This window comes from Dasypus novemcinctus, chromosome 17 (genome assembly GCF_030445035.2).
Source record: "Dasypus novemcinctus isolate mDasNov1 chromosome 17, mDasNov1.1.hap2, whole genome shotgun sequence".
Taxonomy (NCBI): Eukaryota; Metazoa; Chordata; class Mammalia; order Cingulata; family Dasypodidae; genus Dasypus; species Dasypus novemcinctus.
The window spans coordinates 3,084,898-3,203,962 of record NC_080689.1 but is presented as its reverse complement, the minus strand read 5'-3'; the positions used below and the strand labels follow the sequence as shown (position 1 = coordinate 3,203,962).

The 119,065-nt window shown below is 57.6% G+C and overlaps 3 protein-coding genes across 3 annotated transcripts in view; 2 read left to right on the top strand and 1 right to left on the bottom strand.

Moving 5' to 3' along the window:
• Window positions 1-22,174: 22,174 nt before the first annotated feature.
• On the top strand, window positions 22,175-62,172 carry KANSL3 (KAT8 regulatory NSL complex subunit 3). Its single transcript, XM_058278109.2, is given in 22 exon segments — window positions 22,175-22,440; window positions 24,870-25,040; window positions 34,090-34,180; window positions 34,263-34,448; window positions 47,764-47,895; window positions 48,084-48,200; window positions 48,429-48,530; window positions 48,618-48,689; window positions 49,782-49,856; window positions 50,000-50,157; window positions 51,881-51,944; window positions 52,403-52,603; window positions 52,769-52,925; window positions 54,360-54,437; window positions 55,552-55,743; window positions 56,120-56,198; window positions 56,532-56,680; window positions 57,431-57,540; window positions 57,818-58,040; window positions 58,292-58,368; window positions 58,370-58,426; window positions 62,018-62,172. Coding segments are annotated over 22 exon segments (2,727 nt in total). The 5' UTR covers window positions 22,175-22,225; the 3' UTR covers window positions 62,039-62,172.
• Window positions 62,173-82,768: 20,596 nt separating this feature from the next.
• On the bottom strand, window positions 82,769-93,171 carry ARID5A (AT-rich interaction domain 5A). The gene is made up of 7 exons (XM_058278107.1): window positions 93,105-93,171; window positions 86,979-87,094; window positions 85,548-85,686; window positions 85,272-85,324; window positions 84,905-85,002; window positions 84,477-84,636; window positions 82,769-84,130 (listed from the first exon to the last, which is right to left on the bottom strand). The coding sequence occupies exons 1-7, from the start codon at window positions 93,106-93,108 to the stop codon at window positions 82,994-82,996; spliced, it is 1,707 nt and encodes a 568-aa protein (XP_058134090.1). The 5' UTR covers window positions 93,109-93,171; the 3' UTR covers window positions 82,769-82,993.
• A 22,339-nt stretch (window positions 93,172-115,510) lies between these two features.
• NEURL3 (neuralized E3 ubiquitin protein ligase 3) overlaps window positions 115,511-119,065 on the top strand; it is an 8,093-nt gene continuing 4,538 nt past the window's right edge. Inside the window, exons 1-2 of the mRNA XM_004483588.3 lie at window positions 115,511-115,612; window positions 118,768-119,065. The exon at window positions 118,768-119,065 is cut by the window's right edge and continues 188 nt beyond it. Of these exons, the coding sequence (XP_004483645.2) occupies window positions 115,585-115,612; window positions 118,768-119,065 (326 nt within the window). The 5' untranslated portion in view covers window positions 115,511-115,584. The remainder of the gene's footprint in view (window positions 115,613-118,767) is intronic.

Sequence of the window (119,065 nt, the reverse complement as noted above, 5' to 3'; positions counted from 1 at the left end):
CTCTGATAACCTCCATTTTTTGTGATTTATGTATCTTTTTTTAAAAAAAGAATTTAATCATTAAAAAAAAGAAGTAACAGATGACGGAGCCGGTGAAACCAAACCCTCTGGCCCCTCTCTTTTCCCTTCTTTTTCCTTTTCTCTCCTTCAGATCTAAACATCAGGCATGAGGGGTATGCTTCCTCGCCACACAAGCAAGTTATCTGGAGGGAACCCCGGTCAAAGTGGCACAATTTACTTGAGAAAAGAAAAGCAGGTGACCTGAGAACAGGAATAGGGAATCAGGAACCTTCCAGGGACGTGCAGAGGGAGTCCTGCCTCTCGTGGAAGCAAACACCCAGGCTTCTTTCCTCTAAGGAAAAGCGAGATCAGACGTGCTCTGGCATTCAACAAAGGGAAACTGGCTTTTTGAGGAACAAGCGCTCACGCAGGCTGGCTTTGTAAGGTTAGCCAGTGCAACCGGTTGTGGCCTCTTCGCTGCCCTCGAGGTAAGACTGACCGGCCATCCCCTCCTGCCCTCCCCACTAAAGTCTTTCTACTTAAGGGGTGAACCGCGGCAGATCACCTGACTCATCCCACAGTTACAGCGAGAATGCATGGATGTTCTAAAAGTGTGTATTAGGGCAGCGGACGTGGCTTAACTCATAGAGCGTCCACCTACCATATAGAAGGTCCAGGATTCAAACCCAGGGCCTCCTGACCCTTGTGATGAGCTGGCCCACGCGCAGTGCTGATGCACACAAGGAGTGCCGTGCCATGCAGGGGTGTCCCCCGCGTAGGGAAGCCCCACGCGCAAGGAGTGCACCCCATAAGGAGAGCCACCCCACATGTAAAAAACGCAGCCTGCCCATGAGTGGCGCCTCATACACAGAGAGCTGACGCAGCAAGATGACTCAACAAAAAGAAACACAGATTCCCAGTGCCACCGACAAGAATGCAAGAGGACACAGAAGAACACACAGTGAATGGACACAGAGAGCAGACAATGGGGGAGGAGGGGTAGAAAAAATTAAAAATAAATCTTTCTTTAAAAAATGTGGATTAGTTGATAAAATAACTTAGCAGTGAACTTGCTATGCACTTTCTCATCAGCAAAGCACTTTGTTTCCCCAGGGCCTCTATGCATTTTTAAAAATCTTTAATAGACTGTTTTTTAGAGCAGTTTTAGGCTCATAGAAACATTGTACAGAAATTTCTGAAAGTTCCCATCATTTGCTCCCCCCAGCACCATTTCCCCTATTACTAAGACATCTAGCGATGGTATGGAATATTTATTACATTAATGAACCAATATCAATACATTTCAGTGACTAAAGTCCACAGCGTACATCAGCGTCCTTCTGTGCCAGCACAGTCTATGGCGCTTGGCAGACGCATGATGCCATGTAGCCACCATTTCAGTGTTAGACACAAGAATCACTGCCCTAAAAAGGTCCCATGGCCACCTGTCCATCCCAGACCCTCTGCCCTAGAGCCCCTGGCAACCATTGATCATCTTGCTGTCTCTATAGTTTTGCCTTTTTTGGAATGTCACGTGGTTGGAATCCTATAGTATGTGGCCTTTTCAGATTGGGTCCTTCCCCTTGGCGTAATGCGTTGTGGTTCCTCCATGCTTTTAAATGGCTTAAGAGCTCATTTCTTTTCATCGCTGAGGTGTGATCCATTGTATTGTTTATCATAGTTTGTTTATCCATTTGTCTATTTTTTTAAAAAGGTTTTATTTATTTCTGCCCCCCTCATCATTTGTGCTCGCTGTCTGCTTTGTGTCTGCTCATTTTTTTAAAAAAAAGATTTATTTTATTTATTTTCTCCCCTTCCCCCCTCCCCCCCGTTGTCTTTTCTCTATGGCCATTCGCTGTATGTTCTTCAGTGTCCGCTTGCATTATCCAGCAGCACTGGGAAACTGCATCTCTTTTTTGTTGCATTTATCTTGCTGTGTCAGTTCTCCATGTATGTGGCACCACTCCTGGTGAGCTGCCCTTTTTTCACATGGGGCAGCTCTCCTTGCGAGGTGCACTCTTTGTGCGTGGGGCACCCCTATGTGGGGGCATCCCTGAGTGGCATAACACTCCTTGCGTGCAGCAGCACTGCATGTGGGCCGGCTAACCACACAGGTCAAGAGGCCCTGGGAATCGAACCCTGGACCCTCCATATGGTAGACGGATGCTCTATCAGTTGAACCACGTCCACTTCCCTGCTCATCTTCTTTTTAGGAGGCAGAGGGAACCAAACCCAGGACTTCCCACATGGCAGGGAGGCACCCAATTGCTTGAGCCACCTCCGTTCCCTGCTTGTTGTGGCTCATATTGTGTCTCCTTGTTGTGTCATCTCATTGTGTCAGCTTGCCACACCAGCCCATCGTGTCAGCTCACTTTCTTGCTCTTCTGCTTTAGGAGGCACTGGGAATTAAAACTGGGACCTCCTATGTGGTAGGCGGGCACCTGACTACTCAAGCCACACCCACTTCCCAATCCATTGGTCTGTTGATGATCCCTTCCAATTTTTGCAGTTGCGAATAAAGTTGCAATTAACATTCGTGTGCATGTTTTTGGTGTGTGGACTTCAATTTTCAACTCATTTGGGGAAGTGCCCAGGGGTGTGGTGGCTGGATTGCCAAACTGTCTTCCAAAGTGCCTCTATCGTTTTGCATTCTCACCAGCAATGAACAGGACTCCTGTTGCCCCATAGCCTCGCCAGCATTTGATGTTGGCAGTGATTTGGAGTTTAGTCATTCCAATAGGTGCGAGGTGGTGTCGTTTTTTTAAAATATTTTATTCCCCCCCAGTTGTTGCTTGTGCTTGCTATCTGCTCTCTCTGTCCATTTGCTTGTGTTCTTCCATGTCTGCTTGTCTTTTCTTCTAGTCTTTCTCTTTAGGAGGCACCAGGAACCAATCCTGGTACCTCCAGTGTGGGAGACAGGCACTCAACTGCTTGAGGCACCTCAGCTCCCTGGCCTGCTGTGTCTCTCACTGTCTCTCCTCTGCATCTCCCTTTGTTGCATCACCTTGCTGCGCCAGCTCTCCACAGTGCAGGCTGTCAGCTCTCTGCAACGCTGGCCAGCTTTCCTTCACCAGGAGTCCCCGGGAATCAAACCCAGGACCTCCCATAGGGTAGACGGGAGCCCAGTCACTTGAGCCACATCTGCTTCCCTTGCTGTTGCTTTAATGTGCAGTTCCCTAAGGACATATGATGTGGAGCTGTTCATTTGCTTATTTGCCTTCGGTGTATCTTATTAGGTGAGATGTCTAAGATTTTTTGCTTATTTTGTAATTGGGTTGTTTCCTTATTTTTGAGTTTTAAGAGTTCTCTACGGCGAGTGGACGTAACTCAGTGGCTGAGCGTTTGCTTCCTGTGTACAGGATCCTGGGTTTAAGCCCTGGTATCTCCTTTAAAAAAAAAAGGAGTTCTTTATTCTGAATCAAGTCCTTTATCAGACATGTGTTTTGCAAAAATTTGTTTTTCAGTCTGGGCTTGTCTTCTCATTCTCCTAATGGTGTCTTGCAGATGGACTGTGCTTTCAGTGTTGTACCTAAACACTCATCACCAAACTCAAGGTCATCCAGATTTACTCTTCCAGAAGTTTTCTAGTTTTGCATTTTACACTTAGTTCCATGATCCATTTTGAGTTCATTTCGATGAGAGGCCCAAGCTCTGTGTCTAGATGCATTCTTTTGAGTGTGGCTGGCCAGTTGTCCCAGCACCATTGTTGAAAAGCCTGTCCTCTATGGAAACATCTTTGCTTCTTTGTCAAAAATCAGCTAACCCTGTTTGTCTGGATCTGTCTCCAGGCTCTCTTCTGTTCCATTGATCTCTTCGTTTATTCTTTTGCTGATACCAGTGTCTGGACCACTATCACTTTACAGTAAATCTTCAGCTTTGTTCTTCTTCAGTATCATGTTGGTTATTCTGGGCTTTTTGCTTTTCCGTAGAAAAGTCAGAATCGATTTGTTGATATCCATAAAATACCTTGGTGTGGTTTTGATGGAACTTGTTTTGAGTCTATAGGTAAAGTTTGGAAGAATTTACATCTTAATATTGTCTTCATATCCATAAACATAGAATATATCTCCATTTTATTTAGCTCTTTTTTTATTTCTTTCATCAGAGTGTTGTAGTTTTCCTCACATAGATCTTGCACATATTGTGTTAGATTTATACCTGTCTTCTTTCCTTCCTTGTTTCCTTCCTTCCTTCCTTCTCTCCCTCCCTCCCTTCTTCCTTTCTCTCTCTCTTTCTCTTTCTTTCATTGTTTCTTTCTTTGTTTCTTGGTGCTAATATAGAGGGTTTTGTGTTTTTTATTTCAATTTCCAATTGCTCATTGCTGGTATGTAGGAGAATAATCGACTTTTGTATATTAACTGTGTCAGGCAGGGTTCTTCAGAGAAATAGAACCAATAGGATGTATGTATATAAGAAAATCATCATAAGGTCTTGGCTCATGTGGCCATGGGGGCTGGCAAGTCAAACCTGGTAGGGCGGCTGCAGGCTGGAAACTCCACTAGAGGTGACATCGAAGTCCTGGGTTCAAATTCCCCAGGGGAGCCTGGCAGGCTGGAAATTCTGGCAAGAGTCCATGCTGAGGTCTTCAGGCAGAAACTGGAAGCCTCAGTGTTTCTGTTAAGACCTCCAATGATGGGATGAAGTCTACCCCCGTCGTGGTGGGTCATCTCCCTTCCTTAGGGTCAGCCAGCTGTCGGTGTTAATCCCACCCACAGAAGACCTCCACCGTCACGACCAGGCCAGCATCTGACCAAACACCTGGACGCCGAAGCCAGCCCAGATGACCCACAGGAGCAACCACTCCTTCACCTTGGGTCCTGCAACCTTGTATAATCACCAGCTCCACCAGCTTCTTGTTGGAGATTCTTTGGCATTTTCTACATAGACAATCATATCATCCAGAAACAAAGACAGTTTTACGTCTTCCTTTGCAATCTGTATAACTTCCCCCCCTTTTCTCGCTGTGTTACATTAACGAGGACTTCTAGTGCAGTGTTGCCCAGGAGTGGGGAGACGGCACCCTTGCTTATTCCCCGTCTTGGGGGGAAATCATCTAATTTCTCACCATTAAGTGTGATGTTGGCTAGAGGTCCTTTAATTTTTTTCTTTTTAAAGATTTATTTATTTATTTCTCTCCTCTCCCCCCCGCCCTGTTGTCTGCTCTGTGTCCATTCACTGTGTGTTCTTCTGTGTCCACTTGTATTATTGTCAGTGGCACTGAAAATCTGTGTCTCTTTTTGTTGCGTCATCTTGACGCGTCAGCTCTCCGTGTGTGCGGCGCCGCTCCTGGGCAGGCTGCACTTTTTTCACACAGGGCGGCTCTCCTTAGGGGGAGCACTCCTTGAGGGTGGGGCTCCCCTACGCAGGGGACACCCCTGTGTGGCCGGGCACTCCTTGCGCATGGCAGCACTGCACGTGGGCCAGCTCACTACACGGGTCAGGAGGCCCGGGGTTTGAACCCTGGACCTCCTATGTGGTAGGCGGATGCTCTGTCCATTGAGCCAGATCTGCTTTCCTGTAGGTACTTTTAGATGTTCTTTATCAGGTTGTGGAAGTTCTCCTCTAACTCTAGTTTCCTGAGGATTTTTATCATGAATGGATGTTGAATTTCGTCAAATAATTTTTCTGCATCTATTGACAGGACCATACATGATTTTTCTTCTTTAGTCTGCTCATGTGATGGATTACGTTCATTAATTCTCAAATGTTGCACCAGTCTTGCTTATATGGAACAAATTCTTGGTGTGTAATTCTTTTTATGCATTGTTGGATTCAATTCACTAATAATTTTGTTTAGGATTTTTACATCTATGTTTATGAGAGAGATTGGATTGGTCTGTAGGATTTTCCTTTCTTGTAATGGCTTTCTCTGTTTTTGTTATCAGTAATATTGGCCTCATAAAATAAGTTAGGAAGGGTTCCAACTGCTTCTATTTACTGGCAGAGATTGGAGACATTTATTTTCGTTTCTTCCTTAAACGGGCGATAAAATTCACCAGTGAAACCACCTGGTGCTTTCTGCTTGGAAGCTGATTAATTGTGCCACTCAGCATTTTTAAAGATGAATGACATTCAAAGACGAAAAAGCTGGAGGTGGGATCATGGTGCTAAGATCATTGTCCACACATCAAGTTTAAAAAGAAAATAAAGCACTTTCTGGCAGTTTTTCTTTTTTTTTTTTTTTTTTTTTTTTTTTAATATTTATTTATTATTTTTTTTAATTACAATAAAAAAAATATATGAGGTCCCATTCAACCCCACCGCCCCCGCCCCCCACTCCCCCCACAGCAACACTCTCTCCCATCATCGTGATACATCCATTGCATCTGGTAAGTTCATCTCTGAGCATCACTGCACCCCATAGTCAATGGTCCACATCATAGCCCAGACTCTCTCACGTTCCATCCAGTGGGCCCTGGGGGGATCTACAGTGTCCCGTAATTGTCCGTGAAGCACTATCCAGGACAACTCCACGTCCCGAAAACGCCTCCACATCTCATCTCTTCCTCCCGTTCCCCACACCCAGCAGCCCCCATGGCTACCGTTCCCACACCCATTCCACATTTTCTCTGTGGACATTGGATTGGTTGTGTCCATTGCACACCTATGTCAAGTGAGGGCTTAGATTGCACATGGGTACTGGATGCACTCTTCCTGCTTCTAGTTGTAGACACTCTAGGCTCCATGTTGTGGTGGTTGACCTTCTTCAACTCCATGTTAGCTGAGTGGAGTAAGTCCAATAAGTCAAAGTGTAGGAGCTGAAGTCTGTTGAGGCTCTGGGCCTGGGTGTCATATTATCAGTCCAGAGATTCAAATCCCCTACATATATCTTAAACCCAGCACCAACTACAATTCCAATAAAGTAGCATGCAAGTCTTGTGAAAAGAGATCCCCTCTGAGTCCATTTCCATCACGCAGAAACACCAGCTCCAAAGAAGGGCCATCTGTCATGGCAGTGAACCCCTTCTGCCATGACCATAGAACCCGTGGGTCTCTTTATCCCTCAAAAGAACCAATACCTGGGGTTGTATCTACCTTATCTGTCTCTTAGACTCTGTTCAGTTGTACATAGGGGTATTCCTTCTGACAACCTCCAGACTCTTTTTTAGAGACTCACAGCCTTATAATCTCATTTCTCCTTTCCATTTCCCCCTTACATTAGGTCAAACCGCTTCCCAAAGTCATGTTGTTATATGTAGACAGGTATATTCTGCTGTTCCGCATTGAATCTTTAATTCAAGGTCATTTTCTAGTTGCTTCTTCAGCTGGTATGTGGTAGTGATCCCTCGGTGCCAGGGAGGCTCATCCCCGGGTGTCGTGTCCCACGCTGGGGGGAATGCATCACATCTACACGCTGAGTTTGGCTGTGAGAGTGGCCACATTTGAGTAACATGAAGGCTGTCAGGAGGAAACCCCCAGGCACAATGCTACTCTAGGCCTTGTTCTTATTGCAGGTGCATAGGCTCAAAAGTATAGCCATTAGTATCAAGAGCCCACTGTTGGGCCCTCCTTCCTTCCTGGTTCTTGCCGTTGCGCCTGGAGGATTGCCGCTGCTCTCCCAGGGCCCACAAAAGTGGCCCCCCGGCCAGGAGCCCAGTACCCCCCTAGCTGTTGTTATTAATTGTTTCCACTATGAGTATATATAGACATTACCATATACCCTGGGCATATGCCCTGTATAACTCCCTGTCAACCATATATATCCTGTCAATAACATCCCATATCAGTATTCCTCCGCTGCCATTGTTGAAACACTCTGTGATCCAAAACTTCCCGTAAAGTGAATCCCAACATAATGTCAGCTTCAGAAGAGTCTTAGATCACCAAAATTCATATATACAATATACAGTATTTCCCCAGATCCACCATAAAACCTTTTCCCTTCCACAGCAATAATCTTTTAACTTATTCATATCATATTTCCTGAAACTGATGTACAGATTCCGAAACTATAGTTTTCAAACAAGGTAACATTTGTGCTTACTATGTGGTCTATACTTTAGGTTGTACAGTTTTCTAAATTTTTTAGTTATCCTATGTTTTGTCTTATGGTTTTCATTATTAGTCTGTCATCCCCTATATGTTTTTGGTGTAATATTAGCTGTTTTATATTCATCCTCGTGTACTCTCACATAACTCCTCTTTTGCCCCCTTATTTACCTTTGTTCCATCCATTGCACGTCCATTTTCCCCTCCCCTTAGGGCCCACAACGCCTGCCAATCTAATGCCCTGGGAGCCGTCCTTTCTCACGAGAGATACAGTTCTCTCTATTCAACGGCATTAGTCTTCCCCAGGATATGGGTCCACCCCACCCAATGGTAGAACCCACCTTGGCAAAATGAGCCTTCAGCTATTCCCTCCGGAGTCCGTCCCGCATCAGACCATACCCCCTGAGGGTCCTAACCAGGTAACCCTCCTACTTATACTTTGATACGTTTTACTCAACATTTAGTTCTCAATGAACTTCTGGCACTCTCCCATGTTTGTATGTTGCCCCTCCCTCCCACCTATTTCTTGGACCATATTACCCCTCTTCCCATCCCCAGCCCCCCTCAAACCCAGAAAACCCCACCCGAAGGTAACCCCTTGCCCCCATTTTGTCCCTTCTTTGTGCTCATACTTACCCCCAGCTCATCACAGATTCCACCCCTACAGACATTAACTCACAGCCTTCCTCCATCCCCCGATTTACAGTAAGCCACTTTTCCAGACTCTAGCTCTCTGAGGCAGTTAACTTATTTCATATCATTGAGGTCATATAGTATTTGTCCTTCAATGCCTGGGTTGCTTCACTCAACATAAGATTCTCAAGGTTCATCCATGTTATCACGTGCGATTGTAGTGTATTGGTTCTTACAGCTGAGTAGTATTCCATTGTGTGTATATACCACATTTTATTGATCCACTCATCTGTTGATGGACTTTTGGATTGATTCCAACTTTTGGCGATGGTGAACAATGCTGCTATGAACATTGGTGTACATATATCGGTTTGTGTCCTTGTTTTCAGATCTGATGGGTATATACCCAGCAGTGGTATTGCTGGGTCATATGGCAAATCTATGGATAATTTTTTGAGAAACTGCCAAACTGTCCTCCAGAATGGTTGGATCCTTCTGCATTCCCACCAGCAATGGATGAGTGTTCCCCTTTCTTCACATCCTCTCCAGCATTTGTATTCTACTGTTTTTTTCATGGCTGCCAATCTTATGGGAGTAAGATGGTATCTCATTGTAGTTTTGATTTGCATTTCCCTGATAGCTAGGGATTTGGAGCATTTTTTCATGTGCTTTTTAGCCATTTGTATTTCTTCTTTGGAGAAGTGTCTGTTTAAATCTTTTTCCCATTTTTTAAATGGGTTGTTTATCTTTTTGTTTTCGAGATCTATGAGTTCTTTATATATGCAAGTTATAAGTCTCTTATCAGATATATGGTTGCCAAATATTTTCTCCCATTGTGTGGGTTCCCTTTTTACTTTCTTGACAAACTCCTTTGAGGTGCAGAAGGCTTTAATTTTGAGGTAGTCCCATTTATCTATTTGTTCTTTTGCTGCTCGTGCTTTTGGTGTGATATTCATGAAGCCATTTCCTATTACAAGGTCCTGTAGATGTTTCCCTACACTGCTTTCTAAGGTCTTTATGGTCTTGGCTCTTATATTTAGGTCTTTGATCCATCTTGAGTTGATCTTTGTATAAGGTGTGAGATGGTAATCCTCTTTCATTCTTCTACATATAGCTATCCAGTTCTCCAGGCACCATTTGTTGAATAGGCCATTCTCTCCCAGTTGTGAGGGTTTGGTGGCTTTATCGAATATTATATGGCTATATACATGAGGTTCTATATCTGAACTTTCAATTCGATTCCATTGGTCTGTGTGTCTCTCCTTATGCCAGTACCATGCTGTTTTCACTACTGTAGCTTTGTAGTATGTTTTGAAGTCAGGAAGTGTGATTCCTCCTATTTCGTTTTTCTTTTTCAATATATCTTTGGCTATTCGGGGCCTCTTTTTATTCCAAATAAATTTCGTAGTTAGTTTTTCTAGTTCCTTAAAGAAGGCTGTGTTGATTTTTATTGGGATTGCATTGAATGTGTAGATCAGTTTTGGTAGGATAGACATCTTAATAATATTCAGTCTTCCTATCCATGAACAGGGAATATTCTTCCATTTATTTAGGTCTTCTTTGATTTCCTTGAACAATCTTGTATAGTTCTCGATGTATAAGTTTTTTACCTCTTTAGTTAAATTTATTCCTAAGTATTTGATTTTTTTATTTACTATTGTGAATGGTATTTGTTTCTTGATTTCCTCCTGATCTTGCTCATTATTGGTGTATAGAAATGCTACTGATTTTTGCGCATTGATCTTATAACCTGCGACTTTGCTAAACTCATTTATGAGTTCTAGGAGCTTTGTTGAAGATCTCTCAGGGTTTTCTATATATAGGATCATGTCATCTGCAAATAATGAAATTTTGACTTCTTCCCTTCCAATTTGAATGCCTTTTATATCTGGTTCTTGTCTCAGTGCTCGAGCCAGTACTTCCAAGGCAATGTTAAATAGGAGCGGAGACAATGGGCATCCTTGTCTTGTTCCTGATTTTAGAGGGAAGGATTTCAGGACTTCGCCATTGTAAACAATGTTGGCTTTAGGTTTTTCATATATACTCTTTATCATGTTCAAAAAGTTTCCTTGTATTCCGATCTTTTGGAGTGTTTTTATCAGGAAGGGGTGCTGTATTTTGTCAAATGCCTTTTCTGCATCTATAGATATAATCATGTGGTTTTTTTCTCTCAATCTGTTTATATGGTGTATTACATTGATTGATTTTCTTATGTTGAACCATCCTTGCATACCTGGGATAAATCCCACTTGGTCATGGTGTATAATTCGTTTAATGTGTTGTTGAATACGATTAGCAAGTATTTTGTTAAGTATTTTTGCGTCTAGGTTCATTAGAGAAATTGGTCTGTAATTTTCCTTTCTTGTGTTGTCTTTGTTTGGCTTTGGTACTAGGGTAATGTTGGCATCATAGAAGGAATTAGGCAGTGTTCCTTCTGTTTCGATTTTTTGGAATAGTTTCAACAGGATTGGTGTTAGTTCTTTCCGGAATGTTTTGTAGAATTCACCTGTGAAGCCGTCTGGCCCTGGGCTCTTCTTAGTTGGGAGATTTTTAATGACTGATTCTATCTCTTTGCTTGTGATTGGTTTGTTAAGATCATCAATTTCTTCTTTCGTCAGTATGGGCTGCTTATGTATTTCTAGGAATTTGTCCATTTCCTCTAAATTGTCATTTTTGTTGGAATATAGTTTTTCAAAGTATCCTCTTATGATAGTCTTTATTTCTGTGGGGTCAGTGGTGATTTCACCTTTCTCATTTCTTATTTTGTGTATTTGCATCTTTTCTCTTTTTTTCTTTGTTAGTCTCGCTAAAGGTTTGTCAATTTTGTTGATCTTCTCAAAAAACCCAGCTCTTGGTCTTGTTTATTTTTTCAAGTGCTTTCTTATTTTCTATTTCATTTAGTTCTGCTCTTATCTTTGTTATTTCCTTCCTTCTTCTTCCTGTTGGGTTACTTTGTTGTTGTTTTTCTAATTCCTTCAAATGTGCAGTTAATTCTTCAATTTCTGCTCTTTCTTCTTTTTTGATATAAGAATTTATGGCTATAAATTTCCCTCTCAGTACCGCTTTTGCTGCATCCCATAAATTTTGGTATGTTGTGTTATCATTATCATTTGTTTCAAGGTAGTCATTGATTTCTTTTGAGATTTCCTCTTTGACCCACTGTTTTTCTAAGAGTGTGCTGTTTAATTTCCAAATTGTCGTGTGAAGTCTGGGTCTCTGTCCCTTGCAAATTTCCAGCTTGACTCCACTGTGGTCAGAGATATTGTTTTGTATGATTTCGATCTTTCTGAATTCATTAAGCCTTTCTTTGTGGCCTAGCATATGGTCAATCTTGGAGAATGTTCCATGTGCGCTTGAGAAAAATGTATATCCTGCTGTGTTTGGGTGTAATGATCTATATATGTCTATTAGATCCAGCTCTTCTAATATACTGTTCAAATGTTTTGTTTCTTTAGTGATTCTCTTTTGAGATGTTCTGTCCAGAGTTGATAGTGGTGTATTAAAATCCCCCACTATAATTGTAGATGCATCTATTCTTTCACTTAGTTTTTCCAGCGTTTGCCTCACATATTTAGAGGCGCCCTTGTTAGGAGCATAAATATTTATGATTGTTCGATCTTCTTGACAAATTGTCCCTTTCACTAAAATATAGTATCCTTCTTTGTCTCTCACAATTGTTTCGCATTTAAAGTCTATTTTGTCTGATATTAATATAGCTACTCCTGCCTTTTTTTGGTTGTTGTTTGCTTGTATGATTGTTTTCCAGCCATTCACTTTCAACCTCCATGAGTCTCTGGGTCTAAGATGTGTCTCTTGTAGGCAGCATATAGATGGGTCGTATTTCCTTATCCAGTGTCCCAGTCTGAATCTTTTGATAGGTGAGTTTAATCCATTGACATTCAGTGTTATTACGTTTAGAGAGTTATTTATGGTAGCCATATTTTGGTTGGATTTGTGTTTGTTATGTTTTGTTTGTGTTATTTTATTTTCCCCTTCTATTTTTGTCTTTCTTGTTGCTTTTACACTCTCCTCCATCTCTGACTGTCCTGTTTTTTCCTTTCTTCCTGCAGAATTCCCTTAAGAATTTCTTGAAGGGGAGGTTTCTTGTTGATATACTCTTTCAGTTTCTGTTTATCTGTGAATATTTTGAACTCTCCATCATTTTTGAATGCTAGTTTAGCTGGATAGAGTATTCTTGGTTGGAGATTTTTTTCCTTTAGTACCTTGACTATATCATACCACTGCCTTCTTGCCTCCATCGTTTCAGATGAGAAATCAGCACTTAATCTTATGGAGTTTCCCTTGTATGTGATGGTTTTCTTTTCTCTTGCTGCTTTTAGAATTTTTTCTTTGTCTTGAGCATTGGATAATTTGACAAGTATATGTCTTGGGGTGGGCCTGTTGGGGTTTATGACCAGTGGAGTGCGCTGTGCTTCTTGGATATGTACATCTGTCTCTTTCAGTAGATTTGGGAAGTTTTCATTCATTATTTCCTGCAACAGTCCTTCTGACCCCTTTCCCTTCTCTTCTCCTTCTGGAATGCCTATAATACGTATGTTTGAGCGTTTTGCGTTATCATTCAGGTCCCTAAGTCCTATCTGGATTTTTTCTACCTTTTTATTGACCACTTCTACTATCTGTTTGATTTCCAATGCACTGTCTTCCACATCACTAATTCTCTGCTCTGCCTCTTCTAGCCTGCTGATATTTGCTGCAAGTGTATTTTTGATTTCTTGAATTGTGGTGTTCATTTCCATCATATCTGTTATTTTTTTGCGCATGTCTGCAATTTCCCCTCCAAGTGTTGTCTTCACGCTGTTAACCTCTTTCATTACTTCATCAAATTTGTCGGTGATAAATGTTCTGAGATCTTTCATTGCTTGTGCGAAGTCCTGCCCCCCTTCCTGATTTTCAGTTTGTTGATTGGATTCAGCCATGTTTTCCTGATTAGTGGTTTGGTTTGTAGATTTTTGTTGCTGTCTTGTCAACATTTTTTCTTGACGGGTTTAATCAGTTCCTTAGCTTCTTTGTCTAGTCTTGGAGATTAATTAGCTGTTGTTTTTGCGTAAGTGTTATATCTTCTCTTTGTTCACTTTGTTCTTCTTATTCCAATTTCTTATTGCTAGTTAAGCTCACTTTAAAGGAAAGTATTAGTGCTGGGGAAAGTCAATTGTGTAAGGAAGGAAAAAGTGTGAAGTAGTATTGGTGATATATGTTTACAAAGCAATAATATGAGTTCTGGGAGGATGGAGGTTAGATCATGTAAATTGTGTAGAGTTATAGTAGTAGAAAAGCACCTATAATGAGGTAGACGACTGAATATGGGAGGAATGTGGTACGTACTAAGAGGCTATTGTTTTCGTGAGAGAGGGAAAGAGAAAAGAAAGGTAATAGTTTCAGGGACGAATACCTGATGGAAAACTAAACAAAGGTATTAGAAATTAAGAGTTAGACACTTTGTGGATCAAAGAAAGGGAGATGGAATATAGGAGAGATAGCAGATGGTGGAGGAATCAAGTTGTAGGGGAAAGGGGATAGTGTAGATAGGCTAAATCTATTCACAGAGAAATGAGGCAGTGGAGGGTGAGGAAACCCAGCAAATGTGAGGTATTTCCTGTAGGACCTATTGTATTGTTAAGGTAAAATAGTATAAGAAGAATATTGGGGACAAGAAAGAGAGGATTGAAAAAAAAAAAAAAAAGAACAACAACAACAACAACAACAACAACAACAAAAACCAAAGAACTGAAACCCCGCCGCCAGGCTCGGCTGGGCTCAGCTGGGCTCCGGTCCCCTGCCCGCCGCCCGCCGCAGCTCGGCTGGGCTCGGCTGGGCTCGGCTTTCCCGCCTGCCGCCCGGCGCGGCACAGCGCGGCTCGGCTCTCCCGCTCGCCGCCCGGCGCGGCGCGGCTGGGCTCGGCCGAGGTCAGCTGGGCTCCGCCCCCCCGCCCGCGGAGGCTCAGCCGGGCTCGGCCGGACTCGGCTACCCTGGCCGCCGCCCGCCGGGGCTCCACCTACCCAAGGAGGGAATCTTCCACACGTAGCTGGGATCTCCGTGTATATTTCACAGATGGATCCTCTCTGTTACCTTCCCTCCAAATCGATGTCCAGACACCTTCCCACCAAATCGATGTCCAGACACTTCCTGCCCTGAAAAAATCCTGAAAAAGCCTGGTCCCGGAGAACCTCCAGCGGTGCCCAGCTGCCTCTTCCCAGGAGAGACGGCAAGGCAAGCTCACTCAGCCACCATCTTGCCGGAAGTCTCCAGTTTTTCTTGACATCTCAGCACAGCACAATGTTTTTGGCTTTGTTAATGACTTTCCCAAGTAAGCGTGACACCAAAAGGCGAGCATCATAAAGGATAAGGCTGACAGGCTCAGCTGCCTAGAATTAAAAATTTCTGTCCAGAAAAAAATACATCTTAAAGTTAAAAGAAAAATATCAAATCAGGGAAAACATTTGCATCATAGTTAACGTCCAAAAGGCCATTAGTTATTATAGAGTGAGCTTCTCTATCTAATAAGAAAAAAGATGAATTCTCCAGAGGAAATTCTCCGACAATTGCCCTAATGGACAAAAATGGGTGTAAAAATCTCCATCATATTAATAAGCAAAGAAATGCAATAAGATACCATCTGTCACAACCAAAATTGGCAAAGAACAAGCAAGAAAGGTAAGAAAGTGAGCTGAGGGCAGGAGAGGGGCAGAGAAAAGACAAACTGACATCCGGCATAAGGGGGCACGCGGGGCCGCAGGGCAGCTGCGCGGGGGCAGGGCTGCTCTCGCGGTCACTTCCCAGGCCACCAGCCTCCGTGTTCCAGAGCCAGCCAGGCCTCTGGGTTCTTCCACTTAGCCTCAAGTCAGCTCCCTTACGCCTCCTCCATCCCTCTGTGTCTCTGCTGCTCGGCCAAACTCCCTTATGTGTCCCCGACTTCTGACTATGACACAAGATGAGGGTTTCAGCGTTTTCACGCCGTTTTCCCGTCCCTGTTCTCCTGATATAATTATATCACATTTTTGGGTGAAATCTGTATTCAGTGTTTTCATTACTATGAGTGACAACGTCTATTTTTTCACTGCTGGGCAAGCAGCAAGTGCTGTCGCAACATGTCCTTTCTTGTACAATGTTTCAAAATTCTGTAAGTTAAGAATTGCTGGGGATGGAGGGTATACGGGAACGTCATATTTTTTAATGTAACTTTTTTTGTGTGATGTATATGTCTTCAAAAAAATACAATTTACAAAAATGATGGGGTGGAGGGGTGGGGAGTGGAGTACATGGGAACTTCTTATGTTTTCTATGTTTTTTAATGTAACATTCTTTGAGATCTATTAACTTTAATAAAAAAGTGTAAAAAAAAGAAAAAGAGGAGACTTTAAGTTCAGATCTTAGAACATAAGATTTTCATAAAATGAGGTAACTGTATACCCTTTTTTTAAGAGCATAAAATTTTATTCAATAAATGAAACAATTGGTAAAATGTCAAAGTTCAAGGTAGACTTTAATTTATGAACTTAGTCATTCATCCAAGTCAATCAGTCACAGTATCAAATTCAGTTTTGAAGCAGGCAGGATGCAAATTAAAAATAAAGAACATACTCATACAGCTAACAAGAATACCAGAGTATCCTCTACTATATGCATAGGACATTTCTTCAGCAACTTCAGAGCAGAAAAACATTGTTTCAGTATGTGTGCAGGGTGAGAAATGACCTGGTCTGCCAAAGATTTCCTCAAGGGAGAGTTTCCCGTTAGCTATTACTAGGTAACAAGCCACTCCCACTCCAAAACTTCTGCGGCTTAAAACAACAGTCCTTCCTAGTTGTATCAGGTGCACATCTACGGCTGCGCAATTCTTGCTCAGGCTGTCCCTGGCGTTTAGATCAGGGGTTCCTAACAAGGGGTCAGTGAGCTTGAATTTAAATTAAAAAACCACAGCATTGTTCCTGTAGGGCCGTGTTGGTGAAGGTTTGCTATACTTACTATGATATACAGTACAGTGTGGACTTCGCCAGGGGCCTGTGGCTTTCCTGTGACCGGCAAAGGGGTCCGTGAGTAAGAAAGCTTGGGAAGCCTGCATTGGATGGCACTGGGGTGCAGCCCCTAAGACTTCTTCACTCCATGTCTAGTACCTGGGCTGGAAAGGTTGAGACAGCCTGCCTGGCTCCACTGCTCATTACCTGGCCCCCAAGTCAATGGGGCAGAGGCAGAAAGGACAGGCTGCTAACCTTATAAGGATGATCCAGAAACTAGTACTATTTCACTGTTGCCTTATGCTCTCTTTTTTGCTTATTTTTTCTATATAATAAACTTTACTTATAGAGAAGTTTTACAATACATGAAAGTTACAAAGTATGTTGTTAATGTGGGAAAGTATGGGAGGAGGAGGGGGACAAAAAAAAAATAAAGAATTGCCTTGTCCTTTCATTTGCTATTTTTTCAAAACGCTGACCAAGTCTCCCAGCACCCTTCAACAGCGCTGCACGACGCCTTCTGATATAATTTCCCCCCGATCCACACTGTTCACTGGTGTTTTAACTGCGGGTGCTCGCCCCCTGGAGCCTTCTGCCTGGTGCCCCCAGCCCAGCTCCATCCTAAGAGCCCTCCGCCGCCGCTGGCGCCCCTCGGCCCTCCCAGCGCGGGGCTCCCTTGCCCAGGCCCGCGTCTCCCCTTGCCTGCGGTTCTCTCCCACGGCGCGCAGCCCGCAGCTCCGGGAAGGTTCTGGCAGCTGCGTGCTTCCTTCTGCACTCGACTCAAGGCGCAGCTGGGAGCAGCAGCCTTACCTGCGTTCACAGCTCCGGAAACTCACAGGCTGGAAACAACAGAGGATTCCGTTTTACAGCAGATGTATCGAGGTCTAATTCACACACCGTAAACTTCACCTTTTCAAAGTGTGCCGTTCAAAGGTCGTTAATATTTTTACAGTTATGCAGCCATCACCAGTACCCAATTCCAGAACATTTTTACCAGCCCCCCAACAGCCCCAGTAGCCACCAGTGATCACTCCCCACTTCCCCTTTCCCCCAACCCCTGACACGCGCCGATTGACTGACTGTGAATTTGCCTACTCTGGACATTTCGTACAGATGGACTCCCACAGGATTTGTCCTTGCTCGCTTCTTTCATTCGGCGTGAGGTTTTCCAGCTTCATGCATGTTCTAGCATTCTTGACCACTTCCTTCCGACAGACTCCTATCCCACTGTGTACATAGCCTACTTGGTTTACACACTCAGCAGGTGACGGGCTTGGGGTTGTTTCCATTTCGGGGTAGGATGAATAAAGCTCTGTGAACATTCAGCTACACATTTTTGTGGGCACATATGTTGTCATTTCTCTTGGGTACACACCGAGGAGTGGAACTGCTGGCTCATCCTGTAACCCTATATTTAAGATTCTGAGAAAACTGCCAAACTTTTTCAAAGGGGCTGCAGCATTTTATATTCCCACCAGCAATGAGTGAGGAGTACAATTTCTCCATATCTTGGAAATACTTGTATATTAGTCAGCCAAAGGGGTGCCCGTGCCAAGTACCAGAAATCTGTTGGCTTTATAAATGGTACTTACTTGGGGCAAAAGCTTACAGATACAAGGCCCTAAACAGTCCAACTCAAAGTTGCTTTCTCACCAAAGTCAGTTGCCACATCTTGAAGCAAGATTTATCTCTAATCTCTGCGAGGGTTCAGCCTTCCCCTCTGGCCTTCCTCTCTCTCAGCTGTAGCTGGCACAGGGCTTGTCTCTCAGGGCTTCCTCTCTCTCCTGGCACAGGGCTTGTTCCTTTCCAGGCTTTCTGTATCAGTCTCGGCTCTCTTCCCAAGGTCAGCTAAAAGCTGTCAGGCAAATGGCTCCTCTCTCTCCGGGGGCTTAGCTGTTTGAGCCTTCTCCTTCCTGTCACATGGCAGGATCAAAATGACAAAGTTCTCTTGTCTTCTCGTGTGCCTAGTTGAGTGAGTGTCCATTTATATCGGCCCACCAAGGGGGCAGGACTCAACCTGAGTCATGCCTTACTGATGCGGTCGAATCAAAGCCCTAATCTTAACAAGTAATTTAATCAAAGACATATCAGCTGAATTTAATGCAATCAAAGGGTATCACACTCGGAGGAAGAGTTTGCAAACATAATCTTTCTCATTTTAGGATTCACAAAATAATCTCAAACCATCATGACTTGTTAATTGCCTTTTTAAAAAAAAGATTTATTTATTTTCCCTCTCCCCCCACCCCGCTGTTTTGTTTCCAAGGTGGGGAGGACTGCAGTAGATTTATTATGTCAGCACAGGAGGGAAGATGCAGCGGGAGAGTCATGGCCTCCTCTGTTCCATTAGCGTGACAACCAACCCCTGGACCTCCTGCAACAGGCAGGACTTGCTCCACGATGGTTTCGTTGTTTCCCAGGCCGTGGTGGGCTGAGGAGGTTGGGGGTAATTAAGCATACACCACAGGGGCCCAGGAGGTAGCTAAAGACGGACAGAGCGAGGTCACGTGCCTGCCCTGGGACATGCAGGAAGGTGAGTTCATCCTGTGCAGCCCCAGCCTCCAATTTTTCAAGAGAATCTGGAAACCTAGAATTTTACCTGAAATTTCTCAGGTTTAAAATGTTTGCAACTAGGGATGTGGCTCAAGCAGGTGGGCGCCCACATACCACATGGGAGGTCCCAGGCTTAGTTCCTAAAGAAGACGAACAAGGCAGCGACCTGATGCAATGAGCTAGCACAGTGAGCTGGCACAACAAGATGATGCAATGAGGAAACACAATGAGAGACACAACAAGCAGGCAATGGAGGTGGCTCAAGCGATTGTGCGCCCCCCTCCCACATGGGAGTTCCCAGGTTCAGTTCTCAGTGCCTCCTAAAAAGAAGACGAGCAAACACAGAGCAGACAATGAACAGAGATCAGACAGGGAACGCAAACAATGAGGAGGGGGGAGAAATAAAATAAATCTTTAAAAAAATGTTTGCAACTTAATAAAAATTAAAACAAATGACATGCAAGCCAAAAAAGATGATATTGTGTCATATTTGGCCCATTTGGCACCTATGCATGGACCCTTCTTCTTTCCAGTCCCTCTGCCGGTGACAGCCTGGTCCTAGAGAGCCCCTGGTCAGGAAATCCTTCTCCGGGAGCACCTGGGGCTCCTGGCCATGACAATGACCTGTACCCTGAAATTTGTGTCCTTGTCAGCTCCCTCACTGTGTTTCTTTCTCCCAGCAGCTCTGAAGCATCCAGGCAGGTGAGGAGCCGCTGGGGCCAGGTCCCTCGGGGTCTTGCTGGGGTCCCAGGGCTAGCAGGTCATGTGTCAGAGCTGGGGTCCCCACGTGGAGTGCCCCCCTGAATTGACGGCCTTCTCTTTATTCTTTTTTTTTTTTCCCAGTATCATGCCTGGTTGCTTTATTTTTTTTCCTTTATTTTCTTTTAAACGTTACATTAAAAAAAATATGAGGTCGCCATATACCCCCCACCCCACTCACGCCACCCCTCCCACATCAACAAACTCTTCCATCATTGTGGCACAACCACTGCACCCGGCGAATACATTCTGGAGCACCGCTGCAGCACATGGACAGTGGTCCACATTGTAGTCCACACTCTCCCCAGTCCACCCAGTGGGCCACAGCAGGACACACAATGTCCAGCATCTGTCCCTGTAGCACCACCTAGGACAACTCCAAATCCTGAAAATGCCCCCACACCATATCTCTTCTTCCCTCTCCTGACCATCAGCAGCCACCGTGGCCACCCTCTCCACATCACTACTACAATCTCTTCCCTTACTAATCACAATAGTTCCCCAGCAGAACTCCAGTAAGTCCACTCTAATCCATACTCTATTCCTCCATCTTGTGGACCTGGGATGGCTATGTCCAGTCCCCCTCTACATCAAGAGGGGGTTTAGATTCCACATGGATGATGGATGCAATTCTTCTGCTTGCAGCTGTAGGCACTCTTGGCTCCCTGGTGTGGTGGTTGACCCTCTTCACCTCCCTGTCAGCTGGCCAGGGTAAGTCCAAGAAACCAGAGGGTAGGAGCTGCAAGTCTGCTAAGGCCCAGGGCCTGGCCGTGATAGGGACAGTTCACTCACTTGTCCTTTCCATTTCCCCCTTCTTATCCAAAGTCAAAAAGCAGTTTTTAACACCTGATAGTACACGTAGGCTGAGATATCCTGCCGGTCTGAGTTGACCTCTTTGTTCATGGTCTTTTTGTAGTTACATCTTCAGCTGGTGCTTGGTAGTAATCCCTCGGTGCCAGGGAGGCTCATCCCCGGGACTCACGTCCCACGCTGGGGGAAGGCACTGCATCTACATGCTGAGTTGGGCTTAAAGAGTGGCCACATTTGAGCAACATGGAGGCTCTCAGGAGGTAACTCTTAGGCACCCCACAGCTACAGGTCAAGTTCATATTTCAGGCACACAGGCTCATAATCGGAGCCATCGGTATCAAGGGCTCATCGTTGGACCATCCATCTTTATTGGTGTTTGCCATTGCACTTGGGGGACTGTTGTTGTTCCATTGGGGAATATGATAGAGCTCCCCTGGTCAGGAACTCAGCTCTCTCTCATCTGTCGTTTCCAACTGAAACCACTATGAAAATATCCAAACCTTTCTAAGTACCCTATATATATGCCCCGGAGAACTCCCTCCCAACTATTTGCCCCCCACCAATGACACCCCGCACAAGTGCTCCTCCCCAGCCATAGTTGAAACTCTCAGTAGCAAAAGTTCTTCAGAAAGGAAACCCAATATACTGCCAGGTGTGAAAGACAAAGACGGATCATTCTCTTTATTCTTTACGCTCCCCAGGGGCAGGACCTTGCCCTGGAGTTCTCTCCTACGGGACCCCCGCGCTCTGCAGATCTCTGCATAAATGCTTCTTACCTAGAGAATCCGCCAGCGCGTATCCCCGCTGCGCGCCCCGCCCCCTTCCCCCCCGCCCCCTTCCCCCCGCCCCTTCCCCGCGCCCCGCCCCCTTCCCCCCGCGCCCCGCCCCCTCCCCGCCCCCTTCCCCCGCGCCCCGCCCGCCTCCGGGGTGCCCAGGAACGGCGCCTGGGAGCAACTGGCGTGCGGGCAGCGCGCCGCCACGGCCAGTCCCCCATCGTGCCCTCCCCTTCCCAGATGAACACCCGAGGAGCGGGAGGGCGGGCGCCGGCGGGCCTTGGCGCTCGGAACCCGAGCGCGCCCCATCGCCGCCTCTCGCCGGTCGGGAGAACCGCTCCGGCCCGGGTTTTCCGGTTTCCCGCGCCTCCTCCCCCGCCGGCGATCCGCTCCGCGGTTTCCTCGGCGCCGCGGCGCGCCGAGCCGGGCGGGGGCGCGCACGCGCACTGGGGCGCGGCCCGGGTGAGCGCGCGGCCGGCGAGGGCGGTGAGCGGGGAGGCCCGCGGGGGCGGCGGGCTCGGCCGGGGGCCGGGGGCGGCGCGGCGGGCCCGGGGGCGGCGGGGGCGGCCGGCGCCCCGCGGCCCGGGCGCCTGGGCCGGGGCCGCCTCGGGGGCCCGGGGCGCGCCGGGGGCCCGCGTGGCGGCGGGCGCGCGCGGCTGCGCGGCGCGGGCGGCGGTTGCGCGGGCTCGGGGCGGGGCCTGGAGCGCACCTCCCGCCGCAGGCGGCCCGGCGGCCATGGCGCACCGCGGCGGGGACCGCGACTTCCAGACGTCGGCGCGGCGCATGGGCACGTCGCTGCTGCTCCAGCTGTCGGTGCACGAGCGCGAGCTGGACCTGGTCTTCCTGGACCACAGCTACGCCAAGCCCTGGAGCGCGCACCCCGACGCCAGCAGCGCGCGGCCCGCGCGCACGCTCTTCGTCACGCCGCGGCGGCAGCACGACGGCGCCCTGTGAGTCGCCGCGCGCGGGGGGCGCCCGGGGGAGGCCCCGAGGGCCCGGGGCCCGGGCCGGGCGGGGAGAGGCCCGGCGCGGGCGGTGGAGCCGGGGGCTGGAGTGGGGCGCGCAGCCCCGCGCGCTCGGCCGGCGGCGGGGGCCGGCCCGCCTTCCCTGGCTTTCGCTCGCGGGAGCCTCTGCAGAGAACTGCCACCCGCGGGCCCGCCTCAGCCCTTCCCGGGTCCGAGTATGTTTTTCAGCCGGCCTCCTTTTTTTCATCAGTTTAGTTTTATATAAACTTGTAAAAAGATCCCTTTCGTAAATTTCCTACCCGAGATGCGATGCAGTTAGGTTCGGCCGAAATGAGCGTGTTTGGCAATTCTTTTGAGACTTCAAGGGGTTTTGATTTCTTATGCAAGACTTGTGGATGGTGTTGTGCTTTGATGACCATCATTTTAAAAAACCATAATTTTGTAAACTTTTTTGATTTTTTTTTTTTAATCTGACTTAATGTCTCTCCTCGAGCCCAGGTTTTAGGTTTGTTGGAGGAGAGGGGTCTCGTGTTTTCCTTCTTTAGACCCTCCGTGGACACTTACTGACCATGATGAGTATGTGGGTTTTCAGCATGTGCAGAAAAGTGATTTTTTAAAAGTGATTTTTTAAAAATTGCATTCATTTCCCAGTGAGAGCAGGATTTCCTTGGCCCCCATTTTTTTTTTTTTTGGTTGTTTAGGGGAGCAGGTCTGTAACTTTAGAGAATAATCTGGCATAACCCTAGGTGGTAATTGGAAAGCTCCTTTAGATAGAATTGGAATCTTTTTCTTTGAGCGATGGATTGTTTTCTTCTTGCTTACATTGGAACTCCTGTGCCCATGCCTCATGACCTTTTCTTAAAGTGACATTCTATGTGCTTGGTCAGATCAGTACTTGGACAGTTATTTCCTCTCTTTTGAAAACAGGCTCTGTCTCGGGATGTAGGCCCTCCGAGTCCGAGTTGAGCATGTCCTCAGGCTGTTGACGTCCAGTGTGGCTGGAATCTGGTTGCAGGGGGGCGTAAGCGGAAGGTAGGGGAGTAGTGGGCAGAGACCACCCCAGATAGGAGCCTGATTGCAAGAACGGTAAGAAGGCATTGAAGGCTTTTAAGCTAGGGATCCGATTTGTACTTTAAAAAGATCCCTGTGGATTTTCGTTAAGTAGATCTTAGGGGTGTGGGAGTGGAATTCAGAAGACCAGCTGGGAGGTGGCTGGGATGGTCCCAGCCAGAGACTGTGATAAGGGCAGGGGTAGTGCGAGTGGAGAGAATGCCTGGCCTTGAGGGGCGGTTCACAAGGAGAGCCAGTGGGACCTGCTGTGCTGAATTAGAAAGGGGCAGGTTTAAGGGGAAAGGCGAAATGAGGATGACTCAGGTTTCTGAGTTGAGCCACTGAGTGAGTGGTGGTCCATGAATTGGAGGGGGGGTGGGCTGGTGAAATCTAGAGTTTGAGCATAGATTTCAAAGTGCTTAGCCCAGTGTCTAGCCCAGAGAAGATAATCAGCTCTTTTGCGCACCACGGAGTCTAGCTGCTTATTATTCCACTTCATTTCGTGATGACGTAATTATTCTGGTCGATGGGAACGGCTACAGTAAGATCACGGAGGTCAGAAGTTCAAGTGATGTTTGGTAGGCCACTGGTAGACTGGTTTGATTGGAGTGGTACTTCAGGGACAGTGACAAGGAGAGTTGGTGCAGTGGCCCATGAGAAGGGGAAGGACCCTCGAGACACTAGAATGTCACTAATGTCACTTTAAAATAGGAAAACGCCTTCGGGCGTCACCTGGGTGGTAAGGTGCCTGCTTTGCTGGAAGCGCTTTGTCTTAGGCCAGCCTGGAGCTAGCTACCACTTGACTTGCTAACGGGAGGGAAGGTTGCCGTGAATAAACGGAAGCTCAGGCCAATGCCATCCAACGGAACTCTGCCGCGATAGACATGTTCTCTCTCCCTGTGCTGTCCAGCACCCTTGCTGCTCGCCGCGTGTCTGTCGAACAGTTGAAATCTGACTGAAGTCTGCGTTTTGTTTCATTTTTACAGCCTTACACTGACATTTAGAGAGGTACGTGGCACTTTCGGCTACAATGCTGGCAGCACAGGTCTGGACGATCAACTATTTGCCTTTGAAATAGTCTTTTTTTTTTTTGGTAGCTTTCTGTTTGTCATCTACTTTTTGTTTGTCTTTATTTTAAAACGACTTTGTAATCCTCTAGCACCTACCAGCCTGTCTGAGAGGGCAGAGGTGCAGGCAGGTGTGAGAAAGTCAGCCCTGGGTCTGACGTCCTTGTGGACATACTGTGCTTAGGCATAATTTAAGGCCGACTGTATCAAAGAGACATCTGTGGGCCCCAGATGACCCTTGGACACCTGTGTGGTGAGGCATGTGTGGCCCGGTCCTACATCCCCTCCTGTTCACAGTGAATCAGACGTCCCCATCGATGTGGAGACGGTCACGTCAACCCCTGTGCCGCTCTATGACAATCAGAAGGCACGAAGCGTGATGAACGAGTGTGAGCGGCACGTCATCTTCGCCAGGACCGACGCGGACGCGCCCCCCCCACCTGAGGACTGGGAGGAGCATGTCAACAGGTAGGTGCTTCTCAGGTGGGCTGGCCGTTGGGGCTGAGGCTCCCACCCTGCCATTCTCCTCTCCTGGCATCCTCGTCGAAGGGCACTTCTTGGGCCCTTGTGCCAGCCGTAGCCCTGCAGGTCAGAATGCCCTTCTGACTCTCTGTGTGTGTCGTGAGCTCCTTAGGACACTGCCTGGCACATAGTAGGCACACAATAGAGGCTTGTTGACCAAGTACACAAACTACTTTCACAGGTGTGACAAGCTCTGTTGCTATTAGGGTTTAAGTTATGAGGTAGGGGTCCCCAGACTACAAAAATGAATAAACACTCAGTGTGCATTTGTGAGCTACTGTGTTGATATGCTGCATAGACGAGGTAAGGGAAACGTTCTAGAGTCGTGCAAAGCTAACTGCTTGTTTCAAGTGACTTTTTACAGCTCCGGCTTTTCAGAACAGGGAAGCCTTTTTTCATCCCTTTGCTGGCTCATTTTGTTTCCCTGCTTCTTACTGCCCCCAGGGGCCTTGGCACTTCTCTCTAGGTCATTGGTCGCTCATTTGGCAAGCATACATTTCTTTACCTACCTTTTATTTCTTTCATATGAGCTAGTTTAGATACCATACAAAGCACTTACCGAGAGATGAGATGTGGAGGCGTTTTTGGGACTTGGAGTTGTCCTGGGTGGTGCTGCAGGGACAATTACTGGACATTGTAGATCCTCCCAGGGCCCACTGGATGGAACGTGGGAGAGTATGGGCTACGATGTGGACCATTGACCATGAGGCGCAGCGATGCCCAGAGATGTACTTACCAGATGCAATGGATGTGACATGATGATGAGAGAGAGTATTGCTGTGGGGGTAGTGGTGGGGTGGGGGCGGTGGGGTTGAATGGGACCTCATATTTTTTTAATGTAATATTTTTAAAAAATGAATTAAACAAATTAAAAAAAAAAAACAAAAAGCACTTACTGAACAAGGGCAGTTAAGTGGTGTTTGTATGTTCACAGCATTGTGCAACTATCACCACGACCAATTTGAGAACACTTTTATCACCCCGGAAAGAAACCCAGTATCCCTTAGCAGTCAGTCCCCGTTTTTTCCCTGCACACACGCCTTTCCTGAGGACCACCCGTCTGCTTTCTGCCTAGAGATTTGCCTCCTCTGGATGCTTCATATGAAAGGAATCATACAGTCAGTGGTCTTTTGTTTGCAGCTCTCTTGATTTAGCACGTTTCAAGGTCCGTCCATGTCATACCATGTATTAGTACTGCGTTCCTTTTTATGGCTGGATAATATTCCACTGTATGACTGTGTCATTTTTGTTGATCTGTCAGTCATTTAAATGGACATTTGGTTTATTCCTACTTTGGGGCTGTTGCAAATAGTGCTGCTTTGAACGTTCGTGTGTAAGGTTTTGTGTGAATATATGCTTTTGTTTTTCCTGGAGTAGAATTGCCTAAGTCATATGATGACTGAGTTCAACTTTTTGAGGAATTGCTAGACTGTTTCCACAGTGGCTGCCCCATTTTACATCCCTACCAGCTCTGTATAGGGTTTCAAGATCTCCACACTGATTTTCTGCCCCCTTTTTTTAGTAGTAGTATTATAACCGGTCTAGTGGGTAGGAGGTGGTATCACATTGTAGTTTGAGTTTGCGTTTCCCTCACAGCTCTTTATTTGTATCTACTATGTGCAAGGGAAAGCTAAAATCATTACATCAGAAATAGGTATGCTGTGAACTTGCTGTAACGTAGGAGAGCCCTTATTTTATTAAAATGGGAGAGAGAAGAAGTTTGGTGGGAAGAAGCGTCGGCAAGGTGGGGGCATTGGGCACCTTTCTGTTTGCTTCTGGCTGAAGTGGCAGAGGAGGTCGAGCAGGTGTGTGTGTGTAGTTGTGAGAGCAGCTGTCGAAGGCGGGCAGCGGTGCGCCTCGGCTGCAGGCCTGTGAGAAGGTGCTTGGGGTCTGGGATTGGAATTCAGGGGGGAAAGGCATTCCCTAGAGCTTCAGATGAAGAGGAAAGCTCTGCTCGAATGAAGACCAGGGATTCAGCAGTCGCCCTTGTTGCAGTTCATAGTTTACAACAACGGCAGTAGCCAAAAGATCTCCCGTTTGTGGAGCGCGTTCTGGATGCCAGGCACTGTGCTAGGCGATTCATCACACGCATCCTGTCTGTTCATTGTCACAGTGACTCCGAGGTGTAGGCCTCCCTCTTCTCTATTTTACAGATGAAGAACCTGCACTCAGTTTAAGAGAACTTAAATAGGCAGCGATGGTGCAGGGATTTGTTCAACCAGACAGCGGACTCAGAGCCCAGGGCTCGTGACCAGGCTCTCGGTGCTTTAAGAGGCAGCCGGGGGGCCAGACCGAGGGGGGGCCGCGCACGGGCACTGCCCCGCTCAGCGCCTTAGCCTCGTTTGTAATTTTAGAAACTGTCTGGGAGAACTGCATGCCTTTTTTATCAGTTCACTCCAGAGCGTGGTCAGGAGGCTTTGGGCGACTACTGATGCTTATCAAAGTATCAAATAACACCTAAGCATACCAGTCTCTTAATTTATAAGGAGAGAGGTAACTGCAAAGCAGAGGCCGGCCGTGGAGCAGCCCGGCCAGAGTGTTGCTTTCCTGGTAGGAAAGCCTGGGCAGCGGTTCTCTTGCGCACGTGGCTAAGTGCGTAGAGAGTGGGGAGCCGGACACCCCTCCACTGCTCAGGCATGCAGAGAGGCACTGACAGACTCTTCCCTTTGTCTTGTCCTTCTCTAGTCTCCTCACGACCTCCATCCTTCTGTTGTGACATGCCACAGCTTGATACGATTATTTAGAGCTCAGTTTATCTCAGATAATTTGTGTTTTAGAGTCTGGTGAGATTTTGGAGGCGTCCTTCTCTCATTAGCAACGGGCTTACAAACCATCTCCTCAGGTAGGTCACTTTTGCACATAGCTAATTTAATTATTTGATGATATTTATTAGCTTTAGCTCCAGAGGTCACCATTTTATGACTCCCCAAATTCTGGGCTTTGACCTCCTTGGAGCTCGCCTTTGCCTCTGCTCTGATGGTAGTCATCCTGTGGCCGTTCTTTCCCTTGACCGGGCTGTTACGTTGCAGCTTCCTTTCAGGTAAATTACAGTTTCCCACAGCAGGAGCTCCATGTGCTAGAGCTCTGTGTTTTTCCCCAGGGAGCTTACTGTTCTCTCTCCATCTAGGGGGCCAGAAACTTAATTTCCTTTGTTAGGTAGAAACTGCCTTCAGATAACTTAGTGTGTTTAGAAAATTAACACACACACACAAAGTGACTTTCTCTAGTAGTGGTTGCTATTCAGTGAAATAGTTTAATTAGGGAAACGGACTTTGGCCCAGTGATTAGGGCGTCCGTCTACCATATGGGAGGTCCGCGGTTCAAACCCCGGGCCTCCTTGACCCGTGTGGAGCTGGCCATGCGCAGTGCTGATGCGCGCAAGGAGTGCCGTGCCACGCAAGGGTGTCCCCCGCGTAGGGGAGCCCCACGCGCAAGGAGTGCGCCCGTGAGGAAAGCCGCCCAGCGTGAAAAGAAAGAGCAGCCTGCCGAGGAATGGCGCCGCCCAACAAAGAAACAAGATGCAGCAAATAGACACCAAGAACAGACAACCAGGGGAGGGGGGGAAATTAAATAAATAAATAAATCTTTAAAAAAAAAAAAAGAAATAGTTTAATTATCTCTCTCTGCCTGATTTAATTGTCTGGATCAGGGGTTGGTAAATGGTGGCCCATGGGCCAAATCCGGTCCGATCCTTGTTTTCATATGACCCCTGAGCTAAGAATGGTTTTTACATTTTTACGTCATTGAAAAAAAAAATCAAAAGAAGAATAGTATTTTGTGACACATGAAATTCACATTTCAGTGTCCATAAATCAAATTTACTGGAACGCAGTTGTACCTATTTGTTTACGTATTGTTGCTGGCTGCTTCTACGGTACAGCTTCTGGGCTGAATAGCTGTGATTGAATGTCCCACCTGCTCTCAAACAGTCGCTGTCAGGGCCCTAGATGACTGTTCCTGAGTCTGCATGCCAGGCACGTGGTGGGGAGTTCTGCTGAGGCTGGACCAAGGTGCTGGCCAAAGCCGGGATTCACCGGACGCCCAGCTTTTGAAGGACATTTTAATAAACTATTCCTGACATTGCTCATATGGATTGTAGGACATTTCCAGCATTTCAGTGAAAGAAGCTAGTGTGGTGAGACAGGCCGTCGTACCTTAGAAACCAGGACTTCTGAATTCCAGCTCAAAACTAAACCAAACAAAAAACATTCCTCTTTTCTAAATGTTGCCTAATTATCTCTCTCAATACGGTATGTATCCCTGTATAAACCTGATGTTGGATGTTTGAACTTGAGTCCAAGATATTTTCTTTTTTTTCTTTTTCTTTCCCTCTTTCTATCTGCCTTTGCTTCCCTCTCTTTTTCCTTCCCTCCCTCTCTTCCTTCTAGTGTTTAAACAGATTAGTTTTATAATTTGTGAAAGAAAGATGTGACCTATCCCGTCTCAAAAGTAAGGCCTATTTAGTCCCTCTGGTGTCTTTTGTCTCCTGTTTGATCTCCTGATTTTTAAAAAATCCTTTAGTTGTTAGCCCTGACTTGGTCCCCCTTGAGGCAGTACCCGAGGAAGACCTGTCGCCTTTGAAAACATCTGCCCTTTCAAGGGAGCGAGGGAAAGTGGGCTGCTTGGAATAAACAGTATGAGCCAGAGTCAGGCTGGCCTTGAGGTTCAGCCAGCGCACGGACCTGACCTCAGCTGAGACGAAGAAAAGGCATGTGCGCTCAGGAAAACTGACTCACCACAGTTCCCACCAGCCATCTGGCTGTTTGGACTTGTATTTAAAATTCTGTCTCCTGTTTTAAGTTTTTCCTTAATTATATCTTTTGGATGCTCTTTATCTTAATCTTGGGTTAGATCTTTTTTTTTTCTGCCCACTTAATTTTCCTCCCTCCCACGAAGCTGACAAAATACAGAGATTAAGTTTCATTTCTTGGAATCACTTCATTATATGTGTAGCAACAATCCTAAAAACTTTTTCTAGGATTTTGGACTCTCAGCATTGTGGTTTTGTAACTGGATTTTAGCAGTTATTGGTGTATGATGGTCATTTTTAAGTGGCTTTCTTCCCCTTCCCACCTCCCCTTTGTTCACCGTCATTTTCCTAGCTCCCGTCATTTTGGGTTTCAGAATAAATATAGAGTAAGAAAACAAATACAGAAAACATCCTGTTGTTATGTGAAGAACTAGATAATTTTGGAAATACCGTTGATGCCTCATAAATAAATTATACCTCATTCTCTCTTGGAATTAAAGTTGGAAACATGTAAGTAGGCTTTGAGAAAGCATAAGAATGGTTGTGGAGCCTAAAGAAATCACATTCAGGGAAACGGACTTTGGCCCAGTGGTTAGGGCGTCCGTCTACCACATGGGAGGTCCGCGGTTCAAACCCCGGGCCTCCTTGACCCGTGTGGAGCTGGCCCATGCGCAGTGCTGATGCGCGCAAGGAGTGCCGTGCCACACAAGGGTGTCCCCCGCGTGGGGGAGCCCCACGCGCAAGGAGTGCGCCCGTGAGGAAAGCCGCCCAGCGTGAAAAGAAAGTGCAGCCTGCCCAGGAATGGCGCCGCCCACACTTCCCGTGCCGCTGATGACGACAAAAGCGGACAAAGAAACAAGACGCAGCAAATAGACACCAAGAACAGACAACCAAGGGAGGGGGGGAATTAAATAAATAAATCTTTAAAAAAAAAAAAAAAAGAAATCACATTCATTGCTTAATAGCCTGGTTGATTATAAATGAGCATTACTGATCTGGTGAGGTTGCAGTAGAAGGTGATTTTCACAATGTTGTATGTTCTTTTTTTTTTTTTTTTTAAAGACTTGTTTTTTAAATTTTATTTCTCCCTCCCCCCCCCAGTTGTTGGCTTTCTGTGTCCATTCACTGTGTGTTCTATGTCCGCTTATATTGTCAGCTGCACTGGGAACCTGTGTCTCTTTTTGCTGTGTCATCTTCCTGCATCAGCTCCCTGTGTGCGAAGCCACTCCTGGGCAGGCTGCACTTTTTTCGTGTGGGGTGTCTCTCCTTATGGGTGCACTCCTTGACCGTGGGGCTCCCCTACATGGGGGACACTCCTGTATGGCATGGCGCTCCTTGCACGCATCAGCACTGCACATGGGCCAGCTCCACACGGGTCAAGGAGACCCTGGGTTTGAACCCAGGACCTCCCATGTGGTAGACGGACGCTGTATCCATTGAGCCAAATCTGCTTCCTGTTGTAAGTTCTTTATATACTACTGTTTTCACAGAACTGGAAAGTTAAAACTTTTAACACAGGCAACCTTTGATCTTTCCTTTGCACTTCGAGAGGTGTGTCCAGCAGAGCTGCAGGGCACACATGATTAGTGTGTCTGTGCTGGAGGGGAAGCGAGGGCCGGCGGGTGCAGCTCTGTTGGTGAGAGCAGTAAAGAGACACAAGCCCACCAGTAGAGGAGCACCTTAAAACCGTTCAAACCCAAGAAGTGTGTTCATCTGGAAGGAGGCCCCTGTCGCACCTGAGACATCTCCAGGTGCTCTGGGGAGCACCCTCTGTCCCCAGCCCGCCAATCCCAGGCCCGTCTGAGGGTCACCGTGCAGGAGAGAGATGCTTTCCACGTGAGGGTGTTGTGCCTCTAATTAATGGGAAGGAAAAAGAAGAGATTACGGGCCAGTGGGCTGGAGGGGCTGGTCCCAGCAGGCTGAGCCGCCCCGAGCCCCAGGTGGAGGGAGGCAGTGCTTCCGCACCGGCCACCAAGCCTGCAGGCTCTGCGAAAATCGAACCAGAGCGAAAACTGACTGCATCCCCGCGAAGTAGTAGCGGGAATGAAGGCAGGAGAATAGGGGGAAGTAAGGTAAAGACCAGTCCCACAGAACCGAGGACTGTGCCCTCCCTGGTCTCAGGTGCAAGTGCAGGTGCGGCTTTTATTTTACAGGAGGAGGAAGTCGGGCCCTTATCTTCCTGCCTTTTCAGGGGCCTGGGGATAGTGGGGGAGTGGATGGGAAGGGTGGGTGGTTTGTCCTCCACCAGCTTAAGGAGATGACTGTAGCCCTGAGGGCACCTTGTGGGTGGGGACGTGGCCTCGTGGGAAGCAGGAGCCAGTGTCGCCCCCCTCTGCTGCTCACCCCGCAGTAAGGCCACGTGGTGGCCACGTGGGGCGGGCCTGGCTGCACGTGCGCAGCCTCCGCCGTCACTGGCAGGCAGCACGGCTGCCCCAGGTCTCCACACTGGCACCTGCCGTCCGGGGACGGCGCGAGTGGTGCTGGAGCTGGGGCTGGAGAGGGAGCTGCTGCAGGTAGGGGTGGGGGCCGCACTTAAAGGGGGAGTCAGGAAGGCCAGGAAGGCAGCAGCGTGGCATTAGGGAGAGGGAGGAAGGGGTAGGAGGCACTGCTGAGGTCGGAGAAGGGGCCTGGACGCTTGGCGGAGTGCCCTGGCATGGGTGTTTCCATTGATCCTGCCAGACTGACTTTCCGAAAGGCTGCCTTCCCATCCGCGCTGTGGAGGTGTCTGTGTTACTCCCTCACACACACCTATTTGATAGGTGAAAATATCTTACCTTGCCTTATTTAATTTTGAACTAGGGTTGGCTGTTTCTACTTTATTTCATGTGTGTGAGAACTGCTTATGTTCTTTGCCCATTGTTTTTGAGTATTTTGTTTTTTCTTATTAATTTTCTGGAGGCTTTTTCTATTTTAATGACATGGCCGCTGTTTTGCCATAGCATGGTGGGTTTGTGTGTGATTTTTTTCCTTCACAGAAGTTTGAAGTTTTTAAGTAATTACATGCACCTCTCTTTACCTTATCTGGTGTCTAGGTTTTAAGTCTACTTAGAAAGACCTTCTTCATTCCAAGATGGATATGTGTGCGTGCCTGTGTGTGTGTGAAAGTATATATTTAAATCAGTGTCTAGTGCTTCAATAGTTTACTTTTTAATATTTAAGTTTTTATTCTATATGAAATTTATTTTAGTATAGAGTGCTATGTAGGGAGGGATCCAGATTTGAAGATTTTTCTGAAAATTTCCAGATTTTTCCATTGGCTAGTTGGCTGGCTCAGCACCACTTACTGATTTCATCCTTACTTACTTGAATTGCTGCCTTGAGCTCATTCCAGGATTCCGTCGGGGTGTAGCATCCACTTAAATTTTTGAAAGACATATCATCCACTTATTATTTGGCAGAGAGGATTGGAAAGCAAGTATTAATTGAGCACCTTCTGTGCCTTTCCTTAGTATGTCTAGGAGGTTTACTGCCAGGGCTGAGGTAGCAGAGTAATTAAAGTTTTTGGGGTGGAGCAGGCCTTGGAAGCTGCAGGCCTGAGCTGGATGAGGGGGCAAGTGGAGAGCAGCGGGGCAGGGTTTCCAGTCGCGAGGATTTGAGAGCTGAGCTGGAGAAGAAAGTCAGCCCATCCCTGAGCAAGGCACGAGTGTCGTGCTGGGATAATACAGTGCCAACTTAGATGGAGCAGGCCGTGCAAAATAAATGTGCTAATTGTGTGCTATATAGAAAAGCGCAAAAGAAAGGGGGGGGAAGGAAAGACATTAGTATTGGGTGGATATTGGCGAGTAGGTGACTAGCTACTTGGTCAGTTCTGTTTCTGTTACATCTTTGTTCTTATGGCTAGTTTAAAGAGGCCTCTTACCTTCGTCTGAGGCTTTAGTACACTCGAGTGCTTTCTGATCCTGCCTGCTTTTGGTGTGAAATATAAAACATGCACAATTCAAATAAATGCCGTGATGCCATCCGTTTCTCTGCTGGTGGGGCTGTTACCGCGCTCGGGTGAGTGATGAGCTTTGCTGCACTGTAGAGACTTCCTCCCGGCCTGGCCGGCGTGTTCCCGTGGGTGCTGAGGGGACCTGGCCGGGCTGGGACCAGCGCCCAGGTCTCGTGCTTTAGCTTAGTGGTCTCAGGTTCAGCTGGGCGAGTTCTGCCCCTTTAGACGGCAGGAGAAGCCGGCACACTCCGGAGACGCCGTGTGTGCGCGGCGTGGACCAGCCTTGGACTTGAATTCTCGGCGTTCCCTCCTAGGACTGGCTGGACGATGGCCCAGAGCAAGCTGTTCAACAAGGTCCTCAAAGCCTTGCAGTCTGACCGCCTGGCCCGCCTGGCCAACGAGGGGGTAAGGCCCCCGCCTGCCCTGCCGCAGCCTCGCCGCCCCCGCCCCACTGCCAGTGAGGCAGCCTTGCGCTTCGCCCACCCAGGCCTGCAACGAGCCAGTGCTGCGCCGTGTGGCTGTGGACAAGTGTGCAAGGAGAGTGCGGCAGGCGCTGGCAAGCGTGAGCTGGGACACCAAGCTGACCCAGTGGCTGCACAGCACCCTGGTGGAGACCCTGAGCCTGCCCATGCTGGCCGCCTACCTGGACGCTCTGCAGACGCTGAAAGGGAAGGTAAGCAGGGGCTGGCCAGGGGCGGCGGGGGCCAGCCGTGCCGGGGCACGAGCACGCAGGCGGGGGCTGGCCAGGGGCGGCGGGGGCCAGCCGTGCCGGGGCACGAGCACGCAGGCGGGGGCTGGCCAGGGGCGGCGGGGGCCAGCCGTGCCGGGGCGTGAGCACGCAGGCAGGGGCTGGCCAGGGGCGGCGGGGGCCAGCCGTGCCGGGGCACGAGCACGCAGGCGGGGGGCTGGCCAGGGGCGGCGGGGGCCAGCCGTGCCGGGGCGTGAGCACGCAGGCGGGGCTGGCCAGGGGCGGCGGGGGCCAGCTGTGGCCGGGGCGTGAGCACGCAGGCGGGGGCTGGCCAGGGGCGGCGGGGGCCAGCCGTGGCCGGGGCGTGAGCACGCAGGCGGGGGCTGGCCAGGGGCGGCGGGGGCCAGCCGTGCCGGGGCGTGAGCACGCAGGCGGGGGGCTGGCCAGGGGCGGCGGGGGCCAGCCGTGCCGGGGCGTGAGCACGCAGGCGGGGGCTGGCCAGGGGCGGCGGGGGCCAGCCGTGCCGGGGCGTGAGCACGCAGGCGGGGGCTGGCCGTGCCGGGGCGTGAGCACGCAGGCGGGGGGCTGGCCAGGGGCGGCGGGGGCCAGCCGTGCCGGGGCGTGAGCACGCAGGCGGGGGCTGGCCGTGCCGGGGCGTGAGCACGCAGGCGGGGGGCTGGCCAGGGGCGGCGGGGGGCCAGCCGTGCCGGGGCACGAGCACGCAGGCGGGGGCTGGCCAGGGGCGGCGGGGGCCAGCCGTGCCGGGGCACGAGCACGCAGGCGGGGGGCGGCGGGGGCCAGCCGTGCCGGGGCACGAGGACGCAGGCAGGGGGCTGGCCAGGGGCGGCGGGGGCCAGCCGTGGCCGGGGCGTGAGCACGCAGGCGGGGGGCTGGCCAGGGGCGGCGGGGGCCAGCCGTGCCGGGGCACGAGGACGCAGGCGGGGGGCTGGCCAGGGGCGGCGGGGGCCAGCCGTGCCGGGGCACGAGGACGCAGGCAGGGGGCTGGCCAGGGGCGGCGGGGGCCAGCCGTGCCGGGGCGTGAGCACGCAGGCGGGGGGCTGGCCAGGGGCAGTGGGGGCCAGCCGTGGCTGGGCCGTGAGCACGCAGGCGGGGGCTGGCCAGGGGCAGCGGGGTCTGGCCAGGGGTGGCGGTGGTGGTCAGCAGCAGCCGGGGCATGAGCACGCAGGCAGGGGCTGGCCAGGGGCGGCGGGGGCCAGCCAGCCGTGCCGGGGCACGAGGACGCAGGCGGGGGGCTGGCCAGGGGTGGCGGTGGTGGCCAGCCGTGGCCGGGGCGTGAGCACGCAGGCAGGGGGCTGGCCAGGGGCAGTGGGGGCCAGCCGTGGCCGGGCCGTGAGCACGCAGGCAGGGGGCTGGCCAGGGGCAGCGGGGTCTGGCCAGGGGTGGCGGTGGTGGTCAGCAGCAGCCGGGGCATGAGCACGCAGGCAGGGGCTGGCCAGGGGCGGCGGGGGCCAGCCAGCCGTGGCCGGGGCGTGAGCACGCAGGCGGGGGGCTGGCCAGGGGTGGCGGTGGTGGCCAGCCGTGGCCGGGGCGTGAGCACGCAGGCGGGGGCTGGCCAGGGGCGGCGGGGGCCAGCCGTGCCGGGGCGTGAGCACGCAGGCGGGGGGCTGGCCAGGGGTGGCGGTGGTGGCCAGCCGTGCCGGGGCATGAGCACGCAGGCGGGGGCTGGCCAGGGGCGGCGGGGGCCAGCCGTGCCGGGGCGTGAGCACGCAGGCGGGGGCTGGCCAGGGGCGGCGGGGGCCAGCCGTGCCGGGGCGTGAGCACGCAGGCAGGGGGCTGGCCAGGGGTGGCGGTGGTGGCCAGCCGTGCCGGGGCATGAGCACGCAGGCGGGGGGCTGGCCAGGGGCAGTGGGGGCCAGCTGTGGCCGGGGCGTGAGCACGCAGGCGGGGGGCTGGCCAGGGGCGGCGGGGGCCAGCCGTGCCGGGGCGTGAGCACGCAGGCGGGGGGCTGGCCAGGGGCGGCGGGGGCCAGCCGTGCCGGGGCGTGAGCACGCAGGCGGGGGCTGGCCAGGGGTGGCGGTGGTGGCCAGCCGTGCCGGGGCATGAGCACGCAGGCGGGGGCTGGCCAGGGGCGGCGGGGGCCAGCCGTGCCGGGGCGTGAGCACGCAGGCGGGGGCTGGCCAGGGGCGGCGGGGGCCAGCCGTGCCGGGGCGTGAGCACGCAGGCGGGGGCTGGCCAGGGGCGGCGGGGGCCAGCCGTGCCGGGGCGTGAGCACGCAGGCGGGGGCTGGCCAGGGGCGGCGGGGGCCAGCCGTGCCGGGGCACGAGCACGCAGGCAGGGGCTGGCCAGGGGCAGCGGGGGCCAGCCGTGCCGGGGCGTGAGCACGCAGGCGGGGGGCTGGCCAGGGGCGGCGGGGGCCAGCCGTGCCGGGGCACGAGCACGCAGGCGGGGGGCTGGCCAGGGGCAGCGGGGGCCAGCCGTGCCGGGGCGTGAGCACGCAGGCAGGGGCTGGCCAGGGGCGGCGGGGGCCAGCCGTGCCGGGGCACGAGCACGCAGGCGGGGGGCTGGCCAGGGGCGGCGGGGGCCAGCCGTGCCGGGGCGTGAGCACGCAGGCGGGGCTGGCCAGGGGCGGCGGGGGCCAGCTGTGGCCGGGGCGTGAGCACGCAGGCGGGGGCTGGCCAGGGGCGGCGGGGGCCAGCCGTGGCCGGGGCGTGAGCACGCAGGCGGGGGCTGGCCAGGGGCGGCGGGGGCCAGCCGTGCCGGGGCGTGAGCACGCAGGCGGGGGCTGGCCAGGGGCGGCGGGGGCCAGCCGTGCCGGGGCGTGAGCACGCAGGCGGGGGCTGGCCAGGGGCGGCGGGGGCCAGCCGTGCCGGGGCGTGAGCACGCAGGCGGGGGCTGGCCAGGGGCGGCGGGGGCCAGCCGTGCCGGGGCGTGAGCACGCAGGCGGGGGGCTGGCCAGGGGCGGCGGGGGCCAGCCGTGGCCGGGCCGTGAGCACGCAGGCGGGGGCTGGCCAGGGGCGGCGGGGGCCAGCCGTGCCGGGGCGTGAGCACGCAGGCGGGGGGCTGGCCAGGGGCAGCGGGGTCTGGCCAGGGGTGGCGGTGGTGGTCAGCAGCAGCCGGGGCATGAGCACGCAGGCAGGGGCTGGCCAGGGGCGGCGGTGGTGGCCAGCCGTGGCCGGGGCGTGAGCACGCAGGCAGGGGGCTGGCCAGGGGCAGTGGGGGCCAGCCGTGGCCGGGGCGTGAGCACGCAGGCGGGGGGCTGGCCAGGGGCAGCGGGGTCTGGCCAGGGGTGGCGGTGGTGGTCAGCAGCAGCCGGGGCATGAGCACGCAGGCAGGGTCTGGCCAGGGGCGGCGGTGGTGGCCAGCCGTGGCCGGGGCATGAGCACGCAGGCGGGGGGCTGGCCAGGGGCGGCGGGGGCCAGCCGTGCCGGGGCGTGAGCACGCAGGCGGGGGCTGGCCGTGCCGGGGCGTGAGCACGCAGGCGGGGGGCTGGCCAGGGGCGGCGGGGGCCAGCCGTGCCGGGGCACGAGCACGCAGGCGGGGGCTGGCCAGGGGCGGCGGGGGCCAGCCGTGCCGGGGCACGAGCACGCAGGCGGGGGGCGGCGGGGGCCAGCCGTGCCGGGGCACGAGGACGCAGGCAGGGGGCTGGCCAGGGGCGGCGGGGGCCAGCCGTGGCCGGGGCGTGAGCACGCAGGCGGGGGGCTGGCCAGGGGCGGCGGGGGCCAGCCGTGCCGGGGCACGAGGACGCAGGCGGGGGGCTGGCCAGGGGCGGCGGGGGCCAGCCGTGCCGGGGCACGAGGACGCAGGCAGGGGGCTGGCCAGGGGCGGCGGGGGCCAGCCGTGCCGGGGCGTGAGCACGCAGGCGGGGGGCTGGCCAGGGGCAGTGGGGGCCAGCCGTGGCTGGGCCGTGAGCACGCAGGCGGGGGCTGGCCAGGGGCAGCGGGGTCTGGCCAGGGGTGGCGGTGGTGGTCAGCAGCAGCCGGGGCATGAGCACGCAGGCAGGGGCTGGCCAGGGGCGGCGGGGGGCCAGCCAGCCGTGCCGGGGCACGAGGACGCAGGCGGGGGGCTGGCCAGGGGTGGCGGGTGGTGGCCAGCCGTGGCCGGGGCGTGAGCACGCAGGCAGGGGGCTGGCCAGGGGCAGTGGGGGCCAGCCGTGGCCGGGCCGTGAGCACGCAGGCAGGGGGCTGGCCAGGGGCAGCGGGGTCTGGCCAGGGGTGGCGGTGGTGGTCAGCAGCAGCCGGGGCATGAGCACGCAGGCAGGGGCTGGCCAGGGGCGGCGGGGGCCAGCCAGCCGTGGCCGGGGCGTGAGCACGCAGGCGGGGGGCTGGCCAGGGGTGGCGGTGGTGGCCAGCCGTGGCCGGGGCGTGAGCACGCAGGCGGGGGCTGGCCAGGGGCGGCGGGGGCCAGCCGTGCCGGGGCGTGAGCACGCAGGCGGGGGGCTGGCCAGGGGTGGCGGGTGGTGGCCAGCCGTGCCGGGGCATGAGCACGCAGGCGGGGGCTGGCCAGGGGCGGCGGGGGGCCAGCCGTGCCGGGGCGTGAGCACGCAGGCGGGGGCTGGCCAGGGGCGGCGGGGGCCAGCCGTGCCGGGGCGTGAGCACGCAGGCAGGGGGCTGGCCAGGGGTGGCGGTGGTGGCCAGCCGTGCCGGGGCATGAGCACGCAGGCGGGGGGCTGGCCAGGGGCAGTGGGGGCCAGCTGTGGCCGGGGCGTGAGCACGCAGGCGGGGGGCTGGCCAGGGGCGGCGGGGGCCAGCCGTGCCGGGGCGTGAGCACGCAGGCGGGGGGCTGGCCAGGGGCGGCGGGGGCCAGCCGTGCCGGGGCGTGAGCACGCAGGCGGGGGCTGGCCAGGGGTGGCGGTGGTGGCCAGCCGTGCCGGGGCATGAGCACGCAGGCGGGGGCTGGCCAGGGGCGGCGGGGGCCAGCCGTGCCGGGGCGTGAGCACGCAGGCGGGGGCTGGCCAGGGGCGGCGGGGGCCAGCCGTGCCGGGGCGTGAGCACGCAGGCGGGGGCTGGCCAGGGGCGGCGGGGGCCAGCCGTGCCGGGGCGTGAGCACGCAGGCGGGGGCTGGCCAGGGGCGGCGGGGGCCAGCCGTGCCGGGGCACGAGCACGCAGGCAGGGGCTGGCCAGGGGCAGCGGGGGGCCAGCCGTGCCGGGGCGTGAGCACGCAGGCAGGGGCTGGCCAGGGGCGGCGGGGGGCCAGCCGTGCCGGGGCACGAGCACGCAGGCGGGGGGCTGGCCAGGGGCAGCGGGGGCCAGCCGTGCCGGGGCGTGAGCACGCAGGCAGGGGCTGGCCAGGGGCGGCGGGGGCCAGCCGTGCCGGGGCACGAGCACGCAGGCGGGGGGGCTGGCCAGGGGCGGCGGGGGCCAGCCGTGCCGGGGCGTGAGCACGCAGGCGGGGCTGGCCAGGGGCGGCGGGGGCCAGCTGTGGCCGGGGCGTGAGCACGCAGGCGGGGGCTGGCCAGGGGCGGCGGGGGCCAGCCGTGGCCGGGGCGTGAGCACGCAGGCGGGGGCTGGCCAGGGGCGGCGGGGGCCAGCCGTGCCGGGGCGTGAGCACGCAGGCGGGGGCTGGCCAGGGGCGGCGGGGGCCAGCCGTGCCGGGGCGTGAGCACGCAGGCGGGGGCTGGCCAGGGGCGGCGGGGGCCAGCCGTGCCGGGGCGTGAGCACGCAGGCGGGGGCTGGCCAGGGGCGGCGGGGGCCAGCCGTGCCGGGGCGTGAGCACGCAGGCGGGGGCTGGCCAGGGGCGGCGGGGGCCAGCCGTGCCGGGGCGTGAGCACGCAGGCGGGGGGGCTGGCCAGGGGCAGCGGGGGCCAGCCGTGGCCGGGCCGTGAGCACGCAGGCGGGGGCTGGCCAGGGGCGGCGGGGGCCAGCCGTGCCGGGGCGTGAGCACGCAGGCGGGGGGCTGGCCAGGGGCAGCGGGGTCTGGCCAGGGGTGGCGGTGGTGGTCAGCAGCAGCCGGGGCATGAGCACGCAGGCAGGGGCTGGCCAGGGGCGGCGGTGGTGGCCAGCCGTGGCCGGGGCGTGAGCACGCAGGCAGGGGGCTGGCCAGGGGCAGTGGGGGCCAGCCGTGGCCGGGGCGTGAGCACGCAGGCGGGGGGCTGGCCAGGGGCAGCGGGGTCTGGCCAGGGGTGGCGGTGGTGGTCAGCAGCAGCCGGGGCATGAGCACGCAGGCAGGGTCTGGCCAGGGGCGGCGGTGGTGGCCAGCCGTGGCCGGGGCATGAGCACGCAGGCGGGGGGCTGGCCAGGGGCGGCGGGGGCTAGCCGTGCCGGGCCGTGAGCACGCAGGCGGGGGGCTGGCCAGGGGCGGCGGGGGCCAGCCGTGCCGGGGCGTGAGCACGCAGGCGGGGGCTGGCCAGGGGCGGCGGGGGCCAGCCGTGCCGGGGCGTGAGCACGCAGGCGGGGGGCTGGCCAGGGGCGGCGGGGGGCCAGCCGTGGCCGGGCCGTGAGCACGCAGGCGGGGGCTGGCCAGGGGCGGCGGGGGGCCAGCCGTGCCGGGGGCGTGAGCACGCAGGCGGGGGCTGGCCAGGGGCGGCGGGGGCCAGCCGTGCCGGGGCGTGAGCACGCAGGCAGGGGCTGGCCAGGGGCGGCGGGGGCCAGCCGTGCCGGGGCATGAGCACGCAGGCTGGGGGCTGGCCAGGGGCGGCGGTGGTGGCCAGCTGTGGCCGGGGCGTGAGCACGCAGGCAGGGGCTGGCCAGGGGCGGCGGGGGCCAGCCGTGCCGGGGCATGAGCACGCAGGCGGGGGCTGGCCAGGGGCGGTGGTGGCCAGCCGTGCCGGGGCGTGAGCACGCAGGCGGGGGCTGGCCAGGGGCGGCGGGGGCCAGCCGTGCCGGGGCGTGAGCACGCAGGCGGGGGCTGGCCAGGGGTGGCGGTGGTGGCCAGCCGTGCCGGGGCATGAGCACGCAGGCGGGGGGCTGGCCAGGGGCGGCGGGGGGCCAGCCGTGCCGGGGCGTGAGCACGCAGGCGGGGGCTGGCCAGGGGTGGCGGTGGTGGCCAGCCGTGCCGGGGCGTGAGCACGCAGGCGGGGGCTGGCCAGGGGTGGCGGGTGGTGGCCAGCCGTGCCGGGGCGTGAGCACGCAGGCGGGGGGCTGGCCAGGGGCGGCGGTGGCCAGCCGTGCCGGGGCATGAGCACGCAGGCGGGGGGCTGGCCAGGGGCAGCGGTGGTGGCCAGCTGTGGCCGGGGCGTGAGCACGCAGGCAGGGGGCTGGCCAGGGGCAGTGGGGGCCAGCCGTGGCCGGGGCGTGAGCACGCAGGCAGGGGGCTGGCCAGGGGCAGTGGGGGCCAGCCGTGGCCGGGGCGTGAGCACGCAGGCAGGGGGCTGGCCAGGGGCAGCGGGGTCTGGCCAGGGGTGGCGGTGGTGGTCAGCAGCAGCCGGGGCATGAGCACGCAGGCAGGGGCTGGCCAGGGGCGGCGGGGGCCAGCCGTGCCGGGGCATGAGCACGCAGGCGGGGGGCTGGCCAGGGGTGGCGGTGGTGGCCAGCTGTGGCCGGGGCGTGAGCACGCAGGCAGGGGGCTGGCCAGGGGCAGTGGGGGCCAGCCGTGGCCGGGCCGTGAGCACGCAGGCAGGGGGCTGGCCAGGGGTGGCGGTGGTGGTCAGCAGCAGCCGGGGCATGAGCACGCAGGCAGGGGCTGGCCAGGGGCGGCGGGGGCCAGCCGTGCCGGGGCATGAGCACGCAGGCGGGGGGCTGGCCAGGGGTGGCGGTGGTGGCCAGCTGTGGCCAGGGCGTGAGCACGCAGGCAGGGGGCTGGCCAGGGGCAGTGGGGGCCAGCCGTGGCCGGGCCGTGAGCACGCAGGCAGGGGGCTGGACAGGGGCAGCGGGGTCTGGCCAGGGGTGGCGGTGGTGGTCAGCAGCAGCCGGGGCATGAGCACGCAGGCAGGGGCTGGCCAGGGGCGGCGGGGGCCAGCCAGCCGTGCCGGGGCACGAGGACGCAGGCGGGGGGCTGGCCAGGGGTGGCGGTGGTGGCCAGCCGTGGCCGGGGCGTGAGCACGCAGGCAGGGGGCTGGCCACGGGCGGTGGGGGCCAGCCGTGGCCGGGCCGTGAGCACGCAGGCTCTGATAATGTAAGAGGCTACGAGTCCTGGCGGGTTCGCTGTTGGTGCAGACGTCTGAGCCTCCAGGTCCACCCCTCGCCTCCACAGCCCCTGGCCTGAGGTTTGAGTCATCTCAGGGAGGTGTGAGGGAGAGGACTTGGCCTGTCATGGGCGTGTAAGAAGGGTGCAGGAGGCACCCCTGGCACGCGGCGCCGGGCACGGTCTCCCCTCGGCCTGGTGAGCCTTCACAGCAGCTTTGACTTCAGTACTTTTTGGTGGAACGTTACAAAATGCCTGCGCACATTTCCCTGTTTTGTTTTGTTTTTCACCTGGATACTCTTGCACACACAGACGTTTCCTTTGTGATTGGGTTTTCCTGGGGTCCCTGCTCCTGCCCCGGGCTGCAGCCAGCAGGGCAGCCCTGGACGCAGGCTGCCTGGACGCTTGGCTCTCCTGCTCTCGAGCCACGTCGCCTTGGACCTGGCCTCAGCTTCCCCACCTCTCACGTGGCCAGCAGTCATATCTGTTGAGGGTTTTGTGAAAATTAAGTTAGTTAATTTAAGTTAAATACTATTATTATTTTAATATTTATAAGTTAATCTATATAGAGTGCTTGGCACAAAATTTGGTGCTTAGTAAGCCACTAGTAACTATAAATGATTATTTAATACAGTAGCATCCTTATAAGTCCTTAAAATATTTAGGGTGTTTTGCTTCAATAGAAAATGGCCTCAAACAACTTGGATTAATTCACTCTTGACTTTTTTCTCCCCATAGTTTGTCATCTTTGCAAGAAGCTGGGCTGTCTTGCAGCTATAATTTGCATGTCCATCAGCTTCCCTCTAGCCATGCCCTCAAAACTTTCGGACTCATTGTTTATCTGTTTTGAGATGGGAAACCAGATAATTCCCTGTAGCTCCCATTTCTCCTATCTATTGACGGTTTGCTTTGGTGTTTTTTGTTTTTGTTTTTGTTTTTTTGATGCACCAGGGGTGGGGGGGTGGGGATTGAACCTGGGACCTTTTACCATCCTGTTTGGGAAGCTGGCACTCAGCCTCTGAGCCACACTGGCCTCACTGAGTTGTTTGGTTTTTTTTTTTTTTTTTTTGTTTCGCTTGTTGTTTGTTTTTGTTTTTTCAGGAGACACTGGGAACTGAACTTGGGACCTCCCGTGTGGGAGGCTGGGGCTCAACTGTTTGAGCCGCATCTGCTCCCTGCGTCTGCCTTTGTGCCAGGCGCTGTGCTGGTCACTTTACACACATGGCTCCTTTCATCCTCATAACGATGCTTTGGGGGTTTTAGTAGGTGGGGAAACTAGGCTCAGAGAGATGAAGTAACGTGCTGGAAAAGTGGGGCTCGTTGGAATGCTTTCTAAAGTAAAAATAGGTGAAGTGAGTCGATTTTGGGGGCTTTAATTGTGGTGGCGACACTTCCATTTTGACTGCCCGCAGGCTTTCTGGGCGCTGAGTAGGTGGCCGCCACCTGGCCAGCCTTTCTGGAGGTTGGAGTTTATGCTTCCATTTTGATCCTCGGGCTATGAAAAAGGGACTGGCCCTTCTGTCAGACTAATTTCCAGTGTTTTACCAAGTGAAATATTTGGGAGTGACCTTTGGATGTTTTTCCCTAAAATGAAAGAAAATCTTTATTGCTTTTTTTTTTTTCTTAATTTTTAAGAGGTAGTAGGAATTAAATACGGGACCTTAAAGTACATAAAGTAGGCACTCAACCACTGAGCTACCCCTGCTCCATCTCCATCGCTTTTTCAATTAGAAAGGTAACATACTCACTGAAAAGCAAAACACTACACAAACACGTAAAGACCATCCCCGGGGAATAAAACTATTGCTCATATAATACAGAGACATAATTTTACATAAATAAGATAATATAATACATGCTGTTTTACTATATTCTTTATTTATGCTTTATTCATTCAATAAATATATGTGAGCAGCATCTGATATGATGGCATCTCTATTATTTGGATGTACCATAATTTATTTTACCTAATCCCCAAAGGATATTTAGTAGATTACTTGAAAGTTTTCACTATTCTAAAGAGTAAATAAATAAACAAGAAGAGTTTTCACTTGTCTTAGTAAGTTAGGATGAACTCCTAGAAATGGGATTACTAGACTAAAAAGTTGGTGCCTTTTAAGTACTGACGGTAGTGGTCAGGGTGCTGGAGAGGAAGGACAGTGCCCGCCACCACCTGGACCGTCTGCTTTTCCATGTCTGCCTCCCTAAGCTCCTTGCAGGGCCTCGGTCTCAACAAATGGCCTGCCGAGGTGTCTGTCTCCCTTTACTCTTTAATCCCTCCCGTTGGCCCCTGTCGTCTGCTCTCTGTCCATTCGCTGTGTGCTCTTCTGTGTCTGTTGCATTCTCATTAGGCGGCTCCAGGAACCGATCCTGGGACCTTCCAGAGTGGGAGAGAGGCGATTATTCTCTCGTGCCACCTCAGCTCCCTGTTCCACCTCAGCTCCCTGCTCCGTCTTCTTATTTTCTCCTCTCTCTGTCTCTTGTTGCATCATCTTGCTGCGCCGGCCCTCCATGCTGGCCGGCACTCCTGCACTGTGTGGCATTGCTGTGCCAGGTGGCACTCCCATGCGGGGTGGCCCTCCGTGTGGGCCAGCTTGCCCTCACCAGGAGGCCCTGGGCATCGACCTTGGACCTCCTCTGTGGTAGATGGGCTCAACTGGTTGAGCCACATCCATTTCCCACTCTTTATTCCTTTGGTTACGAATGAGGCTAAACATCCGTGTCCATTGAGGCTTTTTGCCTTTTGTTTCTTTCTGGTTATTTCCTTGTGTTATGATTTCTTTGCCTTTCTGCTACTTCCAGAGTTGTTCTATGATTCCCTCCACCCTGCTCCATTTTATGTGCTAAAATCCACGTAGATGGGAGAACCACCAAGACGGAACCAGCCTGAAATTGTAATCTACTTTATTGTCATTGTACTAAAAAACAGATGTGCCTTCCCATCTGGCCTTTTCTTTCCCGGGCACTGGGCATGAGAGTGGAGACAGTCCTGGTAAATCTCTCCAGCTCCCCTCTTCAGGAGTCCTTTTTGGTGAAGAGAAGAGAGTGGAGAGGCCCTCAGAGCACCCTTAAGATAGAGTGGTTTCACCACGGGAAGAGGTGGGAAAGGTCCTGTGCCCCATCTGCCCTCTCCCTCAGACAGCCTGGTAAACACGTGTTGGAAAGCTGGAACTAAACTAAAATGGGCCTAACTGGGCAAGTGGTGCCCTTTGGCTGCTTTGCCCGTGGCAGAGGTGGTGGCGGAAGTGCTTTTTAATTGAAGGAAGTGGAGTCTGTTAAAGAGTGCCAGGGGACTAACGGCCTTAGGTTGAAATAAGATAAAGCTCAGGACCAGGGACGGGAATGACAGGCATTGTTGGAAGGCTGACGTCACTTCGTTAATTCAGCAGTTACTTGGTGCCCGCCGTGTGCCAGGCTCTGGGGCAAGCAGAACGGACGCTCCCTTCTGTAGCACTTGCTCCCAGTCGGGAGGGCCCAGGCCTGCCCTGTGCTGACCTGGGGCTCCCCACACCGGGGAGGCGAGTGTAGGCAGGCGTGGGAGGTGAGGGCTGGGGCCCCGCGGACTTCAGACGTGTCCCATGGCACGCCGTCATCTGGTGAACCTACAGCACAGGGACTGCTGGGGGTGAGTGTCGGGCGTCCCGGGCCCCCTTCTTCTCTGGGCCCTGCCTCGCTCTGCGGTGGCCAGCATGCCTCAGGTGACGGGTTCGATTGCTCTCAAAGGGAAGGGTGTGCACTGCGTCCCTGGTGGAGTTCCTGTCAGTGTGTTGCCCGTGAGCTCAGACTTCATGAGCATGGCAGCGTGGTGGGGTGGACCCCGTGGGTGCCGGCCCTTGCTGCCCTGCCAGGCTTCTGAGTCCTGCTGCAGCTTAGCTGGAAAGGCAGAGGCCGCGCAGGTGCCCTGGCGGCAAGGGCCACTGGGAGGTGCTGTCCACTCTGCCGTGCTTGCCATGCTTGCTCTGCCATGAGACTGGTTTTCCATCGCTGTGTTTAGATTCCCAATCCTTTGGTTGTTGTCCGAAGGATACGCCTGACCATGGGAACATCGCTTTCCAGGACTGCTCCCCTTGAAAATGCAGCTGGATGTGACCCATGGCCAAGACCGCAGGGAGGGCCCGCCCCTGCTCACTGTGTCGAGGGAGGGGCGGAGCAGGGAGTGCCCAGGGGCCCGGAGCGGAGAGGGCGGCGCTGGATGACCTGATGTTGGGGCTCCCGTGGCGGGCCGGGAGCTCTGGGGCCTCGCAGGTGTACTCTCCTGTGAGGCTGGATGCACGGGGTCACAGAGTCTTCTCAGACCACGCCTGCGCACAGTTCAGGGGGAGGTGCCAGCATCGCAATGGCCCATCCTTTCTCCTTCTCCTTTTCCTTTCTTTTTTTCCTAAGAAGGTGCCGGAGATTGAACCCAGGACTGCGTTATGTGTGAAGCAGGCACTCAACCACTGAACTAGACTCATTCCACATCAGAGCTCTTTTTATTCTCCAGTTTCTCAAAAACTTTCTGTTTTCCTAAAAATGGCTAACATTTTTACTCTTTCCTTTCCCATTGGTCTCTTTTCCCTTTTGTGGGTGGTGTGGAATTCACACGAAGACTTCTCACTGTAAGCATCGGCGTGGCTCAAGCCTGCATTTGCCCATCCTTGAGGTCACTTTCAGGTGGAGAGTGAAAAGTGGGCTGTAGTGTAAATCAGTGTACACAACATAGTCGCCTCTACATTTTTTGTGCACAATAATATTTCAACATGCCACATATTGGGGAAAATGCAGATTTTTTACTTATAAAACCAATAAATGTTCATTGAGGAAATTTAGAAAACACAGAAATCTATAAAGAAAAAAATTCCCCATAACTCCATAGAGAAAACTGTTACATTTTGGTATATTTGTGGTGATCTTTTTAGCTGACTGTGTGGATGATGTGCTGACCCATTCCCTTATTATATACACTTGGTTGTTTCTGCTTACTGGCTGGTCCTGAGGGTGCATTTGTGTCTGTGCATAAGGCGCTGACGCCTGTTCCTGGGGAGCCTTCTTGGAAGCAGGATCCTTTAGAAAGGGGTGGGCAGAGCTTCGCCCTCGGTGCCCGCCCCCAGCCTGCTCTCCCGGGCTGTGCCCTTGCCTGCGGCGGAGGCGAGCGTGGCCGCACCTGTGTCCTTCCACTCTGGCTCCTGAGGAGGCCCTCAGAGGCCCGGCTGGAGTCTGCGGCCAGGGGGGCTCTGCCCGCGCCTGCCGCTGGGGCCGGAAGCCCCCACCCCAGCCGAGCGCTTCCCCCCCTTGCTCCTAGATCCCCGCCCTGATCGACCGGATGCTCGTGTCCTGCAACACCAAGACGGGCGCCGCGGGGGCCGAGGCCTTGTCGCTCCTCCTGAAGAGGCCCTGGGACCCCGCGGTGGGCGTACTTTCCCACAACAAACCCGTGAGTGGGGGCTGCCCAGGACCCGCCAGGACCGCAGCCCGAGGGGTGGGCGAGGCCTGCGTGGCGTTTCCGTGACAGTGCGTCCTGGCAGCCTCCGTGCCCCGAGAAGCTGCTGAGTGTCAGCTGGGGCTCGGGGGTTTCGCGGCAGAACCCCTCTCATGTGCCGGTTCTGGGGGCTTTCTCCTTAGAGCAAACTCCCCGGTTCTCCTCTGATTCTCATCGCCTCCTCCGGCCCCTCCAGCTCTGCGTTCCCCACCTCCCGCCGCCACCGCTTCTGGCAGTCTCAGCTGTCCTGCCTGGGAAAGGTATGTGGGTGCAGGAAAGGGAGCGCCTGGGTGGGCGTCTGGTTTTGGAGGGTTGAGACAGTGTGGGAGGGCCAGTGTGGGTGAACTACGGGGAGCACCTAAGCCATCTTTGCTTTGAAGATCCGCTGTGCATATCAGAGCTTGACGGGTTTGGGGTGGGTCGCGAGGACCGGAACAGGAATGCAGACTGCCCTCTGCTGACCCAGACGCCTCTTCCCTCCCCTGCAGGTCATCCCGGTGGCCACCCACCTGCTGGACAGTGGCACTGGGGTGGGGGTTCTGCAGTGTCTCGAGCACATGATCGGGGCCGTGCGCAGCAAAGTGCTGGAGGTGAGCGCGGCCCCACCCCCTGCCCTAGCATGTTCTGTGTCCCCGTGCGGCCTCCCGTCTTACCTTGTTCCTTCTCTTCCCACAAAGATTCACAGTCATTTCCCACACAAACCCATCGTCTTGATCGGCTGGAATACAGGCGCTTTGGTGGCCTGTCACGTGAGTAATTCCCACCTTACGGGGAGGTCACAGAGGAATCGGGGTTTGTTCTTGGATGGAGTGCTGCTGCACCTGCTGCTAAAGGCGGCTGCCGGCTCCAGGCGCCTTGCTGGGTGCTTTACACGTGTAATCGTGCATGGTGGAAGGCAAGCTCTGCTTTTTAACATCATGGAAAATGTTAAGCCAAATCGAAAGAGGGAAGATAAGGACATGGGCTCCTCACCCAGCTTTGCTGTGCGGTCAGCTTGCCGCCAGGCTTGTTTCATCCACCCCTGCCGCTTCCTCTCCTCCCCGATTTTTTTAAGAAAACCCAAGAGATCTTATCGTTTCATTCATATATATTTTACCATGTACCTAAAATAAAAAGATTCCTATTTTTCCCCGACAGAAGCACCATACCATTCTCCCATTTAAAAAATTAACGGTGATTCTTGGAGGCACAATTCAGTGACTCTGGAATCAGATGCTGTGCTCGTGTTTCTTCCCTTTCCAAGACATTGGGGAACTTTTTCTTTATTGTTTCACATACATTTGTATTAATACTTGTATTATTTTGTGTAAATGTTTCTAATACGTCCAGAGCCCTAATTCTCAAGTGGTTAAAGTAAATGGCCCCTGTGGCACTTAGTGCAGTCTGGTCAGGTGTAATATTTACAGCCGCTAGAGAGAGCCTCATCTCCTAATAGTCCCTGGTCCTGGGCGTGGTGGACTTCCATCCTGGACAGAGCTAGGAAAGCGTGGAGGGTCTGGGAGCTACCCATTAGGCTCAAAAGGGACAGGCCTTCTTCAGTTAAGGAAGAATAACCCCTTTGTGTTCTTGTATTTGCAACTAGTGGGAGGAGTGAGCAGGGTTCTGGCCTGCGGGCTGGCAGGCTCGGGGTGCGTGCCCGTCCTGTGGCTCCTCCGTCTGCTGGGGGCCTCTCGGGCCTGGCCTCTCGGGGGTGGCCACTTACGGCGTGGCACGCCTGGTGGTCTGTGCTCTCGCTGCTCCTGTGGTCGGTGCCCCTGGGGAGTTGGCGGTGGGACCGCCTGGCAGGCCTGGGCCCTCCTGGGTCCTGGGAGGCTGTAGGTGAGCCGTTGTGTATCTCGCAGGTGTCGGTGATGGAGTACGTCACTGCAGTCGTCTGCCTCGGGTTTCCTCTGCTGACCGTGGACGGCCCCCGAGGGGTAAGAGCTGGCTGAGGCTCGGGGCTCGGCCTCGGCAGGCGAGTGTGAGGAGCGCCTGCCTCTCGCTGGACTGTGCCGGGCTGCGGCCGTGTGGGCACCTCAGGGAGGCCAGGTGCCGGCGGTGACGCCCGGCCCTGTCTCAGGATGTGGACGACCCCCTCTTGGACATGAAGGCCCCAGTCCTCCTCGTCGTTGGCCAGAACTCCCTGCAGTGTCACCCCGAGGCCATGGAGGACTTCCGAGAGAAGATTCGGGCTGAGAACAGCCTGGTCGTGGTCGGGGGAGCTGACGACAGCCTCAGGTGGGTGCCCCCAGAGCCGCGAGGGAGCAGGGCCTTTTCTTTTCACAGTTTAAATTCATTTCAGACCTAGGAGAGGTTGTAAAAATAGTACAGAAATTCCCTGTTTACATTTCACCCAGATTTCCCGAATGCTACCATCTTAGATAGCCGCAGTGTCATCGTCAGAATTGGGAAGTGACGTCAGTGCTCAGTGCTGACCTGGTCTGCAGGCTCCTGTTGGGCCCGGTGCCTCCCGTGCCCCCTGAGTGGCCTCCGATTGGAGCGGCTCCTCGGTCCCTTTGTCTTTCCTAATCTTGACATTTTGGGAGACTGCTGGCCAATTACCTCATCGAGTGCCGTCTGCGGTTTTTGTGGCACGTCCCTTCCCGCTGCCTCCTGTCGGGAGTGAGCTGTGCCGTGGGGCGGCGTGGGGGTGGGCTGTTCCTGGAGGGCCGCGGCTTCCCCTTGTGAGTAGTGATTAGCTCGTGGGGAGAAGCTACTTGAGACTCTGTGAGTTTGCTCTTCTGAATTACACTTTCAATGGGGTGGGTGTTTTTTTTCCTTGATTTGTTCCTTCCCAAGGGTGAGTGTGAGCATAGATTTAATTGTCTAAAGTGTTGTCTTGTGTGTCGCTGTATGGAAACAAGTGCACGTGTGATAGGCTGGGGAGGGGGTTCTCCGGCAGTGCCCTGGTTGCTGAGAAGGCCGTTCTTCCCCTCAGGCTGCACTGCTTGGAGGGCATTCGGTGACGTTTTCCTGAAACGGTCTGTGTCACTTGTCAGGTCTCCTTTTTTAAAATGCTCAGTCTTAGAGATTAAGTTCAGTTGTCTATTGTAACTGGAGAGTTTAAACCAAGTGCCTGCGCCCAGCGGCTCTGCCAGGTTCCCATCAGAGATGTTTTGGAGAAGTCCGGGGGCCCTTGGCGGTCCACCAGCTGCTTGTGGGTTTACCACCTGGTCCTTTGCGTGTCGGGCAGTTTGCTGTGGACATGCTGGTTTTCTTGGTAATGCGGACGTCGTGTCTGCAGGAGGATTGGCAGTGGGCTGAGTTGCTGAGCACTAGCAGGGAGAGATGAGAAAGCTGGTAGTGAGAGTCCTGTGGCGCGGCCGCTTGTGAGGCCACGAGCCCCGGCCTGAGCGTCGGGCCCTCGGTTTAGTTCTGGCTCCTTTGCTAAGAAGCTTGGGAATTAAATTGCTTACCTTCCAGGTCTCACTGTCCACCTCTGAAAAGCAGGTTGTCCCCAAGGTCAGTGGCCAACAGCCGGTTTTACCGGCTCTTAAACTCAGAGGTCTTCAGAACAACACTCTCGCCCCGTTGCTGGGACCCCGCGTCTCCCTCCACCAAGATCCCCTGGCAGAAGCAGGGCTTACGAGGTTCTCTGACAAAGGGGGTGTGGCCAGCAGGCCGGTGCCCCCCGATCCCTCCCCTGCACCCTGTTGTCTCAGTGTGCGCCTGAGTCGGGGCCCCTCTGGAGGACGTTTAGCAACCCCAGTGGAGTTTCTCTTGAAGCCCGGGGCATGACGCCCTGCCCTTGGTTCTGCACACGTAGGACTTTGTTCATTTCCACTCCTCCCTGATCTCCCGTGAAGCAGATGTGGAAACTGAGGCTCAGAGAGGTTACGTTACACTACCTGGGGGTAATGGAGCCCTTCCTGAGCCTAGAAGATAACCACACTGGGGAGAAATCCGTCCTGTTTCCCTGTGATGCTGAGGGATGTTTAGAAGTAAACTTTTTTGTTCTTAGAATAAGCAAAGCAAAGAAGAAGTCGGAAGGGCTGACGCAGAGCATGGTGGACAGGTGTATTCAGGTGAGCAGCTGCCGCCCGTGTCTTCCAGAGCTAGGCTCGCCTTTGCACACGCACTTAGGCTTGCTTTAGTCGGCAGCCGCCTCTTAGGCTCCGAAGGGTGAGGGGGTGTCCGCTGGGGCCTCTGGTAAACACAGAAGTTGGAAAAAAAAGAGGGGGGAACAGGAGAGCGATAAGCGAGTCATGAGCGAAGCACCGGGAAGAAGGTGTCTGTGGAGGGGAGGGCTAGGCATGGCCGTCCCGTGCCTCGGGTGCCCACCCCCCGGAGGCACTGGTGCTGCGCCTGCTGGCCGGCCACGTGCGGGCTCCCCTGTCGGCAATGGTCATTGCCAGGCCTTGTGTGCGTGGGGGGCCGGCACAGCTGGCTGCCAGAGGCACAGTGGAACAGCTTCAGCTGGACAGTGTGCGGAGGTCCTTGTTCCCAGACGAGACTCCTGGCCCTCGCCTCCTCTTCCCACCAGGACGAGATCGCGGACTTCCTGACGGGCGTGCTCACGCGCACTGAAGCCCACGTGGGCTCGGAGCCCCGGGATCAGGACACTGAGAAGAAGAAGAGGCCTCGCGACGCGGCCCGCAGAGACCTGGCCGTGGAGGTCCCCGAGCGGGGCAGTCGGCCTTCCTCCCCAGCCACCAAGCTGCCGGCCTCACCCTCGGGCTCAGAGGTCCTCTGGGCAGAGGGGAGGGGCATGGTTGCCTGCGCGTCAGGCCTGGGAGCGGGGCCGTCACCCCCTGAGGGTGCCCGTCCACCTCTCCAGGAGTGGAGAGCCGTGGGTGCCGGCCAGGGTCTTCCAGGGGAACGTGCCGACGGGCCCTCTCACCCTCCTCAGGACCTCTCGAGTGTGTCCAGCAGCCCCACCTCCAGTCCCAAGACCAAAGGGGCCATGGTGGCCTCTGCCCAGAAGCCCGGCCAGATGGGGAGCGCGCAGCTGCTGAAGAGGCACGTGCCGCGCACGGAGGCTGTGCTGGCCCACAAACAGGCCCAAGGTACGGCGCCTGCCCGGGCCTCCCGGCTCCTGTCCTGCTGAGCAGGTCCGTGGCAGCCGGGCAGTCTCGGCATCTGCAGCTTTCCCCCGGGGGACGGGAGAGGCGCCCTTTGCAGCGTTTCTGTCCAGGCAAAATTAAGTTGACGCGAATACCAGAGGCTTGTTTTCAATGGTGAAGAGTCGCCAGAGGGCTGTGCGTCGGTGGGGTTTTGTCGTCCGATGGGTTACGGCTCTGTCGTGGTGTTCCAGGAAGGATGGGCTGTGGGAGCGGCCTGGTCTCCACCGTTCCAAGCTGCCGGAGCGAGCACTGGAGGGGCTAAGTGTGTCCTGGCCTCAGACTGTTCTCACTACCAAGTGGAGAAGCTCCACCTTCTCCTGCCCTCTGCGGGTCACCGTGCGGGGTGGTGGCTTTTATTCCTCAGGCTCTGAGGTGGCTCTGCTGGCCTCATGGGCTTTCTGTGTTTTGTCTTTGAAGACTTAAGACCCCCTCCGGAGCCTTCAGTGAGGTTCTCCGGGGGTCTCTGCATGTGGGTTTAGGTGAGATGGGAAGCGTGTGTGTGGCTGAAGTGAGCCCTGAGAACAGTGAGGCTTCCCGGAGGCTGTGTGGGAAGAGGAGAGGTCTGCGCAGGGCGAGGAGACGCCGAGGCATGGCCCGGGCAGGTTCAGAGGCAAAGGCCCTGCCCCTTGGCATTTGATGATGTGTCCTGGGGCTCTTGGGCATAGAAGGGCCTGGAAGAGGCAGCAGCTGAGGCACAGGGCTGGCAAGTGCCAGCCCCTTCCCCTGCGTTTCTTTTAGTGGAGCCAGAGGGTCAGGACTGGGAGCTTCCCCGCAAAAGCAGCACCCACTAGGAGCAGAAGTGGGAGCGGGCGTGAAGGCGGGGAGGGGGCTGGGCTCCTGGGGCCATGTGGGCTCCAGGCCTTATCTCTCCTCACGGGGTGGCCAGAGCCATTTCCCGGGTGGGTGTACCCTTCGGCTTGTGACGGAGGGAAAGCAGCCGTCGACTCTGCTTCTGGAGGAGTCTGGAAGGCTGGTGGGCGGGGGGCTTAGGATGGGGGGCTTGAAATTGGGCCAGAGGCTCGTGGGAGAGAGCACACACCTGTGGGCCCCTGGCTTTGGCAGTCTCGGGGGGGCGGGCGTGACAGCAGCTAACGTTTGTGGGGCCCCCACTGGAATCATGCCCTGTTCTTTGCACTTCATTTCCTTAACTGAGCCACCGAGTCTAGACGACAGCCCTCGGAGCAGGGGCGTCTTCCCAGCTTCAGCTCACAGGCGGCCCACGGAGCTCGTCGTCCTGGTTTTCCAGCCCGTGCTGGACTCCAGAGAGAGCTCCTGCCCTCACCGTCGGCTAGGACTTCCTCTGACCTCTTCTCTGCTCCTCTCTCCCCTTTTCTCTGCCTGGCTGTGACTCTTTTAATTCTTTCTGATTCATTCCAGCTCAGTTTGCTGCTTTTCTGAAACAAAATATGCTGGTGAGGAAAGCTCTTCCTCCTGGCACCTCCTCCTGCCTCTTTGGTGAGTATCGCTCTCTCTGCTCACCTGCCTCTCCCTGCCCCTCTCCTCCCCACCCTGCTGCTCCGTGTCTCTGGCAGGTTTCTTCCTGCTGTTCTTTCCTCTCTGCTGCTTCTCAGTTTTCTGATTCCTTGGCTGACGCAGTCGTTTTGCTTTCTTCGTTCTTCCTGCCGGCCTCTCGTCTCGGGGCCTCATCCTCTTCTTGTCTCTTTTTTTGTTTTTTTTGTGTGTCTCCAACCCCTGCCTGAGTTTCCTCATGTTCATTTCTCTCTCCCTTTTTCCCTACTTGCATCCTGGCCTCTGGAAGCACACCAGCCATTTCTGTGCCTAAAATTCAGCTCCTTTCCCTTTTGCTTTCCTCTATTCTGATGAGTCCCCACACTGATGCCCTAAGCAGTCCGCCCAGCAGGTTAGGCCGTGGAGGGGCTGGGGCAGCTCCCGTGGTCCCGGCCCAGTGCTGCGCTCCTCACCCCCTGTCCCTGCTTCCTGGCTAAGAGGCGGAACGATGAGCAGCCGAGACCTCTGGGTTTAGGGAGGAAGGACCTGTGAGGGGGCTCGAGGGGTACCGGCTTGGCCTGGAGCGGGATGTGTCTGTGTGGTTCCGTGGAGTGGCGAGCCCGCGTGTGAGCAGAGGGGCTTTCTCCACACAGGTCCGCAGGGCCGGGGGCTCTGGCCTGGGCCCTGGGGTTGCTGGGGCCGAGGTACTGCCTCGCCTCGTGCCCCTCAAGGCCGTGAGTGCTGGGGGTCCTTGGCAGACCCTCAGCCCTGGGCTTTGGGGTGGAGTGAGATGCTGAGAGCCTTGTGGAAGTTCTCCTTTCAGAGAGGACTGCGAGGGCTCGTGTCGGGGTTCTCGGTGTGTGGGGGTCACTCGGAGGCTGGGGAGGCCTCCGTTTTTTGGTTGGCCTTTGTAGGCAGTGTCAGGCGGGCCTTGTCTTCCTTTCTGTCCCTCCCTCACTCAGGACCCCCTTCCGGGGCGGGGGGGGGGGGCAGCCGCCATCTTCCAGGGGCAGTGAAGGGGGCGCTCCTCGAAGCGCAGGCTTGGTGGGGGAGCACGTCCACGCGGTGTGTGCTGGCCTTTTTGGATTGTGCGCGGCCTCACCGCAGCTCCCTCTCTTAGTTCCCATTTCATCAGAACAAACGGAGGAAGCAGAGAAAGAGGGTCTTCGGGCCCCGCTGAAGCGACCCCACCCCTCCAGCCCTCTCCCCGGCAGCAAAACCTCCAAGCGCCCGAAGATCAAGGTGTCCCTCATCTCCCCAGGGGACGCAGCTGCGGGGCCGTGTGCGCCCTGCCAAGGAGGAGCGCCGGAAGGTCAGTTTCTCCGGGCCTGGGCTCTCCAGGGCCTGCGCATGGCCCTCATGGCCGCCCGCTGGGCCTCGGCCTTGGGGCGGCGTGAGCGGCCTGGAGCAGCACGTGCAGGCCGGGCTACACGGGGGGACGTGCCAGGTCACCCAGTGCGGGGTGTTTGCTCCTTTGCTGTCAATTCAAGATGATAAGATCTTCCAGAAAGTTCACAAAAGGGAAGAAAATGATAACTGCAGTTCTCCTCCCTCTGACGTAGCCGTTCTTAGCACCCGAATTCCAGTCCTTGTCCCTAACACCTCGCCGTCAGCCTGGGCTCGGGAGCCCCAGAGGGAGGGGCCGGGCAGGGCTGACGGTGGCCTTGGGCTCTGTTTGTCGGCCGCAGGAGGGAAGCCCGTCGCCGTGGCCCTGGGACCCGCTTCAGCCGGCGCCAAGGAGCTCACAGGGCTGCTCGCCACGGCCAAGTGAGTTGTTCTTGGCCCCTCCAACCCGGTCAGCGCGCTGGGGGATGGTGGGCCTGGACTCTGGCCTGACGGGAGCGTGGGTTCTTCCTGATTGTGTTCTTCCGGGTCAGCTGGGTTCGCTTTTCCGTGAAGAGAGCGCAGTGTCCCCTGGACCTTGCCCCTCCTTCTGAGGGCCTGACTGTAGGACCGACTTTTCAAAGGACTGGAGACTGGGCTGGAAGTTGGGGTGAAGAAACAAAGTTCTAGCCTTGTGTTGGTTCTCGCCCCGCTCTAGGCTCCTCCTCGTGGGGCTGGGCCTGCTGCCCTCTGACCTTTGCTCCTCTCTGTCCACAGGCCAACTGCTCCTTCCGAAGGTGGCCGGTCAGCCAGCCCAGTCTGCTCCGTGGCCTCTGGCAGTGCCACACCCGGTGCCTGGCATGCACGCCAGAGCCGCCTGCTGGCCACCTCGCCCAGCTCTGCCCTCCCTGGCACCGCCCTCCCAGGTATCTTGCAGCCCAGCACGCCTCCTCTGAGGAAGGCATCCCTGGGACTGAGCCGGGAAGGTTTTCTTCTGGGTCTCAGTCTTGTCAGAGAGGCTGGATGTGCAGCTGGAACTGACCTTTAGGTGGAGCATTCCTTTGCCTTAGTCCCTGCAGCGAGGAACTAGCCCGACCCGCGGGGTGTGCTTTGGGCGTTTTCAACACGTCTGGTAGAACAGAACTGGATGTGGTATCATGCTGGGTGTCAGCGAGATGAGACGTCTGTCTGTCCCCTCGCTTCCTCCACTCTCCCGCTGGGACGGCTGGCTGACCGGGCAGGCCGAGGCCTGGCCCCCTCCTCTCCTTCAGGAGGACCTTCCTCTTTACTTCAGGCTCGTGGACTGTGTAGGTGAAGGAGAAACCAGCCGTGTGGAATTCTTGTGCCTTAGAGTGTTTTCCTTTTCCTTGGAAAGAAAGGAGAGAATCTTAGAACTCTGAAAAGTGGGACTCATGCTCTCTTTGGTTCTCCTAAAATTGTTCACCGTGTAGGACAGGTGCTTTAGAACAGGGTGAGAACAACAGGGCGAGGCCGCTGCCGTTCCCGGGTCGTGCCTTTCCTTCCGTGGGTGTCCAGTGCGTGCAGCGGGAGACCTCCCCGCACCTTGCTGAGCCGTGGGAGGGTGCCCGGGGATGAGCCCTGGTGTGGCGGGTGCCGCGGTGGATGGGCACAGCCGCACGGGGGGCCTTGCTGACGCCTGCCGTGTCCTCCCCCAGGCGCCCCGTCGGCCAGCAGCCTCCTCCAAGGCCTCAGCTTCAGCCTGCAGGACATTAGCAGCAAGGCCTCCGGCCTCCCGGCCGCCCCCGCCGCGGGCCCCGCGCCCCAGGTGCAGAGCTGCAGGCCCTGGGCGGGCAGGGGGGCGGGCTCCGGCGCCAGTGGGGTGAGGCCAGGCGGCCTTCCGAGCACGCGGCGGCTGCCCCCACCGCTGAGGCGCTTCGGCGCCTGTGAGGCGGGGGCTCGCTCCTCGACCTCCATCCTATGACGGTGGTCCCACCCTGCCCGGCGACACCTCGCGTGGGGTGGGTGCTGGGCAGGCCCCGTGGTCTCCAAGCTTGAGGGTGGCTGTGGGGCGGCGTGTGACCCCCGGGCCATGTGTCCTGCAGGCCAGCGGCGTGAAGCTGCCGCCCGCCCCGCCCAGCCTGGGCGCCATCACCACAGGCACCGGCACCGTGGTCCGGGCCATTCCCGTGGCCACCACCCTCTCCTCCCTGGGCACCGCTCCTGGCGGGAAGCCCACGGCCATCCACCAGCTGCTGACTAGCGGGGGCCTCGCTAAATTGGCCAGCAGCCTCCCCGGCCTGGCTCAGACCTCCAGCCCGGCGCCAGGTGAGTCTCGGGAAGCGCAGCACGCTGGCGAGCCCGCGCCACGGGGCTCTGGCCTGCACCCCGCCCCCAGGGGGCTGAGAGCGCAGGCTTCTCCTGCTGCCGTCAGATGAGTGACCTGACGGGCAAGGGCACCCGGCCAGCGAGGAGACCGAGGGGCGGGAGGGCGCGGTGCGTGGGGAGAGACTCCCAGAAAGTGGGCCCAGCAGGAGGCGGGGCCGGGACCGAGGGCTGCCTCCCCCCGCCCCCCGCAGGCCTGAAGGTCCCCAGCACCATCACGCTCACGCTGCGCAGCCAGCCCAGCAGGACGTCCACGCTGAGCCCGCTGGGCCCCCGGGGCCGCCGCGCCCGAGGAGCCGCCCTCCCAGGCGCTGCCCGCTGGCTCACAGGTGAGGGGGCCTGGGAGGGCGGAGGACGCGGTCCGGGTGGGGGGGCTGGGCTGGCTGGCTGCGGGGGCTGCCATGGCACGGGACCCAGGCCTGGCAGACTCCGGGGCAGGTGGCTTTGGATCCGGGAGCACGTCGTGGCCTCCGGGGTCCGTCCTTTGTAACCCCTGATTGTGAAGACTAATTGTGCGGACCGGGTCCAGAGCGTGGCAGTGCCGCGTTTGACGTTCGGCTTGCTCAGTGCTCGTGGGCAGAGGCTGGCCCTGACCTGGCAGAGGCTAGCCCCCGCACCCTGCGTGCCCAGCTCTCGGGCTCGGCTCTCGGCGCTCTTCCTGAGGGCCCTCCTGGGCGCTGCTAGCGCCCCCCCTTCTCCAGCGTAACGTCCCTGACTTTAACTGGGAGCCGAGGAGCGCCCCCGCCGAGACGGGAGGCTGGAGGAGACAGAACGAGCCCGGTCCTGAGCGGTGGCCCGCTGCCCAGCCGGGGCCCGGCCTGCCCGCCAGCAGCAGCGCCCGGACACAGGGCTCGCGCCTGCCCTTCCTCTTGGAGAGGGTGGAGGTGTTTTTATTAGTTTACTTTATTCCTTAATTTTTCAATGACGAAAGTGATTGTGCTTATTTAAGTAATTCAGACGTCACAGAAATGCATAATTTAGAAAATGAAAATTTCCTATCATACTACCCCCAGAGATCAGAGCCGCTGTTCATAACTTGATAGGCATTCTTCAGATTTTTTTTTCTGTACAAAGTACATTATTTTATTAATTTTAGACACAAATGGGATCAACAGAATATGAACTGTTTTGTAACTAGCATTTCCTTGAAAAATATGCATGACATGGTTCCCAATTGGTACCCTAACGGTGGCTTTCTACTCTTTCTCTGTGCTAGGTGCAGTTTTGTTTTATTACACATTTTCCTGATTACTGCGGTCATACATCTTTCTTTTTGAATTGCTCGTGCTAATTGGTATCTGTTTATTTGATTTATAGCAATCTTATATATTCAGATATAGATCCTTTATTATACAAGTTAAATATGCTTTATTCCATAAATTGCTTGCCTTTTTTTTTTAACATTTATTTATTTCTGGATCTTTTATTATACAGATATTTTCATTCTTTCTATGTAGTAAAACCTTTAAGGGTTTTGTGTCTTTTTTAAGAATGTTTTCCTGTCACAAGAATATAAAAGCAGTCCTTTTGGATTTTCTTGTGATGCCTTTGTTTTACTTCAACTCTTCAGTCCGCTTGGACTTTACTTTGAATGCTAAGTGAGGTAGCAATGAGTCCGTGCCTCCTGCCATCATTGTTGGAAATCCACTCTCTGGCCTTCTCCACGCCTGGGCATGTGGACACGTGGCCTGTACGTTGGTGTCTGCTTGTTCTTTGTTATTTCTGTTTCTCTATTACTGTTTGTGTAATGCAGATCCTCGAGTGAAGGGGGTGTCAGCTCTATTGCTAGTTTGCTAAAACTTCATTCTTTTCCTTTTTTTCAATAAACAATGGGTTTTGAATTTTGCATAATCTCTTTTTGGAATCAAATGAGATAGATGCACAGAAACATTTCCTTTTAGTCAGTTTAAAATGATGAATTACTCTAATAGATTTCCTAACATCAAACTGTCTGAACTCCACATTCACTGGCTTAATACGGCCTTTTTTTTTTTTTTTTTTTTTTTTTTTTAAGAGGAAAAGCACATTCTTTTTTTCTCATTTGCTTTTATTTTGCGTAGCGTTTTGGCCTCTGTGATTATTAGTGAGATTAGCCTGTAGTTTTTTCCCTTCCACCCTCTGTTTTCTTTTTCTGGGTGCTTTCCTTGACCACAGCCGAAAACTTGAAACATGAAAAGCTTCCCAGCTCCTTCTCTCCTTGTAGTTTGCCCTGCTCTCAAGCCTGTGCACAGCCTCGCCGTGGCCGGCTCCGCAGCCCTTCGGTGGAAGTGGCCTGTTTTCCAGCCTGCTTGACCTCTGCAGCTGTCCCGTGGGTGCTGAGCGAGAGCACAGGTCCCCGCCCTGTGGGACCTTCCTCCTAGATTAAGTCGTCATCTTCAGCGCGCTGCGGGGCGAGGGGCTGATAGGCGATGAGAAGATAGTGGGGATCCCGAGAACCCTCCTCCAGTGCTGAATTAGAGCACAGGAAAGGACCGCTGTCTACCTCCTGTGGCGGTTGACTAGACAGCTCGGTTTCCATCTCGGGAAAGTGGGTACATCAGTACCAGGAGGGCTCCAGTGCTGTTTGCCTGCAGCCAGAGGAGGGCTAGTAGATGAGACTTGCTAACGGGTACTTCATTGTTTGGACTCCCAGACCTGGGCTGTGAGTGAGCCGCCTGTGCTCAGCCTGCTGTGTGCACCTGGGCGAGTCCCGCAGTCTCTGTGCAGTGAGGAGGGCCCTAAGTTGTGGTCGCTGTGGGGTCGGGTTAGGGGGGCCTGTCTCACCTCTCCCTAGGCTTTGGGACCATGACTTTTAAAAGGTGGAGAAACCCACCTTGTCATTAATGCCATTTATGAGACAACTGGAAGTTAAAGCACCGATTGGGTCAGGGTTGATGCTGAGCAATTATTAGCCTTTTTAAATGTGATACTGGTCTTGTGTTTAAGTGTTTCAAAATCCTGTTTATGTTTATGCTGCTGCAGTATTTATGTCGGGAACGAATGGTTGTACATCCTGGTGTAGACTCCTTTAAGGTCCGGGCAAGCACTTAATTATGTTTTGTTTCTGTTTCTGATTAATATTCACTCCATGTTCCCTTGGTGAAATGAGCTTTCCTGCACTTTTTTTACTACTCAGAAGATGGAGGGAAGGAGGGCACGGAGGGCTGGAGGCAGTTACATGCTGCCTCGAGGTGGCTCGTCCTGGTGCTGCCGGCGCCCGGCCCTCGTCGCCCCCTTGGCCGCGGCGCCCGCAGCGGAGGCTGGGAATGGGCTCCCTCCTGGGCGTCTTCCCGGCAGGACCCAGTGCGCACACCGTGAGCACACGGCAGGCGCACCCTGGAGTTTTCTCACCAGCCCTTCTCCACGCCTCCCTCGTTTGTCTTGCTCTTCCCCTGCTCCCCTGAATTGCTGGAGTTTGCCAAGAGCAGTGGAGGAAAGTAAGGGAACTGCTGCCTCAGTGGGAAGTTTGCTTCCTTCCTGAGCCTTGAGGCTCAGCACTTCACCACGGCACCTAAGGGCAACGTGGGACAATGACGGTGGGAACGCCGTGTCCCCGAGCATGTCCCCGCGTCCCCTCCTCCCTGCGTTCCATCTGTCTCGAGCACAGTCCTGGGGGTCCCCTTAGGGTCAAGCACATCTGTGCTGGGTGCTTTCCAAGGCTCATCCATTTAATCCTCACAGCAGCTGGGAAGTAGGTGCCACCACCTCCCTCTCCTGAGTGAGAACACCAGAAGCAGCTGGCCCCGAATAGCGGGACAGGGGCTCTGTGATGCCAGAGCCAGTGTTCTGTTAACACGTGTCTTTGTGTATCCAGCTTTCACCCTGTTCCAAAGAATTACCGCTGTGGAGCAAACTCTCAGGAGCGGGATGGTGGGGTCAGAGGGCCGGGATGTGTTAACCTGGCAAGGCGCTGACCCGTGTTACCTGCTCTCCTGCCGCAGCGCCTGCCTCCTGCACCCTGAAGACACCGGGCTGCCTGTCCTCCCTTCCCAGGTCGGTGTCGGCTGCTCACGGTGAGCCCTGGGCACGCGTCCGTCCTGCGGAGCTGGCCGCTGCTCTGAAGAACTCTTTGAGATGGTGGTTTTTGCCCCCCTGCCAGTTATCTTTGGGGGTGTGGGGCCCTGGGGCTCGTGACGCTGTTAGATGAGGTGATATGGTGCCAGCAAGGGGCGTGTCGTCCCCCAGGATCGACACGTCTAGTCCCAGGGTCCCCAGCCTCCTCAGCAGGTCTGGCCGCCCGGGGCCAGGGGCACCTCTCCACTGCTGGCTGTGACTTAATGCATGAGTCGGGGTGGACGGCACACTGTTTAATAAAGGCCTTTCCTTTTGTAAGTCTGTGCTGTCCCCTGCGCCAGGTCGGGAGGAGGCGTCCGTGTGGTCTGGGCCGAGGGAGTTAGAAGCCACCTGCGGAGGGCCAGGAGGCCCCTGGCTGTTTGCTGGGAGCTAGAGACTCGTTTCTCTCAGCAGCCACGGGAGAGTGGGCCCCAGGGGTCCAGAACTCCCTCTTAGAACCACGTCCAGTTGCTCAGTGGCCTGCTGAGACCTGGGGACACCCACTGTCCACGCTCACCGTCAACAGCTCGCGGTGAAGGCACAGAGAACTGGGATCTTCAGCCCTTCCGCCACCCCAGAGGTGGGGGCCGCGGTTGCCAGGAAGTGGGAACTGGTCCCTTGCTTTTTTTCACACACTTTGGCAATTCCAGGATCCAGAGGGCCTGCAGGTCCTGAAAGGCTGAGGAAGAATGGAAGCACAAGGCAGGGCCCACGGAGGGGGCCGGCGCCCCGTGGGGAAGCTCTTGGAGCCTGGGCTTTGCGTCTAGCACCAGGGTGTTCAGACCCAGGAACTGCTCCTTCAGCTGGAGAGGAGACGCAGAGTGTGCCCCGTCAGAGGAAGAACCGCCAACCCCTGGAACCTCCGCCTCCAGCGTCGGGACGCGAGGCGGCGGGCCCGGCTGCGGCGGCCTCCCGGCTCCAGGAGGTTGGTGCAGCAGGCCTGCAGAGGCTGTTGCGTTCCCGTCCCACGGGACCTCTCCTTCCTGCTTGGAGATGGGGAGACCCTGGCAGTGACGCTGCCCTGCAGGCTCTGCAGACCAGCCGGAGCCCCGGAGTGGAGCAGTGCTCCCCAGAGGTGGAGCTCAGAGTCTCTCCTGACCTTTCTCTATGCTTGTCCGCAAAGGGAGTTACAGGTGTGGCCAGTACCCTGTCCTGCAGAGCGGACTTCCCTCCCAACTCCAGAGTGCCCCAGGCACGGTGATGAATCAGGCAACCCAAGTGTGACTCTGTTCTGTGTCTTCCTTTAGGCTGGGAGGGCCCCATGCGCAGAGGCTGGACCCTCAGCCGGGAGGAGTGCGCAGGAGACGGGTCTCCCACCCCAAGGCAGGCCCAGCAGGAAGGGGAGGGAGGGGATGGGAGCGTCCTAACACCGCGTCCGACTTCCTGCAGAGCTGGCCAGTGGTTTACAGTCGGGCTGCATTCCTGTTGATATTAGCTGGCAGGTAACTTCGTGAAATTCAGGGGTATTTTCTAAGTTTAGGGAAATTACAAAATCTAGAAGAGGCTTCCAGGGCTCGGGGTTGATGGCTTTGCAGGGAGGAAATACAGGGGCAGGAGGAGAGGGACGAGGCTGACGGGGCGATAGGGCGCTTCAGGGTCCACTCAGGGCAGGTGGAGGGCCCTGAGGAGTCCAGGTAGGAGTCGAGTGCGGCCTGGCCAGCACCAGAGGGACTGCGGCCACGCAACGACCACGCCCTGCCCTCTCCTGTCTGCGTGATAAAAGCCTCGTGTGCGCCCCATGGATGGCTAACAGGCCTGCGCTGCGCTCCTGGAAGGTCAGATCTGGGCAAGGCGGTTGTGAAACATTGACTCTTCTTCGCCTTGGGGGGATAGGCTGAAGGGGAAGTGTCTGAAATCTGTGGAAGCATGTTTGCCAGTTCCCTTCTCAAAGCACACTTTATGAGATGTGAAAGAGCTCTCTTCCACACATCATACAGCAGAACTGGAATCCATGACCTAAGGAGGTGATGCTGCTGGCCAAAATCGTAGAAGGATCAAGAGGACCTTAGGTTTTCTCATGAGAGATGGACGCGATGCCTCTGGAAGCTGTCCTCGGGCTTCGAGAGGGGGCCCTGGTGGAGGAAGCCCTGGCCCTTGGTCCCAGCTCCAGCACAGCTGAGCCGATGGGACAGTCATGTTCTTACATTAGCAGAAACTGTACAGGAACAAAACCAGCCTTCGGACTGCGTCATCTTGTTTCCTGTGGACTCCCGTGTGTTCTGGTAAAAACCCAAGGAGATGGGCCTAGAAAATCACAGCTAGTATGTTCTGTGAAACGCTGGGCGACATCTCGCTGATGCAACACCCAGTTTTCTGAGCTCTGCGTGCGTTTGCTCCTTTTATCCTGTGAGGTGGGTCCTGCAGTTGCCTTTTCATGGGTGAGGAAACCAAGGCAGAGGAGTCGCAGGGCGGGAGGCCGGAGCAGGGCTGGCGCCTGGGCGGCCTGTGTGAGCTGCCTCTGAGGGGGAGAACTGCCAGGGGTTGAGACCGCGGTGTGGCCTTCGTGTGACCCTTTTCAGTTCACTTGCAGCCAGGCCAGAGGGACATCTTCTGCTATCCTGTGTGCCCTCCACCCAGGTGGCTGCCGTGGTTACATCTCAGAAAACCGTGGAGCAGCGTCAGTGCCAGGGACCGACGTGGACACAGGCGGTGTGTGCGTACAGTCCTGACACGACTGCGTGTGGGTTCCCGTAACCATCACTGCCACCAGCAACAGGACTGTGCCCTCAGCGCAGAGGCGGCCTCCTGCTGCCCCTCGGTGCTCGCCCCCGTCCACCACTCCAGACCCCGAGCGGCCACGGACCTGTCATTCGGCTCTGATTTTGGCATTTTGAGGGTGATACCAGATAGGAATATTATTCAGCCGTGAAAGAAGAATGAAGCTGTGTTGCCCATAGCACGGAGGAGCCTTTAAGCAGCATGTTGGCTGAAGTAAGCCAGACATGGACAAAATACAATCTCATTCACATGAAATAAGCAGGATATGCATATTCATAAAGTCAAACTAGAATACAGTGTATCTGGTGCCAAGTCGGGGAAGGGCGTGGAAGTTAAATGTTTAATTGGTATGGAATTTCTGTTTAGAGTGATGGGAAAACTTTGGCAACAGTTGATGGTGATAGAGGCATGATGCTGCATATATAAGTAACACCACTGAATTGAAAAGGGATAGTGGAGTGGGTGTAGCTCAGTGGGTGAGTGCCTTGTTCAATCCCTGGTACCTCCTAAAAAAAGGAGAGTTAGGGAAATTTTAGGGTGTATGTAAATTAACACACATCCCATAGAACTACAACACAAAGAGTGAGCCTTACTGTAAACAGTGGGCTAAAGTTAATAGCATAATGTTTCATGAATTGTAACAAAGGTACCACACTAATGCAAAATGTTAGAGAAAATTGTGTCTGAGGGGACATATTTGAACTTTTCTGCTTGCCATTTCTGTAAACCTACAACTGCTTAAATAAATTTTTTTTAAGTGATGTAAAATAGAATCATACAGTATGTGACCTTTTGTGATTAGCTTTTTTCACTCAACATATGCCCCCGATGAGATCCATCCCAGTTCTATCAGTAGCTCCTTTTTATTGCTGAGTAGTCATCCTTTGTATGAATGTACCACAGTTTACATAACCATTCACCTACTGGGGGACTTCTGGATTATTTCCAATGTGGAGCCATTGCAAATAAAGCTTCTCTAAACAAGTATATGCAGGTTTTTGTCTGGCCATTTGTAGTTTTCGTGTCTCTGGATTAAGTGTCCAGGATTGCAATTATTGAGTCATATGGTAAGTTTTTAGTTTTGTTTTTTTTTTCAACTGCCAAACTGCTGTCCAGAGTGACCCCACCATTTGACATTCTTACCAGCAACATGTGAGAGATCCAATTTCTCTGCATCTTTGCCAGCGTTTGTATTGTTTCTTTTTATTTTAGCCGTTCTAATAGGTGTGTAGTAATATCTCATTGTAGTCTTAATCTGTTTCATGTGCTTATTGTCCATCTGTATATCCTCTTTGGTGAACTGTCTATTTACATCATTTGCCCGTTATCTTACTGGATTATTTTTTGTCTTTTTTTAAACTGGTGACTTTTTCTCTCCCCTCCCCTCCCCTCCCCTCCCCATTCCCTACCACCACCCCATACCTTGGTAACCTGTTTTCTAGATTATGGCTCTGAGTTTGCGTATTCTATTTATTTCATATCTTCGACATCACACAATATTTGTTCTTTTGTTTTTGGTTTATTTCACTCAACATGTCTTCAAGGTTACTCTGTGTTGTCACGTGTATCAGAACTTCATTCCTTATATATGGTTGACAGGGAGTTATACAGGGCATATGTCCAGGGTGTATGGTAATGTTTGGATATACTCATAGTGGAAACAATTAAAAACAACACTGGGGGGGTACTGGGTTCCTGGCCAGGGGGGCTCTGTCGTGGTCCCTAGGGGAGCAGCGGCAGTCCCCCAGGTGCAATGGTCAGAACCAGGAAGGAATGAGGGTCCAACAGTGGGCTTCTGATACTAATGACTATGCTTGTGAGCCTATATGCCTGCAATAAGAACAAGGGCTAGAGCAGCATTGTGCCTGGGAGTTTCCTCCTGACAGCCTTCATGTTACTCAAATGTGGCCAGTCTCGAAGCCAAACTCAGCATGTAGATGCAGTGCATTCCCCCCAGCGTGGGACATGACACCCGGGGATGAGCGTCCCTGGCACCGAGGGATCACTACCAAATACCAGCTGAAGATGCAACTAGAAAATGACCTTGAATTAAAGGTTCAATGCAGATCAGCAGAATATCCCTGTCTACATATAATAATATGACTTTAAAATGCTATTTGACCTAATGTAAGGGGGAAATGGAAAGGAGAAATGAGTTTACATGACTACGAGTCTCTAAAAAAGAGTCTGGAGGTTGTCAGAAGGATTGCCCTTATGCACACCTGAGCAGAGTCTCAGAGACAGATAAAGTAGATACAACCCCAGGTATTGGTTCTTTTCAGGGCTAAAGAGACCCACGGGTTCTATGGTCATGGCAGATGGGGTTCACTGCCATGTCAGATGGCCCTTCTTTGGAGCTGGTGTTTCTGCGTGATGGAACTGGACTCAGATGGGATCTCTTTTCACAAGACTTTCATGCTACTTTACTGGAATTGTAGTTGGTGTTGGGGTTTAAGATATATTTAAGGGATTTGAATCTCTGGACTGACAATATGATAGCCAGGCCCTGAGCCTCAACAGACTTCAGCTCCTACACTCTGATTTATTGGACTTACCCCACTCAGCTAACATGGAGTTGAAGAAGGTCAACCACCACACCATGGAGCCAAGAGTGCCTACAACTGAAAGGAGGATTGCATCCAGTATCCGTGTGGAATCTAAGCCCCCACTTGACATAGATGTGCAATGGACACAACCAATCCAAAGTCCACAGAGAAAATGTGGCATTGGTGTGGGAAGGGTGGCCATGGTGGCTGCTGGGTGCGGGGAATGGGAGGAAGAGATGAGATGTGGAGGCGTTTTCGGGGCTTGGAGTTGTCCTGGGTGGTGATTCATGGACAACTACAGGACATTGTAGATCCCCCCAGGGCCCACTGGATGGAACGTGGGAGAGTGTGGGCTATGATGTGGACCATTGACTATGGGGTGCAGCGATGCCCAGAAATGTACTTACCAGGTGCAATGGATGTGTCATGATGATGGGGGAGAGTGTTGCTGTGGGGAAGTGGGGGGTGGGGGCGGTGGGGTTGAATGGGACTTCATATTTTTTTAATGTAATATTTTTTAAAAAATGAATAAATAATTTAAAAAATAAATATAAAATGTGTTCAGTTATATTTAATGAACTCATCCCTTAATTCTTTTTTCATTAATGTAGCTTTCATTTCTATTTTTGTGGTTTTTATAATACAAATAAAATAGAGCTTCTAGTTTGAAAAAAAAAAAGAACTTCATTCCTTTTTATAGCTGGATAATCTTCCATTGTGTATATATACCTCATTTTGTTTATCCATTCCTTGGTTAGTGGACACATGGGTTGCTGTCCATCTTTTGTGAGTAATACCGCTATAAACATTGGTTACAATTATGTTTGAATCTGCTTTTAATTCTTCTGGATATACATGTAGAAGTGTGGAAGTCATATGTTAATTCAGTACTTTCTGAGGAACTGCCAAACTGTCTTCCATAGGCTCTTCATTTTCCATTTCTACCAGCAGTGAATGAGTGTCCCTATTTCTCCACATCCTTTCTAATGCTTGCCATTTTCCTTTTTTTTTTTTTTGTCCTTTTAAAACTGCTAAAATATATATAACAATATTTACCATGCTAACCATTTTTTAACCATTTTTAAAATTATAATTCAGTGGCATTAAGCACAATCTCATTGTTGTGCAACCATCACTGCTGTTTCAAAAACTTTTTCATCACCTCAAACAGAAACTCTACCCATTAGGCATTAATTTCCATTCCCCCCAGCCCCTGGTAATCTCTAATCTACTTTCTGTCTATATGATTTGCCTATTCTGAATATTTCATATGTGATAAATCACTTCTCTTGCTGCTTTGAAGATTCTCTTTGTCTTCGAAAAGTTTGGCCATGGTGTTTCTCCGTGTGGCTATCTTTGATTTTTCCCCCTGCTTTCTTTGCTTCTTGGATTTGAAGGTTCGTGTCCTTCGTCAAGTTTTGAAAGTTTTTAGCCATTATTTCCCCAAATATTTTTTCTGCCCTTTCTCTCCTTTTCTGGGACTCCCATGATACATATTGGTACATTTGATGGTGTCCCACAGGTCCTTTGGTTTCTGTTCACATTTCTTCATTTTTTGTTTATATTCCTCAGACTGGATAATTTCACTTCTTTTATTTATCTTCGGGTTCACTGATTTTTCTGCCTGCTGAAATCTGTTGAAACTCTCAAGTGAGTTTTTGACTTCAGCTATTGTACTTTTCAGTGCTAGAATTTGTATTTGGTTCCAAAAAAAAAACAAAAACTTTTTATTCTGAAATAATTTCAAACTTATCTTGTGCCTTTCTAAACAGTTGAGAGTAGCTTGCATGCATCATAGCCTTTTTTTTTTTTTTTGAAATTCCGGGGTTGGAGATTAAACCCTGGACTTAATATGTGGGAAGGTGGCACTCAACCACTGAGCTATACTCTGGCTCCCCCAAGTTATTTTTTTCCACTTGTTTGTGTTGTTCTAGTTTTTAGGAGGTACTGGGGATCAAACATGGATCCTTCTATATGGGATGCAGGTGCTCAACCACTCGAGCTACTTACACTCTCCCATCTTGCCTTTCTAACACTTAACACTTCCAGGTACATTTTCTGAGATCAGGAACACTGACTATGTAACCACCTTAGTACTGCTATCAAGTTCAAGAAATTTAACATTGTTATAAAGCCTACAGTCCATAGTCCAATTTTTCCTATCATTCCCATAATCTTCTTTTTTCCTCTTTGGGTGCCTTTACCCTTCCTGATAACTGGCTTTTCCAATTCTACAAAAAAAGGCTGGGGAAGCAGACTTGGCATAGTGGTTAGGGCGTCTGTCTACCACATGGGAGGTCCGCAGTTCAAACCCGGGCCTCCTTGACCCGTGTGGAGCTGGCCCATGCGCAGTGCTGATGTGCTCAAGGAGTGCCCTGACACGCAGGGGTGTCCCCGGCGTAGGGGAGCCCCATGCGCAAGGAGTGTGCCCCGTAAGGAGAGCCGCCCAGCGCGAAAGAACGTGCAGCCTGCCCAGGAATGGTGCCGCGCACACGGAGAGCTGACACAACAAGATGACCAACAAAAAGAGACACAGATTCCCATGCCACTGACAACAACAGAAGCGGACAAAGAAAAACATGCAGCAAAGAGACTCAGAGAACAGACAACTAGGGGTGGGGCAGAGAGAAATAAATCTTTAAAAAAAAAAAAGACTGTTGGAGTTCTCAAGATTGTATTGATTCTGTAAATCAGTTTGGGTAGAAGTGACATCTTGATGATATTCATCTTCCAGTCTGTGAACATGGAATGTTCTTCCATTTATTTTGGTCTTCTTTCATTTCTTTTAGCAGTGTTTTTTAGTTTTCTGAATACAGGTTATTTATGTCCTTGGTAAGGTCATTAAATATTTGATTCTTTTAGTTGCTATTGTAAATAGCAACTTTTCTCCTCGATTTGCTCATTCACTGTATAGAAATGCTCTTGGTATTTGCATAATAATCTTGTATCCCACATGCACACATTCTGGTCCATAAGATTTACTCAATAAATCTTTGTTTAGTTAAAAAATAATAATAATCTTGTATCCTTCCACTTTGCTGAAGTCATCTAGTAGTTTTGTTGTGGGTTTTACGGAATTTTCTGGATATAGGATCATATCATCAGCAAGTAGTGAAAAGTTTACTTCTTCCTTTCCTACTTGGGTGCCTTTCATTTCTCTTCCTTGCCTAATTCCTCTAGCTAGAACATCCAGCATACTGAGTAACAGTGGAGACTGGGCATGCCTGTCTTGTTCCCGATCTCAGTGAGAAAGCTTTCTGTCCTTCACCATTGAGTATAATGATAGCTGTGGGTTTTTCATATATGCACTTTATTATTGAGAAAGTTTCCTTCTATTCCTATCTTGCAAAATGTTTTTATCAAGAAAGGATGTTGGTGAGCCGATGTAGCTCAGTGGTTGAGCGCTGGTTTCCCACATATAGTCCTGGGTTCAACCCCCAGCTCCTGAAACTGAAAAAAACAAAACAAAACAAAACAAAAACAAGAAAAAGGATGTTGCATTTTGTCACATGCCTTTTCGGTATCAATTGAGATGATCATGTGATTTTTCTTCTTCAGTTTATTAACGTGTTGTATTACACCAATGGATTTTCTTGCATTGAACCACCCTTGCATACCTGGTATAAAACCTGTTTGATTGTGATATTTAATTCTTTAAATGTGCTTTGGATTCAGTTTGCAAGTATTAATATTTTGTTGAGGATTTTTGCACTTATATTCATTAGAGAAATTGGTCTGTAATTTTCTTTATTTGGCTTTGGTATTAAGGTCATGTTAGCTTCATAGAATGTGTTTGCTCCTGTTCAAAATTTTGGAAGAGTTTGAGCTAAGATTGGTATTAGATCTTCTTAAAATGATGGGTGGAATTCACCTGTGAAGCCGTCTGACCCTGGGCTTTTCATTTTGGGGAGGTTTTTAGTGACTGTTTCAATTTCTTTACTTGTGGTTAGTTTGTTGAGATCTTCTATTTCTTCTAGGGTCAGTGTGGGTTGTGTCTAGAAATTTGTCCATTTCATCTAGGTTATCTAGTTTTTTGGCATACAGTTGTTCAAAGTATCCTCCTGTGATCTCTCTCATTTCTGTGGGGTTAGTGATAATGTCCCCCTTTCCTTTCTGATTTTATTTACATCTGTTCTCTTTTTTTTTCCCATTGATAGTCTAGGTAAAGGTTTATTGTTTTGTTGTTGTTCTCAATTTAGAACACCTTCTGGTTTTTGTTGATTCTCTCTATTGTATTTTTTATTCCCCATTTATTTCTGCTCTGATCTTTATTTTTTCTTTCTGCTTGCTTTAGGATAGGTTTGCTATTCTTTTTCTAGTTCCTCCAGGTGTGCAGTTAGGTATGTGATTTTAGCTTTTTAATATAAGCATTGAGGGCTATAAAACTCCCTCTTAGCACTGCCTTTGCTGCATCCTATGAGTTCTGATATGTTTTGTTCTTATTTTCATTCATCTTGAGATATTTACTTATTTCTCTTGCAATTTCTTCTTTGACCCACTGATTATTTAAGAGTTTGTTATTTAATCTCCTTATATTTGTGAATTTTCCTTTTTTCTACCTGTTATTAATATCCAGCTTTATTCCATTATGATTAGAGAAAATGCTTTGTATAACTTCAATATTTTTTAATTTTTATGGAGATCTGACTTTATGGCCTAATATATGGTCTATCCTGGAGAAAGATCCATGAGCACGTGAGAAGACTATATCCTGCTGTTTGGGGATTTAATGTTCTATAAATGTGTTATGATTGGCTCATTTATCACATTCAAGCCCTCTGTTTCCTTATTTATCCTCTGTCCAGGTTTTCTATCCAGTGCTGAGAGTTGTGCGTTGAAGCCTCCAACTTTTACTGTAGACGTCTATTTCTCCCGTCACTGTTGTCAGTGTTTGCCTCTTGTATTTGGGGCACTCTAGTTAGGTGATAGATGTTTATTAGAGCTCTTTCTTCTTGGTGAATTGTCCCTTTTACTATTTACTGATCTTTTTCATCTCAAGACAGTTGGATTTAAAATCTGTTTTGCCCAGGAAGCAGACTTGGCTCAACAGATAGAGTGTCCGCCTACCACATGGGAGGTCCACGGTTCAAACCCAGGAGCCCCTTGACCCGTGTGGAGCTGGCCCATGCGCAGTGCTGATGCGCACAAGGAGTGCCCTGCCACGCAGGGGTGTCCCCCGCGTAGGGGAGCCCCACATGCAAGGAGTGTGCCCCGTAAGGAGAGCCGCCAGCGCGAAAGAAAGTCCAGCCTGCCCAGGAGTGGCTCCGCACACACAGAGAGCTGATGCAGCAAGTTGATCCAATAAAAAGAGACACAGATTCCTGGGGTGCTGACAAGAATAGAAGCAGACACAGAAGAACACACAGCAAATGGACACAGAGAGCAGACAACTGCTGGGGGGCGGGGGTTGGGAATAAATAAATAAAATTTAAAAACAAAACATTTTGCCCAATATTAGTATGGCTACTCCAGGTCTTTTTTATTACTGTTTGCATGGAATATCTTTTTACAGCCTTTAACTGTCAACCTGATTGTGTCCTTGTGTCTAAGGTGAGTCTCTTATAGACAACAGGTAGTTGGTTCATTTTCTTTTTCTCCATTCTGTAATTCTCTGTCTTTTGATCAGGGAGTTCAATCTATGAACATTCAGTGTTATTACCGTAAAGGCATTACTTATTTTGCCCATTTTATCCCTTGGCTTTCCATTGGCATATCTTACTGTTGTCTGTCTTTTAACCCTTTTAGTTCCCCTTATAATCTTCATTTCTACATTCTTCTCCAAGCCTCTCACCCTTTTTTTTTCCTTTCAGGCTGCAGCACACCCTTTAGTATCTCTCGTAAATCTAGACTCTTGGTGACAAACTCTCAGTTTTTGTCTGTCTGTGAAGACTTTAAATTCACCCTTGTTTTTGAAGGACAGTTTTGCTGGATACAGAATTCTTGTCCAGCAGTTTTTCTTTTTCAGTACCTTAAATACATCACAGCACTTTCTTCTCTCTTCCATGGTTTCTCATGAGAGGTTGGCACTTAATCTTACTGAGGTTCTCTTGTATGTGATGCTTTGCTTTTCTCTTGCTGCTTCCAGAATCCTCTTTTCCTCTGATATTTGTCATTCTGAATAGGTGTCACAGAATAGGTCTATTTGGATTTGTTCTGCTTGGGGTTCGTTGTCCTTGAATATTGATATGTCTTTCATAAGGATTGGGAAGTTTTGGGTCATTATTTTCTTAAATATTCTTTCTGTACTTTTTTCTTCCCTTTTCCTTCTGGGACACCTGTAATGTGTATGTGCGTATCGTGCTGTCGTTCAGTTCCTTGAGACCCTGTTCGATTTTTCCCGTTCTTTTCTCTTTGTCATGCCTTTTCAAGTTAAGCTTTTCAGTCCTCCAAGTATTGCTTGTTATCTTTTGTTGACATCTAGGCATCTGATTGTGTTGGTGATTTTCCTGTTGGTGAATTTCCTTCCTTGCCTGGTGGTTCTATTTCACAGCTGCTCTTTGACTTTTGGTTTAGTTTTTTCTGAAGCTTTAAGGTTGCCCTGGTTAAGTTACCAGAACAGGGGCAGGGCCCACTAACGGGGCGGAGACCCATCAGCGGGGCCTGGGAGAGAGACGGGAGAGGCACGCTCGCCCGCCTGCACGCTCCTGGCTGGCCAGCAGGTGGCGCTCCGCGGAAGCCCTTTCCAGGGGGTGACCCCTCCCGTTTGCGCGGGCTGGATCTTTGGAACCCGCGTGTCAGAACAGAGTTTTGGTGGCTAAAGTCGCTGGAGAGAAGCCACACGCAGCCCCGGCCGCATCCTCCCTCTTGGCAGGCAGGAGCCTGTCCTCTCCCCTCCCGCTGGCCGCTCCGCCGCAGGCCTCCCGAGGCCGCTCGCCTGGGGTGGGTGCGGGCGGCGTCCCAGCCGCGGGGGCATCGGCTCACGGTTTCTTCTTCGGCCTCTGCAGCACTCCTGGACTGCAGGTCCCCCAGGCAGCTGTCGAGCGACTTCTGTGCCTTCTCCCCTATTGTAAGAGCCACGCCCTGCCAAAGCTACTCCAGCACCGCCTTCCCAGAACTCCTAAGATGTCCCCTTCTAGCCACAGTCCAATAGTTTGTATTTTTTTTTAAGATTTATTTATTTAATTTATTTTTCTCCCCTCCCCCCAGTTGTCTGCTCTCTGTGTCCATTCGCTGTGTTCTTCTGTGACCGCTTCTGTCCTTAGCAGCAGCACCGGGAATCTGTGTTTCTTTTTGTTGCGTCATCTTGCTGTGTCAGATCTCCGTATGGGCAGCGCCATTCCTGGGCAGGCTGCACTTTCAAAAGCGCTGGGCGGCTCTCCTTATGGGGCGCACTCCTTGCGCGTGGGGCTCCCCTATGCGGGGGACATCCCTGCGTGGCACAGCACCCCTGTGTGGCACAGCACTCCTTGCACGCATCAGCACTGCGCATGGGCCAGCTCCACACGGGTCAAGAAGGCCCGGGGTTTGAACCGTGGACCTCCCATGTGCTAGGCGGACGCCCTAACCACTGGGCCAAGTCCACTTCCCAATACATGGTTTTTCAAGGATTACGTTTTGAAGCAAAGTTTTTGATGGCAAAGAGCATGTCCTCAGGAAGGTTGAGAACTGGCCTGGAACTTGACCTCTTGGGCCTGTCTGCTGGGGAGAGCCCCGTGCAGGCCTCCTCGGGAGGGCACACTCCATTCCGGTGCTGCTGCCGGGACCGGCGTACGCGTGTCTGTATGTCTGCGTGGAGCCACACGTCCTCTCCAGTCTGCCACTCAACAGGAAGGCCTGCGTCCAAAGTCTCCGTCAACAGTGGGCACAGCACGGGGTGGTCTCGTACCCAAAAGGACACAAATGCTGTGTTTTAGTTCCTGTACCTGAGAGTGAGTTTGGGTGAGGGCCGTCCCTGAGGCAGAGGCCAAGCCTGCCACCTGGACACTGATGTCCTCGAGCCCTAGGGGCCTGTGTGGGTCGAGGAGCCTGACTCCCTGACGGAGGAGAGTAGCTTGCTGCGCCGTGACTTCCCACCCAGACCCCGGAAACTGCCGTCGGGGGTCCTTGAACCCAGGCCCCTCACAGAGGCAGTTCGGGGGACAACATGGTCAGCCGTGGGGCTGGCCAAAGACGAGGGGACGCGGCTGGGGAGTGGCAGGTGCAGAAGCGGTGGCTTCAGTCTGCCCGAGGCCCCTTTCCCTGGACCTCACTGCACCGGCAGCGGCGGAGGCCGTCCCTGGGCCTGTCCAGGCCGAGCCGTGACGTGTGGGCAGACCCGGGAGGGGTGGCAGCACCCGGAGGTCCTCGGGGCAGGGCTGGATGGGCCTCGGCGTCAGCTCATGACGGGGCGAGGCAGCGTTCGGCTATCTGAGAGAGGCGTTTCTGCGCGGCGGCCCGTGCACACTCGAGCAGGGTGCGTGTCGCCGCTGGTCAGCCGGGGTGGGCTGTGGCCACTCCTCGGGTGCTAACAGCATGCTTCTCCCTTCCTCACATCCCCCCAAGCTGGCTCTGCTGAGGGTGCGTCAGCCTGACCACGGCGGCTCGGGCAGCACCCGTCTGCCGTTCTCCCTGCCCTCCACGCGTGGGCACAGAGGGCTTCCCCCACAACAGCTGCGTCGGGGAGGGCGGGGGGAGAAGCACAGGCTTCCTCCCAGATTTCCCATAGACCCTACTTGCCAGAACTGTCCTGTCGAGGGGGAAACGGGCCAGTCATGTCACATTGCCTGGGTGAAAGCCTCAGCACGCTGGGACTAGCAGGGGTAGAGGCTGCTGGGCAGGGGCGGGGCCCGCTGTGCCAGCCTGGGGACTTGGCCACATTGTCTGGGGCCAAGGAAACAACACCCCGGACAGACTTGCTGGCTGCTCTGCCCCCAGGGCCCGTGGGCAGTTCCTTCTCCAGCCCTCCAGTCCTGAGCCCCCATCTCCTTCCATCCATTCCCGTCTTTCTGGCTTAAATTACTCAGGGGTTCATGGTGCATTCCAAGACTACTACTAAATACTCATTTAAAAAGTAGTAAGAACATGGTGGGTAGATCCGGATCTTTCTCCATTCCCTGTCAGCAAGGGTGTTTCCAGGAGCCCAGTGCCACAGGTGCAGCGGTGACCCTGCCCCAGCGTGACTGTGATTCTGTTGCTGAACATCTCCAGCCATTTTCTATGTGAAATTCCCAGAAGTGGGACCACTAAGCAAATGCTGTCAATATTTTCACAGCTCTTGATATATCCAAGAGGCTTCCGATAAACTACACTCTGTCCAACAATGTATACCATCACGTTTTGGTTTTATGTTTTTAAACTATCTCCTGTGATGGTTTTAGGCTGTATTTATCCCAGAAAAACAGGTTCTTAGACCTGATCCGCTCCCGTGGGTGTGAGCCCGCTGTACGTGGGGCCTGTTGATGAGGTCGCTTCAGTTACGGGGCGGCAGCCTCCATCAGGGTGTTAGTCCTGTCAGGAGTGCGGCATAAACAGTGAGGACAGGGAGAGAAGACCAAGGAAGCTGGAGCCAACGAAGCCCGATGAGAAGGGGGAGACCCGCAGGCACCCCACGAGCCCTGTCACGTGGCCGAGGAGCCGAGGGGGCCAGCGGCCGGCCCTCGGGAGAGCGCACTGCCTCGTCCCCCTTGCTTAAGCCAACACATTTCTTGGTATTTTCTGGAGCAGCCTAGGAGACTAAAATCTCTCCCTGAATATTTTTAATTATTTTTTTCCAATTTTTTAAAACTATTTTTTTATCCTCCCTTGTGACTTTTTTGCATACTGTCTGCTCTGTGTCCATTTCGCTGTACGTTCTTCTGTGTCTGTACTTATTATTTTCCCCTCCCTCCTTGCGGCTTGCTTGCTGTCTGCTGTCTGTGTTCATTCGCTGTGGCTCTTCTGTGTTCTTGTCTCCCTTCTTCTGTTCCGCCATCTTTTGCTGAGTCAGCTCTCTGCGGCGCCCGGGCCAGCAGCTCTCCACAACATGCGGCGAGCCTGCCTTCACAAGGAGGCCGTGGGACACGAACCCAGGACCTCCGGTATGGAAGACGGGAGCCCAACTGATTGAGCCACAGCCACTTCCCTTAATTATTTTAATTAAATAGATAAATGGGACCTCCTCAAAATTAAACACTTTGTACCTCACAGGACTTAAGTCAAAAGGGTGAAAAGGCAACTGACTCAATGGGGGAAAGTATTTGGAAATCACATATCTGGTAAGGGTTTAACATCCATGATACAGATGCCAGAACTCAACAATAAAAAGACAAACGACCCAATTTAAAAATGGGCAAAAAACGAATAGACATTTGTCCAAAGAAGAAATACAAATGGTGAAAAATCACACGAAAAAATGTTTGACATCACTAGTGATTAGGCAAATGCAAATCAAAGCTACAAGGAGATCTCATTAGAATGACCACTATTGAAGAGAGAAATGCAAGTACCGGAGAGGATGTGGGAGAGAGCAATGCTTATGCCTGCTGGTGGGAATGCAGGGTGGTCCAGCCTCAGTGGGGCTGTGTGGCACACACTTGCCACGTGACCCTGCAGCACCACTAGTGGGTCTATGCCCAGGAGATGTGAGAGCAGCGACACAGACAGACATCTGCACACTGATGCCCACAGCAGCGTCACTCACAACTGCCCAAAGATGAAACAAGCCAGGTGTCCATCAACTGATCAACAGATAAACAAACCGTGTGTACACACAATGGAGCACTGTGCAGCGGTAAGAAGTCATGAAGCATGTGACCACCTGGATGAAGCGGGACACGCTGAGTGGAGCAAGCCGGACACAGAAGCACCGACACTGTGTGACTGCACTACTGTGAACTAAATATATCGTGTAATATATTGTATGATTCCATTTATATTTTAAAAAAAGAAAAATGGCATTTCTTTTTTCTTTTCACATACCTCAGTTTCCAAAGTAGAGAATTCCCTTGCCAACCACATGTCCCAAATTCTTGATTGGGAAATATGGAGATGTGAACAAGGAGATGGGGAAATGGGAATTTTATATTTGATATTTTATCTACACACGGTTTACTCTGAGCTTTCCCTGTGGAGTCGCCAAGTAAAATTAGGGAAATAAGGCAGGCTGAAGGGGACAAATTTGTCAGCAGATTGAAAGTGGAGGAAAGCAGGCACTTCAGCTGTGGCCGTGTCGTCCCGCCTGGCTTGGCGGTGCCCTTATCCTGGACCCGTGGCCTCCTGCTGGAGCACCTGCTGCCCCGGGCCCCCAGGGATTGTGGGGAAGCACTGGGCCCAGGCAGGGTTCGGATCCCAGCTCCGTTACTGGCTTATGACCCTGGACAGCTCAGGGATGACTGAATTTTCCTGTACGGTGGTTGTGAGAGAACACAGTTCCTGGGACCTGCCCAGCACAGGGCCTGGAACAAAGCCAGCCCCTGGCAAATCCGAGCTAAAAGAGAGTGCTGTGTCCTGTCCTTCCTCCAGAGCCAGGTGGGGAGTGGGCCGAGGTCCCTGGCAGAGAGAACTGCTCCTCTCCAGGGCTTGGTGCTTTGGGGCTGATGGGAGAGGGGCAGCGGACAGAACTTGGGGCCGGCCCTCCAGGTGCCACCCAGAGCGGCCGGGCAGCACTGAGGCTGGCCCATGAGCCATCATAAAAATGGGAGGGGTGAGTCTGGGACACCGTCTCCTGGGGCCAGGCGTTGGGGAGCGCCCTCAGGGAGCTTGCAGTCTGCAGACGAGCGGCAGGGCCGGAGAGGCCCTGGGTGCTGTGGGGTGCATGGCACAGACCCCTAAACCAGAAAGGCTTCCTGGAGGAAGACTTCCGGGAGCGGTGGAGAAGGAACAGCACATGTCTCTGGGGCCGGCGGTCACAAGTCACGCCAGAGAGCCCACGGGATGGCATGGGGAGTGGACGGGAACCAGACCGGGGAAGGAGACGGGCCCACGGAGCACCTTCCCGGACGAGGCCTCTGGGCCCTGATGGTGAGGGCCCTGGGCTGCGCAGGCGGGGCCCGCGCTGCCCCGTCCCCGAGGCCCCATGGAAACCGCCGCCGCTGCTCCACAGGTGGCAGCAGTGCCAGGCGTGCCTGCCCTGCCGCTCCCACTGTCCTGTGCCCTGCCCCTGGGGTCATGGGTCAGACCCTTCGGAGTGACCTTTTCCACTGGGTCCCCAAGAGGCCTCCCTGGTTTCTCACAAGGCGGCAAACTCCGGAGCTCCGGGCAAGTGGAGTCCAGCCCGGGCTCCTGGGATTGGGCCGCAGGGTGGCCCTGAGGCCACATGGTCACCGTGCAAAGGGGGCAGGTGGGTGGCACGGGCCTCCCTGGCCAGCCAAGGGCTCGCCGCCCCTCCCTGCGGAGCCAAACCCAGGCTGCGGGCACCGCCACCAGTCCTGCGCCCTGGGACAAGACCACCCTGCCCTTGACGCCGACCCAGGCAGAGGCCAGGGGTCAAGGTGACATAAGCCAGGCAGGAGGGCGGCGGCAGGACACCTGGCCCTTCAGACGCCGCCGAGTCCGGGCCAGAGGTGGCCGGGGTCCACGCTGGCCCTCGGCAGGCCCCACAGCTCGGGGGGCTCGTCCACTTCCATGCCGCGGGGAGGGCAGCTTCTGGCTTGTCCCAGGCGGGCACACCCGAGGCAGGGAAGCCCAGACGGCCGGGGCCACCCTGCCGTGCTGCGTGATGCTGCAGCGAGGTGTCACTACGGCGTGGGGCCGGAGGAGGGCACGTGCTGGCCAGTGGCCCCCGCGGCCCGGGGCTGCTCAGGCTCGTCCCTGCCTGGGCCCGAGTTTCTGTCGCTTGCCAGCGAAGGCTCTGCAATGGGTCAGGGACCTGCTGGAGCCGGGGCGTCGGGGCCCAGGTTCCGGCTCCCACACCCCCTCCCCCTCTCCACCCCGCTGCTCCTGAGGCTGGCGACAAGGCCAGGCAGGGGGTGGGAAGCCGAGACCCCAAGGTGGGCGGGGGTGTGGAAAGGCATCACTCACTGGGGCTCCCCCAACCCCCCAGCGCTCCAGGCCCCTGGAGGCCCCGCCAACAGGGCCGGGGCTAGGGCCAGGGTGCGTGCTTTCCAGGACCGAGGGGCCACGCAGGCCCAGAGCGGGCAGCTCGCCCCACCCCTCAGGAGTCGGGGGCAGGAAGGGAAGCCCCCGGCCTCCCAGCCCGGTGCTCCCTCCACCGCGCCCTCCGCCCGCGGGACAGCGGGGCCCGGGGCCACGGCGCAGCCTGGGAGCCCGCAGGGGCTTCCAGCAGCAAAACCCTCGTCCTTCGCTCGGGCTGCCTGGCCCCGCAGACCGCCCCTTCCCAGAGAACCGGGGCCTCGGCGCCGCGTCCCAGGGCGCAGGACGCCCCCGCCGGTGGGGAGCGTGGAGGGCGACTGTGGCGAGCGGCCGGGGTGCCCGGGAAGTGGCCCCGTGGGGCCGGGAGTCCTGGTTGTTAGCGAAACCTGACACCCCAAGTCCTACACGAACCCTCCTGACCTTGACACGCTGGCACCGAGTTAGGCATCTAAGCCCGCGTGGGTCAGCCAGGCGCGTCTCCAGCCTCCGCAGCCTCTGTGGCTCGCCTCCTGGCCTGCGGCGGCCTTCTAGAACCTCCGCCTGCCAGCCTGGGGTGCCCCCTCCTGCCGACCCCTGCCCGTGCGGCTGCCTCCTCCCCACGGCCCTGACCGGTGGGTGCCCCCCTGCTCCTGCTCTGAAGCTTGGGCCCCCGGGCTAGACGCCACGGCACCTGCCTGCCTGCCCTGCTCGCCGCTGCCGTGCTCCAGCCCTGGACGGCCTCGCCCCAGTCCTGGCCGGCCCTCGGCTGCTCTTCCACCGCTGTCCCCCTTTTGGGGGATTTCGCCTCCCCAGTTCCTTGGTCCTCTCTCCGAGGATATCACCTGCCTCAGCGTCAACCCCGCCCCGCTGTCCCAGGCCTGTCCCCCAGCGCCCGCCAGGACCGGCCTTCCACCCCGCACTCCCTGGCGCCGCTCCCCACAGCTGCCCCTGCCCCCGCCTCCAGCACCCCGGCGGGACCCCACCCCAGGCGGAGTCAGCGCTGCCCTGCTCTGAAGGCGACAGGGGGTGCCCCACCACACTGCCCACCTCCCGCGGACCGCGGCTGGGCTGAAGCCCCAAGCTCTGCCCGGGTGCAGGTCGCCCTCTCCCCGCCCTGAGCCTGCAAGGCCGGGCCCCGATGTCAGCGAGTCCCAGAGCCCCCGGCCTCTCGCAGGCGCCCGCGCAGTCCAGGAGGGATCCTGCTCCAACCTGCCAGGGCGCCAGTCCCTTGGGAAGCAGAGGGGTCTCGGCCAGACCGGCCTCAGAAGGCCCACCCCTTGCAGGACCCCCCTCGGCCCTCATCGTCCCTCTGCCTGTCCCTACCCGAGCCCTGGCCACATGGCCCCTCCATTGTGCTCACACCGCCGGACACCCCGGCCGTGGCCCCGGGCTCCCTTTGGGTCTCCCTCGAGGGCAGGGCTCTGCTCTGCACAGAGCACCCCTGGAAGGACGCCCGAGGGCCGGCCACGCGCCAGGTGTGCTCTCCAGGCCTGGGCCACGCGGGGTTCCACCCGCACAGGGGCCGTGGCTCCCGGCTGCAGCTGGAAGGGGGAGGCAGGAGGCAGGGTGCGCCCTGGCCTGAGCCGCCTGCCTGGGCTCTGCCACCCCCGGGGGACAGTGGCCTTGGGCAGGCAGGACCCCTCCCCTCCCTGAGAACCCGGGGGTCCCACCGCCCGAACCCGCCAACGACCAGAAGGCAGAGTGGGTCCCAGCGGTGGGGTCAACGGGCCCGCTGGCTGGTCCAAGGCTGGTAGTCGGGGCTCTGGGCCAAACCTGGCCCCTTCCCAGGAGCAGGCGCTGGGGCACAAGACGCAGGGCTGCCTCTGGAGAGGGCCACCTCCCTCCCTCCCACTGCCCCCCACTGCCCCCTGACCCCGAGCCGCTGGGCAGGATTTGCCGCCCTGCAGCGAGCACCAGGGACGCCCAGGGCAAGGTGCCACACCTCCCTGTCCTCTCCCCGGGTCCCTGGCATGCCAGTCCAGCAGGCCCCGGGCTGCAGGAGGCCGCACGGCGCAGGGCCAGGCAGACGCGGGGCCCCGCAGGCTGTGTCCACCCCCGAGCTCCAGAGCGGACACCCCGAGCCCAGAACCCTGCGCCGCCTCCCAGGGGCGGGCGCCCCCCCCCAGTGGCGGAGCGTGGCAAGCAGCGGTGTCGGGACGCCCCGGCCCCGCCCCTCGGAGTCCCCGCCCCTCGGAGTCCCCGCCCCTCGGAGTCCCCGCCCCTCGGAGTCCCCGCCCCTCGGAGTCCCCGCCCCTCGGAGTCCCCGCCCCTCGGAGTCCCCGCCCCTCGGAGTCCCCGCCCCTCGGAGTCCCCGCCCCTCGGAGTCCCCGCCCCTCGGAGTCCCCGCCCCTCGGAGTCCCCGCCCCTCGGAGTCCCCGCCCCTGAGCCCTGAGGGCACGGAAGCACGTGGCAGGCTCTTTATTGGAATCCAGGTGGGCTGCCGGGTGCCTCCCGCGCCATCCCGCTCCTGCCCCGGCCTCCGCCCGCTCCCCTCGGGGGCCCCCTTCGCCCAGGCCTGTGCTGGAGCCGTGTCCTTGAGACAAGCCGGCCCTCCCCTGTCCTCTTCGCTGCTCATGGCAATCCAGCGCGCGGTCCACGGGGGGACGCGGTCCACCGCCCCGGGGCCGGCCCCGCCTACAGCTTGGTGTTGAGGTGGAAGAAGTGGGGGGCAGCGTAGGCGGCGGGCGGCAGGTGCCAGGCGGCCGAGGCGGGGCAGAGCCTGTGGCGGAGGGCGCCGCCGAGGGACGCCGGCGGGCAGGGCACCAGGCCGGGGGGCGCGGGGGCCGCGGCGGCCAGGAAGTGGGCGGGGAAGGGGGGGATGACCAGGGGCCCGAGGGGCAGCGCGGCCTTCAGGGGCCCGGGGGGGTGGGCGAAGTCCAGCGGGCAGCGCAGCACGGCGCCTCGGCAGGCCCCCCGGGGGGCGGGCGCCAGCAGGCAGGTGGGCCCGGGCCCCCCGAGCCGGGCCCCGCGCTCCTCGGCGGCCACCTCCTCCACAAAGGGCGACAGCGCCCCCAGTTTTTTGCCGCCGTGCGCAAAGCCCTCTTCTTCCACGCCGAGGCCTGGGGCGCCGGGGCAGGAGGGTGGGGGCGCCGGGCTGTGGGCGGTGGGGGACACCCAGCAGGCTTTGGGCTTGGGGTAGGGGCTGCCCCTCCTGGAGCCGCCCCTGTGGAAGGCGGAGGGGCGGCCAGCGTCCCCGCCCCACACCAGCCGGGATCCTCCAGCCGGCGGTCCCTCGTCTTTGCTGGGGGGGCCCGGCGACACCCCCTCTTTGAGGCCAGAGAAGAAGTCCCGGGGATGCTGGCTGATGGGCCTGAGCACCGCGGTGGGGCAGGCGCGGAAGCAGCCCGCGAGGCTGGGGGCTGGCGGGCAGGGGGCTGCCGGGGCCTGCGCCCGGAGGCTGCCGCTAGGGGCTTGCTGTCCCTCCTGCCCCGGGCTCCGGGGCCCCTCCACCCGGCGAGCACCGGGGGACCCGTGGCGCTCCCCACCAGGGGCGCCCGTGCCCCGGCAGCCGCCGCCCTCCGGGCACTGCAGGGCCTCGGCCTGGCTGGCCTGAGCCAGGAGCTTCTTCTTGGCCAGTGGCGACATGACACCGTGCCACCCTTTACCGCAGACGCTGGACAGCACGCGCTTGTAGGCCTCGGGGCAGCCGCCAGCGCCCCCCAGGGGCAGCGCAGGTGCAGTGGCTGGGTGCGGCCGCTCGGTGCTGGGCAGCTCTGGGCTGGGGAGCTGGGCGAGGCCAGCCGCGTCTGTCGGGGTCCTTCCTGCGGTCACCTAGAGAGTGGACAGCCAGGCCTCAGGGCTGGGAGTGACCCGGGCACCCCAGCCAGGGAACACGGCAGCCATGGGGCCCCCAGGGGCTGCCCGGGGGCTGCCACTAGACCCTGCAATGCTTCCCGAAAGTGCCCCGTCCCCCGAGTGGCTAGGGCCCAGCAAGCGGGGTGCAGGCCAGCTTCCGGAACCTGTCGCCCCTCACCGAAGGCCCCTGAGGGGCGGGCACTGCGCACAATCACCTGCAGAGGCCTCGCAGTGGGCTCCGGGCACGCCAGGCAGGGGGCAGTGGCAGGGGACAGGGTGGCCCAGGCTCAGTCCGTGGCCACCTGCCGGGCTCGGCCCTCACCTGGTCCACCTGCCGCTCCTCCTTGGCCGTCCTCGGCCTCTCGGTGGCCCCGTCGTCCGCCTGCGGCTCCTTGACCATCTTGTACTGCTTCCTGGGCTTGGAGGGGGGCAGCGGCTTGTCGTCCTCCCCCTTCAGGTGCCGCACGTACGGGAGGACCAGCCTGGAGAGGAGCGGCCCCCGCCGTCAGGGCTGCCGGCCCCGGCCCCCTCCAGCCCCTTCCTGACCTCCGGCCCGCCCACCCCCAACCAGGGAGGGCCCCGGCCCTGCCCTCGTGCCCAGCAGTGCCTGGGCCGCGAGCACAGCGCGAGCCGCTCCATGGATGCGCACCCAGCCTCCTTCCTGGTGGCCGGTGGGTGCGCCCCACCCGCCCCCAGCTGCCCCCAGGCTCTACGGGGCGTGGGCGGTGGAGGCCCAGGAGGTCGCTGTACCTCTCGTAGTGGCGGCGCGTGCACGTGGCCGCGCTGGTGCTGCCCGGGCTGCCCCCCAGCTCATCGTACACGTTCTTCCAGAGGCGGCGGCCGGTCACCTGCAGGCAGCGCCGTGAGAGCCACGCCCCCCCCAATGGCACTCTCGCAGCTGACCCCCACCCTAGCAGCTGGGAGCCGGGGGGCACAGGGTGCCAGCCCAGCCGCTTGCTGAGCTCGGTGGAGCCCAGGGAAACCCGCGGGCAGGGCAGGCACTCGCCCCCCGGCGTGCAGGACAGCTGTGACCGCGTGGAGGCCAGAGGCTGAGCCTCTGCCCAGCAGCCCCTCCGTGCCCCCCGCTGCAGCCTGGGCCTGGGAGATGCCTCCTTACCAGCTCATAGGCCCCCAGCTTCTCCACCGCCTTGTAAATCTTCCACAGGTTGACTGCAGGGAAGGGGGACAGGGTGCCCGTCAGGCTCCGCAAGGAGGCCCGGGGTCCTCGCCTGGCGGGCGGGCAGTGGGGCCAGCGCTCGCCCGGGTCCCTCCTCGGAGAGGCACAGCCTGGGGACCGCCGGGGACGGAGACTGCCTCCGCCTGCCCGCGCCGGGCAGGGGTGCTCTTCGCCCGCCACCCCTCAGGCCGCCCGCCTGCCCGGCCCGCGACGCACTCTGCTTGAAGCCGAGGTGGGGCACCCTCTCGATGGGCGTGTGCCGCTCCTGCATGAACTTGTAGAGGCTGACCAGGAAGGCCTGCTCCTCTGCCCGCTCCTGCTCCTCCTCTGGCTCCCCGCCTGCCAGGGGGCAGTCCTGGGGAGAGAGCGGGAGGCAGCGGATGGGCCGTGCCCAGAGGAAGCCCCGGCACCCAGGCTGGGCCACTCCGCTGGGGTCCGAGAGGCACGCGCTCAGGCACCAGCACCCAGGGCCCCAAGCCGAGGACTCCCCGGCGGCCGGGCACCCCAGGAGCGGGCTCAGAGGCCCGAGCAAGCAGCGCCCACCGCCTGGGCCTGTCTCAGCGCCTCTGCCCGACGCCGAGTCCTGCCGGGGCCCCACACAGGAGCAGGAGGAGGGAAGCCGCGCGGTGCCCTCTGCCCTGGGGCTGCCCAGGCCTTGTCCTCCGCCCTGCAGAGGCAGCTGCTCTGGGCTCCCGCAGGCAGCTCCCTCACGGTCACCGGCCTCTGTCCTCCACCCGCGGGGCTGTTCCCCCCGCTGGTCGCTCAGGTGGGGCCCCAAGGCCGGCTCCCATGCACCCCGACACAAGCGGGGACCCCATGGCTGGGCGCGGATCAGCGCGGGGAGCCCAGCATCGTCAACTCGCCGAGGGAACCACGGTCGCGCACGAGGGGCTGCCCTCCCACCAGGGCTCAGGGTGCCCCTTGGAGCTCGGACACGAGTCCCGGGCAAACTGCAACTGCTTTTCTCCACGAGTCGGGGTGTCTACCCAGGTGGAGCCACACGGCCACGGGCCAAAACGAGCTGGACCCCAGGGCTGACCGAGCAGCCCCCCATGTCACCCCGAGCCCCCCACTCCCCACGCCAAGCGGCGGCCCGGGGCAGCGGAGGGAGTCTGAGCGGGCGCAGGAAGTGGCACTCTACAGGAGAAGGGGCTTTTTATCTGGGTTATAGATCCCGGTTCCAAGAGTCCACGCAAATCTTCCGTGGAAAGAGTTCTGCTACCGAAGACCCTGGAAGTAAGTCTGAAGGGAGCATGTGAACTACCATGTAAACTACAATCCACGCGGTGCAGCGGTGCCCCGAGACATACTCACCAGACGCAACGAACGTGCCACCCTGACGAGGGAGGAGGTTCATGTGGGAGGAGTGGGGTTGGGGGGTGGGGCATATGGGAATCTCTCATATTTTTTAATGTAACATTTTTTGTGATCTATGTATCCTTAAAAAAAAAAGACAACTAAAAAATTTTTTAAGAAATAGAAAGCCTGAGACCCACGGCCTGGGCGTCGGGCATCACGCTCGCAGCCCTCTCCCGCCCACCCCTGCACGGGGAGCGCCTCTTGGTGTTTCCAACCCCTCCGAGCCTGCGGATTCTCCAAGTTCACGGAGGCTGGCGGCGCGGGGCGCCCGGAGAGCGGCCGACTCACCTCCAGCGGGACAGGGCTCGGGCTCCTGCTCAGCTCGCCCCCCGGCCTGGGGGGCACGGTGGGGTCCAGGGGCTCACACTCCTCCGGCTGGCTCCTCTTCCCATCGACAGGGGGTGCTGCAAGGAGAGGGGGGAGGGGAGAGCACATGGGGCGGGCGGGAGCCGGCGTGGAGAGGAGGGCCGGGCCCCCCCTCCCCAGGGCCCCCGGCTGCCCTCAGGCAGCCCCCCAAGCACGCCGGCCCTGCCCCTCCTCTCTTCCCTCCACCCCTGTCGCCCGCTTTGTCCCCAACCGCCCCACACCTGCCCTCCCTGCTCTCTTGCCACCTTCTGCCCACAGCCTTGAAGGAAAGGCCACGTGGGGTCGGGGGGGCGGCGGGGCCGTGGCGCGGGCAAACCCCGTCCCCAGAACCTGCCCCGAGTTCCCGCAGGGGGGTTTCGCAGCAGCCGGCCCAGCTGGGGAGACTGCTGACGAGCCCATGAGGGGGCTCCCTGAGCGCCACGCGGGTGCCCGGAGAGGGCTTTCCAGGAGTGACCGCGAAGAGAGGACGTAGAAGTACCTGCCCTGTGCCCGGGCCCCGAATCCGGCCGCCTTCTCCCCTCACCTGCCCGAAGGTCCCCGTGCCCCTGGGGGCGGCCGCCTCCGGCCCGCAGCCGGGCACTGTCCTCTCCAGCCGCCCTCAGCCACTCGCCGCCGTCCAACCCAGCTGCCCGCCCACTCCTGCGCCTTCCCTGAGGCAGGGTCTCCCAGCCCCCCGGGGCAGGTGCCCGGTAGGTGCCAGCGCCCTGCACGGGTGGCACGGGAGCCACGGGCCTGCCTCACCGAAGAGAGTCCCGCGTGCTGACGGCCGCAAAGACGCGACGCCTCTGCCACCGCAGAGAAACCCAAGCGCTGGAAGCAGCCGGCCCGCGGAGGCCACCTGCCCCAGGCCGCGCTGGGGGCAGCACCCGGGACCGCGGCGCGCCTTTTGCAAACGCCTGGTCTTGCCTTCCTTTATAGGAACGTGCCCGTCGCCCCGGTTCACTCCAGCCCTGGAAGCCCTGACCACTAGAAACCTGCACGACCCCCTCCACCCCGGCGGGGACAGGCGTCCTTAGGAACGACCGGCCCCACGGACGCGGCATCCGGGGCCTGCGGCCGCCGGCCTCCCGCTGGGGGTGCTTGCGGGAGCCGCTCCGCCCGCGGCCACTTTGCTCCTGGTTTAAGCCGGAGAGGTTGGCTGCTTGTGTCCCTGGCAGATGAGGACTCAAAACAAGGCCTGCGTTGCCACTGTCCCCGGGCCTGGCTGCGGCGATTGTCACCAACGTCTGCAACGCCTTAGAGACAAGTCCAAGTCAGCCTGGCAGGGAAGCCAATCTGGGCAGAGGGGAGAGCGGGCCACCCCCTCGGGCGGGTCTCAGCCCCTCCAGGCACACGGCCGGCCTCCAGGAAGCCGGGCTCCAAGCACCGGCCCTGCGGACGGAGGCCCCTCCAACCCCGTCCTCCTCGGCCGCAGCCTTCCCTTCCGTGAAGAGGGAGAGAAATCATCTGTGAACCCCCAGGGCTGCCAGGCCACCAAGCGGCCCCCTGGCCTCCGTCCACCTGCTCGTCTCTCTGTCCTCCCTGGGTCCCTTGGCCTTGATGGAGTCTCCCCCTGCTCCTGAGGGTGGCAGGAGCCGAGGCCTGACAAACCGGCTGTGACTGGGCATCCCGCTGCCCTCTGGGCCTCAGGAAACCAAGGAGGTTGCCTGGGGGCGCCGGGCACCCGCTGGACGCTTCCCAGGGGACTCCAGGGCAGCCAGGCCGAGAGCCGCGGGGCCAGGCGGTCTCTGTCCCCGCCGACCTGGACTGGACCCCGCCTGAGGCCGCGCTCGGGGAAGGGCGACCTGGAAAGGAGGTGACTGGTCCCAGCCGGTCAGCCCAGGTCAGAGGGGGTCAGAGCTGTGGCCTCGAGGCCTTCCGGGAAATGTGCTCTTTGCCCCAGGGACAGCCAGGTCCTCGGCCTCTGTTCTCCCGCCCAGCGCCCTGGTCTCCTGGACCGCAGGGCCCCACATCCACAGCCCTCCAGGAGGGACAGGGGGTGCCCGGCCTCCCCCGTCCACCTGCCCTGGCCTCCCCCTCTCCTCCCTCGTCCTTTCCAGTCTTCACATAACAACAAAGGTCCTCTCTTGGGGTTTCAGGGCTTGGGGACCCGGCACCCACTCCCCCAGCCTCATCCGGTCCACAGCGGCAGGAGAGCCCCAGGTGGCCTGAGGTGACAGTCGGCCGCCGGTCTCTGAGGGGCCGCCCTGCTGCCAGTCTGCGTGTCACAGGGAGAGGACGGAGGAGAAAAAGGAAACCTCTGCAGTCCGTGGGAGTGCAACCAGGAAACAGCGGGACAGTGACGGACACTGACAGCTGTGCTGTGCGCGGTGGAGTCACACGGGTAAAAATTAGGGCACCGGGGAAGTGGACTTGGCCCAGTGGTTAGGGCGTCCGCCTACCACATGGGAGGTCCAGGGTTCAAACCCCGGGCCTCCTTGACCCGTGTGGAGCCGGCCCATGCGCAGTGCTGATGCACGCAAGGAGTGCCGCGCCACGCAGGGGTGTCCCCCACGTAGGGGAGCCCCACGCGCAAGGAGTGCACCCGTGGGGAGAGCCGCCCAGCACGTAAAAAGCGCAGCCTGCCCAGGAGCGGCACCGCACACATGGAGAGCTGACGCAGCAAGATGACGCAACAAAAAGAGACACAGATTCCGAGTGCTGCTGATATAAGCAGACACAGAAGAAATCACAGCGAATGGACAGAGAGAGCAGACAACTGGGGGTAGGGGACAAGGGGAGAGAAATAAATAAAAAATAAATCTTAAAAAAAAAAAAAGTTAGGGGACCAGGAGCGAATCCCACTGTTGACGGCCTGCTCACCGCCCCTCGTGCTCTGAAATTCCCCTTTTGTCACCGTCTAATCGCGTCTAATGAGCACGTGGGGGACTGCTGCTGGGATTGATAGTCTGCGTCCGAAGGCAAGTCCCCCACTGTGGCTCTTCTTTTGTAAAAAAGGAAAAAAATTCCCATCTACTAGTTTGTAATTCTCTCTGAAGTTTAGGATAATTCTGACATATTCCCTAAAAAAGATTAAACACACAGAAACCACCACCGGGGCTTGGACTGAACGGCTTTTAAGTTTAGGAATGACTCTGAGCTGAAACGACACCTTTGCAGCTTCGCCTCCCTCAGACCTCGCGCTGTCGCCCACTCCTCACCAGCGCCCCGGGGTCCGCAGAAGCGCCTGCGTAAGTGCCGCGCGCCCTGCAGCCTCACCCCTCTGCAGCCGGTGCCCGCCCAAGGCCGGCAGGCCGAGAGGTCCCCGGCAGTCACGCACGGGGCCAGGGGCTGCTTCCCCACGTCTCTGCTTGCGCCCAGGACTTCAATTCCCTCCACACGCCACCAACGCACAGCACAGCGCTGGGGCCCCCGGGGGCGAGGGGTCTTTGGGCACTGCCTCATACTCCTTCCTGCCTTTGCTGGCTCAGAGAGGTTGGATGCTGGCTACAGGCCACACAGCGTTACTGGTGGCAGAGCTGGGATTCCAAACAGGGTGGGTTGTGCTGAGATAGGGAGCCCCAAGTCTAGAGCTTCGTTCAGTGGGAGCGGGGGGACCCCAAGTTCCTCATTGGCGCTCAGCAGGCACAGACCCGCCGCTTTGCCTGCAGTCTTCCAGCGCGCCACCCCCGTTCCTCAGCTAACAGGGCCCGGGACAAGAGGGTCTGATCAGAAGGCGGCACCCCAAAGAGGCGGGCTGGCAGCTGGGGCAGAGCCTCAACTTCTCTGTCTCCGTAACCTTGGGGAAGAACATCTAGGAACCCCCTTAAGAGATGGCCACCTGTTCCGCAGAGGGGGGGCTGGCTCTCGGCCAGGACTCAGTCGCGGGGGGGGGGGGGGGGAGGAATCTGCCGTTGGGGGGGGCACAGACGCGCGGGGTCTCGCCAGGGCGGGAAGTGGGTGCGGGGCAGTGGGGCTGGCGCGGTCAGCCTACCTCCACCCTACAGAGGACCTGCTGGCATCGGGTGACAGCGGGCGGGGAGGGGCAGGCGGAGGGGCTTACCTCAGTTTCCCCATCTATAGCACAGCTCTGCTGGACTCGACGGGTCCAGCGTTCTGAGCAGGTACAGCTGGGAGCAAGGCGTCCCCGCGAGCTCAGCCGAGCACCTGAGGGCAAGAAGCGCTCATCCCGCTCCCCCCACCCAAAGCTTTCCTGCCCTGCTCACTCCCCATGAACCCCCACTGCCCAGAGAGACGCTGGGGCTGGTCCGAGGCCACACAGCCTGCCGGGACCGGGACCGAGGCTGGCTAGCCGGCCGGGAGCTGATGGCCTGCCAGCTGCCTCTCTCCCGCTAAGGCAGGCCTGCGCTCCCGGCAACGCCCCACCAACGCTGGGTGTGATGGAAAGGAAGTGACACTTCCTTTCGTGAAAAGTCACCCGCTGGGGCACTGCGTCAATGGTGACAACGGTGACAGCCGCCTCAATAGCAACCCGCGGGCACCCCGCCCCCTGCCCCCAGCTTCAGCTAAGACGACCGCAGAGGCGGCCGGTCTGGTGGCCCCGGTGCCCTGGCGCGGTGCGGGGACTGCGAGCGCCTCGTCTGTGCGCTGTGCGCCCGCACTGGGGACAGAACCGCCGGCCAGGGCGCCGTGGGGGGGGAGGCGCCGCTCACGCCGGGGCTGCAGGGCGTGGGGGAAGGCAGGTGGGCCAGCGCTCAGAGGGCGGGCGTGGGGGGCCGGCGTGGCCACGGCCCAGGCCCGCGGGGCGCCCTGCCCCTCTTCAGCCAGTCCTGGGGCAGGCAGGCCGAACACCCCCGCCAAAGCCTGCGGTAAGATCCTAGCTCCGCCTCGGGACCGCTTCCTGCGCCCCCAAGCACCGGGCCCCCATTCTACCCCGAGGAGAAGCGAGGCTCAGAGGCTGCACGGGGGCTTGTGGACACGGCCAGCCCCCCAGGCCCCGCGGGGGGACCCGGCTGCGGACCCCTGCTCTTTCCACTCTCTTCCCAGGCCCCCCAGGGGTCTCTCCTTAGGGGGTGTGGGCTGTCGGGGCCAGCTTCCCACGTGGGGTCCAAGAATGTGGGGAAGGGAGCGCCTGGGGTCCTGCGGCCAGACCCACGCTGGTCTTGAAGCCTCAGTTTCCCGACTGTAAATCGGGGGAGGGGCTGACTCTGAGGTCCCTTGTACCCTGCAACCCAAGTCCAGGGCCCCGGCCGGTCGCTGGAAGTCCACGCCCTCCGGCCACCACCTCCCACCCGTCCTCGGCCCTAGCGCGGGCTGGAGGCGCGGAGACCCCGACATGCGCTTGCCTTCCCCAAAAGGGGGCCAGGGTAAGAAGCACCGGGGGCCCCTCCTCCGCCCCGCCGCTCCCTCCACCACCCCCCCCCCGGTGGGGGACCCCTGCGCCTCCGGGCCCCGCGCCCCACGGCGCCCGCGCCCTCCATCTCTCCGGGCACCCCCTCCTCGGGCCGCCACCCCGCCCCTTCTGGAGACCCGAGAGGGAAGAGAGGCTGAGAGGGGAGACCGAGAGAGGGCCACTCCCTAAGTCCTGCTGGGGCCGGGGGCGCCCAGGGGGCGAGCGGGGAGCCGCGGGGACGCCGGGGCAGGGCGGGGGCTGCTCCCCAGGGCGGGCGCAACTTCTCCAAAACCCGCCGCGGCGCCGTCAGGAAGCCCCGGCCGCCCCTTCCCGGCCGCGCGGAGGGGGGACCCGAGAGCGGGCGGGGGGCGGCCGCCGTGACAGCTGTCACAACAAACGAGCCGAGCCGGCGCGAGGGCGAAACCGCGGCAGGAAGTGGGCGCCGGCGCCCGGGCCGCGGGCGCTGCAGCGAGGGCGCGAGCGGAGTTTCGAGATCCCCGCCGGGAAGCCCCTCGGCGCCCCGGCTCGTCTCTCCCTTTTCGGAAGCGCGCGCGGCCGCCCGGCCTGGCCCCCCGCGCCCGCGGCCACCCCCGCGCGCCCGGCCCGCCTCGCTCCCCGCGGCCCCCGGCCCGGCGCCCGGCCCCGCGGGCAGCGCCGCCAGCCCCCCGGGGACGGGAGAGCCGGCCGCCGCGCCCCCCGCGCCCCCCGCGCCCCCCGCGCCCCCCGCGCGCCGGGCCGGGCTCAGGCTCACCCCGCGGGCCGCGCGACGCGCTTACCCATGGCCCGGCGAGCTCCGCGGCGCCGCCCCCGAGGCCGCCCGCTACTCGCGGCCGCCCGCACCGCGCGCTCGGCGCGCCTCTGCCCGGCTCGCGGGCGCCTCCCCGCAGGCCCCGCCCCGGCCCGCCCCGGGCCCGCCCCGGGCTCCCGTTGGTGGGCGCCGTCCGGGCGCGCGCGGGCCGCGGGCCGCCCCCAGCCCCGGGCACGCCGGGAGTTGTAGTGCGCCCTGCCCGCCCGCCGGGGCGCCTGCTCCCGCCTGCTCACCTGCCGGGGCGCGGGGACGCCCAGGGGCGCGCGCCACCCGGGGCAGGCGGGCGGGAGGGCCCGCGCCGCGCTTCTCCTCGGGACGAAACTGGCCTCGGAAAAGGCCTCCGCCCCTCGCTGCGCCCTGGGGCGGGAGCGCGTGCGCCAGGCCCTTCGGACGTGGACCTGAAAAGCGGCTGGGGGCGTTTCCCGAAGCCACCCAGCCCAAGGGGACCAAGAGGCGTTGGGTGTCCACTCCGCAGCGTCCCCGGAGCTGAGCCCAGGCACGGGGGCTCCAGACGGGGGCTCCTAACCATTCCCCTCAGGCATGCCTTGGGGACGCCCCTAAGGGAATCAGGGGCGCGGGGGGGGGGGGGGGGGGGGGGGGGGCTTAAGGGGGCAGATGGTGAGCCTGGTGAGGATGTGGTGGGGTGGCCTCAGGGTGACAAGGAGTGGAAGCAGGTCTGGAATCCGACAGCCAGGCCCAGACTGGCCCTGGGTTGCCCTCACACCCAGGAACCACCCCCAACTCCGTTTGTACCCGTCCCTCCCCACCCACCACCCTCAGGGCCCTCCTCTCACCAAATTCGGTAGCGCTGAGACGCTGGCACTCACCCCTTGGCCCTGGACGGGAGGTCTCTATGCGCTCAGCCCACAGCAGGCCACACTGGAGGCTCCGGGGGATAAACTGCTTGCCCACCTGGCAGCCGGTGGGCTCGGAAGAGCCAGCACCTGTGGTTTGGGACAGACTCGTCACGGCCACTGTTTAGTAACTGCCCAGAACCGTCGTTACAGCAGTTCTAACTGTGCACCCCACTTCACAGTTTACAAGCCACCCTTCCCTCCAGGAGGGCTAAGGCATCGGTAGCCGACAGGTCCAGGCCTTGGCCCCTGCCCTGCACCCACCACCATGTCACTTCGGGCTCCTCCTCCACGGCCACAGATGAGCCCCTAACTGTCCCTGCTGGGCAGAGGGAGGGCTGGCAGGGCAGGCTGTGGCTGGGTGGGGGCACTGCACCCAGGGAAGTGTGCACCAAAAAGGCAGCAGGCAGGCCCGTGTGGCTGCAGGTGCTCTCGCTGCCGCCGTGATGGGCCTCCAGGCCCCTCCATGCCCTCCACGTGGACTGGGCAGAGCACTGCACCCCACGCTGGGCGGGCACCCGGGCGCTGGCCTCCCTCCTGCTGGGCTCCCCCACCGACGCGGCACTCACTGCCTGCCAAGCATCCCACCACGGGATCGGCTTATTCTGCAACCAGGGCAGCCAAGCACACCCGTACGGCAAGCTAACACCCACGTGTGCCAACCTGGGAACAAGACGAGCTCAGCTCCACTGCCTCCTGAGGCAGCTGTTTGCAGCAGAAACCGGTGGCCAGTGGCCAGTCCGCTGAGGTGCCTCCAATTGCTTTCCTGAAAGCACAGGCGCATGGTGGGCTAAGCCCCCACCTCCACCTCCTGCCCACAGCCACCTTCCACCACCGGACCCTCGTCCTGCAGACAACTGCATCCCAGGACAGCCCGAGAGGGGCTCACTAATATTGGATGAAATCTAGAACCTTCCCCAAGTAATTGCATAAATATACGTATCCATGATGTAGAAAAATGTGTAGTTTTGTTTTATGTATTTTTAGATAAATAAGAAATTCTGATGGTTCCATTTTGCAACTTGCTTTTTTCTGCTTCATAATATATCTCGGAGATCTTTTTGATCGGAACACATGCCCGCTTCCCTCCTGCCCCTGCTGGGCTGTGTTCCGTGGTGTGGACTGGCCACGGCTTCTTCACTTAATCCCCCCTCGATGGCACGTAATCTTTTCCCAATTACGTGAATCCTGCTGAGGACATTCCAGCCCCCTGAATGCTCTCCCTCTGACTGGCCTGCAAGCTGCCTTCTCCTAACTTCTGTTCCCATTTCCTGGCACTCTTTGCTGGTGGTCCATTTCTGGGAAGGAAAAGGGGCACTGGGGGTGCTTCTCATCCTGCTTCCCCTGGCTCGCTCATACCCATCCACGACCCCTGTCCCCACTGCTCCCTGCATCCATCCATCCACCACCCCATCCATCCATCCACCCACCTGTCCATCCACCCGCCCACCCATCCATCCACCCATCCATCCACCCACCTGTCCATCCATCCATCCACCCACCCACCCATCCATCCACCCACCTGTCCATCCATCCATCCACCCACCCACCCATCCATCCACCCATCCATCCATCCACCCATCCGTCCACCCACCCCACCCATCCATCCATCCGTCCATCCATCCATCCACCCACACGTCCACCCGTCCATCCGTCCATCCGTCCATCCATCCATCCACCGCCCCATCCACCCACCCACCACCCACCCATCCATCCATCCACTCATCCATCCACTGCCCCATCTATCCACCACCCACCCATCCACCCACCCATCCATCCACCCCCCACCCCCCCACCCACCCATCCATCCACCACCCATCCATTCATCCATCCACTCATCCATCCACTGCCCCATCTATCCACCACCCACCCATCCACCCACCCATCCATCCACCCCCCACCCCCCCACCCACCCATCCATCCACCACCCATCCATTCATCCATCTATCCACCCACCCACCCATCCATCCACACATCCACTGCCCTATCCGTCCATCAGTCCAACCCCCATTCATCTGTTCATCCATCCATGCCGTGGTCCTCCCATGTGCCCACACTGGGGGGCATAGCCATGACCAGAAAACTCCCTAACCCCGTGGGCAGATGATGCGACCCCACCCGCCGCCGAGGGTCCCCTGCCCACTCACTCCTTCAAACAGTTGCTGGGCCGGGCAGGGCTGGGAGGGGCAACCTCCTGGCCCGGTGTTGGTGTGTTCGGGCCTCGCCGCGCATCTTCCGAGGACCCTTCCCCTTTACTCTCGCCCCAGGCCTGGGGTGGGCCTGTGCCTGTCCCCAAGGCGCCCGGGAGAACAGAGTGGAACGGGGAGCGCCGGGAGAGTCCCCAGGCCCCTCCAAAGCGGCAGGGTGGGCGGGAAGGGGTTAAAGGGAACCTAGCCTGGGCCGCAGGACAACATGGACCGCACGCAGACGTGCCTGAAACGTGAGGTCTGCGTGGCATCTCAGCGAGCCTCCCGACTGCCTCGTAGGGCTGTGCCAGCTGACAGGGGGGTAAACTGAGGCACAAAGAGGTTGAGCGGCTCGCCCAAGCACTGCACAACCAGGGCTCTGACGTTCGGCCCCCAGCCACGGCGGGCGCCCTGGGGGCCCCTGCTCGGCGGGACCCTGCCCCCGGGGGACGGGGCGCTGGGGGCGCTGGGGGCGCGGGGGGGGGGGGGGAACTACAGCCCCCAGGATGCCGAGCGAGGGGCGTGGGGGCGGGCCGCCGCTGGCGCGAAGCTGTCATTTCTTGGTAGTGAAAGACGAGCCTCAAAGCCCCGGCGTCAAGTCTAGGAATAGCCCCGCGGCCGGGCCAAGTCGTCAGCGGTGATGAGTAAGCCGTTAAGTCCCTTCTCTAAACATGCTCCTTGGCAGGGAATGAAAATATCCACTGACATCCCAGCGCGGGGAGGCCTCCAGAGGCCCCGGTGCGGGGGCTGCGTGCCTCAGTTTACCCCGTGGTTAAGGGCAGGGCGGGGATGGGGTGGGGTGGGAGCTGCCTCCTCTCTGGAAAGTTGGGGTCCCTCGTGGGGGCAGCCCTGCCAGGAGAAGGAGGGGAGGGCACTGGGGAAGACGGGGCGGGGCTCCCCTTCCCTCAGTGCCCCCCCACCACGCCCCCACCCCGCGGTGACATCCACCAATGCAGGACCCGCCGGCCGGACGAGGGGTGGGGGGCCGGCCTGGGGACACGCGGGGAGGAGAGGGGGTCCCCAAACTTCCCAGGAGATGCTGCTTTTCCTCTAGGCTTCGCGAGGTCGCAGGGAGGGGCGGGAAGTGCCTTAATTTCCATTTATTTTTCCCTCTCCCTTTAGTTAATGCAAATTCTGGGGACACCAGGCCAGACATGTAGGGGGTGGGCGCGACGGCCAGCGCTTGTCCTCCTGAGGTCTGGACCGCGAGGAGGCACTCAGCTTCCAGAGCTCGCCCCCCCAAAACCCCTCCGGGCTGTGGGCCCACGCAGGTCCCGTGTCACCCGCGGGGACCTGCCCTGGACCTTTGGCAGATACGGCCCTTGAGGCCAGGACCCGCCCGCTGGCCTCGAGGCCCGTCCCCAAGGCACAGAGAATCCCACACGCTGGCAGGGCCTGGGCAGGCCAAGCTGGCTCCCTGCTCCCGACACCCAGAGCAACAAGTAAGGCTCTTGAAAAAGTATTGTGCTGGGAAGCAGATGTGGCTCGAGCAATAGGGCTTCCACCCACCGTATGGGAGGACTGGGGTTCGATCCCTGGGGCCTCCTGGTGAAAAAGAAGAAGAGAAAGCGTGCCTGCGAGGCAAGCCAAGTGCCTGTGCGGTGAGCCAGTGCCCACGCAAGTGAGTCACGCAGCAAGATGACGACATCAAAAGAGAGACAAGGGGAGAGTCAAGGTGAAGCGCAGCAGAGACCAGGAACTGAGGTGGTGCAGCTGACAGGGGACCTCTCTCCACATCAGAGGTCCCCAGGATGGAATCCCGGTGAATCTTAGAGGAGAAAAAAATGAGAAAAGAAGACAACACTGACAGCAAAAACAGCAGGGTGGGAGGAGGAGAAGAGGGGAAATAAATAAATAATGTGCTGAGTCAAAATTCACATAGCATAAAGTAACCATTAAAGCGAACAGTTCAGTGGCACATTGCACGTTCCGGACACTGCGCCACGCCACCTTTTTTTAGTGCCAAAACATTTCCAAAACTCCCAAGTCAAACCACCCCCCTCGCCTGTGCGACCAGCCGTGAGTTCTGTCCCTGGCATTTATCTGCTCTGAGTATTTCCTGTGAGTGGAGTCGGAACGTGGGACCTCCGTGCAGCGTGTCCTTTAGCGTGGGCTCTGGAGGGCCACAGCGAGGCAGACACCGGCCCTTCCATGGCCGAAGGACGCTCAGACCACATCCTGTCCATCTGTCACCCCTCAGTGGACACCAGGGCTGCCGCACGGGGCCTCCCCCCTCTGGCTGCCGTGCCACGTGCTGCTATGTCCACGGATGTCCATGGACTCAAGCCTCTGCTTTCAGTCTTCGCGTGTGTACCTCGGAGGGAATTGCCTGGCAGATGGTAGTGCTCCCTTAACTTTTTTTTTTTTAATTTCCCCTTCCCCCTTGCCGCTTGCTTGCTGTCTGCTCTCTGCGTCCATTTGCTGCGCACTCTTCTGTGCTTTTCGTCTCCCTTTTTGGTTGCGCCACCCCGTTGAGTCGGTGCTCCACAGCGCTTGCGGGCCGGCAGCTCTCCGCGGCGTGTGGGCGAACCCCGGTCCTCACTAGGAGGCCCTGGGACGCAAACCCAGGGTGTTAGGCGTGTGGTAGGCAGGAGCCCAACCGATCGAGCCATAGCCGCTTCCCTCTTGGTTAACTTTTTGAGGAACCGCCAAATTGTTTTCCACAGAGGTTGCACCACTGCACAGTCCCACCAGCAATGCCTGAGGTGGGCCCCTTTTAAAATCCCTGCTATACCAAAAGGCAGCCTGAGAACCTCCCTGCCCCCCAGCAGCTGCACACAGCCGGCCCTCTGGAAGGAAGCCCTCGGGCGCCACCAGGCAGACTGCCTTCCCGCCTGGTGCGGGGTGAGGGGCTCTGGAAGAATTACCCTCTCTGATTCTAAATTTTCCCATATGTAAAACAGGGCCACCTGTGAGAGATCACACAGGCCTTCAAGAGACGGCTGTTCTGCCGGGGAAGGCGCCTGGGGTGAAAACAGCCTCGGGATGCTGTCGGCAACATCGCGCCTCCGCCGGGGCAGGTGCTGCGTGCTCCTGCTTCCGAGGAAGGAAACAGCCAGAACTCTGAAAACTCCAGCCGGCACCGTCCTTAAACCAGCGGGCCAGGCCCAGCCACGCCGGTCCACGCAAGGGTCTTAGAGCCAGGATGGAGGGAGCCAGGTGAGGGAGGCGAGGGGCTCGTTCCAGCTGAGTGGGTGCCACTGACCCCTTAAACCGGACACCTGGGCTTGGGGGGGCGCTGCTCTAGCCCCTCTCCCCCACGAACTCATGGAACTGTGCTGACACCAAAACTACAGCCTCGGGGCTGGGTGCTGCCCCGGGCGGTCAGCTCCGGGAGCCCAGCCTCTCTGGAAGTTCCTTCTCTCCCTGCAGCCCCCTCCATACCTAAGGGCACGCCTCTGCGCTCATCCTCTTGGTATTACCCACCCTGCAACGGCCGCGGCGTCTGCGCCCCTTCCTGACGCCCCAGCAGCAGCTGGCAGGGAGAGCCCGGGGTGAGCCCAGGCTCTCGGCTCCGGTCCAGACCCCCTCCCTCCCCACCCCTCCCACCAAGGGCCAGCCGCCACCCAGCGCCCTGAGCATCCTCGCCGCGGGTCCCCCCAGTGCCGCAGTACTGCCGGTCCCGGAGGGGCGCGTGGCAAGGCCAGGGAGGCAAGGGGCTCGTCCGGGGTGGCACAGTGCGCTCAGGGATCACAGAGAGGCGGAAAAAAAAAAAACGGAATTGGGAAGAAGGAGGAGGAAGCGAGAGTGCACAGAGGGCAGGGGCCGTAGTAGGTGCTCAGTGAAAATCTGTAGGGGGAGTGGACGTGGAAGGGGAGGCAGGGAAGGAGGGCAGGCAGGGCCCGCTGCCTCCCACCGCGACAGCCGCCCAGCCCCTGCTCTGCGCACCGTCCGGGCGTTTGGAGGCAGGACGTCCCGAGCTGTTTCCAGGCCTGAGCCCCTGTTGCGCTGGAGTCCCGGGCTGGGAGCTACTGCTGGACTCTAGGCAGGGGCCCTGGGCAGGGTCTCAGGCCGCAGACTCCTGGAGAGAGACCGGAGACTCCAAGCCCCAGGCCCACCCGTCCCCGAAAGAGGTTCCAGGCAGCCGGCAGCATTACTGGGGTGCGGGTCTCGGGGCGCTGGGGCTGAGCAGGATCCGCCTCCAGCAGAGCCGGGGGGCCTGGGCATCTTCTGCCGTGAGCAAACAAGGGCTGCGAGTCAGCCGCCCTCCTCCGCGCAGCGGCCTCCCCCTTGAAGTGGGGGTGCTGACAGCGGCCCTCCGGCATCCCCGTCCCGTTATCCGTACCAGCCGAGGGATTTTAGAGGGGCACCCGCAGACTCTCCCTAAATGTTAGCTCCCACCCGAAGCCCAGGGTAAGGCAGAACGGGGGAGGTGGGCGGGCAGGGGGACGCCGGTGGCAGCTCCTACGGGCCTGGAAGCTTCCGCACCCCCCCCCCAGGCATGTGCACATGTTTTGTTGGCTTTGGGGTCTCCGTTTTTTTTTTAATAAACCAGGGCGCGTTGAAGCCCCTAAGGTCCTGGTCAAGTTTTGAAACAGCTCAGGGGGCCCCCTCCCCTGGTGGGCCCGCGGCAGTGGGCTGCCCAGAGGGGCTCTGCCCGCAGCAGCTGGCCCCTGCGGCCCCAGGGATTTGAATGGGGGGCTCGACCATGTCAGGGTGCCCCGGAAAGGCACCGAAGCTTGAGGGCCCGTGGGAATGGAGGGGGGGCGCGCACCCTCTCCTAATTTGCGGTGAAAACAGCTCTCATCCGTTCAGTTCGGGTAAGGAAGTCCCGCAAGGCTTCGCCTTTTCCCGTAACGGTGATTTCAGCGCTGGTTTGGAAACACCGAATTCCTTCCACGCATTCTTCTCTTGCCATTTTGGTGCTTTCAGCACGTGCTTTTTCCACCAAGCCCCCGCCCCACTCCTCCAGGACCCCAGCGGGCGTTCCGATGGGGGGCTGCGGCTCCCGCCGCTTAGGGCACGCCCCCCACTTAGGGCACCCCACCCACCGCCGCGCTGGCCGGGGCTGAGCAGGGCCCTAGCGCCCCCCGCCCCGCCAGCCCCGCCCCCCCCGCCCCCCGCCCCCCACCCCGAGGGGCTGCGGCGGGAGAGGAGGAGGCCGGGCTCCGCGGAGGGGGCGCCGGCCTGGGGGGCACCGGGGACGGGGGGGGCGCCGGCCGGGGGGGCCCCTTGAGCGCCGCGCTGCCGCCCCCTCCCGCCCTGAGCCGGCGGAGCCCGGGGAAGACCGAGCGGGGGTTTCGGAAAGCGCTTTCCATCCCCCGGCGGATTTGAGTCAAAAGGGGGAGCTTGCTCAAACCGAAAAGATAATTCGGTAAGACAAAGCCTCCAATATTTCTCGGGGGCCCAAATTACTGCCAGGAACGAGCCGGCGGCCTCCCCGAAAGTCCCCGGGCCCGGCCGAGTTCCTCTTTCCCCGGGAAGGCGGGCAGGGAGGGCCGAGGGGAGCAGGGGCTGGGGGCAGGCTGCCCTGCGGCCCCGGGCCCTGCTGGGGGCCCCGGGGGAGGTCACGAGGCCCCCCCTTCTTGTCCCCCGACCCCTGCGCGCCCGCCCCCTCGGGTCATTCAGGGGGCTCCCCAGCCTCTGTCCCCAATGCTGTCCCCTCCACCGATTTGCAAATTCCTGCTCAGCCCCTGGGGAAGAGGCGCGAAGCTTCGCAGACATTTTCCCGGGAGCCTCCGGTTGGGTGTCCCTCTGGAGACACCAGCCCCATTCTGGCAGGCTGAGCACCCCCACAACCCACCCTGCCCCGGGTTTCACCTCCAGACTCCGGGCTGGCAGCCCTGCCCTCTGGTCCGTCAACAAGGGTTTACTGAGCTGACATTCCCGTGGGAGAAAACTGGCCTTGGACTTGGTAGCTAACCCCTAGGGCCCAGCGGGCTCCTCTCACTGGCTTGTTTGGTCTGAAGGCCCCGCGGGGATCCAGTCCCTCCAAACCTTTGCAGCCACAGGCACCCCCTGGCCCGCGCCCTGCTGGGCTGCAGTTCCTCCTGACCTGGGGACAGGCGCAGAACCCCTGGCCTGGGCTGCTGCGGCGCGGCCTTGGCGCGGCCTTGGCACAAGACGGCCCTACGAGCCGGCGCCCTGAGCCCAGCCGCTGTCACACGGGGGTCCTGCAGATGGCGGCGGCCTTCGGGGCGGCTGGTGTCCCATATGCGCTGACAAGCGCCTCCACGGCCAAGGCCAGAGGCATGCCTACTCGCCCGAGTGGGGGGGACGGGTCAGAACCGAGCTTCCGAGGCCGTATTGGGGGGGGGGTCCTGGGGGGCACTCTGGCGTTTCGGAGCAGCTAATGTTGGTATTTCAATATTACGGCGAGTGGTGTGGGGCTACGGGGAGACTGCCAGGCCCTGGGGCACGGGAGAGTGCTCCTGGCGGTGGGTGCGAGGCCCGTGAGAAGGGAGTAGGGAGGCAGGAGGGGGAGGCCCGCGGCGCAGCTTCCAGGAAGCCTGGCGAGCGGGCGAGGAGGCTCCTGGGGGGGTGCCCAGGAGCCCTCAAGGGCAGCGGTCCTGGAAGCACCAACCCGATCCGCACGAGTCCCTGTTATTTCGGGGGAGACTGGCTGGAAGATCTGTCCAAGAATGTGGCCTACGCTGGAATTGCCTCGAAACCTCCATCGTGGTTTGTTTTTTAATCCTGTCATCATCATTTTAAAATCGGGAAGTATCGTGTCGACTTCTAGACTTCTGACTTCTCTCCAGGAATTGGCTGTACCCACAGGGCTGCCCTTCCACGTGGCACCCTGGCTGGCGCCGAGGAGCAGCTGCCCCCCCAGCAGGGCGCCTGCCCTCCGCTTCCCACGCCCTCCGTGGCCTCCCCCACGCCGGGGCCGTTTGTCCTGTTTGCTCAGGTCCCTCGTCTGCCCGGCCCCCGGGGGGGGTTGGCGTTGGGTGACCCTCCCGCCAAGGACCTTCGTTTTACGGTTTGGCGGGTTGTGCCTTGCAGACCTGTTTTTTTATTTTTTAACTTTTTAAAAGGGTTGTTAAAGAAAAAACAAACGATGGAGCTGTGCAACAGAAGACTGAGGCCTGAAATAGTCCCCACCTGGCCCTTTACAGAAAAAGTTTGCGAACCTCTCTGATTCTACAGATGGGAAACCTAAGGGAAGGCGACCGGCGCAAGGCCGCCCTGCCCAGCGGTGGCTCCCGCTTTCCCTCCGCCTCGCAGGCAGTGGAGGGAGGGGTCAGCACCCTGCCGGGAGGGCCCCCCGCCGCGAGCAGGGGGTGTTTTGCCGCCGGCGCTGGGGATCTCCAGGCGCACGACCAATTCAGAGAAGACAGTTGCTGGTTCTGCGCATTTTCCCGCCGCGGTCGGGCCTGCTGGTCGCGTCCTCGGGCGTGCGCGCGTGCCGGGAGGGGGGGGGTTCTGCGGAACGGCCTTTTCTGGCGAACGAGGGTTAACTGGAAACGTGTGTTTTTAACCCTCGTTGAAAATCTTTCTACAAATGATGAGCATTTCCCCGACTCGGCGCCTGTGCGAAGTTTCGCCACTTTCTAAATACGTGCCCGGGGTGCCGGCACCCGCCTCACTAACCTCAGTTTCCTCCTCTGCACCCGCGCGGGGCGGGGAGGCCCCGGGCGCGGGAGCGCGCACCCCGCAGCCGAGCGCGCACCCCGCAGCCGAGCGCGCACCCCGCAGCCGAGCGCGCACCCCGCAGCCGAGCCCCCGCGGCGCCTGGAGCCGCGCCGCCGCCGCAGGCGGGCCCCGGGCCGAGCCGGGGTGGGTGTGGGGGGCCGCGGGGCGCGGCGGCGGGGCGGGCGGCGGCTCCTGTCCCCGCCGCGGAGCTGGGTTTCCCGCGCGGGGCGGCCGCCCTGGGCTCGGCCCCGCGCAGCAGCGCGGACACGTGGAGCCTGCGGCGCTCGCGGGGCGGGGGGCGGGGCGCGGACGCGGCCTCCCGGCGCTGCACCCCGGCCGGCCCACCCCTGCACGCGGCCCACCCCGCCACGTGCCGGCTGCCTGGCAAAAGGGACAGGAAGGGCGCGCGGAGCGCCGAGAAGGCGGGGGCCCGGGGCGAAGGGGGGCCCGGGGCGAAGGGGGGCCCGGGGCGAAGGGGGGCCCGGGGCGAAGGGGGCCTGGTGCAGGGACACAGCTGGGGGTCTGGAGTCCTGACAGCTGGGGGGTGAGGGCTCTGGGCCTGGGTCTCCGCCTCCGCCTCTGTCTAATCTGGGAAGCTTTTTCTCACTGGTACCAGAGGAAGCAGTCAAGGTGGCTGGCCCTCAGGTGGGGGAGCTGAGGGACCCTCAGTGGGGAGCTTTGGGGCCGTGGGTGGGAGCTGAGGGATTCTCAGGTGGGGGAGCTTAGGGACCCTCGGTGGGGAGCTGAGGGACTCTGGGTGGGGAGCTTGGGGACCCCGGGTGGGGCGCTTACCAAGCTGAGCTAAACTGCCCCCACAGCTGTGGAGGGGGAAGCAGCTGGCTCCCCTCCCTGCAGGGCCCCCTGCCCTCTGGTCTGACCCCCACCGCTTCAGCCCCTCGCCCCCTCAGGGCACTCCTTGTGTGCATCAGCACTGCGCATGGGCCAGCTCCACACGGGTCAAGGAGGCCCGGGGTTTGAACCGCGGACCTCCCATGTGGTAGGCAGATGCCCTGTCCATTGGGCCAAGTCAGCTTCCCTAGATCAAATCTTTAAAAACTTTTGATGGTGCTTGGTAAGATGGAGACCTGAAGAGCCCTGTGTTTAAAATCTCCCATTGTAGGTCCGCGGTTCAAACCCCGGGCCTCCCTGACCCGTGTCGAGCTGGCCCGTGCACAGTGCTGATGCTCGAGGAGTGCCCTGCCACGCAGGGGTGTCCCCCGCGTAGGGGAGCCCCATGTGCAAGGAGTGCGCCCCGTAAGGAGAGATGCCCAGTGCGAAAGAAAGCGCAGCCTGCCCAGGAATGGCGCCGCACACCCAGAGAGCTGACTCAACAAGATGAGGCAACAAAAAGAGACAGATTCTGGTGCCCCTGACAACAACAGAAGCGGACAAAGAAGAACACGCAGTGAATAGACACAGAGAACAGACAATGGGGGGGGGGGAGAAATAAATAAATAAATCTTTTAAAACAAAAATCTCCCATAGTGATGTGACTTTGTCAGTTTCTCCTTGTACATCTGTAAATATTTACTTTTTATATATTTCTGGAAATTATGTTATTAGGAGCATTTAGGTTCAGGATTGTTTTATCCTCTTGGTGAATTATTCCTTTGGTCATTATATAATGACCTCTTTCCCCCTAGTAATGTCTTGTGCCTTAAAGTCCATTGTATTTTGCTTATTATTAATGTAACTACCCCATTTTTTCTTTTGGGTAGTATTTGCTTAGTAAATAAATATTTCCTGTATTTCTGTGTCACATTATCATTATTTAGGAGGTACCAGGAATTGAACCCTGGATTTTGTACATGAGCAGGCGCTCAAACCACTGAGCTACACCCGCTCCTCTCTGTGTCATTATGTTTTAGGTATATCTCTTGTAAATAGCATGTAGCTAGAATTTTAATTATCTAATCTGAGAATCTCTGGGGGTTTTTTGCTACTGGAAAATTTAGTTCATTTACATATATTGTGATTATTGATACATTTGAATTTAATTCTGTTTTATTTATCTTATGTTTTTCATGTTTTTACTTTGCTTCTTTCCCATTTCCTACCTTTTATTAGTTTTTTTTGAAGATTTATTTTTTATTTATTTCCCCCGCCCTCCCCCGTTGTCTGCTCTCTGTGTCCATTTGTTGTGTGATCTTCTGTGTCTGCTCGTATTCTCATTAGGCAGCTCTGGAAACCGATCCTGGGACCTTTTGGACTGGGAGAGGGGCAATTACTCTCTTGCACCACCTCAGCTCCCTGTTCTGCTGCATCTTATTTTCTCTCCTCTGCGTCTCTTGCTGTGTCTTATTGCTGCACCAGCTCTCTGCCTTGGCTGGCACTCCTGCGTGGGGCGGCTTTCCCACGCAGAGCGGCTCTCCCATGCAGGGCGACATTCCTGCATGGACCAGCACTCTGTGCGGGCCAGCTAGCCGCATGGGCCAGCTTGCCCTCACCAGGAGGCCTTGGGCATCAAACCCTGGACCTCATATATGGTATACAGGAGCCCAATTGGTTGAGCCACATCCATTTCCCCTTTTTATTAGATTTTTAAAAATTATTTATTTAGAGCTGTTGTAGTTTAACTGAAAAATCATGCAGAAAATACAGAGTTCCTATATACCCTATCTCCCATACACACAGTTTTCCTTGATATTAACATTTTGCACAGGTATAGTATCTCTGTTACAGTTGATGAAACAGTAATTTAATTGTGCTATTAATATAGTACATAGTTTATGTAAGAGTTCATTTTTTGTGCTGAGCAATTCTATGGGTTTTCTTTTAAATTTTATTCTAATAATGTATATACAACTTTCCCATTTTAACCACTGTGAAATATACAATTCAGTGGTGTCAGATACGTTCACAATATTGTGCTACATCATCCCTCTCTATTACCTGTACTTTTCCATCCCCTCAAACAGAATCTCTGTGCCAATTAAGCATTAACTCCCCTTTCCCTAGGCCCATCCTGGCCCCTGTAGCCTGTAGCCTAGTTTCTGACTCTATGAATTTGCATATTCTAATTATTTCATATAACTGAAATCATGCAGTATTTGTCCTTTTGTGTCTGGCTTATTTCATTCAGCATGATGTCTTCAGAGTTCATCCATATTATAGCAAGGACCAGAACGTCATTACTTTTTATGACTGACTAATACTCCACTGTATGTACATACCACATTTGGTTGATTCCTTCCTTGGTTGACGGACGCCTGGGTTGCTTCCACCTTTTGGCAATTCTGAATAATACTGCTATGAACATCGGGTGCAAATATCTGTGTCCCTGCTCTCCATTCTTTTGGGTATATACCTAGGAGTGGGATTGTTGGGTCGTATGGTAATTCTACACTTAGCTCTCTGAGGAGTCACTAAACTATTTTCAACAGAGGCTGCACTATTTTACCTTCCCACTAACAACACACGCGTGTTCCCATTTCTCCACATGCTTTCCAAAACTTGCTTTTTTCCTTTTTATTTTTTAATAGTATTTGTTCTAGTGGGTACAAAATGGTTCCTCATTGTGGTTTTGATTTGCTCTTTCCTAAGAGAAAAGTGATGCTAAGCATCTTTTACATGCTTATTGGCTATTTATTTATCTTTGGAGAAATGTCCATTCAAGTCATTTCCCCATTTTTAGTTGGATTCTTTGTCTTTTGTTGTTGAGTTATAGGGTTTCTTTACAGACTCTGGATAGCAAGCTCTTATTAGATATGTGGTTTTCAAGTATTTTCTCCCATTCTGTTGGTTTTCTTTTCATGATGAAGTTCTCTGCATAAAAGTTTTTAATTTTGACGAAGGTTCATTTATCTATTTTTTTCTTTTGTTGCTTGTGCTTTTGGTGTAAAGTCTAAAACTATTGCTTAACATAAGATCCTGAAGATGCTTCCCTATGTTTTCTTCTAGGAGTTGTGTATTTTTGGTTCTTATATTTAGGTCTGTGGTGGCTTGAAGCTGTATGTACCCCAGAAAAACATGTTCTTAAGGTTAACCCATTCCTGTGGGTGTGACCCCATTTTAAGTAAGACCTTTTGAGGAGGCTCCTTAGTTAAGGTGTGACCCACCTCAATCAGAGGGGTCTTAATCCTCTTACTAGAATCCTTTATAAGAGGAAGCCATGGGAGCAAGAAGCTGAAATCACCCTGGAAAGAAGGGAGAGCTCAGCAGGTGCCGTGCTGTGCCTCGCCATGTGGCAGAGAGGCCAAGGATCTCCAGCAGCCGGTCTTCAGGAAGAAAGCATTGCCTTGAGGAGGCCTTGATTTGAACATTTTCTCAGCTTCAAAACTATCAGTGAATAAATTCCCATTGTGTAAGTCAAAACACATTTCATAGTATTTGCTGGAGCAGCCTAGGAAACTAAAACAAGGTGTCTGATCCATTTTGAGTTAGTCTTTGTATTAGAGTGAGGTAGGGGTCTAACTTCGTTCTTTTGCATACAGATACCCAGTTTTCCCAGCACCATTTGTTGAAAAGACAATTTTTTACCCACTGAGTAGGTTTGGCACCCTTGTCAAAAATCATTTGGGGGAAGCGGATGTGGCTCAACTGATAGAGCATCTGCCTACCATATAGGAGGTCCAGGGTTCAAACCCAGGGCCTCCTGGCCCATGTGATGAGCTGGCCCACGCACAGAGCTGCCGCGCACAAGCAGTGCTGTGCCACGTAGGCATGCCTCTGCATAGGGAAGTGCCATGCGCAAGGAGTGCACCCTGCAAGGATTGCTGCCCCACGCAAAAAAAGTGCAGCCCGCCCAGGAGTAGCGCCGTGTACACGGAGAGCTGACGCAGCAAGATGATGCAATAAAAAGAGATTCCCGGTGCTGCTAAGAAAGCAAATGGACACAGAGAAGACAATGGGGTGGGGGGAGGGGAGAAAAATAAATCTTAAAAAAAAAAAAATCAATTGGCCATAGATTTGAGGATCAAGTTTTATGTTTAGGTTTTCCCAGGAAATTTTCTCCCACCCGGAGCCCTAAGCCAAGACAAGCTCCATTGTCGTTTCCCTGGGTTCCCTCAGATGCTTTCCTAAGGAGATTTTTTCCTGAGGGGCAGCCTTTCCAGGCTTCTGGCTTTCAGCAGGAGCTGGTTCCAGGTTTTAGGATTACGTCCCTGGGAAGCAGATGTGGCTCAAGCGATTGGGCTTCCGTCTACCGTATGGGAGGAGCCAGGTTCAGTGCCTGGGGCCTGCTGGTGAGGCATGCCAGGCCCATGTGGCGAGCGACACAGCAAGATGATGACGCAACAAAAAGAGACGCAGGGGGAGGTGAGGTGAGACGCAATGAAAACCAGGAACTGAGGTGGTGCAAGAGACAGGGAGCCCCTCTCCACATCGGAGGTCCCCAGGATCGAATCCCGGTGAAACCTAGAGGAGAAAACAAGAAGAGAAAACAGAAGAGAAATACACACAGAAGATCACACAGGACATGGACACACAGCAAGCAGCAGTGTGTGTGTGTGTGGTAAATAAATAAACCTTTTTAAAATAGACTTCATGCTTGGCCTTGGTGGGTGGCATCTCCAGCCCCTGGTGTTGGGGTGATTGGGACCCTCTCACCAGGCCACCTGGGCTGGAGCCCAGCCCTGAATCTGAGTTCTCTGTCACCTGCCGCCGGGGAGTCTCCCACACTCGTCAGGCTCCCCTGTGATGCTAGCATCTGTCAGGTTTCCATGTTTGCACCAGCATCGGTGCAGCCCCTGACATTGCCAGAATCTGAGAGCGGCGGCCTTGGTGCTTAGCATCCCGGGGAGACCTGGGGGCTTGAAGGCTAGGCTGGGGGTAGTAGTGCTTCAGAGAGGCAGCTGAACGGCTCTCATGAGAAACGAGCTGATTTGGAGGAGATTAGAGCTGGTTTCCAGAGGGGAAGAAAAAGGGGTGGGGTGGGGCTGGAAGGAAGCTGGAGCTTAGAGAAGAGTGAGAAACCCCTGGCGGGGAAAACAGGCAGGCCCCGTCCCGTCAGCCCACGTGCCGCTTAACCTTATCTGCAGCGTCGAGGGCCACAGGAAACAGCTCCCCTCCCGTACTTCAGGAAAATCAAAGAGAAAGCCTTTGTGGGGTGCCCTGGGCTGCAGGGAAGAAAACACCCCCAGGAAGGATTCGGCAGAGGCGGGGGGCAGGCAGGAGCTGGGGAACGCCGCTTGACCGCTCGCCCACTCGGCCCTGGAGCCCAGGATTCAGCAGAGGCGGGGGGCAGGCAGGAGCCGGGGAACGCCGCTTGACCGCTCGCCCACTCGGCCCTGGAGCCCAGGCGTGTCTGAGGTGAGGCGGGGGGTCTCCCCGTGAACCCGCAAGGGGGACTCAAGACTTTATTTTCAACCCAAAGAACAGCACCCCCGTGGGCTAGAGGACTTGAAGGGCTCACGCTCGGGCCCTGCACTCGGGCGATCCCACAAACACACGCGAGCGCCACCTGCAATCCCATCCAGACTGCCCCCCGGGTCAGCACCTCACCTGTCTAGAACATACCTGAGAACAAGGAAATGTTTTTTAAAAGGATGTTGCCAAGTACATGGGCTGTACTTCTGCAGACTTCCCAAATGCCTTCAGAGCCCCATTATTTTGGAAATAGTAAGAGGAAATTAGAGCAAAGGGTGGAGAAGTTTGGGATCAGTCCTGGCTTGACCTTCTGGGCCCAGTTTCCCCCTCTGTGACACACCTGAGTCCCACAGCCAGTGGGTGGCAGAGGCCTGGCGGCGCCGCCGGCTGCGCTGAGCCCTTCCGTAGCCCGGGCTGGCATGTCACGGGCCCGTGGGTGTCAGCCAGTGAGGGAGTCGCCCGCGAAAGCACCCAGCAAGAACCAGCCACGTGCCCACTCCCACGGGGCATCCAGGGCCTGTGAAGGACCCACGGCTAAATCGGTCCTGGGGACAGCTCCTTCCCTCCCACAGGAATTCTCCGGCGAGGGGCAGGGAGGGGCAGCGGGAGCCCTGGGAGGCGGGCCGTGGAGGGAGCCCACCCCGTGGCCACCCCCTTCGCCCCTGGGGGAAGCCGGCTCATGTCGAGGGAGGAGCGGCTCCTGGAGCGCTGGACACTCGGCCTCCCGGCTCTGCCATCGGAGGGGGCGTCGGGGGGCCTGGGGACCGTCACTGCTGGCCCGAGGACCGTGCCCACGGCTGGGGCAGTGGAGACCGAGCGCAGCCTCGACGGCGGGAGAGCTCAAGGAGCGGAGGGAAGGCGTTTTCTTCTCTACGCTATTTTGGCTAATCCTGGAAACTTCTGGAGAGCTCGGCAGTGGTCTTTAGGCCCCGAGAGCCGTTCTCAGCGCCACCTGGCCTCGCCTGCGGGCTCCCCCGTGCTGCGGAGCCTCTTTCCTTTCCTGGCTCTTAAAGCCCTCGTGCTTTTTCAGGGCTCAAGCCCCACGAGCCTCCGCCCGGCTCTGGACGCAGCGCCCCCACCTCGCCGCGGCGCCAGCCCTCCGGGGTGAGCGGGGCCTGACCTGGGCTTCCTCCCGCTGCGCCCCGGAAGCAGGACCGTGCCTGGAAGCAGCGGGGCTCAGCGCGCTCCCGCTGAGGACTGTGAAATGGACTGGGGTGGCCATGGCAGGTGCGGGGCAGTGCGCGGGGCCCCCGGCGGGCGCTTCCCACGCGACGCCCGGACTCACCACCTGCTCCTGCAGAGCCCGCACAGGCGAGGGACGCGGGCGCCTGCGCCCCAGGATCCGGGTTCACGCAGCCGAGCAGCGAGTCGCTGAGGCGGGGGGGAGGGGGGCCTTTGGGACCCCCCTCCATGGGGACCGTATCCTTTCACGTTGTCCCTGGAGCCCTGGCCAAGGCACTTGGGCCGCGTGGCCATCGGGGGCACAGGCCCCTCTCCGAGGCCCGGCCCGTGGACGCGCTGGAGCTTCCCGCCCGGCCCCGGCCACCTCCGCCGTCTCCCGCAGGGCTCGTGAGCGCACGGAAGCAGCTCGGGCCGTGGGCTGCCCGCGCCCCGCCTGTGCAGCGGGCTCGGGTGGCAGGGCCATGGGGCGCGGGCCGGGAGGGGGCACGCAGGAGCGCACATGGCACCTCCAGGGCGGGCCCCCAGGTGTGGGGGGCGGCGCCGGGAGGAGGAGGTGGGGGAGCAGGACCGGCCTCCTCCCCGGGCAGCCACCCCAGGGCCCCACAGGCCTCGGGGGCCCGCGTCGACCACTGCCCTGGACCCCTGGACGGCGGCTCCACCTGCAGCCGGCACCCCAGTACTGGGGGGCAGGGGCCGGGGCCCAGGGCAGGGGGCACACAGGCGACCTGGCAGACCCCGCGCCCAAGCCCAGGGTCGGGGTCCAGCTGTTGAACCAGAGGAAAGTGAGGAGCCCCCCAAGTTGTCGGGGGCTTTGTGGGGCGGGAAGAATCTGGCGGCAGCGGCACCGGTGCAGCGCAGACCGGGCAGGGAGCGCGCCCGTGGCTGTCCACCAGGTGGCAGTGCAGGCCGCGCCCGCCTTTCGAGGCCGGCGCCGGTGGGGACCCTCAGCTCAGGCGCCACTGCGCGGTGGCGGGGGTGGGGGGCGGCCAGGCTGAGCCAGCTCAATCCACCTCCGGCTTTCTACCCCCGTTAGGGCACAGCCCACGGACGCTGGTGGGGGCCCGGATGGATGGACTCGAGGGGGCCACAGCCTGCACCGAGGCGTAGCGCACCTCTAGGACCCCAGGGGCCCCCTTGCGCCCCCTCCCCGTTCTGCTCGCCCCCGGTCTCCTGTTTTAGGACTTGGGGCCAGAGGAAGCGTGCAGGGGCTTGGATTAGCAGCTGCAAGGTTCACCACCGGTGTCGCCTGCACGTTTTTAGTGTGTCTTCCACGGTGTCACTCGGCGACGATTTACTTCCGTTCTCCTGTTGGTGGACCTGGGAGGCTGGGTCGCCGGGAGCCGCCTCTGAGGCCGGGATGAGCGGGCAGGGGCTCTGTCGGGCCCGGGGACCAGCCCCTGTGCAAGCCGAGAGCCACAGGCAGGACTGGGGGGGGCGGCCGCAGCGCAGGGAGGCAGTGCCAGCCGGCCCGGGCAGGGCAGGGGCCAGGCCTTTATCCTCCCCCGCACGGTGTGTCACTGAGACCCCCCGAGGGGCGCTTGGGGTGTTCCTAGCTTGGGGCATTGCCAGCGTCGTGCTGGGCGCTCTGGGCCCTGCGCTGTGGACACGCACCTGGCTCCCGCTGGGTGTCCACCCGGGAGAGGACCGTGGGCAGGGGTGAGGCGGCGTGTGACTTTCAGAGGGCACGGCCGCTGCGCCGCCGGCCCAGCTGCTCCCAGCGGTCTCCAGGCAGGGCAGCCCCCTGCCGTCTGCGCGCTCAGCCCCGGGGGGAGCAGGTGAGCCCAGGTAGCAGAGCACAGCGGGGTCCCAGGACGGCAGGGTCCCAAGGCTGGGCTCCGCGGTGGTGCTGCACTCCCGTGGGCTCCCGCCTCAGAGCGTCCAGCTCCCTCTCGGGGTGCTTGAGGCGCCTTCTGAGATGACCAGGGGCAGCACCCCAAGACGGTGGGCAGCAGGCTAACGTGAGGGCTGGCTGCGAGGCAGGGTCCCACCCCCACAGCCAACAGGGGTCCGCCCCTCCCACCCGGGCACCCACATTTACCACCACGCACCCGCCTGGCCCTGTTGCTGCGCCGGGCGCGAGGGCTGGGTGTAGGCTCGGGCGCAGGCTCCGGGCGCCCAAGCATCCGTCTGGCAGCTACCCTTCAAACTCCCACTGTGCGTGGCGCGGTCCCGTGGGGGAGACGTTAGACAACCACCAGGCGTTCTGCACACGCGCGAGGCGTGGCACCGAAGGCATGGCTCTCGGGCCCAGCCCCCTGTCACTTGCCGCCTCGTGCGTGGGAACAAGTTGCTGCACCTCTTTGTGACCCCTGTAAGGTGGAATAGTCACAGCAAACAGCCTTTTCCGGGGGTGGCCGTGAGGAGGCGTGAGCTGGCACAGCCGTGAGCTTGGAGGGCAGTGTGTGGGGGTGATGGGGCCCTGCCTGCGTGCCCCTGGCCCCCAGGTGCGAGGGCCAAGCAGGAGCTGGTCGTCAGGCGCCCACCCCTACTGGGCCCGGCAGAGGGACCCGGCACCCAGCCTGCCGGCTCCGGCCGGTCTGACCACAACTTGCCCAGTGGTTTCCCAGACGGGCACGGGCTGCCGGTTGGTTTCTCTGATAAGATCCCATCGCGTATCTCGTTCAGGTAATGGGGCTTATCAAGCAGGCGCTCGTGGCACCAGCCTTCTCCGGGTGGCACCAGGGCGGAGGAGGGCCATGCACGAGGCATCTGTGGCACAGGGAGGCCCCAGCGCCCGTGCTGCCAGGGCAAGAGGGGCCCCGAGGCTGGTCCTGGGGTCCACCTCGAGTGGCCTTGGCGCCCCTCCCGCTGGCCTCGGGGCTTTGGGAGCCTTCCAGCGGCGAGACGCAGTGTGATGGTGGGACCCGTGTGTCAGCTCGGCCAGGCGGTCATGCCCGGTTGTCTGGTCAAGCAAGCCCTGGGCAGGCAGTTGATGGCACAGGTGGCCGGTCACACCTACAGCCAACTGAGGAGACCGGTGTCAGCCACGAGCGACGTCTCAGCCAATCAGCTGAAGGCCTTAAAAGACGTGATTCCAGCATCGGAGAGAACCCCACTTCCACTCACGGCAGCCAGCGTGAGCAGGAGCTCAGCGGGGACCTTGTCGGCGCCGCCGGCTTGCAGCCTGCCCTGCAGAAGTAGGACATGGCCACGTGAGATAATCGGATAAAACCTCCTGCTGTTTTCAGAGTTTACAGAGATCTCCGGCCGGTTGTTTCCCTAGAGAACACCGACTAACACATGGAAGAGACCTGACCAGGGCTGGGGTGTGGCCCCCTCCCCTATGCCAAGACCCCCGTCACGGCAGGGCGGGGCTGGAAGGACCCCCGGCCATCTCATCCAGCTTCCTGACTTGTACAGGGGACAAGGGGCCCAGGGAGGGCGGGTGAGCTGTGCAAGGTGACTCCCGGGGAGAACCTGGGTCTCCAGCCTCCCCTCCCCTCCCACCCACCAGCCTCCCCGAAGGCCGTGCGTGGGGAGAGCCCTCTCGGCTGAGCCTGGAGCAGTCACTGCCGGTGGCCCTGGTCCAAGGTCACGGTTAAGGTCAGTCTGGAGGTCAAGGGCAAGGTACTCACAAACCTTAAACCACCCCAGAGGGCTGTCCCCGAAGGTGGGGCCCGGGGCCGGCTTGTGGGGACAGCAGAGCCCGCTGCGCCACCGCAGCTTGAGATGCGACAGGTGGGCGCAGGCTGCCGTCCTCCGATGAGCCCCACTTCTCGGGTCAGGGGCCGAGGGTGAGAGCACGGACTCCTCAGGCACACCCAGCACGTGGGGGGCCAGCGCCGGCCAGGCTGGGGATACCACCGGTGCCTCCCGGATCCGTCTGCGCCACCCTTCGGCCTCCGCAGGCCCCCCCAGGGCAGGCCCAGCCCCAAGGCCCTGGGATGCGGCCAGTTCGATTCAGCCCCCGTCCTCGTGCGCGCCAGGGCCTGGCGCAGCGGATCGGCACCCTGGCTGCCTTGAGGATCCTCCGGGGGCTTTTTAAAAGCGCAGGTGCCCAGGCCAGGGGACTCCGGGGCAGGGCCTGGGCACGGGCATTTAGTAAAGTGCCCCCAGGCAATTAGAATGCAGAGCTGGCTCGAGACCAAGGGTGTGACATCAGGGGGAAGTCCCCCAAGTCCTAGGCGGCCCCTGCTCCCTCCGGTCAGCTGAGGCAGGGCCGCTGCGCACCGGGAGTCAGGAAATCCCCGGGACGGCCCAGTGACAGCAGCATCCATTAATCATCAACCTGCACCCAAGCCGGGCCAGAAGCGGCACCTGCTGAGCCGGGGCAGACCTGCCTGCCAGCTTTCTCCGCGGTCCCTTCCTGACCCTGGGTCAGGAGGTGCCCGAGGTCCCCAGGCTGATGGGAGCCTGTCTCTGCGCCACGGCTGGTGAGTGGACCCCTGGGAGCCCTGAGGCAGCCCCTGGAGGGGGGATGCCCGGCGGGGGGGGGGCACCCCGTGTCAGTGCCAGGACAGATGTTCTAGGAGGTAGAGGTGGGGGGGGGCATCACCCTAGCTCAGGACGAAACTTCTGACATTGGCCAGGCTGCCCTGGGAGGTAGTGAGCCTCCCGTCCCTGCAGCAGAACCGAGGCCGGGAGGCTTAGGCCCAGACATGCCCCGTGGCTGGAATGGCCCTACGTGGGTCAGAGCCCATTATGCAGCGGGGAGTGGCTGCGGTGGGGAGCGGGGCAGAGGCTGGGGGGCCTGGGGGAAGATGGGGCCGGGGGCCGCCCCGCCGCGTCTACCTGTGGGAACTTGGGCAAGCCACCTGCCCCTGGGCACCGGGGTCGGCCTCCGCCCGTGGGACAATGCAGTGTGGGCCCCCCACCCCCACCCCGGCTGGCGGGCCGTCATCTGCACACAGGGGAAGGGGCAGCAGGCAGGGCGGGCCCCCTGCCTCAGTGGGGCGGGAGCCCTGCGCTCTCCTGGGCCCTGCCCCGAGACCCCACAGCCCGACCCAGGCAACCCAGCAGCAGGCAGCAGGGGTGGGCGCGGCGCCGGCCTCAGTTTCCTAGGGGCTTTCCCAGGCTGGGGGCGCAGGGAAGAGGCGGCAGAGCGCTGGGACGGATGGGGACGGGCCCTGCGGAGCCGGGATGAGGGCTGCTGCCCCAGGGGGGACATCCAGAGGACCCCCGCCACGGCCTCCCAGCGGGGCACACCTGGTGGAGGAGGTGGGGGGCGTGGAGGGCCTCAGTCCCTCGCTGGCCGCCTGGCCCCTCCCGGCCACCTTGGCCCCTCCCAGCCGCCTTGTCGCCTCCCAGCCACCTCGGCCCTCGCTGGCCGCCTGGCCCCTCCCGGCCACCTTGGCCCTCGCTGGCCGCCTGGCCCCTCCCGGCCGCCTTGGCCCCTCCCAGCCACCTTGTCGCCTCCCAGCCACCTTGGCCCTCGCTGGCCGCCTGGCCCCTCCCGGCCGCCTTGTCCCCTCCCGGCCGCCTGGTCCCTCGCTGGCTGCCTGGCCCCTCCTGGCCGCCTGGTCCCTTGTGGCCGCCTGGCCCCTCCCAGCCACCTGGTCCCTCGCTGGCCACCTGGCCCCTCCTGGCTGGCTGCCCGCGGAGGGAGAGGAAGGAGCCGGGGCGCGGCCAGAGCAGATGCTGCCTGTGCCCCTCGTCCCGGGGCACTGCCCTCCTCTAACCACTGACGTCCCCTGCCCACCCCACAAGGCCATGGCCGGGCTGCTCCCCTCCCCCAGGGCAGTGGACCCCGGAGCCTGTGCCTCCCCCTCCCCCCCTTCCCTCCCCTGGTGCCGGCCCTGCTGTGACTCAGGCTCTGTCCCCCCCTGCAGGGCCGGGGAGAGGTGAAGCTCGTCCTGCTGGCCACCGTCCAGGCCCTGGAACCGACCAGGAGTCATCTTGGGTCCCTCCGGGCCCCAGGGCGGGGCTGCGCGGGGCGAGGCAGGGGCAGCCCCCAGCTGGTGGTGGCGGGATCGGTGGGCGTGGGGGGGTGCTTGGCGCTCGGTGCCGGCCCCTCGCCGGCCGCCGTCTCCAGGGACCAGCCTGGGGCCTGCCCTCCCCCGAGCTGCCCGGGTGGGCAGTGACCTCCTCGTGTCCAGGATGTCCCGTGACCTTGGCCGGACGGGCCTCTCCTTCCCCTTGGAGACATGGGGCCTGAGGCCGGCAGCAGAGCCCCGGTCCAGGTCCCAGTGCCGGCCCCTGCCGCTCCGCAGGGACCCCTCCGCTCAGGCTCCTGGGCGCCTCCCCACTCTGGTCCGGGGACCCCGAGGCGGGCTCTGGGTCGTGCTTTGGACTTCCTGGGGGACATCCCCTTGCTGATGGGCTGCCAGGAATGGGGCACCTGGGCAGCCTGCTGGCCGGGAGGGTGAGGATTCTGGAAGGGGCAACTGCACCAGAGAGGGGGGTGGGCGAGGGGGTGTCGGCAGGATATCCAGGGCTCTGGGAGGGTGGGAGGTGTGTGGGGGGGTGTTCAGAGGCCCCCAAGGTCAGGGCCAGGGCTTGAGCCTAACTCCAGGGAAGGAAGAGAGAAGCTGACGTCTGCCCTGGAGTCAGGGGTGCACGGGGACTTTGAGAGGGCCCTGGTGCTGGCCAGATGAGCCACCCCTACCTGTCCCCTGTGGGCGGGGGCTCGCGTGTGGCCAGAGAGCCAGCGCCGGTGGCCACCTGTCCAGATCGGGAGGGGAGCGGCCCTTTCCCAAGTTCGGACTGAACTCGCCTCTGTTTATTTTCCACCACGAGTGGTCAGCCCTGCGGCCCTGGGCGTCCTAGGCTGGGCAGGGAGCAGGGCGGGCGGGGAGCAGCTGAGGCAGGAAGGGCCCCCCGGCCTGGGAAGCGGCCAGGGAGTGCCCTGCCGGGGCCATGTCAGGAGGCGCCCCGGCTTCAAAGCCCACAGCTGGGCTGGCACGGCCCAGGATTCGGAGGCGCTAGCCTGGGGTCCCCTCCTCAGCCCGTCCCCCAACTCTGTGGGGAGCTGCCTGACCCCTTGGCTCCCAGGACCCTGCAGTCACCCTCCCTGGGGTCCCTGGCCCTCACCGCGAGGTTCACCGTGGGAGAGTCAGCCAGGCAGGCAAGCAGAGGCACCAGCCAGGCCCTGCAGCACGTGCCAGGGCCCACCTCCTGTGGGCGCGGCTACTCCATACATATGCATGTGTGTGCACGTGCATGTGTACAGAGTGCGTGCATGTGTACATGTGCATATACTTGCATACGTGTACACATGCATGTGTTGTGTAGTGTGTACATGCATGTATCTGTGCATGTGCACATGTATGTAACAGCATGAGTGTGTGCATGTGTGTAAATATGTGTGCTACATGTGCATGCACGCTTATGCATGTGTACGCACGTGTGTGCGTACATTTATTGGGGCACAGGCCTCAGTTCCTTTGATCTTCCAAACTCCTTTCTGGGGGAAACTGAGGCTTGGAGAGATTATGGCAGAAACCCAGGGCAGACAGGGCGGCTCCTGGCCGGCCCTCAGGCCCCCGGGGGACTCGGGGTGGGAGGCGGCAGAGGCGGCCCCAGGTGCCGGGGTGGGCGCGGCGGGGGCGGCGCGGGTGGTCCTGACGTGCGCCCACCCCTTTCCCCGCAGACGCCGCGGCGCCGCGCGAGGCGCTCCGCTTCCACGCCGAGGCCAAGGGCGCGCAGGTGCGTCTGGACGCGCAGGGGCGCGCGGCGAGCAGGCGCGCCACCTTCCACGACGGCATCGTGTTCAGCCAGCGGCCGGTGCGGCGCGGGGAGCGCGTGGCGCTGCGCGTGCTGCGCTGCGAGGGCGGCTGGCGCGGCGGCCTCCGCGTGGGCTTCACGCGCCTGGACCCCGCGCGCGTGTGCGCGCCCAGCCTGCCGCCCTTCCTGTGCCCGGACCTGGAGGCGCAGAGCGCCACGTGGGC

Bases quoted from the DNA above. Each gene is read 5' to 3' on its own strand.
- ARID5A (XM_058278107.1), bottom strand. The intron at 85,003-85,271 runs GTAAGGAGGCAT...CGCTGCCTGCAG, and splicing joins AGCTGGGGGCCTATGAGCTG to GTGACCGGCCGCCGCCTCTG. The intron at 84,131-84,476 runs GTGAGGGCCGAG...TCCACTCTCTAG, and splicing joins AGGAGCGGCAGGTGGACCAG to GTGACCGCAGGAAGGACCCC.